This window comes from Coregonus clupeaformis, chromosome 1 (genome assembly GCF_020615455.1).
Source record: "Coregonus clupeaformis isolate EN_2021a chromosome 1, ASM2061545v1, whole genome shotgun sequence".
Lineage (NCBI taxonomy): Eukaryota > Metazoa > Chordata > Actinopteri > Salmoniformes > Salmonidae > Coregonus > Coregonus clupeaformis.
In genome coordinates, this window is record NC_059192.1 from 8,058,080 (window position 1) to 8,202,258 (window position 144,179).

The window sequence follows — 144,179 nt, forward strand, 5'->3', positions numbered from 1 at the left end:
ATAAAGATGAGTTTGGTCCAGTGGGAGTGAGATTTTTTAAGAAAGTGGATCCAGGCCTTTTGGCTGATCCATATGTGGTATCAGGTTGTGTGGAAAAGATGTTGGATGCTGTTGAATCGATGAAGGTAACCCGAAGTGGACTTGTTTGTGTTTCTTCCACCCAGAGGGAGAGGGAGCTCCAAGCGATGCAACTTGGGCCAAGATCTGTGTCTTGCTTTGGTCTGAGGAATAGGGCACCATTGAAGGGAGTGATTTCTGGGGTAGCGTTAAGTGTGGAGATGGAGCAATTAAAGTTGAAGATTCCTGGTGTTTGTGACGCTCCCCGTTTGGTGCGACACAGACCCGGTGGGGAGCGTGGTGAAACAGATGTATCACAGTCTGTTCTTTTGAGTTTTGAATCAGAGTCTTTACCCGACAAAATAATGTTAGGATATACAGTGCCTTTGGAAAGTTTTCAGACTTGACTCGATCCTTGACTTTTTCCACATTTTGTTAGGATACAGCCTTATTCTAAAATTGATGAAATAGTTTTTTTTCATCATCAATCTACACACAATACCCCATAATGACAAAGCGAAAACAGGTTTTTAGACATTTTTGTGAATAAAGAAAAACAAAAACTGAAATATCACATTTACATAATTATTCAGACCATTTACTCAGTACTTTGTTGAAGCACCTTTGGCAGCGATTACAGCCTCAAGTCTTCTTAGGTATGACAGTACAAGCATAGCACACATGTTTTTGGGGAGTTTCTCCCATTCTTCTCTGCAGATCCTCTCAAGCTCTGTCAGGTTAGATGGGGAGCGTTGCTGCACAGCTATTTTCAGGTCTCTCCAGAGATGTTCGATCTGGCTCAAGTCCGGGCTCTGGCTGGGCCACTCAAGGATATTCAGAGACTTGTCCCGAAGCCACTCCTGCATTTTCTTGGCTGTGTGCTTAGGGTCGTTGTCCAGTTGGAAGGTGAACCTTCGCCCCAGTTTGAGGTCCTGAGCGCTCCTGAGCAGGTTTTCATCAATGATCTCTCTGTACTTTGCTCTGTTCACCACAGCATGATGCTGCCACCACCATGCTTCACCGTAGGGATGGTGTCAAGTTTCCTCCAGATGTGACACTTGGCATTCAGGCCAAAGAGTTCAATCTTGGTGTCATCAGAGCAGAGAATCTGGTTTCTCATGGTCTGAGAGTCTTTAGGTGCCTTTTGGCAAACTCCAAGAGGGCTGTCATGTGCCTTTTACAGAGGAGTGGCTTCCGTCTGGCCACTCTACCGTAAAGGCCTGATTGGTGGAGTGCTGCAGAGATGGTTGTCCTTCTGGAAGGTTCTCCCATCTCCACAGAGGAACTCTGGAGCTCAGTCAGAGTGACTATCGGGTTCTTGGTCACCTCCCTGACCAAGGCCCTTCTACCCTGATTGCTCAGTTTGGCAGGGCGGTCAGCTCTAGGAAGAGTCTTGGTGGTTCCAAACTTCTTCCATTTAAGAATGATGGAGGCCACTACGTTCTTGGGGACCTTCAATGCTGCAGATTTATTTTTTTACCCTTCCCCAGATCTATGCCATGACACAATCCTGTCTCGGAGCTCTACGGACAATTCCTTTGACCTCATAGCTTGATTTTTGCTCTGACATGCCCTGTCAACTGTGGGACCTTATATAGACAGGTGTGTGCCTTTCCTAATCATGTCCAATCAATTGAATTTACCACAGGTGGACTCCAATCAAGTTGTAGAAACAGCTCAAGGATGAGCAATGGAAACAGGATGCACCTGAGCTCAATTTCGAGTCTCATAGCAAAGGGTCTGAATACTTATGTAAATAAGGTATTTATGTTTGTTATTTTTAATAAATTTGCAAACTATCTAAAAACCTGTTTTTGCATTGTCATTATTGGGTATTGTGTGTAGATAGAAAAAAAAAATCAATTTTAGAATAAGGCTGTAACGTACCAAAATGTGGAAAAAATCAAGGGGTCTGAATACTTTCAGAAGGCACTGTATGAGTTATCCTGTTAGAGCTTTTGTGCCAAACCCACTGCAGTGTTTCAGGTGCCACATTTATGGTCATGTCACAGCAGTGTGTAGGAGGTAAATTCCAAGATGTGGGATGTGTGCAGGAGGGCATGGGACAGAGGGATGTGTTTCTTTGGTTGAAAAAGTTGTGTGTGTCAACTGTAGGGGTGCCCATTTTTCCGTTGCGAAGTAGGCAGGTTGAGGTGGCCAGGGTCAGAGTACTCCAGAAGGTGTTGCATGATGAGGCATTGAAGAAAGTAGAGGAGGATGGTTCAAGGATGAGGGATCCTGAGAGGATCCCAGTGAGTAGTACTGTAGATCTGTGCCAGCACAGAGGGATAGGCCAACAAGTGATATATGCTTCACTAAGGTTCACTTCTTAGCGTTCATAGCAATGGTTATCAACTGTGCCGCAGAGATGGAACGTAAGTCACAGAAAATAGATGTTGTGGTGGCAGCTGCAGAGAAGTACTTGGGTATACGAAATTTGACTTCAGAAGTTACAGGGTGTGTTGAGTGGTGGTGTCCTGTCCTCCCAGGCTGTTGGCATGGTGCAGGAGCAGATAGGGTCAAAGTAGTGGAATGGGGTAGTGTGTTTTAATGAGTGTAGGTGGCAACTGCAGAGAAGTACCTGGGTGTACGAGATTTTACTGCAGAAGATTTAATGGGGTGGTGATTTATATTTTGATTAAATAGTGGTATATATGTGTAGGGTTAGTTGGTGGGTAGGATCAGATAGGGTTGAATAGTGGAATAGGGTCGTGGGTTTTTGAATAAGTGTAGGGTTACAAAGTATAACAGATTTATACTCCAATGTAGTTGGTGGTGGTAACATATATTGGATGCCAACTGCCATTAAACCTCATCGAAGAAGAAGAAGAAGAAGAAGAAGAAGAAGAAGAAGAAGAAGAAGAAGAAGAAGAAGAAGAAGAAGAAGAAGAAGAAGAAGAAGAAGAAGAAGAAGAAGAAGAAGAAGAAGAAGAAGAAGAAGAAGAAGAAGAAGAAGAAGATAGGATGTTGGTGAAAATGCAGTCGGACATGTAACAACTCTGCCGGCGTTTTAGAAACATTGTATCCATATCAGTTGACACTGAAACAATGTACAGTAGGCCTGTCTAGTACAAGAAGAAATCCTGGCAACCTTCACTCTACTCTACACAAGTAGGTAGAATAAGCAAGTGTTCTGGCAGCGGTCTAAAATGTTACAAGGTTAGCTGGCTTTCTCAAGTGGAGTTGTTCAATGGAATCATGAAAACAGGAATGAGGAACTGCGTCCAACCGCTGTTTACATTTGGAATAATCGCTGACATTCAATACGCCGACATAGACGATGGCTTCAATTTCAAACACACAAAGAAACGATACTACAGAAACAGTCTTTGCCTATTGCGCAATGCACAGGAGAGGTGGGACGCAGAAAATGTCCCGCTTCATCCTTCAGTTTGTGGAGATTATCGATGGCTTCAAAAGGAGGCATGATGAGCCTGAGTGGACTCTGGAAACGGTGATGAAAGAGTTTGACTTCTTTCTGGTTGAAGTCCGCTACGTTTGGGGCAACCATGAGTTTTATAACTTAGCAGACACCCTACTGCGGTTGGTTCTCAACAGCACTACCGATTCTGAATCAGCAAGGGGGACGTCCCAGCACCGGTGACATCTATGTATATAATTTCAGTCCATATGTAGATATGGATGCCTGATGAAGACCTAAGGGTCGAAACGTTGTTATAAATAAATATCACCTGGGAGCATGAGCAGTCTCAACGTCAACAGTGAAGAGGCGACTCCGGGATGCTGACCTTCTAGGCAGAGTTGCACAGAAAAAGCCATATCTCAGACTGGCCAATAAAAAGAAAAGATTAAGATGGGCAGTCTGAAATATGGCTTTTTCTTTGCAACTCCGCCTAGAAGGTCAGCATCCCGGAGTCGCCTCTTCACTGTTGACGTTGAGACTGGTGTTTTGCGGGTACTATTTCATGAAGCTGCCAGTTGAGGACCTGTGAGGCGCCTGTTTCTCAAACTAGACACTCTTATGTATTTGTCCTCTTGCTCAGTTGTGCACCGGGGCCTCCCACTCCTCTTTCTATTCTGGTTAGAGCCAGTTTGCACTGTTCTGTGAAGGGAGTAGTACACAGCGTTGTACCAGATCTTCAGTTTCTTGGCAATTTCTTGCATGGAATAGCCTTCATTTCTCAGAACAAGAATAGACTGATGAGTTTCAGAAGAAAGTTATTTGTTTCTGGCCATTTTATCCTGTAATCGAACCCACAATTGCTGATGCTCCAGATACTCAACTAGTCTCAAGCAGGCCAGTTTTATTTCTTCTTTAATCAGCACAACAGTTTTCAGCTGTGCTAACATAATTGCAAAATGGTTTTCTAATGATCAATTAGCCTCTTAAAATGATAAACTTCGATTAGCAAACACAACGTGCCATTGGAACACAGGACTGATGGTTGCTGATAATGGGCCTCTGTACGCCTATGTAGATATTCCATTAAAAATCAGTCATTTCCAGTTACAATAGCCATTTACAACATTAACAATGTCTACACTGTATTTCTGATGAAGTTTATGTTATTTTAATGGACAAAAAAATGTGCTTTTCTTTCAAAAACAAGGAAATGTCTAAGTGATCCCAAACTTTTGAACGGTAGTGATACCTATTACCTCAATTAGATCGACTAACCGGTGCCCTCACACATTGACTCTGTACCGGTACCCCCTGTATATAGCCTCCCTACTGTTATTTTATTTTACTGCTGCTCTTTAATTATTTGCTATTTTTTATTTTTTACCTATCTGTTTTTAACTTAACACTTTTTTTTTATTTTCTTAAAAACTGCATTGTTGGTTAAGGGCTTGTAAGTAAGCATTTCACTGTAATGTCTACACCTGTTGTATTCGGCGCATGTGGCGAATTTGATTTGATTTAATTCGATGTCCAGAATTTGAGCTAGAAAAAAAAAAATTGTCTGACGACCCTAATGCTAACAGCCCTTTAAAAAAAATCTGGTATAGCGGTTCTCGGTAACGGCCGAACAATTATGACGAGAGGCGGGGAGGGTGTTGTGTACCTCCAATCAATTTGATTTGTGAATTTTCATCGACATTGGGTGTCATATTGGCTTAGATATGATGGTAGGGATATTTAAATGTAACATTGAGGTTCAACCAATGCATACCAGCTCGACTATAATATTTTGTTATTTTGGTGATACGCTTATTGATGACTCCCTATGTATGAATAACAGAAATCAGGGATATATTTGCGTGTAACACTGTAGATCTAATGGGTAGGTTATATTCTACCTACAATACATTTAATTGGATTTCTAAATATTGCTGTTAGTCATGACTTTGTAAAGGATGTTTATTGTCATTGCTAAATATATGCCATTTGACGCATTTATCCAAAGCACACGTCTGTCACAGGGCTAAGTGTATATGGCTGTGTTTACACAGGCCGCCCAATTCTGATATTTATTTCACTAATTGGTCTTTTGACCAATCAGATCAGCTCTGAAAATATATTTGATGTGAAAAAATCTGATGTGATTGGTCAAAAGACCAATTAGTGGAAAAAAGATCAGAATTGGGCTGCCTGTGTAAACGCAGCCTAAGAAGCCGCATACACAGTAACTCATTAATTTATTCATGTCAATCTCAGTTAAATCATCACTTTACATATTTGTAATACTGTATGTCTGTGTATTGTTAGTCCCACTAATAATCCAGACATTCATGCACTTAATTCCATGTTCATTTAGGTAACATCTCTTTCATAGTCGGGAAAGACATCGCCCTAGGCCTACATGGCAGCGTTCACACAGGCAGCCCAATTCTGAAGGTTTTTTCCACTAATTGGTCTTTTGACCAATCACATCAGATTTTAAAATATCAGAATTGGGCTGCCTTTGTAAACACAGCCATAAGTGCACCGACTAGACAAAATGTATCCGCTTGAACGCGCCGACTACATTGACATGTCGATCTGAGCCTTGCTGTAGGAAAACCAGACCAGTGTCTGACTTTCGGCTGTCGCAGATTCACCTCCCCGACTTCACTCCTCAACTGTCTTCTACAGTCTATTGCTTTAGCCGTACCACTCAAACGCGCCCAATGGGTGCGTTCGAACAGCAAGGCTAACGCAGCCGACTGTAGATGAAAGTCGACGAGTGAAGATGGGGAGGTGAATCTGCGACAACTGAAAGTAGGACACTGTTTTGGTTTTCCAACAGCAAGGCTCAGATCAACATGGGAGTGTCAACGTAGTTACCAAGTTTTTATTTATAATGTAGAAATAAACATTTTTACATTTTTAGTCATTTTAGCAGACACTCTTATCCAGAGCGACTTACAGTTAGTGAATACATATTTTTTTTATACTGGCCCCCCGTGGGAATCGAACCCACAACCCTGGCGTTGCAAACACCATGCTCTATCAACTGAGCTACATCCCTGCCGGCCATTCCCTCCCCTACCCTGGACGACGCAGGGCCAATTGTGCGCCGCCCATGAGTCTCCCGGTCGCGGCCGGCTGCGACAGAGCCTGGATTCGAACCAGGATCTCTAGTGGCACAGTTAGCACTGCGATGCAGTGCCTTAGACCACTGCGCCACTCAGGAAACATGTTTCTAACCCCTGCATCACATACACATTTTTTTTTTTTAAATCATACATTGTAGGATCAATTGGTGAGAGAGAGGTCTCAAATACCACATTCATTTCTATATATCCACTGTAGCCACTGTATACAGGAATCAAGGTTCCTGTTTCAGTCACATCTTTGGTCACATTTGTGTGGGTCAAACCAAAAACCCCTTAATGATTGGTTGACAAATAGTACTTCCCACTAGTCATGTGATGGCTGCATGGTGCTGTCAGTCAAAGCAACTGCAGCAAGTTGAAGGCGACTTCATCCAAAACTGCATGAACTTTGATCACATGGTTTCAATAAAGTCCATGGAGTCGACATGTAGGAGCAAGTCAGACAATTTTTATCCCCATAATGCAACACAAGGCGGTGACCAACGATTGTTTCAAAATTGAAACTTCAACCGGCCCCAATGGTATCAGGGGGGAAATTATTAACAGTTTGGATTGTATCCTATTTTACTATTTGGTACCCTTAAGTTGAATTATTTTTTTATTACCATTTACTTTGATTAATTTATGGTACCTTTATATTATGTTTTGGAGAATGTTCTTTGTCATTTTATATATTTTGTGGTTTGGATTAATTTGGTTGGTCTCCATAGGAGGAGCTACAGCTAAAGAAAAATGCTGAGGTAGAAGCATGGGCACAAGGCAGACCATGGGAAACTCTTATGCATAGGTGCGGACTGGGATCAGAAATCGGCCCTGGCATTAGTAACATCTCATAAATTCGTAAATATCAGCATAGAGAATAATATCAGCATGGAGAATAAGAGCACTTCCTCCCAGTTGCCCACTGCACTGAGGCTAGGAAACACTATCACCACCGATAAATCTACAATAATCGAGAATTTCAACAAGCATTTTGCTACAGCTGGCCATGCTTTCCATCTGGCTACCACTAACCCGGCCACCAACTCTGCACCCTCTGCTGCAACTTGCCCATGCTCCCCCCGCTTCTCCTTCACACAAATTCAGACAGCTGATGTTTTGAAAGCGCTGCAAAATCTGGACCCTTACAAATCAGCTGGGCTAGACAATCTGGACCCTTTCTTTCTAAAACTAGCCGCCGAAATTGTCGCAACCCCTATTACTAGTCTGTTCAACCTCTCTTTCATAACGCCTGAGATCCCCAGAGATTGAAAGCTGCCGCGGTCATCCCCCCTCTTCAAAGGGGGTGACACTCTAGATCCAAACTGCTACAGACCTATATCCATCCTGCCCTGCCTTTCGAAAGTATTTGAAAGCCAAGTTAACAAACAGATCACCGACCATTTCGAATACCACCGCACCTTCTCCGCTATGCAATCCGGTTTCCGAGCTGGTCATGGGTGCACTTCAGCCACGCTCAAGGTCCTAAACGATATTATAACTGCGATTGATAATAGACAGTACTGTGCAGCCGTCTTCATCGACCTGGCCAAGGCTTTCGACTCTGTCAACCACCGCATTCTTATTGGCAGACTAAATAGCCTTGGTTTCTCAAATGACTGCCTTGCCTGGTTCACCAACTACTTCTCAGATAGAGTTCAGTGTGTCAAATCGGAGGGCCTGTTGTCTGGACCTATGGCAGTCTCTATGGGGGGTGCCACAGGGTTCAATTCTTGGGCCGACACTTTTCTCCGTGTATATCAATGATGTCGCTCTTGCTGCTGGTGACTCTCAGATCCACCTCTACGCAGACGACACCATTTTGTATACATCTGGCCCTTCATTGGACACTGTGTTAACAAACCTCCAAACGAGCTTCAATGCCATACAACAATCCTTCAGTAGCCTCCAACTGCTCTTAAACACTAGTAAAACTAAATGCATGCTTTTTTAATCGAACGCTGCTGGCACCCGCCCACCCGACTAGAATCACCACTCTCGACGGGTCTGACCTAGAGTATGTGGACAACTACAAATACCTAGGTGTCTGGTTAGACTGTAAACTCAACTTCCAGACTCACATAAAGAATCTCCAATCCAAAGTTAAATCTAGAATCGGCTTCCCTATTTCGCAACAAAGCCTCCTTCACTCATGCTGCCAAACATGCCCTCGTAAAACTGACTATCCTACCGATCCTTGACTTCGGCGATGTCATTTACAAAATAGCCTCCAACACTCTACTCAGCAAATTGGATGTAGTCTATCACAGTGCCATCCGTTTTGTCTCCAAAGCCCCATACACTACCCACCACTGTGACCTGTACGCTCTTGTTGGCTGGTCCTCACTACATGTTTGTCGTCAAACCCACTGGCTCCAGGCCATCTATAAATCACTGCTAGGCAAATCCCCGCCTTATCTTAGCTCATTGGTCACCATAGCAGCACCCACCCGTAGTCTGCGCTCCAGCAGGTATATCTCACTGGTCATTCCCAAAGCCAACACCTCCTTTGGCCGCCATTCCTTCCAGTTCTCTGCTGCCAATGACTTGAACGAATTGCAAAAATCTCTGAAGCTGGAGACTCTTATCTCCCTCAATAACTTTAAGCATCAGTTGTCAGAGCACCTTACCGATCACTGCACCTGTACACAGCCCATCTGAAATTAGCCCACCCAACTACCTCATATTGTTATTTATTTTGCTCTTTTGCACCCCAGTATCTCTATTTGCACATAATCTCTTGCACATCTAGCATTCCAGTGTTAATACTATTGTAATTATTCTGCACTATAGCCTATTTATTGCCTTACCTCCATAACTTGCTACATTTGCACACACTGTATATATATTTTCTGTTGTATTTTTGACTTTATGTTTTTTACCCCATATGTAACTCTGTGTTGTTTTTATTGCACTGCTTTGCTTTATCTTGGCCAGGTCGCAGTTGTAAATGAGAACCTGTTCTCAACTGGCTTACCTGGTTAAATAAAGGTGAAATAAAAAAATAAATAAAAAATATGACTGAAAGCAATCCACTTGAACACCCCTCCGACTGGTAATTACTAGAGAGAAACTGGTCTATCGTCTCTGAGCACCGACTTCTCCCACATGCTGAACTCTGATGTCACATTCTAAGGACATTACCTTGGTAACAGCATTTTCAGCATTTAAATGCAGCAACAAAACATTATTCATAAAATACAATCTGTTAATATGGTTTTTACACAATAATTTATTTACGAGCATGATAGCTGGACTTTTAGTTCATGGTTGACGCAGTTGGTTTGCCATTAGCCAATCGTGTTCTCAGCGAGTTCAAAGAACGTGAACGCCACCAACTCGTTGCTCCCAGTTTTAAAAGTCGTATTTTCCAAGTTTCCCACATGTTATGAACGTAGAATAACACACCAGTCCATTATTTACCTTCCATTTTTTTCCTTGAGGCCCCAACACCTGACCATTTTTCTTTCTTGAGGCCCCCATTATTAACTGGATAATGATCATTTTGCACACAAAACAATTAGTTAGACAGGCCCACTGGGCAAAAAATGGGCCAGCCCATCTAAATGCCAGATGGCCAGTCCGCATCCTGCTCACGCATTAGCCTACTTACAATCCCTCTACTGCTGGGTCAACCTTACAATGTCTCCATTACCCCTATTCAATAAAGTATTAATGTACATAGCGTTCCCTCTAGCCACATCAACTAAATTCGTCAACTAAAAAAATGGTGGCTCCAGTAGCCAATACAGTATGTGCAGTACTCAAACATGAAGCTTGGCGTCCCATACCAGCCCAATGGAAACCCCATCCCTTTCTGGCGTAACTTGTTACGCACAGACTTCCGTGACTGGGCCGGGGCGGTCCATAGCCCGTCCATAGCCCATCCATAGACGTGGCCGTCGTATGCTGTGCTGCGTTCGCTGGCGCAGTGTCCGGTGTGGAGAGAGAGAGGGCGAAGTTTGCTGTGCCTGCATTGCAGCCTCAGCGCTGCTGGAATCGAACACAACAATGGCGACTCCCAGTTCCAACAGCAACTCAACAACCTCCAGCGGCAACAGCAACATTGCAGGATCCACCTCGCACCACCATCACCCGCAAACACAACACATGACCACCGTCAGCAGCATGCAAGGTTAGAGCAGATGCCCTAAATGTCGATTTTCTACTTGATCAGAGCTATTTAGCTGTTGGAAAACATGACTTGGCTAGCCTAACTACCATTGCCCCGAGGCTAAGCTACATAGCAGAGATTCAGTGTGGCTAACTATATATCCTGCTAAATGTAGTGCCTCGGCCATTTGTTGCAACATTGTAATTTTCTGCGCGATGTATTGTAACAATGTTACAGTCGCTGATATGTAAACGCGCCATCTGAAAAGTGTTACATAGTAGTTACGGACGTTCCACTGCAATTGAGTTTCCATCAATCGATGTTAGCTGCTGCATGCACCACTAAACCCAAGGCCTAGTACCAGATTGAGAAATTGATGTTTCCCCTTTCACAAAACCTACGTATTTACTACTGTATTGTTAGTACATTAATTATGTAGATAATAACGATTAAATGATTTTGTTTTCTATATATATATATTTTACCTCGGAATCAATGAGGCATAATTGGGCATCGAAATGTTAACTGTCAGTGGTATATTTTGATTGACACCATCGTATTATATGTTGCAATCTGTGATCAGTGTTAGTGCGATCTATCTACTTTGTACTTTGTGTGTATCTGTCTGAAATGTCCAGCTTCAACTCTTTTTATTTAAACGTTTCAGAAACCAACACGTGCTGGAGGTGTCAAAACGAAACAGGTACTATTTAAAAAAATAAAATAAAGGATTTCAGTAGGATATTACTAGGTTGATGTGATATTCTGTTGATCATAGTGGAATATGATTCACCATTGTTTTGCTCCCCATTTCCCTTTTGTGTTTGATTTCCTCATTGGTTTCCTATTCTGTAGTACATTGAGTGTTTCCATTAATTGGTAGAGGTTAGAGATTTCCCCACCATTCCATAGCTACTGAACTAAACATATTATTGTATATGAGGCCCAATATCTTTGACAACTATGTGTAGGGTACCCATAAATACACATAAATAACATAACCCTTGAAAGCTAGGGTTGCACAGTCATAGTACATTGATTACTTCCATCCAGGTTATATAGTGACCACACAACAGGAAGATATCTCTCTCTAAATTTCTCTCTCTCTAAATTTAACTGGCTTAATTCCTAATCACAGGGATAACCAGATTTTCTAAACTATTGGAAAACTCCCAACGTTTTAGAGTAGAAAAGCAAAAAGCCGAAATGTAGTAAAATGTATTTTCTTTACTTTAGGGTTTCAGATAAGCCTGTCTGGAGTGCCCCAAAGTAAGCATTAACGCTCTCGTATCACACCAACCCTTTCTGTCTCTCTGTGGGTGCATCCCAAATAGTCTGAAGTGGCTTCCTCTCCTTGTCTCCTTTCCTCCATCTGCAATGACTGGACAGGTAAAAGCAAATACTTGGTTGGTATTGACCATATCTCTTTTACCTAGTATGTGTTGGCAGAGCCGTGAAGGAGAGGAGACAAGGTAGGTGAGGGAGGAGACGAGGAGTTGAAGCCACTCTAGACTATTGAGATACAGCCTGTGTGATTCTCTGCTAGTGGGGCGGTCTGTCCACTGTTCTCTGTTCTGTGTTGACTAATCTAATCCAAGGTGGAGCGTTAGTTTGGGTTAGGACCCATTTACATCTGGGCATAATGGTTAAAGGGACAATTAGTACTGCACCTCTGATTGAGCTCTGTAGGACACTGTACTGTGGATGTCAAAGAAGACCCCAGGCTCCCATCTCATCCTCAACATTATCATCTAGTGGAATACTTAACAGTTATTCTGTTATATACAGCGCACTTGGAAAGTATTCAGACCCCTTCCCCTTTTTCTACATTTTGTTACGTTACAGCCTTATTCTAAAATGGATACAATTATTTATTTTTCCCCTCATCAATCTACACACAATACCCCATAATGGCAAAGCCAAAACAGATTTTAGAATGTTTTGCAAATGTATAAAAAATAGAAAACAGAAATACCTTATTTACATAAGTATTCAGACCCTTTGCTATGAGACTCGAAATTGAGCTCAGGTGCATCCTGTTTCCATTGATCATCCTTGAGATGTTTCGACAACTTGGAGTCCATCTGTGGTAAATTCAATTGATTGGACATGATTTGGAAAGGCACACACCTGTCTATATAAGGTCCCACAGTTGACAGTGCATGTCAGAGCAAAAACCAACCCATGAGGTCGAAGGAATTGTCCGTAGAGCTCCAAGACAGGATTGTGTTGAGGCACAGATCTGGGGAAGGGTACCAAAACATTTATGCAGAATTGAAGGTCCCCAAGAACACAGTGGCCTCCATCATTCTTAAAAATGGAAGAAGTTTGGAACCACCAAGACTCTTCCTAGAGCTGACCGCCCTGCCAAACTGAGCAATCGGGGTAGAAGGGCCTTGGTCAGGGAGGTGACCAAGAACCCGATGGTCAGACTGACAGAGTTCCAGAGTTCCTCTGCGGAGATGGGAGAACCTTCCAGAAGGACAACCATCTTTACAGCACTCCACCAATCAGGCCTTTATGGTAGAGTGGCCAGACAGAAGCCACTCTTCAGTAAAAGTGACCCAGCCAGAGCACGGACTTGAACCCGATCGAACATCTCTGGAAAGACCTGAAAATAGCTGTGCAGCGACGCTCCCCATCCAACCTGACAGAGCTGGAGAGGATCTGCAGAGAAGAATGGGAGAAACTCCCAAATACAGGTGTGCGAAACTTGTAGCGTCATACCCAAGAAGACTCGAGGCTGTAATTGCTGCCAAAGGTGCTTAAACAAAGTACTGATTAAAGGGTCTGAATACTTTTGTAAATGTGATATTTCAGTTTTTAAAAAATTATACATTTGCACAAAATATGCGTTATTGTGTGTAGATTGATGAGGGGGGAAAAAAAACAATTTAATCCATTTAAGAATAAGGCTGTAACGTAACAAAATGTGGCAAAAGTCAGGGGGTCTGAATAATTTCCGAATGCGCTGTACAGCCTGATAAAAGACCATGATAGAAAAACAGAAACATTAAGCACTTCTTAAAGAGTCAAAAGATATGTGCTATGCTAGTGCAGAATAGTTGATATCTTGCTGTCTCGTTTGGAAGTCGTATAATGTTTGAGGCTGTTGGTAGGTGTCCTCTTTGACAAGTCTAGTACTTCAGCCACTGCACAATGACAACAAACTATGGGAATGTCTTGAAGGGGTTCCCAATGCATGCAGGTGTGCACTGCAATCAAATCATGCTGGGTTAATGTTGTACTTGTAATTCAATGTTGACACAGGCCGTTGTGTCTGCATTTCCATGGCAATTGGGAACCCCTGTGTTTGTGGGCACATTGCTTGTGTTTATATTGCATCATGTTTGTGTTCTGGCAAAATCCAAGCCTGAAAAGTACTGTCTCTCTCTGAGCATGGGGTAATGACACATTGATATAGCTATAATTATTATTTTCCAGTCACTAGTACTTTAATTTACAGAAATTCACACTTCATTTACACTTCATTTACACTGAAACTCAACTTACTCTCAGCGACTTCTCCTGGTTACATGACTTAGTGGGGTTTGTGGCTTACTAGTTTTTATTGAAAGGGTTCTCACTAGCTAGGTTTCCATCCAATTGGTGACAGATTTTCATGTGAATATTCTAAAATCCGCATAAATAAAATATGTGCATTTTCCCCACCAGCGGTGTGTTTCCACCAAATGGATAAATATCAGTGTGTGATGCCGTAGTGCACACAAAATGTACTTTTTGCTTAAGTTTTCATGTACCGAATACAAATCTAAAATTCAATGTGTTTCCATCTCTTTTTCAACTCTACCGATTAGTTTTGTCACAAATAGCAAATGTGTTAAATAGCAAATGAGCCTCCTTTGTTCCTGGCAGCATGTGCGCTCTAGCCAGCAGCTCGCAGATACAGTGCGGTTAGGCTAGTCTACATGATGAGATTATTATGGATAAGACTGTCAAAAGGCAGTCGATAATAATGTCACCAGAATTAGACCCTCGATATTTATTGGAAAGGAGCATCAAGCTCATCACCGTGCACTTTCACCACCCTGTTAAGTTCATCATAACTTATTTCATCTGAAGCCTAATAAACTGCATGGTTTCCCGAGTCGAAGTGGAAGGACCACGCGCCATATCGTCGCGTGATTCCAAGTTTACTTTGATATGATGGTTTTTATATCAATATTTGCACATAAAGGCATTTCCACCGCCATTTCTCGCATAATTAATTTTACTGACACAAAAACATCCCACCATGTCAAACGAACAAATTATCTGTCGGCATTTATAAAATTATACAGAAACTTCCTGTTTCCATCCCATCTCTCGTGATAAAAAAATAAAAATACGGTACAACTTTACTCGCGTGAAAACTGGATGGAAACGTGGTTATTGGGCTCACTTTATGAAACAGTCCATGGGATACTGAAAACGGTTTCCTTATCTGTTCGGTTCCATCCCCATATAATTCTGATTCCATGTCCCATCCACCTGCTCCCTCACCCTAACCAGCATGTGTTGTGTACGAACTGTTTCCTCCTCTCTATCTGCCAGGTAAACGTAAAGCCCTGAAGCTGAACTTCGCCAACCCTCCAGTGAAGCCAGCTACCAGATTGCCCCTCAACCCCTCACCTTCAACCGCCCCCTCCTTCCAGAACCCACATATGTAAGTGCTGTGGAGAGCGGGTCAGAAAATGCCCACTTACCTTAGTGCTAGTCTGATTGTCAGCAAGAGGGCTGTTTTCAAGGGGTTGTCGAGCCCTGATAGTCCTAGTCCAAGCTTCTAACTTATCGTAGTTAGGTTATGTATTTCTGTTGGCTAAGCTTTATTGTTGTAGAGAAAGGTCATCTTCACACAGTCTGTAGGTGCACGCGGTAGGGTACTGTCTGTGTGAAGGAAAGGGTTTTAGACAGCTCTGAGAATACAGTAAAATGGCTGTGCAGGATTGGTCAGCGTCTTCAGTATGGTCTGCTCTGCTATCGAGGAAAAAACCAAGACGTTGAGATTGTAAAGGAGGTGTCCTCTAAATGTCTAAATAAGGGTTAGAAATCACTTCCTCGTGTGTATGATGTGCTCCCCTCTCTGCCCCATACACTCTTCTTCATTCTCTCTCTCCCTCTCCTCTATATCCCTTCCTCCTCCTTCTCTATTCCTCTTTTACGCTTCCTCCTCTCCCTCCCCTTCCTCCTCTCCCTCCCCTTCCTCCTCTCCCTCCCCTTCCTCCTCTACAGAGAGCGCATGAGGACGCACAGTATCGAGTCGTCGGGGAAGCTGAAGATTTCTACGGAGAATGCCTGTGACTTCACGGCCGAGGACCTGAGGGACCTGGGGGAGATCGGGCGAGGGGCCTACGGCTCCGTCAACAAGATGCAGCACAAACCCAGCGGACAGATCATGGCCGTCAAGGTGACCGCACCAGCTGCTCTCATCCTCACCGACTGAGACAGTCCAAGTGGAATACTAACGTTGATATACTGTAGTCTATGCACCTCGTAAATCGGATTGATGTTTATGGGAGACGTGTGACAGTTTGATTAAGAGTGGCACCTCCCAAGTGGCGGTCTAAGGTACTGCATCGCAACGCTTTTGAGGCGTCACTACAGACCCGGGTTCGATCCCGGGCTGTGTCACAACTGGCCGTGACCGGGAGTCCCATAGGGCGGCGCATAATTGGCCCAGCATCGTCCAGGTTAGGGGAGGGTTTGGCCGGGGGCTTTTCTTGGCTCATCGCGCTCTAGTGACTCCTTGTGGCGGGCCGGGCGCCTGCAGGCTGACCTCGGTCGTCAGTTGAACGGTGTTTCCTCCGATACATTGGTGCACCTGGCTTCCGGGTTAAGCGGGCGGGTGTTAAGGAGCGCGGTTTGGCGCGTCATGTTTCGGAGGACGCATGACTCGACCTTCGCCTCTCCCGAGCCCGTTGGGGAGTTGCAGCGATGAGACAAGATCGTAATTGGATCACAATTGGATATCACAAAATTGGGGAGAAAAAGGGGGTAAATACAACAACAAAGTATGAGACCTGGTCAAATATTGTCTTGGTGGATGGTAGACGTCTTCATCAGGTGACGGCTATAAACTGATCTCTAAGCTGTTGATAGTTTCCTCTATTTCTGCTGAACACATGTCGTCCCCCCTCTCAGAGGATCCGCTCCACGGTGGAGGAGAAGGAACAGAAGCAGCTGCTGATGGATCTAGACGTGGTGATGAGGAGTAGCGACTGTCTCTACATCGTCCAGTTCTACGGAGCTCTCTTCAGAGAGGTGACACTGTCAAATCACATTTGGATTTGTCACACGCTTCGTAAACAACAGGTGTAGTCTAACAGTGAAATGCTTACTATTTACGGGCCCTTCCCAACAACGCAGAAAAAATTATAGAAAGATAATAACACGAGGAATAAATCCACAATGAGTAACGATAACTTGGCTATATACAGTACATGGGGTGCCAGTACCGAGTCGATTGAGGTCGCTATGTACATTTGGGTAGGAATAAAGTGACTAGGCAACAGGATAGATAATCAAATCAAATCTTATTTGTCACATACGCCGAATACAACAGGCGACCGGGAGACCCATGGGGCGGCGCACAATTGGCCCAGCGTCGTCCAGGGTAGGGGAGGGAATGGCCGGCAGGGGATGTAGCTCAGTTGGTAGAGCATGGCGTTTGCAACGCCAGGGTTGTGGGTTCGATAAAATAATGTATGTGCTAACTGTAAGTCGCTCTGGATAAGAGCGTCTGCTAAATGACGTAAATGTAATGTAAATGTGTAGACCTTACAGTGAAATGCTTACTGACAAGCCCTTAACCAACAATGCAGTTTGAAGAATAACAAGTGTTATGTAAAAAATAATTAAAAAGCAGCAGTAAAATAACAGTAGGGAGGCTATATACAGGGGGTACCGGTACAGAGTCAATGTGTAATAACAGTAGGGAGGCTATATACAGGGGGTACCGGTACAGAGTCAATGTGTGATAACAGTAGGGAGGCTATATACAGGGGGTACCGGTACAGAGTCAATGTGTAATAACAGTAGGGAGGTTATATACAGGGGGTACCGGTACAGAATCAATGTGTGATAACAGTAGGGAGGCTATATATATACAGGGGGGTACCGGTACAGAGTCAATGTGCGGGGTCACCGGTTAGTCGAGGTAATTGAGGTAATATGTACATGTGGGTAGAGTTAAAGTGACTATGTATAGATAATAAACAGAGTAGCAGCAGCGTAAAAGAGGGGGATGGGGTGGGGGTGGGGGCAGTGCAAATAGTCTGGGTAGCCATGATTATCTGTTCAGGAGTCTTATGGCTTGGGGGTAGAAGCTGTTAAGAAGCCTTTTGGACCTAGATTTGGCACTCCGGTACTGCTTGCTGTGCGGTAGCAGAGAGAACAGTCTATGACTTGGGTGGTCTTTGGCAATTTTTAGGGCCTTCCTCTGACACCGCCTAGTATATACAGTTGAAGTCGGAAGTTTACTTGCACTTAGGTTGGAGTCATTAAAACTCATTGTTTAACCACTCCACAAATTTCTTGTTAACAAACTATACTTTTGGCAAGTCGGTTAGGACATCTACTTTGTGCATGACACAAGTAATTTTTCCAACAATTGTTAACAGACAGATTATTTCACTTATAATTCACTGGATCACAATTCCAGTGGGTCAGAAGTTTACATACACTAAATTGACTGTGCCTTTAAACAGCTTGGAAAATTCCAGAAAATGATGTCATGGCTTTAGAAGCTTCTGATAGGCTAATTGACAGAATTTGAGTCAATTGGAGGTGTACCTGTGGATGTATTTCAAGGCCTACCTTCAAACCCAGTGCCTCTTTGCTTGACATCATGGGAAAATAAAAAGAAATCAGCCAAGACCTCAGAAACAAAATTGTAGACCTCCACAAGTCTGGTTCATCCTTGGGAGCAATTTCCAATTTCCCTTTTGTGGGGAAGAACTCATTCTGACTGGCTGGCTCTGGCTCCACAGTGGGTGCGACCCTGCCCAGTCATGTGAAATCCATAGATTAGGGCCTAATTTATTTATTTCAATTGACTGATTTCCTTATATGAACTGTAACTCAGTAAAATCATTGAAATTGTTGCATGTTGCGTTTATACACTACATGACCAAAAGTATGTGGACACCTGCTCGTCGAACATCTCATTCAAAAATCATGGGCATTAATATGGAGTTGGTCCCCCCTTTGCTGCAATAATAGCCTCCACTCTTCTGGGATGGCTTTCCACTAGATGTTGGAACATTGCTGTGGGGACTTGCTTCCATTCAGCCACAAAAGCATTAGTGAGGTCGGGCACTGATGTTGGGCGATTAGGCCTGGCTCGCAGTTAGCTGTCCAAATCATCCCAAAGGTGTTTGATGGGGTTGAGGTCAGGGCTCTATTTAGGCCAGTCAAGTTCTTCCATACCTATCTCGACAAACCCTTTCTGTATGGACCTCGCTTTGTGCACAGGGGCATTGTCAGGCTGAAACAGGAAAGGGCCTTCCTCAAACTGTTGCCACAAAGTTGAAAGCACAGAATCGTCTAGAAATCATTGTATGCTGTAGCGTTAATATTTCCCTTCACTGGAACTAAGGGGCCTAGCCCGAACCATGAAAAACAGCCACAGACCATTATTCCTCCTCCACCAAACTTTACAGTTGGCACTATGCATTGGGGCAGGTAGCATTCTCCTGGCATCTGCCAAACCCAGATTAGTCCGTCGGACTGCCAGATGGTGAAGCGTGATTCATCACTCCAGAGAACGCGTTTCCACTGCTCCAGAGTCCAATGGCGGCGAGCTTTACACCACTCTAGCCGACGCTTGGCATTGTGCATGGTGATCTTAGGCTTGTGTGTGGCTACTCGGCCATGGAAACCCATTTCATTAACCTCCTGACGAACAGTTCTTGTGCTGACGTTGCTTTCAGAGGCAGTTTGGAACTGTAGTGAGTGTTGCAACCGAGGACAGACGATTTTTACGCGCTTCAGCACTCGGCGGTCCCGTTCTGTGAGCTTGTGTGGCCTACCACTTTGTGGCTGAGCCGTTGTTGCTCCTAGATGTTTCTACTTCACACTAACAGCACTTACAGTTGACCGGGGCAGCTCTAGCAGGGCAGAAATTTGACAAACTGACTTGTTGGAAAGGTGGCATCCTATGACGGTGCCACGTTGAAAGTCACTGAGCTCTTCAGTAAGGCCATTCTACTGCCAATGTTTGTCTATGGAGATTGCATGGCGGTGTGCTCGATTTTATGTACCTGTCAGCAACGGGTGTGGCTGAAGTGGCCGAATCCCCTAATTTGAAGGGGTGTCCACATACTTTTGTATATATTGTGTATGTTAGTTCAGTATATATCGTCCAGTTCTACAGACTGACTGTATATTATGTATTAGGAGTAGTGACTGTCTTTATATAGTCCAGTTCTACAGACTGACTGTATATTATGTATTAGGAGTAGTGACTGTCTTTATATAGTCCAGTTCTACAGACTGACTGTATATTATGTATTAGGAGTAGTGACTGTCTTTATATAGTCCAGTTCTACAGACTGACTGTGTATTAGGAGTAGTGACTGTCTTTATATAGTCCAGTTCTACAGACTGACTGTATATTATGTATTAGGAGTAGTGACTGTCTTTATATAGTCCAGTTCTACAGACTGACTGTATATTATGTATTAGGAGTAGTGACTGTCTTTATATAGTCCAGTTCTACAGACTGACTGTATATTATGTATTAGGAGTAGTGACTGTCTTTATATAGTCCAGTTCTACAGACTGACTGTATATTATGTATTAGGAGTAGTGACTGTCTTTATATAGTCCAGTTCTACTGGGTTGTCTTCAGAGAGGTGAGAATAACTCATTAGAGAGGTTCAGTCCTGGGGCGGTAGTTATTCTCAAATGTTTGTTTGGGTGGTGGCTGGATGTATTGTTTTGTATAATGAATGATAATAAATAAATGATAATCAATAATGAAATCTCTCTCTTTTCAGGGCGACTGTTGGATATGTATGGAACTAATGTCTACCTCATTCGACAAATTCTACAAATATGTATATTGTTCGTTAGATGACGTCATTCCAGAGGAAATATTAGGCAAAATTACATTAGCTGTGAGTGATTATATTATTTTCTGTGAATATAATCTGTTTCTAACATAATGCAGTTGATGGAGGTCACAGATTGTAAGGAAATTGTTTTGTTTGTTTCTTTGTACAGACCGTTAAAGCACTGAACCACTTAAAAGAAAACTTGAAAATAATTCACAGAGGTAAGTCTTAAGTTGTCAGAAAACATATTTTGGAGTTTGGCCATATTTGTAGAAATGATTCTTCCAGCTATGTTTGGTGTATGAACTCTAAAACGGCTGTATGTTTGTGTGCTCGCAGACATCAAACCTTCCAACATTCTCATGGACCGTAACGGCAACATCAAGCTGTGTGACTTTGGCATCAGCGGCCAGCTGGTGGACTCCATAGCCAAGACCAGAGATGCAGGCTGCAGGCCCTACATGGCAGTAAGTCTGTACATTTTTTGTGTGTGAAAATCTCACTAAAATGTGAAGCTAGGATTCGGTTCCTGAATTAACCGGTATATCATATTTAAGTGTGCTGTTGGTTAAGTTGTGTTTCTGTTCTTTTCCTGTGTCCCAGCCAGAGAGGATAGACCCCAGTGCTTCCAGACAAGGCTACGACGTCCGATCTGACGTGTGGAGTTTGGGGATCACCCTGGTTATTATTTAATTCATACGTTGATTTGATGCCCTCCAATGGGACCGGAGAAAAACAGCTGTACTATGTTGCCAAACAAATGTTATAACCTGGCTGCACTGTTATTGAGGATTACTGTTATTGATAACAATATGTACACTAATAAATACATAAATACAATAAATACATAACAATAAATACACACAATTTAACTATTTCTAAACCCTTGTTGTTGGTGGTAGTCAATGAGTAATTGCATTTCTCCTTGTCTAATGGCGGTCTGTGTCTCTGTGTGTCCAGTATGAGTTGGCCACCGGGAGATTCCCGTACCCCAAGTGGAATAGCGTGTTTGACCAGCTAACTCAGGTGGTGAAGGGCGAGCCGCCACAGCTCTGCAACTCTGAGGACAGACAGTTCTCCCCCAAGTTCATCAACTTTGTCAATTTATGGTGAGTATCACCTCTGGTGAAAGCAGACTACCCCTCCCTCCGGTGGATATGCTACTGCACGATGACTCTCACCTAGAGGATTCGGCATTGTTTTTTGCTGCCCCCTCCTGGTAGAGTGGTGAAAAGGCATATTTTCTGTTTCTGTCGTCTTGCTAATTGCTTCTTCTCTTGTTCTACAGCCTCACAAAGGATGAGTCAAAACGGCCCAAGTACAAGGAGCTCCTGGTAAGTTTGTGTGTCTTTCTATGATAGGACTTGGTGTTATGCTTGTGGATTTCACTGTGTATTGACTGCTATGTGGGCAACAGTAAAGCTTGACCTAGTTTCTATGTGACTGAGGTAATGTTTGTGGCCCCCAGAAACACCCGTTCATCCTGATGTACGAGGAGAGGTTTGTGGACGTGGCCAGCTACGTGTGTCGCATCCTGGACCAGATCCCAGCCTCCCCCATCTCCCCCATGTATGTGGACTGACGGGGGACACTTTGCACGGCGACACACGCACCGTTGGGGGAAACAGTACACCGCGACACACGAAGCATGACATCTTAGCCCTCAGATGCAGAGTTACTATAGTAACAAGCTGTTTGTTTCCATGTTCCAAAGAACATGACAATTCCATATTCAAAACCAATCGCCCTGTGCAATACGATAATACACAAATACTTGTCACCACCCTGTTCAATGTCAATAAAAACATCTGCATTTTCCTCCCGTCTTCAGACAGCTAAACTTGAAGACATTCAATTGGCTCAACGTATATACAACGTTCATATTTTTTATGTGCTAGGGAAAAAATCGGTTTAGTGTCCATATACAGTGTATACTTGAAAATCGATGTTACCAAATAAACATATTGGAAAGTGCCGCTCATGACGTTATGAAAAGAGTCATCTATTTGGATTGTGGACTGTATTGTATGCAGGTGTTTGTGTTCTCACCTCTACGTCGTCAGAAAATGTACAGATTTATGGAGACAGACTCGTCTGAGCGAGACACTCATATCTCTCAGTATGCTGTGGGCACCTTAACTCATTGTAAATGAATGGGTCTGATGATGCAAAAGTGTCGTTCCCTGAAACACAGATCGATTGTGTAAACGTGGCTTTATTTTCTTAATATGCAATTTTACAGTATGACTCCAAATGTTCTCTGCTAACTGTACAGTAGGATTATATATTATGTATGCATGTGTACATCTCAAATCAGTCTGCTATTATACACCGGTTCTGTTTTCAGCAGTTAGGACATGTTACCATGGACGCACTCGACAACGTCTCCTCCAGCAGTCAAGAGTAAACAGTTCTTCTCAACCTGCCACACGTTGCAAAGTGGATGAAGTTACGGCCAGTCGGTCAAATCTGCATGGCCACCAGCTATTAAACCTCTCACTTGGCAAGACGTCACAAGTTGAACATGTCAGATATACATTGATTGCTTGACCGTTGCCGGTGCTGCATCTGGCTGTGGGAAAGGAGTGTCTAACCCCCACCTCTGCCTCAACAGTCATGTTACACTATACATACTGTACAGCTCAGCCAAAAACGTAATGTTCTTCAGTGGCACGGGCCGTTCGCCATTGATACGAGGTTCGCTCCGATGGAATGTTCCGTTTCCCTCGCCAACCCTTAGGCATCATGTAAGGCGCTTCTCAATAGTGTACAGTGAAATCCTCTTGTGCGGAAGAGCGCTCTCTTTCTCGCGCAGAAAGCCACTCTGGTCAGGTCACCCACATTCAGTGTATAGTAATGTAGCGAAGCAAAACTAAACCCCGTCGTGGAATTACTTAGCTAGTGAACCAAACCGTTGTGTATTGTGGTGTTGAGGAGGGATGACTGTGGTTAAATGACAACCAACCTGGGTTGTGTTTCCCTAAGCACAGTGAACTCCGATAAACTTTCAGATCTAACTCCCCAGGTTACTATATGTGATATCGTTAAGAACTAGAAAATACAAAATTGTTTTTGAATGTTTAGGAAATGTAGCTGGCTAACTCAGATTGTGCTTCATGAAATGCCCCCTTGGAAATGTCAGGGGTCAGGGACAAGTGTTTAGTACAGATATGCAGCTTATTCAGGAGTGGGAAATTTACAGAACATTTGGATAGAAATGTACTGCATAGACCTGACCTGATTCCCTGTTATGTGGAGTATGGAATCGGGTCATCTCTATTCATTGCATTTCTATCTGCATCGTTCTAAACTTTGCACGCCTCTGAAGAAGCCTATGCTCATATATAAGCTGAGATGTGGAACACATGGTTACATGGTGAATATAATATCTTATGGAGGAGCACATGTTGTATAAATTGCAATTGATTAGAATGTTCATATTAGATAAGATATTAAGGTCAATGAGTATTATATTGTATTTTGATCAAGGGTTAAAAAAACAAATAAAGTTCACATTGAGAAAATGCAAAATGCTGTATTGTGAACCTGGGTCGTTACAAAGGTACAAAACAGAAACAATGATTATTTGTGTTTTAAGTTTATTGCTTTCACTTCTACAGTAATGCAGTGCTGTGGAAACACTGGTTTACATGGTAAAGCAGTTCAGTGGCCAAGCAACAAGGAAGCTTTTTGTCAGATGTGAAATGTTGATGTAAAAAATAAATAGAAAAGAAAATCACCCCTCAACATCAGGTGAAGCGGAGCTAATGTATTGGGGCACATGACCTGCCATGGATGTTGGAAATGCCTAATGCAAAGGTGGCAAACCTCAACTGATCTGGGGTGACGTGCGTGGTTGCAACCACAGAAATCCTATACACAAGGGTGCCACAGCTTAAAACAGCGTTTAAGAGAAAATATCCTACTTTTTTGGCCAAAAAAAATATAAATCAAAAGAATGATACTAGTATCAAATCTGACTGGTAGCTAGTCTAAAACAAAGTTATTGTTTTGAACGTTCTTCTGCATTTCGGTGTCATCACAAAATCTCAGACAATCTCATGGGCATTGTGGTGGTAAAGCCACATTATTAAAATAACGGAGTGGCTTTTCACTGACCTTTTTCTCAGAGCACTAAATGTCCTGAAGCTTCTATTGTTTTATTTTCTACTAGTAGAGAACAGGCTACTCTGGCTAATGGGGCTCGTTTAATAAAGTTATATCAAAGCTGTATCAACGTCTGTAAGATTACATTGATAGTAGTCTACATAACAGAACCGAATATAATTACTGTAAGACAAAAAAAACACCACCTAATGTTTCTCTCGTGTGGCTAAAACTCAACAGTGTGCCAAAATACACAGGTAGGCTCGGATACAGTTTGATAAACACCATCCGCTCTAAAATCCGCTCACTGTACATCATTCAAAACTGTAGGCTACATCGAAAACAACGCTGTCTAACTCAAGAAGATCTAAATGCATATCCCCCCAATGAAACTGACTTGAGGTCAAACGGTTGGTATGCAGATGCTGCATGGACGTTGCACCGGTAAAACTTAAAGGGTTATCGTTCACGATTGACAGTTGAGGAATGTGAAGAGAAGGAGACCACAAAAAGGTGTGTGTAAAGGAGAAGTAAATAAACAGAACGTGATCCGAACATGAGCAGAAGCTTCGGAACCTTTAGTGCTCTGAAAAAAAGGTCAGTGAAAAGTCGGTTTCCGCAACCATGGCCTTAACATTATACCCATAGTTATGTTTACATATTCTAACATCTCATTTTGTATCCTTACAAGAACAGTCCCATTTGTTTAGCTATAGGCCACATCGTACATGTATTGCAGATGGTTAGTTATTTTTGATATATTTACAGTTTTCATGAATACATCTCTGTGTAATGTTTTTCATTCCTGATTCATAATCGTTGTACAGATCCCTACCCCAAACCTCTGCAGCGTAATGGTGGCTTTAGAACCAAGTTTATAAAAAGGTTACGCGTACTTTATGTAACATATTGAACACTGATTATTCTGTGCTAGATTCACAGTATAGTCAAAACTCTGTTTTACATTTTGGTATTCCCAAGTGCTGGTAAGAATGGATATTTACTCTGCATATGCAGTATTTTTATATCACATTGGTCTCCATGGAAAACTGGTAACACTGTTTTTAGAAAATATATTTTGGGAAGAACAGTGCAAGATCAAAATTGTGGCATATGAGTTTTCATGTTAATCAAGAATCTCATTTTATCATAAAGGAATGTCAAATATAAATATACTATATCAATGTATAAATAAAAAAAATGCAAAAAAATAAATAACTAAGAAGTGAGTCTCTCTAAAATATAAATGGGTGAATTTTCCAAAAGGTCAAATACAAAACAATAAATAATGGAGAGAAAAAAAAATATAGAGATGAAATTTAGACAGATTTTCTTGCCATACTTCTGACTATGATGGATCCTTGTGCTAAAAATGTGATATGATTTATCAAAGCTGTGTGATAAAGGTGGTGAACCATGCACTGTGCAGTACCATAGCGTTCCACATTCATTTTGCCTTGAATGATTGTGGATGCTTTGTGTGGCCAGAGTAACGGCTACATTGTTTGGTGTGATGGGATATGGACAGGAAATGCTCCATTTGAAATGCCAAGAGCTTTCCTGTTGTGAAGTGTTTAAGGCACACTGAGTGAAATATTGCTGTCTCTTCCTACAATCCATGCATTTCTGCATCTGAAGACACTTTTATCGAAACTGAGACAAAGGGGTTTTCACGCTGAAGGTACATATTTAGTCTTCATATTATTACAGTGAGTTAAAAAAGTATTTGATCCCCTGCTGATTTTGTACGTTTGCCCACTGACAAATACATAATCAGTCTATAATTTTAATGGTAGGTTTATTTGAACAGTGAGAGACAGAATAACAACAACAAAAATCCAGAAAAGCGCATGTCATAACTGTTATAAATTGATTTGCATTTTAATGAGGGAAATAAGTATTTGACCCCCTGTCAATCAGAAAGATTTCTGGCTCCCAGGTGTCTTTTATACAGGTAACGAGCTGAGACTAGGAGCACACTCTTAAAGGGAGTGCTCCTAATCTCAGTTTGTTACCTGTATAAAAGACACCTGTCCACAGAAGCAATCAATCAATCAGATTCCAAACTCTCCACCATGGCCAAGACCAAAGAGCTCTCCAAGGATGTCAGGGACAAGATTGTAGACCTACACAAGCCTGGAATGGGCTACAAGACCATCGCCAAGCAGCTTGGTGAGAAGGTGACAACATTTGGTGCGATTACTCGCAAATGGAAGAAACACAAAATAACTGTCAATCTCCCTCGGCCTGGGGCTCCATGCAAGATCTCACCTCGTGGAGTTGCAATGATCATGAGAACGGTGAGGAATCAGCCCAGGACTACACAGGAGGATCTTGTCAATGATCTCAAGGCAGCTGCGACCATAGTCACCAAGAAAACAATTGGTAACACACTATGCCGTGAAGGACTGAAATCCTGCAGCGCCCGCAAGGTCCCCCTGCTCAAGAAAGCACATATACAGGCCCGTCTGAAGTTTTCCAAAGAACATCTAATTGTTTCAGAAGAGAACTGGGTGAAAGTGTTGTGGTCAGATGAGTCCAAAATCGAGCTCTTTGCCATCAACTCAACTCACCGTGTTTGGAGGAGGAGGAATGCTGCCTATGACCCCAAGAACACCATCCCCACTGTCAAACATGGAGGTGGAAACATTATGCTTTGGGGGTGTTTTTCTGCTAAGGGGACAGGACAACTTCACCGCATCAAAGGGACGATGGACGGGGCCATGTACCGTCAAATCTTGGGTGAGAACCTCCTTCCCTCAGCCAGGGCATTGAAAATGGGTCGTGGATGGGTATTCCAGCATGACAATGACCCAAAACACATGGCCAAGGCAACAAAGGAGTGGCTCAAGAAGAAGCACATTAAGGTCCTGGAGTGGCCTAGCCAGTCTCCAGACCTTAATCCCATAAAAAATCTGTGGAGGGAGCTGAAGGTTCGTGTTGCCAAACGTCAGCCTCGAAACCTTAATGACTTGGAGAAGATCTGAAAAGAGTGGGACAAAATCCTGTGCAAACCTGGTGGCCAACTACAAGAAACTTCTGACCTCTATGATTGCCAACAAGGGTTTTGCCACCAAGTACTAAGTCATGTTTTGCAGAGGGGTCAAATACTTATTTCCCTTATTAAAATGCAAATCAATTTATAACATTTTTGACATGCATTTTTCTGGATTCTTTTGTTGTTATTCTGTCTCTCACTGTTCAAATAAACCTACCATAAAAATTATAGACTGATCATGTCTTTGTCAGTGGGCAAACTTACAAAATCAGCAGGGGATCAAATACTTTTTTCCCTCACTGTATATTGTGAATAAATACCAGAGGTGTGGACTCGAGTCATGTGACTTGGACTCGAGTCAGACTCGAGTCATGAATTTGATGACTTCAGACTCGACTCGACAAAATGTACAAAGACTTGCAACTCGACTTGGACTTTAACATCAATGACTCGTGACTTGACTTGGACTTGCGCCTTATGACTCGAGAAGACTTGCTACGAGGACTTGTAATGACTTGCAAAGGCTTGCTAAGAGGACTTGAAATGACTCGAAACTAAAATGTAGGACTTTGGACTCGACTTGAGACTTGATGGCTTTGACTTTTGACTCGACTTGGGACTTGCCTCATCTTTGACTCGACTTGACTCGGGACTCGAGGGCAAAGACTTGAGACTTACTTGTGACTTGCATAACAATGACTTTGTCCCACCTCTGATAAATACACTAGTTTAGTGTGAGAAGAAACCTATACCAACACTTGCATGGAATGGCAAACTTTGGCAAATTCTTTCCCTGCAAATACATTCTAGGCTTAAGCAAAGTGTGACAATCTTCTATGCTAGTCAAGGTGCAAAATGTGAGATTTTAAATATTTACATAGAAAATATCAACCGACATACTAAAATGCCACATTTGATTCTGTGGCAGTTTCTAAAGTGTTCTCTCGCACACCACGGACAAATATGCAGCCCTCAACTTGTCTCCGTCACCAACCATATCATATTTACAAATGTGGCATTCGATGTCATCCAAATCAGTTTGTAATCTCCTTTTGGTTTCCAGTAATAAAAATAAAGACTCACTGTTCACAAATAATACATTGATTGTCAAAATATGTATCTTCAAGTCTAGGTGTCATATTACTTGCATATATTCTATAGATTTCTTAAGGCAACGTTGGAATATTTTTTTTGGCCATAGCGTTCATTGAATGAACATTCATTCTTGACAGATCTATCCAGAGTCATACTGCTTTGATAGTTGTGCGCATCATTGTCCAAGAAGACAAAGATCATTTCAAACAGCACCTGGTGACTGGTTATTGTGTATCCCCCCAAAAAGTTTCATTGTTCGTGAACAACAAACTATATGGCCTTTCTGTGTGATTCTGTTGTTGTATAGCCCTTTGCAGGGCTGTGACCCTGCTTGTGGTTCTTTGGTAAGTTCTCTGATAAATTGTTGCACTTAAAATCCCATTGTACCCAGTGCAAATTTGCCGAGATTTATTCAGCTGGTCTTTGGTTGCTGGTCGGTGCTGTCGTTGGTCGGTATCTAGTCTCTAGCTATTTGTTTTGCTAACTGGGTCATAGTTGCTAGCTAGTCTCCTTCTGTGTCTTTTGGGGAGCTAGCTAGACACTATAGTCTCTTGTTGTGTTTTCTAGGTAGCCAGCTAGTAGCTAGACACTACAGTCTCTTGTTGTGTTTTCTAGGTAGCCAGCTAGTAGCTAGACACTATAGTCTCTTGTTGTGTTTTCTAGGTAGCTAGCTCGTAGCTAGACACTACAGTCTCTTGTTGTGTTTTCTAGGTAGCCAGCTAGTAGCTAGATACTACAGTCTCTTGTTGTGTTTTCTAGGTAGCTAGCTAGTAGCCCACCGGTTAAGAGCGCAGGGCCAGTAACCGAAAGGTTGCTGGTTTGAATCCCTGAGCCGACTATGTGAAAAATCTGAGCAAGGCACCTTAACCCTAATTGCTCCTGTAAGTCACTCTGGAAAATAGTGTCTGCTAAATTAATAAAATGTAAAATGTTGTTCTTTTTGTAGGTTGCTAGCCAGATAGTGGCTAGCTGGTCCATAGCTAGTATCTGGTGTTTCACCAGTGCTCTAGATGAAGGTCCATGGCTGTATTCAGGTTGATGTCTGTAACATCCAGGAACTCTGTGTTAAAGATGCTTGACCCAGTGGGCGGGATAGAGCTGAACCCCGTAGCCAAGCTCGGGGGCGTCAGGTCCATCCATTCCATAGTCTCCCACGGTGACTCGCTAAACGTCATGCCGACCGTCCCCTGCACTTCGGCCATAGACGTCACTTTGGCGTTGTTGGAGTGGATGGGAGATAGAGGTGTTGGGGTTTCCATCAGGCCCCTGTTGGAGAGCAGTTTGTCCTGGTGGGGGTGTTGGTTCGGGTGGTGGTGGTTCGGGCTGGGGTAGCTCTCTAGTCCAATATCCCCCTCCTCTGATTCCTCTGCGGCCATCTTAAGAAGGGCGACCTCACCCCCTCGGCCTAGGGGGCTTCCCAGCAGGGTCTCCAGGTGGCTGTCTGCAATGTGATTGGCTGTGTGGTCATAATTGAGCTGGGAGGGGGACAGGTGCTCGTAGTGTCTCTGGTGGAACTTTGGGTCGGCGAGGCCGGTGGTTCCGGGGGACACTGTAATGTGAGGCACAACTTTGGTTACAGAGGACCTCTCCCTCTCTTCTCTGGCGTTAGCTGGCATCTCTTGAAGAGAACAGGAGGGGGGGAGGGGGGGAGTCACAGCACAGAGTGTGATTTAATACCCATGTAAGAGGGAAATCTGGAGTTACTTAACTAAGAGGTGATGGATGGTATGTAGGCAGGCAAACTGAGTAGTACCTTATGAAGGGGGACTAAATTGCTTGCAGCTACTAAGCCATTACTCATTCATAACCATAGCAACAACATGCACTGACAGCTATATTCGCTATCCAATTTCTAAATCTAAACATTGTTTACATCACACATATTGAGACTGATTATGAGTCAGTTGACCCACCTCCACTCTCTATGAGCACATCCAGAAGCTCATCCATCTGCTGACTTCTGGTCAGTTGCTAAAAAAAGGAATACAAATGTTATTAACAGACTTGTTACATTTGTGCTTTATCAATTCTTTATACCCGGTCAAAAGAAACAAAACAAAGAAACTGTCCCTGGTTTCGGGACCATGGTGGGGATTTTCAACACTATCAATGATAAAGTACCACGATTATGATTTGAATATTGATATAATATTGATATTATTGCTGTCTGATAGTATTGTTCTACAAGGCACTTGGGGCAACCACAACTCTAGATAACACAAACACAACTCTAGATAACACAACCACAACTCTAGATAACACAACCACAACTCTAGATAACACAACCACAACTCTAGATAACACAACCACAACTCTAGATAACACAACCACAACTCTAGATAACACAACCACAACTCTACACAACACAACCACAACTCTAGATAACACAACCACAACTCTAGATAACACAACCACAACTCTAGATAACACAACCACAACTCTACACAACACAACCACAACTCTAGATAACACAACCACAACTCTACACAACACAACCACAACTCAACCACAACTCTAGATAACACAACCACAACTCTAGATAACACAACCACAACTCTACACAACACAACCACAACTCAACCACAACTCTACACAACACAACCACAACTCAACCACAACTCTAGATAACACAACCACAACTCTAGATAACACAACCACAACTCTAGATAACACAACCACAACTCTACACAACACAACCACAACTCTAGATAACACAACCACAACTCTACACAACACAACCACAACTCAACCACAACTCTAGATAACACAACCACAACTCTACACAACACAACCACAACTCTAGATAACACAACCACAACTCTAGATAACACAACCACAACTCTAGATAACACAACCACAACTCTAGATAACACAACCACAACTCTACACAACACAACCACAACTCTAGATAACACAACCACAACTCTAGATAACACAACCACAACTCTAGATAACACAACCACAACTCTAGATAACACAACCACAACTCTAGATAACACAACCACAACTCTACACAACCACAACTCTACACAACACAACCACAACTCTACACAACCACAACTCTACACAACACAACCACAACTCTAGATAACACAACCACAACTCTACACAACACAACCACAACTCTACATAACATATGAAAAATGTATACACTCACTAACTGTAAGTCACTCTGGATAAGAGCGTCTGCTAAATGACTAAAATGTAAATAACACAACACAACCACAAAGCAGGCAGCAGTCAAACTTGGTCAAGGGTGCAAAGTGTGCAATGGATGAAGCGATGGTTGGATTAACACACACACAGAGAGAGAGAGAGAGAGAGAGAGAGAGAGAGAGAGAGAGAGAGAGAGAGAGAGAGAGGAGAGAGAGAGAGAGAGAGAGAGAGAGAGAGAGAGAGAGAGAACGCCACAGAGGTTACAACAACGAAACAAAAAGCATTGGCCAGCCATGATCAGGAGCAGAGTTTGGTTTATCATTTAGTTTACCTGCTTGACTGCATCCTCATAGCAAGGGGGCTGTCTAGAGTCAGATGAATCTGAGCTACAGAAGGCGGGGGATGAGACCGTGCACTTTTGGCCAACATGCCGGGGATAGGGCAATATAGGTATCTATATGAAGAAGAAAAAAAGGTCGAATAAAGTTGTATTACTGATTTGAAAATGAATCCTGATAAAAAACAAGATGCTTTAAAAAAGTTGTGGAGTTCCTGAGAAAATTTGATCGCTAGCTCATAGGATAAAATGGGAGAGATCAGCTGGAAACAGCTTCATCTTTCTCAAAAGATGGAGTTGTGAAGAGTATCATGAACCTCATGATGGAAGTTTTAGAGAGAAGCAACACATGAATGGAAGGCAGAAAATGTGTTAAGTGAACGTGACGGGTGATATGTGACACACAACCATGTTAATCCGTCACAGACCAAGACCTTCAAACAGAAGAATAGCTCTCACCTTCTGCTGCATATCTGGGTTCTTGGCTTTAAGGTTGACCCTGTGGTTCAGGCTGTTGTCGGCTGAATTGGGGAGCTGAAGGCTTCTCCGGTCAGACGGATAGGAGCAGTTTACAGCCTGACCTTCTTTCTTCTGCTGAATCTGTTAGGAGAGAATACATGACTGTCATGACCACTAAGAATAGAGTCACAACAGACACAATATAAAGGAAGTTTAGCCATTATGTATCGGAAGGCTCATAACTAACGTTCTGCCTAAGGCCTACCTGCATGTTGCGGGGCCTGGTGCTGGACTGGTTGTGGGGATGGCTACACCCGTCTCTGCCCAGCGGCGGTGACATCAGGTAGGGGTTGTTAGGGGAGGAAGGCTGGGGGCTGCTGGAGGTCTTGGCGATGGGTGAGTCTTCAGGAGAGCACTGGGGGCTGAGGAAGGCACACATGCCTGAGGGACTTCCAGAGGAGGGGGTCTGGTCCAGGCATCGTGGCCCACCAGGGCCTCCCATACTGGGCAGCGAGGCACCACAATGGCCCATCCCCTCCATGCAGCTTCCTGGAGGACTCTTTAGGTGCTTGGGGGAGGAGAAGGGGCAGCTGGAGGAAAGGGACATGGGCTCCTGCTTGACTGTCACCCCAAAGAAGTGCTTCCCCATCAGGGAGGGGGATTGCAGGAGGTGAAGGTGGTGGGGCTGGGACGGAGCCGGGACGCTCTCCTGTGTGGCGCCATGGCAACGCTTCCTCTTGTGCAGCTGCATCTTGAGCTCCTCCACCTGTTGAACAACAGACTGTTAACAGTAGGTCAGCTGTTGAACAACAGACTGTTAACAGTAGGTCAGCTGTTGAACAACATACTGTTAACAGTAGGTCAGCTGTTGAACAACAGACTGTTAACAGTAGGTCAGCTAGCTGTTGAACAACAGACTGTTAACATTAGGTCAGCTAGCTGTTGAACAACAGGCTGTTAACAGTAGGTCAGCTGTTGAACAACAGACTGTTAACAGTAGGTCAGCTGTTGAACAACAGACTGTTAACAGTAGGTCAGCTGTTGAACAACAGACTGTTAACAGTAGGTCAGCTGTTGAACAACAGACTGTTAACAGTAGGTCAGCTGTTGAACAACAGACTGTTAACAGTAGGTCAGCTAGCTGTTGAACAACAGACTGTTAACAGTAGGTCAGCTGTTGAACAACAGACTGTTAACAGTAGGTCAGCTGTTGAACAACAGACTGTTAACAGTAGGTCAGCTGTTGAACAACAGACTGTTAACAGTAGGTCAGCTGTTGAACAACAGACTGTTAACAGTAGGTCAGCTAGCTGTTGAACAACAGACTGTTAACAGTAGGTCAGCTGTTGAACAACAGACTGTTAACAGTAGGTCAGCTTAGCCTTGAATTGCCCTTTAGGGACAACATAGCTATATTGATTTGAACAGTGTGGTTCCCCACCTGTCTCTGTTCCTGGTGCAGCTTCCACGTCAGCTCCTCAATCACTTTCTGTTTTTCCACCAACATCTTATCCTTCTCCCGCTCCATCCCTCCACCCTCCCCTCCCTGCAGTCCTATCCCACTCAGACCCCCTCCCCCCAGGCCTTCCTCAGCGCTGAGCTGGCCCGGGGATGGCTGGACGCAAAACAGTGGAGAGGAGGACATGGGCATGCCGCTGAAGCTGTCTGTGAGCGAGCCGCTGAGGGAGAGGTCTGAGGATGTGGGGGAGATGGGTGGGGTGGAGGAAGTGCTGGGGTAGTGGCAGTACCCGCCCTGGGAGAGGGTGCTGGAGGGGGACTGGTAGGAGGACAGGGACCCCGTGGGGGTGACAGGGAAGGTGGCCGTGGAGATGTCATTGGAGCCTGAATGGGAGGGGCTTGGGGTGGGGTCCTTAAAGGGGCGGAGTCTCTCGATGAGGGCCATCTTGGTGCCTGAGACTGGCATGCCCCGGATACGCAGCTGCTGTCTGAGCTCTGACACCTGTTGGATGGAGGGAGAGAGAGAGAGAGAGAGGGAAAGTGAGAGAGAGAGAGGGAAAGTGAGAGAGAGAGAGAGAGAGAGAGAGAGAGAGAGAGAGAGAGAGAGAGAGAGAGAGAGAGAGAGAGAGAGAAAAAAACTGATGCTTGCATTTTGAAAATCTTATAGTTACAGTATGTGAGTTCTCTTTCCAACTCGTACTAAGGAATATTTCCCTCACTCTACGGAGAGACAGTACCTACCTTCAGGTCATCCAGGTTAGGTGGCAGAGGAGCGGGTTTGACTGGTGAGACGTTGGTTTGACCGGAGTATGTGGTCTTCAATGAAGACAAGGAGCTACCGTTGACCGTGTTAGTAGGAACACTGGAGCTACACACTGTCAGCTGCTCACTGGATTGTCTACAGATAGGGGAACAGGAGATTTCTGGGAGATAAACACCACAAAAGACAACAATATTATGCTATATTTATAGAAATGGTGTAAATTGAAGGCCAGATCTGAGACATGGGGTTCGGGTTAGACCACTCCCTATCCGGGGTACTCACTTCTGGGCTTGGGCCGGCTGGTGCAGAGGCTGGTAGTTGAAGCTATGCTGGCGTTGCTGTGTGTGTTGGGCATGCTGGGAGTGTTTCTGCTGGCTGAGGATCTGCAGCTGCAGGAAGAGCTGTTGTTGCTGCAGGAGCCTGGTATAGGCTGAGTCCATGGGAGGGGGGGACTTCTCAGCCTTCTGGTCCGGAGGGATGTACTGGTGGTATTTCAGCTTCTTCACCTTGGGCTTCACGTCTTTGGGCTTTTTGTGGTGGTTCTTGTCTGGCGTCTTGGACTGTAGAATCAAATGGGAGAAATAGTGAGGACATACTATTAAATACAATACAAGTTGATGTTCTCTCATTGGATGCACCGTCTTGACTATAAAGAGGTCCATGCTATGACAGTGAAGTGTCTGTTCCTACGTTGACTACGGCAGGGACCGGTGGGGTTGCAGACTGCCTATCGTTAGCCACAGACAAGCCATCTCCCTTGCTCTGATCAGACGGGTCTCTGCTCTGACACCTCTGGAACACAAACACAGACAGGGAGTCAGTAGAAAGACGTTAATGTAGAAAATGTCAACTACATTCACTGGGTGGCCAATCTGAAAACAACAAGATGAATTCAAAGAGAACCCCAAATAAATTAATTGATAATTGAAAAAATGAAAACAATAGTTGACATGTTGATATTTAAAAATAGGAACTGGGTACTAAGTCCAAGCTGATTTTCGGTAAACACTTAAAATCAGCAAACGGTTTATGGCAGAAGCTTCTAGTGACTGTTGGGAATGATGTCATCATCTCTGTCTACACAGTGAGAGCGAGGAGAGTGGTGTGGAATGCAGGGAGTCACAGATGATAAACCACAGGAAGCAGTAGCCAGCGCCACACTGTGTCTGTGTGAGACAGACTAACTGGCGTGGAGGAATGTGAAACGTGCCAAAGACCAGTCACACACGTTCCAACGGTCACTAGAGAATCCTGGGTAGGATGCTGTGATTCTCCCAACCACCACAGGAGGGCAGACTTAACCTAGCTCTCGGCTTGAAATGACTCACTACTACACATAACTGACTGGAGTATGCCTATGAAGGCATGGAGGAGAGTGTATCTTTGGTGCACCTATTGTTCATAGTGTGTGTGTACTCATGGAGGATAGTTTATGTTATGATACATTATCAAAGGGAGGAAGAGGAGGAGAGGGGTAGGAAGAAGAGGGAAAAGGAGGAGGAGGAGGAGGAGGAATATTACCTGTCTAGGGCCAGTGAGGGCTGGTGACGAGGAGGAGGACGGGGTGCTGCCCATGGCTTCAGAAAAGGGGCATGCGGACCCCTGGGACTCGTCACTGTGGGGTTGCTCTGGAGACAGACTGTCACTGTGGGGTTGCTCTGGAGACAGACTGTCCCTGCTGCTGTCCTCCTCAAACGCATACGAGTTCTCCTGCTTAGGAAACTTCCCATGATTTACTGGAGAGAGGGAGAGAGGAGAGAGAGACAGAAAGAATGGAGAGAGGGAGAGAGAAGAGAGAGAAGAGAGAGAGAAGGAGGAGAGAGGGAGGTGTTGATGAGAAGAGAGAGAAGAGAGAGAGGGGGGAGAGAGGGAGGGAGGGGGTGATGAAGAGAGAGAATAGAGAGAAGGGGGAGAGGGAGGAGAGAGGGAGGGGTGATGAGAAGAGAGAGAGAGGGGGAAAGAGGGAGGAGAGAGGGAGGGGGTGATGAGAAGTTGATGTGGTTCACTACAGAGATAACCACGCAGGAGGCAGTTTAATCACACAGAGACAGAGGACTGAAACCTGACACACAGTGAGATAACGGCAAGGAGGGCTTAGAATTAAAGGATTTTAAAACATGAACAAGTCTGTTCATACATGTATCTTTAAATATTTCCAGAGGTTAAAACAAAACAAAACCCACATTGTAGGGTGGTATGTTAGTGGAGATATAGCCTTTGTGTGAATGTACAATGTGTTCTAGTCTGTGTACTCCCTACGTGCCACAACACAGTCCCTATCCGCTCTATTGTTTAACGTCAGTATTCACACACTGCTCTTCTTCACTGTCACCTAGTCCAACACTTAGCCCTGAGGTGCTACTCTGCAGTGGCAGAGACTGACATGGCCACGTCACAGTGAACACAGCCCTGATTGGCTGAAGTGATAGTGAACAGAGAGCCTTGATTGGTTTAGCTGAGCGAGACTGTGCTATCTGGAGGAGCAGAGCCGGAGAGGGGAGGAGGGTAGTAATGTGTGTGTGTCGTTTAGTATGAGAACATGTGACCTGCCAAGACTCAACCCTGGTTTCAATCAAACCATCAGCCCTGCTCTGTGTCACCCTCTGGTCCTACACACATGCCCTTGTGCACACACCTTGGTGTCATGTCCTGTTGGCTGGATCTCTCTCTCTCTCTCTCTCTCTCCCTCTCTCTCTCTCTCTCTCTCTCTCTCTCTCTCTCTCTCTCTCTCTCTCTCTCTCTCTCTCTCTCTCTCTCTCTCTCTGCCTCTCTCTCACTCTCTCTGCCTCTCTCTCTCTTCCTCTCTCACTCTCTCTGCCTCTCTCTCTCTCTTCCTGTCTCTCTTTGCCTCTCTCTCTCTCACTAATTTTGTTTATTCTGATTTATTGGATGTTCTGGTCATGAGGCAGTGTGTTAGTAGAACAGGTTTGTGAGCTCAGCCCCAGGATGAGGGGACTATTTTCTTTGCTCAACTCTTGGCATTGCTGGGCTTGGTAATGATATGCGAGGGTGTCACTATATTTGAGATGTTTCCAAAACTGAATTGCTCTTTATTTTGTTTTTATTATTAGTGGATATTTTATTATTAGTGGATCTTTTATTATTAGTGGATATTGGCCTGATTCTGCCTTGCATGCAATCTTACAGAACTCTGCATTCAGGGTTGTAATGGGTGTTTGTCCCATTGGGTGAAATCTTGTTTTGCAAGTGTACCCCACACCTCATTGCCAAGTGCCATCGGTTCAATAACAGATTCAATTAGTCTCAGTTCTCTCTCTTTCTCTGTTCAGGAAGTAGGGTTGTCTACTTTAGTACCAGTCAGGGACAGAACAAGTTACAACTGGGCTATTATCAAATAAAATAACATTTTATTTGTCAGATGCTTGGTGAAGCAATGAAGGCGCTTCCCAATAATGCAGAGAGAAAGAAAATAGAGAAATAATAGAAAAGTAAAATACGTAATAATAAAAGTATGAATAAATACACAATGAGTAACGATAACCGTGAAATGCTTACTTACGAGCCCTTAACCAACAATGCAGAGTTTTTAAAAAGTAAGTATATACAGCAGTAGATGTGCCAGGCCTACCACCGTCGTGTCGTCGGCAAACTTAATGATGGTGTTGGAGTTGTGTTTGGCCACGCAGTCGTGGGTGATCAGGGAGTACAGGAGGGGACTAAGCACGCACCCCTGAGGGGCCCCGTGTTGAGGATCAGCCTGGCAGAGGTGTTGTTGCCTACCCTCACCACCTGGGAAGTCCTGGATCCCGTTGACCTGGGACGTCTTCAGTCCCAGGTTCATTAGCTTAGTGATGAGCTTGGTCACTGTGGGGACGACGTCGTGGATGCCCTTATTAATGAAGCCAGTGACTGATGTGGTAAACTCCTCAATGCCATCGGATGAGTCCCGGAACATATTCCAGTCTGTGCTAGCGAAACAGTCCTGTAGCTTAGCATCCGCTTCATCTGACCACTTCCATATTGAGCGCGTCACTGGTACTTCCTGTTTAAATTCTTTGCTTGTAAGCAGGAATCAGGAGGATAGAGTTATGGTCAGATTTGCCAAATGGAGGGTGAGGGAGAGCTTTGTATGGGTCTCTGTGTTTGGAGTAAAGGTCATCTAGAGTTTTTTCGCCTCTAGTTGCACAGGTGACATGCTGGTAGAAATGAGGTAAAACGGATTTAAATTTTCCTAGTTTTTTCCTGTTTGCTTATGTCCCTATGCAGCTCATTGAGTGTCTTAGTGCATCGGTTTGTGGTAAATACGAAAAATATGGATGAAAACGCTCTTGGTAAATAGTATGGTCTACAGCCTATGAGGTATTCTCACTCAGTAACTATTAGTATTGCTGTGTATGTTCTTGTATTGATGTTAGAATCTCTATCAGCAGACCTCAACTGTTTTGAAGTGTCAGAGATCTAATATTTTCAAAGATGATAAACAAAATGGAAGAGGTCATCGGCACATTACCGGACAGCTGAACAACAGCCTTCTGCAATCAGCTACCTTCGTAGGTGACTCACTGGAGCCATGTAAATCAGACAGAGTCAAAACAGAGACACGGGGGAGGGACACCCACACACACACAGAAAGACAGACAAACACACACATGCCCTTCTCCTCTGGACCCAAATACAGCTGCTGTTTGTCTCTATAAAGCTAGTCCCTGTTCGTAAGGAGGTAGAGTAAACCTTGGCGCTCCAGCCTTGTGTTGACCGCAATATGTTTACTGAAGAGAGAGAGGAGGAGAACATAAAACCAGAGTATACTGAAACCTTGGCTGGACAGATATAGAGAGGAAAAGAAAAGGAAAGGAAAGCCTCTCACTCTAGGAGCTCAGATGCAATAATTTAATATCTTACTAACCACCGTTTCCACAGACAAGCTGTCTTCATCAGGGTATAATGACAAACACTGCGGGTCACTAGTTTATATAATGTCAAAGGACACACGCAGGTGTCTGTAATCATGGCCGGGTGTGGCCTAATAGCATTGGTTAATTCACAGATAAAAACAACATACAAAAAACATGGGTAGCATATGATCATAGATACTTGGCTACATAGGCCCACAAACATTTACAATGAATAGCAAAATCACAAGAATGGCTTCAAATCAAAGTCTAAGTTGAGACCGAAGGGAGCAAGGGTCTTTAAATTAAAGATCCAGGCAGCCTCTTGTTTTAAAAATAAATTGTCGAGGTCACCCCCTCTCCTAGAGAGGGTGACCTGTTCGATGCCGATATAACGTAGGGAAGAAATCGAGTGGTTCGCTTCCAAAAAGTGGGCAGCGACTGGGTATGTCGAGTTTTTGCACCTAATGGTGCTACGATGCTCCGATATTCGTACTTTTAATTTGCGCTTTGTTTTACCCACATCATTTTTACCACAAGGACAAGTTATAAGATAAATAACTGCCTTAGTGGAGCACGTAATAACACCTTTAATTGGGATCGGTTTCCCTGTTTGGGGGTGTTTGAAGGATCTACATTTGTAAGTGCCATTGCATTGAGCGCAGCCATTACACTTTACACAATTTCCATCCGGTAGAGGCGCAAATAGATTTGAAGCCATTCTTGTGATTTTGCTATTCATTGTAAATGTTTGTGGGCCTATGTAGCCAAGTATCTATGATCATATGCTACCCATGTTTTTTGTATGTTGTTTTTATCTGTGAATTAACCAATGCTATTAGGCCACACCCGGCCATGATTACAGACACCTGCGTGTGTCCTTTGACATTTTATAAACTAGTGACCCGCAGTGTTTGTCATTATACCCTGATGAAGACAGCTTGTCTGTGGAAACGTTGGTTATTAGGATATTCAATTATTGCATCTGTGCTCCTAGAGTGTGGGGCTTTCCTTTTCAAGTGTATTACGCCGTCAGCCAGCACCTCGCCTAAACAGGTGTGCGTTTCTTTCACCTTTATATAGAGAGGAGGACTAACATATTAGGATGTAAGAGAAACATTTGAATATGTCCCAATCGCATACTTTGGGTTAAGGGATCCTTCGTTGTTTGCTGAAGGTTTTTTGTCCGGCTAGTATACAAAATAGTATGCTTTAATAGTATTGCTATGGGCGCCACATAACTTCCACTAAAACTGCATTCTATTTAATACATGCTCGTGGTTGTGATTCACACTAAACTTAAAAGGTTGTCTACTTTTACTCAGGGTCCATCGGATAGTATTTCACTGCAGCTGTATAGCCTCATTTCCAGTCCACTGAAAAGTTAAAACACACCATTTTCAAACTCAAAAACAAACTCCAAGCAAAGTCGCATATTTACCTGTGAAAACTCACACACAGGTTCATGCGAGTCACACACGTCAAGATGCAGGCAGATAGGTGTTACTCAGTGATACATGTGATGGCGGCTGCCTGTCTGAAGGCAGCAGTCTAGGGGAATGATATTCTTGTGCACCAGCTCCATGGGGCCAGGTCTCAGGGCCAGTTTGTCATTGAGGTCGTCTGCCAGACAGGCTCTCTTCAGCCTCAGCTGAGCCTCCACGGAAGAAACGTCCCCCGCCCGGTCTACATGTACACAGCAAGCAAAACCAACTTAACTCCCTGGACTATTAGCTCCCTGGACTATTAACTCCCTGGACTATTAGCTCCCTGGACTATTAACTCCCTGGACTATTAACTCCCTGGACTATTAACTCCCTGGACTATTAACTCCCTGGACTATTAACTCCCTGGACTATTAGCTCCCTGGACTATTAACTCCCTGGACTATTAGCTCCCTGGACTATTAACTCCCTGGACTATTAGCTCCCTGGACTATTAGCTCCCTGGACTATTAGCTCCCTGGACTATTAGCTCCCTGGACTATTAACTCCCTGGACTATTAACTCCCTGGACTATTAGCTCCCTGGACTATTAGCTCCCTGGACTATTAGCTCCCTGGACTATTAACTCCCTGGACTATTAACTCCCTGGACTATTAACTCCCTGGACTATTAGCTCACTGGACTATTAGCTCCCTGGACTATTAGCTCCCTGGACTATTAACTCCCTGGACTATTAACTCCCTGGACTATTAGCTCCCTGGACTATTAGCTCCCTGGACTATTAGCTCCCTGGACTATTAACTCCCTGGACTATTAACTCCCTGGACTATTAGCTCCTTGGACTATTAGCTCCCTGGACTATTAGCTCCCTGGACTATTAGCTCCCTGGACTATTAACTCCCTGGACTATTAACTCCCTGGACTATTAACTCCCTGGACTATTAGCTCCCTGGACTATTAACTCCCTGGACTATTAGCTCCCTGGACTATTAGCTCCCTGGACTATTAGCTCCCTGGACTATTAGCTCCCTGGACTATTAACTCCCTGGACTATTAGCTCCCTGGACTATTAGCTCCCTGGACAATTAGCTCCCTGGACTATTAACTATTTTGTATAGGAGTTGATTCAAGCCAGTTGGGCTCGCTCCTCATTTGAATCTCCACTGATGACTTATAAGTAGTGACGTTACGTTTGATACTGGAGCTACGAGGTATGCTAAGCAGCTAACTTCGAAGCAGTGTTCCAATGTGCATATCACTTTATCAAAAGTACGTCATCAATGACGTCCGAAGCTTTGTTTGATCACGTGCTTGTTTCAAAACGCGAGATCCCACTGATTACGCTATGGTTCCAGTGCTTTCTTGGATTCCAAGCTGTTTTCAAACACCAACCTCTACTGGACACCATACTTCCAAATATACACTGAACAAAAATATAAACGCAACATGTAAAGTGTTGGTCCCATGTGCTGAAATAAAAGATCCCAGAAACTTTCAATATGCACAAAAAGCTAATTTCTCTCAAATTTCGTGTACAGATTTCTTTACATCCCTGTTAGTGAGCATTTTTCGTTTGCCAAGATAATCCATCCACCTGACAGGTGTGGCATATCAACAAGCTGATTCAACAGCATGGTCATTACACAGGTTCACCTTAACAATAAAAGGCCACTCTAAAATGTGCACTTTTGTCACAAAACACAATGCCACAGATGTCTCAAGTTTTGAGGGAGCATGTAATTGGCCTGCTGACTGCAGGAATGTCCACCAGAGCTGTTGCCAGAGAATTTAAAGTTAATTTCTCTACCATAAGCCGCCGACAACGTCGTTTTCGAGAATTTGGCAGTACGTCCAACTGGCCTCACAACCGCAGACCACATGCATGGCGTTTTGTGGGCGAGCAGTTTGCTGATGTCAACTTTGTGAACAGAGAGCCCCATGGTGGCGGTGGGGTTATGGTATGGGTAGGCATAAGCTATGGCCAATGAACACAATTGCATTTTATTGATGGCAATTTGAATGTACAGAGATACCATGACGAGATCCTGAGGCCCATTGTCGTGCCATTCATCCACCGCCATCACCTCATGTTTCAGCATGATAATGCACAGCCCCATGTCACAAGGATCTGTACAAAATTCCTGGAAGCTGAAAATGTCCCAGTCCTTTCATGGCCTGCATACTCACCAGACATGTCACCCATTCAGCATGTTTGGAATGCTCTGGATCGACGTGTACGACAGCGTGTTCTATTTCCCGCCAATATCCAGCAACTTCGCACAGCCATTGAAGAGGAGTGGGACAATATTCCTCAGACCACAATCAACAGCCCGATCAACTCTATGCGAAGGAGATGTGTCGCGCTGCATGAGGCAAATGGTGTTTTTTTTCAATCGAATATTTGGGGACGTGGTTTTCTCACAGCTCTTTTTGTGCAACCGTGAGTGAGAGTGTCATTCCAGTTTATCAATGACATATTATAAATAACCATGGGCAGTGACGGTGTATTGTGAAAGTCTCATGTTTGGCCTTGTGTCAATTGTGAACAGTTGACTAAATCAGTCAGTGGTTCTCAATTCTCTCCTCAGGGACCCTCAGCTGTTCCAGAAGTAGCTCACTTGATTCAACTTGTTAATTAACACAATAATAACGCCTATGGAATTTTAACAATATAATATGGCTGACCAGAATAAAAAAAACCTGTATGGTTCTTCAAAAAGATCTACAAAGAACCTTTCAGATTGAGAAAAGTTATTTATGGAGCCATTCTCCATAAAAGTTTTATAAAAAACAAAACATGTTCTATATAGCCCCAAAAAGGGTTGTAACCAAAGCGGAACTCTTTTTGGTGCTATAAATAACTTTTTTTTAATGGTTCTTTATAGAACCTTCAAAAAAGGGTTCCACCCTTATATGGTACTATTTAGAAGCATCATTTTTTTTTATGTGTAGGCAGACAGACTCCCTCCACTGGATACTTTTTTTTTGTTGTTGAGCTAATTAAAAGGGGGTACTGTGACATGGGTAAGACTGCCTTATGCACACACACTATAGAAATACTCCTGGGTTAGGTTGCTTCTCTTAGGATGGGATACCTGCTGATGTGCTGCAGCCTGAGCTAGCTGGATTAATCCACCGAGAGAAATAGTGACAGTACTTATTTGGTCAAACCTTTAACCCTTTACACTCCTACCCGTATACGGGTTAAAAAATGGCAGATTTGGGCACTGATAAACGCCTAAATTGGAACGAAGTGGCTGTACAGTAACATGCTATACCTGACGTCAGAGCTCAGTGGCTGTACAGTAACATGCTATACATGACGTCAGAGCTCAGTGGCTGTACAGTAACATGCTATACATGACGTCAGAGCTCAGTGGCTGTGCAGTAACATGCTATACCATGACGTCAGAGCTCAGTGGCTGTACAGTAACATGCTATTCATGACGTCAGAGCTCTGGCTCTGTGCTTCACAGTGCTGTATGGGTTTTGACTGACAACCATTCTGAAGAAGTTGCCCCCATCCCTCCTGCCAATTGGTCAACTTTTGCAAATGTTTTGTTGTCTGGGTGAGGGTAATGCTGTAAATTAAGAGGACTGTGTATTTTGAAAGATGAGACGTTGTGGATTATAATAAATACCGCTCATAAAAGAAAGCCAAACACCTGTGTGTTCAAATGTGCACTTCACATTTCCATACCATAAAACTCATGTCATATAGTGTCAACATTTATAATCACTATGTTTGATATACAGTTACAAGATGACGTCATACCCTTCGTTGTTCTGAACAGAATGTTTGTCTATTGTGAAGAAAATTTGCACGCACCTGAATGCACTCATGACTTCTTTCTATGTGCAATAATTATGATCGGTTTCCCTGAATTGCATTGTGAAAGCCCAACACTGTAATATCATATTTTATAACTTATCAACTCATGTTGGCAATAGAACAGGCTTTCAAATGATGCCCACCTGACCCAGATTGTGATTGATAATGGACCGTTTTTTGGATTGCATAAACAACAGGAATTGTGTGATGGCTGGGATGCAGGGTTGTGTTCCAATTTAAAAAAAAACTACAAGTGTGCAAAGCTAGGAGAGCTCAAAATAGCGCATTATAGTTGAAGACACTTCTTTTAATCATAAAAGAGGGGTTGGGTTAAATGCAGAAGACAAATTTCAGTTGAATGCATTCAGTTGTGCAACTGATTATCCCCTTTCCCTTAAAAGTGCATTGAAATGACTAAGGAACTGTGCACACTTTGGAGAGGTGTGTGGCCACATGGAGACAGCAGTTAGTCCTCTCACTCAAACCCTTGTAAATGTTTTGTCTTATGTTGCACCTACCCCACATTTTCTAGGAATATTCTTATCATGTTACTGAATGTATCCAGAGTATTCAGATGTTTTTATCAACAAATGCGGCGAAAAGCACAGTAAATGTAAAATTCACATAAAATCAACAGTGAGTGTAATGTTTGGATTCAGTCTTGTGCCAAGTGAACTGTTGTGTCCTCTCCTTTGGTCTAATCATTTCCCCATAATCTTGAATCCCTTTCAATTGCTACCATGGTTATGCATTTCATATTTCTTCTATAAGAAACATTTCAATTTAGCCCTATACATACAGGCCAATTCCCACGAGTTTAACGGGGTAATCGGAGGCTGAAATCTGGACTATGTGACATTGGAAACAATGTCAAATGAATGGAATGATATTAAGAATATTTAATTGGCTCCTTCTAAGAACTTTTGCTGTCTAATTAAGAATTGATGGAACATTGAACAACCACAGTTATACGCTTTCATCTGCCAAAGAACAGTCTTAATTTTGTAGAGACTACAAATTATAGCTACATATACAGACGTCGGATCTTAATTTGACCCCTTTCGTAGCAGGAGGAAAATAATCCTGCAGCAGGAGGATTTGAATATATGAAGACATAGTTCGAATCGCCACCAGGGGACAGCTAGAAGCGGTGTTTGTATACGATACAGTACCGTACCTACATTGTAGCCTACCTTATGTAGTCTACGTGCAGGCTACAGCGCATCTCGTGTGGATACTTACGTGGATTATAATAAATTGCATATTTGTAGGGGGTAGTTATATTTTTTGTTAGGGAAAATCTTTTTTTTTTTAAATCATTTGTTTGATTATGTTGAAGGCAAGCAATATAGGCAGAATACATTATTTTGGTTGCCTCGGTGCGTATGTGGTCTTACGGTTACAGCCACCGACCCCATCACACGTATGCCAGAGTCGACATGGGTTCAAATCCGGCCCTTTGACTCATGGGATGAATGTCTATTTTGTTAATGCCGCATTGTTACAGGGTTAAAAGAGAAACAACTCAAAGGTTAACAGTTTAGGAATGAATTCCGAGTGCTTAAGGTTACGGTTTGGGGAAGACTTCAAACGAAATAATTAAAAACAACGCGCCTATGTATCATCAGTATTCATAGTATTCTTAGTGCTAGAGCGTTGTGAACTTCCGTATTGCAGTGGTCTAAGCAGCATGCTCTGGCTCCGAGACTCATGAGTGCTGTGTGATCTAGCGACCAGCCTGAGCTTACATTAAAGCCCACAAGTCCTTAAGAGTCTATTGACTCGTGCGTCAATCTAAGTAACATAATTAAAAATTATCAAAAATCAAAATCTGTCAGTTTAAACTAGTTATTTTTTTTGCATGGGCTGCGTCTCAATCCACTGCATCCGCCTATGTCATGGCATTTGTGCTTCATTTGAAAAAGTCCTCCCTTGATCGAAGCTGGCTTTCATTACTTCCTCATTATGCTTAGAGGAAGGAAAGCTAATAGATGTCAAAGACGTATTGTCGGTATTACAGATACCCTCCTGATTCTGGAGTGTCAAGTGTCACGGGACTCGTCTGAAGGTAAATGGTACCGGTATAAAAAAAATAAAATAAAAAAAAGAGTTAAATATGTGTCCAAAAAACGTAAATATTTCCTGAGCTTTCTTGTATCTCCTCGACATAGGAAAGATACTTCAAAACCTTATCCCTTATGATTTATTTGTTGACTGTCTGTTTTGCCGTTTATGAATGTGTTATTCAATGCATCTCTATGGGCTTTAGTAGTAAAGGCCAAATTCTATATTTTATCAAATCATTTTTTAAATATATGTTTTGTATACCTACAGGGTTCTAAAGTTCCAAATCAAATAGATAAATGATCCATGGTATGACCATCTTAAAACAATTCCATAGGTCAGCTTAGTAGAAGTAAACTGAATAGATAATTTATACACTAAAGAAAAGTGTCTCAGCTCAACTAAATCGTCTTTGGATAGGCTTATTATGGGTTTTCACACCTTTCTTTATGTGACAATGGATAGACTAACGGGTAGGCTACAGAATGTAATGGCATATAATCAAATAACAAGGGGCCTATTGCAACCATTGATGGCACTAGATTATCGCCAGCTGATGTCTCATCAAACCATTAATATGAACTAAATTCTGATCAGCTGATATCAATTGCAGCTATTATTGGTCACCTCATTACCGCTCCCTAAAAGATGACGTCAGTCCCGCTTGCAACCAAAGTCTTTCAAGATACAGTATGTTCGCCCTCTGGTTGGTATTGTCACAGGAACAATGTAGTCCTTTTTTGAACAAGGGGGCGATTTATCTATTCGACAAGCATTCAGTACAATATAAATAATGTATTTTCCTCGTTTACCACGGCAAATCTATTGTGGTAATTTACCCAACACTTTGTATGAATGGACACTAACGTTGGTGTAGCATACTGACTGTTGTTATTTTATTATTTATGTTATCCAAAAGTGTCTGGTATGGTCACTTCTTAACGAGATCGGGGGTAAAATATCCATAGTTAATAAATTAAGTCAATCGGGGGGATTGAGTTATTTGTGCCAGAAGGGAACCCATGCTGAAAAGGTAGGCCTATATGTGTGTAATGACGCTCCAGGAGAGTGAGGATCCATTTGCAGTTTTATTACAAGCTTGGTCGTACAAACAGGGTCAATCGCCAGCAGACACAACAGTAGGGATAAGGCAACTCGTAATCCAGGTACAGGCATAAGGTCAGTGCAGGCAGCAAGCTACAACAATCAGTCCAGTAAAGAATATAGTCCAAGGCAGACAGCAAACAATCAAGGAGGGAAAAACAGTCCAGAGTAAATCCACGGGTAGACAGACACAGGCGAAAACGCACAGCAATGATCACCAGGGCTAACAAGACTTCGCAAAGAGAGAGAGTTAGAGAGCACCTAAATAGTCTACTGATGGGAGTCAGGTGCAACGGTAATCAGAGCCAGGTATGTGGGAAATGAAGTTCAGGGGTTTAATACTCAGGAGAGGGTTCCCTCTGGTGGTGAGCAGGAGGAACAGCGAGAGCCTCGTTTGTGACAGAGCCCCCCCCCTGCGAGCGGCTCCTGACGCGAAAAGGCGAACGACGCCGGGGTCTTCCTCGAGGTCGGAGGGCCGGTTTCTCCGGGTGCGTCCTATGGAACTCAGTCATGAGTGCGGGGTCGAGTATGTCCTCTGTATTAACCCAGGATCGCTCTTCCGGTCCGTACCCCTCCCAATCCACCAGATATTGGAGGAGCCTGCCCCGGCGTCTGGAATCGAGTAGATCTCGAACCTGATATGCCTCCTCGCCGTCCACCAAGATGGGTGGGGGGCCCTGATCACTGGTCTGCTCCTCCTCCTCCGCTCTCGGACCACCAGCGGGTTTGAGAAGTGATACATGAAAAGTGGGAGAGATACGATAATTAGAGGGTAATGCCAAACGGAAGGAAACTGGTGTAATCTGTTTAACAATTTGGAAGGGACCTACATACCTGGGACTGAGTTTCTTGCAAGGAAGTCTGAGGCGTAGGTCTCGAGTGGATAGCCAGACCCATTGACCTGGAGTATATTCGGGATTGGGGCGACGGTGACAATTGGCCTGCAACTTCTGTCTCCTGACAGCACGTAGCAGGTGGGTGTGAGCCTGACTCCAGATGTCCTCGCTTCTCTGGAGCCAGTCGTTGACAGAGGGTACCTCGGTGGGTTCCCCTGACCATGGAAATAGGGGAGGTTGGAAGCCCATTACACATTGGAATGGAGTTAGACCGGTGGAGGGTTTCTGGAGTGAGTTCTGTGCATACTCCGCCCACATGAGGAATCGACTCCAATCTGCTTGGTTCTGATGACAGTAGGTTCTGAGAAACCGAGTGACTTCCTGATTGAGGCGTTCTGTCTGACCATTAGATTGTGGGTGATATCCTGACGTGAGGCTAATGTTGATGTTGAGTTGTTGGAAGAATGCTGACCATACTCTGGATGTGAATTGGGGCCCCCGATCCGACACGATGTCCTCAGGCAGGCCATAGAAGCGAAACACAAGGTTGCACATGAGTTCGGCTGTTTCCAATGCAGTAGGCAATTTGGGAAGTGGAATCAACCGGCAGGCCTTGGAGAAGCGATCTATGACAGTGAGTATTGTGGTGTTCCCATTGGACTTGGGAAGATCGGTAATAAAGTCTATGGCAAGATGGGACCATGGTCGGTGGGGAACTGGCAGTGGTTGCAGTAGGCCCGATGGTAGTTGTCTGAGATGTTTGCTTGTGTTACAGGTGGTGCATTCGTTAATGAATTTTATTGTGTCTGCCCGCAAGGTTGGCCACCAAAAGCTGTTCTGAAGCAGGTGAACCGTGGCAGCGATTCCAGGATGACCGGAGCTGAGTACGGAGTGAACTTGCTGTAGCACTTTCTGACAGAGATCTTGAGGTACAAAAGTTTTGTTAGGGGGGCATTCGGGAGGAGGGGTCCTTTGTGAATTGGCCTGGGTGAGCTCTGTCATGATGTCCCACTGAATAGGGGCCACGATTAATGACTCAGGAAGCAGGGTTTCCTTGGATTCAGTGGGAACTACACCGTCGTGTTGGCGTGACAATGCGTCTGCTTTGGTGTTCTTTGAACCGGGACGATAGGTAACGGTGAAGTCAAATCGTGTAAAGAAGAGAGCCCACCTCGCTTGTCTGGGATTCAGTCTCTTGGCAGATCGCAAGTATTCCAGATTCTTGTGGTCAGTTAGAATCACAAACGGGTGTTTAGCTCCCTCCAGCCAATGACGCCACTCCTCCATAGCTGCTTTCATGGCCAACAGTTCTCGGTTACCGACGTCGTAGTTCTGTTCGGCTGGACTAAGTTTGCGGGAGTAATAGGCGCACGGATAGAGCTTGAGTGGGGATCCGTGCCGCTGTGAGAGGATGGCTCCAATGCCCGTATTAGAAGCGTCCACCTCAACTGTAAACGGGATTTCAGGATTAGGGTGGTGGAGGATGGGGGCCGATGTGAAACGTGACTTGAGTTCTGCGAAAGCCTCCTGTGCTGTAGTTGACCAGGTGAGGTGTCGTGCATTTCTCTTGGTCATAGAGGTTAAGGGAGAGGCTACCAAGCTGAAATTCCTGATGAAGCGTCGGTAGAAGTTAGCAAATCCCAAGAAGCGTTGTAACTCCTTTAAGGTTACTGGCAGTGGCCAGTCTAGAACGGCCTTGACCTTCTTCTCGTCCATGGCGACTCCTTCCTGGCTGATGATGTAGCCCAAGAAAGACGTGGAAGTCTGGTGAAATTCGCACTTCTCTGCTTTGGCGTATAATTGGTGATCAATGAGTCGTTGTAATACTGTTCTCACGTGTTGCACGTGTTCCTCATAGGTGTTGGAATAGACGAGAATGTCATCGATGTAAACAATTACCCAACGATTAAGCATGTCCCGAAAGACGTCATTGATAAACGACTGAAATACGGACGGACTATTGGACAGCCCGAAAGGCATAACCAAATACTCATAGTGCCCAGTGCTGGTAGAGAAGGCTGTCTTCCATTCATCACCGTCCCGGATGCGAATGAGATTGTAGGCGCTGCGGAGGTCCAGTTTGGAGAAGTACTTGGCTTTGCGGAGTTGTTCTAGGGCAGCTGGTACCAGCGGTAAAGGATATCGAAACTTGACGGTGATGTCGTTGAGACCCCGGTAGTCGATACAAGGCCGTAGGCCACCGTCTTTCTTTTTAACAAAGAAGAAGCCAGAGGCTGCAGGTGATGTCGACGTTCTAATGAACCCCTTCGAAAGTTCCTCCTCGATGTAGTTGTTCATGGCTTCTGATTCGGGTTGTGATAGAGGGAAGATTCGCCCCTTAGGTGGTGTTGTGCCTGGTAATAGTTCGATGGAACAGTCGCTTGATCGGTGGGAAGGGAGTTCCATCGCCTTGGTCTTGCTAAAAGCTTCGATGAGGTCAGAGTATTCAATGGGAAGAGTGGGGAAAAGGACCGGCTCGTCCTTTAGCGTGACGTTCTGAATGGAGAGTGAAGGGCTGCCAGTTAAGCATTTGGAGTGACATGACGGGTCCCATTCGATGATACGACCCTCCCTCCATGAGATGAGGGGATTATGTTGACGTAGCCAGGGGAGTCCAAGAATAACCGGGTTATGAGGTGATGAAATGACGTAGAAACGAATTACCTCAGTGTGAAGGGTACCGGTCTGTAGTTGAAGGTCCACGGTGGTGTGCAGGACCCTCCCATCGCCGAGAGGCCGTCCATCTAGCGCCTCCACTGCCAATTGAGAGTTACAGGAGATTAATGGGAGTTGTTGTTGTTGGGCAAACTCGTGAGACATAAAGTTCCCGGCTGCTCCTGAGTCTAATAGAGCTGATGTGGATATCTGATTGCCCTCTAGAGATAATACTATAGGTACTTTGATGCAGGAACTGGAGTGATGTGCTTGAACACAAGGACTCACCGAAGAGGGATTACGAGGAGGTGGTCTGGTGGGGCAAAACGCCCTCAGATGGCCCGGTTGACCACAATAGAGGCAGAGATGTTGACGTATGCGGCGTTCTCGTTCTTCCGGAGTCAGGTGAGTATATCCGAGCTGCATGGGTTCAGTTTGAGACAGAGTGACCGGGTATTGTGTGCTGGTGGGTACCGTTCTGAGTGGACGACGTGAACGAATCAGATTGTCAATCTGAATGGTTAGTTCGATGAATTGATTCAGCGATCTCCCTTCATCTCGGCAGGCCAGTTCGGATTGCAACTCCAAGCTGAGTCCCTTGCGAAAGAGCAGTTTAAGTGTGCTCTCCACCCAGTCGGTTTGAGCTGCTAGAGTGCGAAATGTCAAAGCATATTCTGCTGCGGTATTCCTGCCCTGGCTCAACGCCAGTAGTCGGTCATCAGCTCTCATACCTCCCTCCGGGTGTTCAAATATTTCCCGGAAGCGTTGAAGAAAGGTACCAAACGATGGGAAAGCAGTGCCATCCTCTCTCCAAACCGCCGTCACCCACTCTAACGCCTTGTCAGTGAGGAGTGAGCATACCAAGGAAATCTTGCTGGCATCGGTGACATACATCGCTGGTTGTTGATCAATGAATAATGAACATTGCAGTAGAAATCCCTTACTTTTAGTTGGGTTGCCGTCGAATTTATCAGGGAGAGCCAGACGTGGGTTAACTGTGAGTGACGGTGGTGGAGAAGCGCCCACACTCGCGTTCGGTTGAGGAGGGGCTGGGTTCGTTAGCGACACCGGCAACCTCTGTAGCGCCCTGACGAGTTCCTCTGTTACTGTAGTTAAATGGGTTAGCTGCTGTTGATGAATGGCGAGTTGGTTAGCTTGAGTGGAGATCTCCGTGGACATCTGAACCAGAGCTGCTGGATCGTGTGTTGGCGAAGTCTTCTGTAATGACGCTCCAGGAGAGTGAGGATCCATTTGCAGTTTTATTACAAGCTTGGTCGTACAAACAGGGTCAATCGCCAGCAGACACAACAGTAGGGATAAGGCAACTCGTAATCCAGGTACAGGCATAAGGTCAGTGCAGGCAGCAAGCTACAACAATCAGTCCAGTAAAGAATATAGTCCAAGGCAGACAGCAAACAATCAAGGAGGGAAAAACAGTCCAGAGTAAATCCACGGGTAGACAGACACAGGCGAAAACGCACAGCAATGATCACCAGGGCTAACAAGACTTCGCAAAGAGAGAGAGTTAGAGAGCACCTAAATAGTCTACTGATGGGAGTCAGGTGCAACGGTAATCAGAGCCAGGTATGTGGGAAATGAAGTTCAGGGGTTTAATACTCAGGAGAGGGTTCCCTCTGGTGGTGAGCAGGAGGAACAGCGAGAGCCTCGTTTGTGACAATGTGCATGCTGAAGGCAGTGGACTCAACCACTAGACCACCACAGGCCACGATTTAACTACATTTTGTGCTTAGGATACACTTATAATATAATAATATAATAAATAATATGACACTTGACACTTGTATGTAGTAGCCTAGCGGAGACCAATATCTACCTTGTGTTATTAAGCGATATATAAAACGACGGTTGTTGATGTGTACGGCCTGTAGCGGTTGAGCGAGCGGGAGAGAGAATATTATTTTAGATAGCAAGCGCTGATCCCAATGACTCGACTTCCTCCGCATGGAGAGAAACAGAACTGCTCATTTTCAGGGACTCATGAGGCTCATGATGCAGCAGGAAAATTCTATGCGACAAAAGAGTAATCAAGTTATGATCCGACATCTGGCTACCATCAAATATAACAACTACTGCACTACTTTAGGAGATAATGACCTTCATGAGTGAATATCCCAATACATTCCTAAAAAGACAAAAAAAGGAAAAAAAGAGAGGATGGGAGTAAGGAAGGAAGTGTGTGTGGCCCCTTCCTCCTCCGCCAACCACACGTCAGAGTTAAGAGGCAGTGTGTGTGTGTGTGTGTGTGTGTGTGTGTGACCAGTGGTAAGAGTGAATGCGTGCGTGGACACTTCCTCAGCCAGTCACACACCAGAGAGCCCTGAGAGGCCGAAGCAGCACCCTGAGTCTAACAAACACCAGATGCTCCTGGGTAATATATATACACACCCCAGGCCATGTCCATTTCACACACACACACACACGCGCACGCACACACGCGCACACACAAGCTCAAGCACACACACTTGTGCACACAATACTGATAATGGTATTCCTTTCAAAATGATTGACTAACAATACTAGTCAAAAGGAGCCATTTTCACTTAATAAAATCGCACAGAATGGCAAATAACATCGCACATTGTCTCTCTGTCACACTGTCAGAGGTTTGTCCCCTGTCCTGTGAAGGATAATACAGTGTGTGTGTGGGTGCGTGCGTGCGTGTGTAACCAGTGGTAAGTGTGCGGAGGAACAGAATCCAGAGGCCCGGCATGGCCTATCAGTTCCTGGGAGTCTGCCGGAGATAAAGCAAGCAGCAAGGGCAAACGTGATTGGTTGACAGGGCAGATACTCTTTTAGAAATGTTTTCCAATTGGACGTTTATCTGGTGATTGTAGGCGAGAGGTCGGCAGTACACATGGAGGGTTTTGGAAGATGTTGTAATCTATTAACACACACACACACACACACACACACACACACACACACACACACACACACACACACACACACACACACACACACACACACACACACACACACACACACACACACACACACACACACACACACACACACACACACACACACACACACACACACACACACACACACACACACACACACACACACACACACACACACACACACACACACACACACACACACACACACACACACACACACACACACACACACTGTGGCAGTGCTAGCCTGCTAGGCCTCTGGATTGCATTCCCCCTGCACACACCATTTTTAAAAAATAAATACCCAGGCAAGTGCACTCACACAGAATTCAACTCTGGCCTCTATAGTGTTCTATCACAGACATTAGCCAGTTTGTAATATACTTTTAGGAGCATTAAATGCAGACGAAATATGTCCATTTCATGACTCCAGTTCATATTATGGGGTTAGAGGTATAGATCATAGATCGGCTGTATCATATTATGGGGTTAGAGGTATAGATCATAGATCAGCTGTATCATATTATGGGGTTAGAGGTATAGATCATAGATCATAGATCAGCTGTATCATATTATGGGGTTAGAGGTATAGATCATAGATCAGCTGTATCATATTATGGGGTTAGAGGTATAGATCATAGATCAGCTGTATCATATTATGGGGTTAGAGGTATAGATCATAGATCAGCTGTATCATATTATGGGGTTAGAGGTATAGATCATAGATCATAGATCAGCTGTATCATATTATGGGGTTAGAGGTATAGATCATAGATCATAGATCAGCTGTATCATATTATGGGGTTAGAGGTATAGATCATAGATCAGCTGTATCATATTATGGGGTTAGAGGTATAGATCATAGATCATAGATCAGCTGTATCATATTATGGGGTTAGAGGTATAGATCATAGATCATAGATCAGCTGTATCATATTATGGGGTTAGAGGTATAGATCATAGATCATAGATCAGCTGTATCATATTATGGGGTTAGAGGTATAGATCATAGATCGGCTGTATCATATTATGGGGTTAGAGGTATAGATCATAGATCATAGATCAGCTGTATCATATTATGGGGTTAGAGGTATAGATCATAGATCAGCTGTATCATATTATGGGGTTAGAGGTATAGATCATAGATCATAGATCAGCTGTATCATATTATGGGGTTAGAGGTATAGATCATAGATCAGCTGTATCATATTATGGGGTTAGAGGTATAGATCATAGATCAGCTGTTTCATATTATGGGGTTAGAGGTATAGATCATAGATCAGCTGTATCATATTATGGGGTTAGAGGTATAGATCATAGATCAGCTGTATCATATTATGGGGTTAGAGGTATAGATCATAGATCAGCTGTATCATATTATGGGGTTAGAGGTATAGATCATAGATCAGCTGTATCATATTATGGGTTTAGAGGTATAGATCATAGATCATAGATCGGCTGTATCATATTATGGGGTTAGAGGTATAGATCATAGATCATAGATCGGCTGTATCATATTATGGGGTTAGAGGTATAGATCATAGATCATAGATCGGCTGTATCATATTATGGGGTTAGAGGTATAGATCATAGATCGTAGATCAGCTGTATCATATTATGGGGTTAGAGGTATAGATCATAGATCATAGATCAGCTGTATAATATTATGGGGTTAGAGGTATAGATCATAGATCATAGATCAGCTGTATAATATTATGGGGTTAGAGGTATAGATCATAGATCATAGATCAGCTGTATCATATTATGGGGTTAGAGGTATAGATCATAGATCATAGATCAGCTGTATCATATTATGGGGTTAGAGGTATAGATCATAGATCATAGATCAGCTGTATCATATTATGGGGTTAGAGGTATAGATCATAGATCAGCTGTATCATATTATGGGGTTAGAGGTATAGATCATAGATCATAGATCGGCTGTATCATATTATGGGGTTAGAGGTATAGATCATAGATCAGCTGTATCATATTATGGGGTTAGAGGTATAGATCATAGATCAGCTGTATCATATTATGGGGTTAGAGGTATAGATCATAGATCGGCTGTATCATATTATGGGGTTAGAGGTATAGATCATAGATCAGCTGTATCATATTATGGGGTTAGAGGTATAGATCATAGATCAGCTGTATCATATTATGGGGTTATAGGTATAGATCATAGATCATAGATCAGCTGTATCATATTATGGGGTTAGAGGTATAGATCATAGATCATAGATCAGCTGTATAATATTATGGGGTTAGAGGTATAGATCATAGATCATAGATCAGCTGTATAATATTATGGGGTTAGAGGTATAGATCATAGATCATAGATCAGCTGTATCATATTATGGGGTTAGAGGTATAGATCATAGATCATAGATCAGCTGTATCATATTATGGGGTTAGAGGTATAGATCATAGATCATAGATCAGCTGTATCATATTATGGGGTTAGAGGTATAGATCATAGATCAGCTGTATCATATTATGGGGTTAGAGGTATAGATCATAGATCATAGATCAGCTGTATAATATTATGGGGTTAGAGGTATAGATCATAGATCATAGATCAGCTGTATCATATTATGGGGTTAGAGGTATAGATCATAGATCATAGATCAGCTGTATCATATTATGGGGTTAGAGGTATAGATCATAGATCATAGATCAGCTGTATCATATTATGGGGTTAGAGGTATAGATCATAGATCAGCTGTATCATATTATGGGGTTAGAGGTATAGATCATAGATCATAGATCGGCTGTATCATATTATGGGGTTAGAGGTATAGATCATAGATCAGCTGTATCATATTATGGGGTTAGAGGTATAGATCATAGATCATAGATCAGCTGTATAATATTATGGGGTTAGAGGTATAGATCATAGATCATAGATCAGCTGTATAATATTATGGGGTTAGAGGTATAGATCATAGATCATAGATCAGCTGTATCATATTATGGGGTTAGAGGTATAGATCATAGATCATAGATCAGCTGTATCATATTATGGGGTTAGAGGTATAGATCATAGATCATAGATCAGCTGTATCATATTATGGGGTTAGAGGTATAGATCATAGATCAGCTGTATCATATTATGGGGTTAGAGGTATAGATCATAGATCATAGATCGGCTGTATCATATTATGGGGTTAGAGGTATAGATCATAGATCAGCTGTATCATATTATGGGGTTAGAGGTATAGATCATAGATCAGCTGTATCATATTATGGGGTTAGAGGTATAGATCATAGATCGGCTGTATCATATTATGGGGTTAGAGGTATAGATCATAGATCAGCTGTTTCATATTATGGGGTTAGAGGTATAGATCATAGATCAGCTGTATCATATTATGGGGTTAGAGGTATAGATCATAGATCAGCTGTATCATATTATGGGGTTAGAGGTATAGATCATAGATCAGCTGTATCATATTATGGGGTTAGAGGTATAGATCATAGATCAGCTGTATCATATTATGGGGTTAGAGGTATAGATCATAGATCATAGATCGGCTGTATCATATTATGGGGTTAGAGGTATAGATCATAGATCATAGATCGGCTGTATCATATTATGGGGTTAGAGGTATAGATCATAGATCATAGATCGGCTGTATCATATTATGGGGTTAGAGGTATAGATCATAGATCATAGATCAGCTGTATCATATTATGGGGTTAGAGGTATAGATCATAGATCATAGATCAGCTGTATAATATTATGGGGTTAGAGGTATAGATCATAGATCATAGATCAGCTGTATAATATTATGGGGTTAGAGGTATAGATCATAGATCATAGATCAGCTGTATCATATTATGGGGTTAGAGGTATAGATCATAGATCATAGATCAGCTGTATCATATTATGGGGTTAGAGGTATAGATCATAGATCATAGATCAGCTGTATCATATTATGGGGTTAGAGGTATAGATCATAGATCAGCTGTATCATATTATGGGGTTAGAGGTATAGATCATAGATCATAGATCGGCTGTATCATATTATGGGGTTAGAGGTATAGATCATAGATCAGCTGTATCATATTATGGGGTTAGAGGTATAGATCATAGATCAGCTGTATCATATTATGGGGTTAGAGGTATAGATCATAGATCGGCTGTATCATATTATGGGGTTAGAGGTATAGATCATAGATCAGCTGTATCATATTATGGGGTTAGAGGTATAGATCATAGATCAGCTGTATCATATTATGGGGTTATAGGTATAGATCATAGATCATAGATCAGCTGTATCATATTATGGGGTTAGAGGTATAGATCATAGATCATAGATCAGCTGTATAATATTATGGGGTTAGAGGTATAGATCATAGATCATAGATCAGCTGTATAATATTATGGGGTTAGAGGTATAGATCATAGATCATAGATCAGCTGTATCATATTATGGGGTTAGAGGTATAGATCATAGATCATAGATCAGCTGTATCATATTATGGGGTTAGAGGTATAGATCATAGATCATAGATCAGCTGTATCATATTATGGGGTTAGAGGTATAGATCATAGATCAGCTGTATCATATTATGGGGTTAGAGGTATAGATCATAGATCATAGATCAGCTGTATAATATTATGGGGTTAGAGGTATAGATCGTAGATCATAGATCAGCTGTATCATATTATGGGGTTAGAGGTATAGATCATAGATCATAGATCAGCTGTATCATATTATGGGGTTAGAGGTATAGATCATAGATCATAGATCAGCTGTATCATATTATGGGGTTAGAGGTATAGATCATAGATCAGCTGTATCATATTATGGGGTTAGAGGTATAGATCATAGATCATAGATCGGCTGTATCATATTATGGGGTTAGAGGTATAGATCGTAGATCATAGATCAGCTGTATCATATTATGGGGTTAGAGGTATAGATCATAGATCATAGATCAGCTGTATAATATTATGGGGTTAGAGGTATAGATCATAGATCATAGATCAGCTGTATAATATTATGGGGTTAGAGGTATAGATCATAGATCATAGATCAGCTGTATCATATTATGGGGTTAGAGGTATAGATCATAGATCATAGATCAGCTGTATCATATTATGGGGTTAGAGGTATAGATCATAGATCATAGATCAGCTGTATCATATTATGGGGTTAGAGGTATAGATCATAGATCAGCTGTATCATATTATGGGGTTAGAGGTATAGATCATAGATCATAGATCGGCTGTATCATATTATGGGGTTAGAGGTATAGATCATAGATCAGCTGTATCATATTATGGGGTTAGAGGTATAGATCATAGATCAGCTGTATCATATTATGGGGTTAGAGGTATAGATCATAGATCGGCTGTATCATATTATGGGGTTAGAGGTATAGATCATAGATCAGCTGTATCATATTATGGGGTTAGAGGTATAGATCATAGATCAGCTGTATCATATTATGGGGTTATAGGTATAGATCATAGATCGGCTGTATCATATTATGGGGTTAGAGGTATAGATCATAGATTATCTTTAACATAGTGTTATGGGGTTGAGGGGTCTCTGGTTACACAGTGTTAAGGACTAGGTTGTGTAATCATGAGGTAAGTGCGTCGGCTCGTAGAAGTGAGGTCATGTAGCGTGTCATGTTTCAGCGCCGTTGTCCGATGTTGCAAGTTCAATCTAGCACTCTCTCTTTCTCTCTCTCTCTAGTAATGCAGTACATGGTGCCCCACATACTTATGAGACACACTTGTCACGTTGGTGGCTGAGAGGTGTGTGTGTGTACGTACACTTGAACATGTCTGTGTGTGTAAAAGAGTGTTACTCACGAGGCATGATACCCTGGTCTGCAAGCTGCTTTCCAGTCCTCCTCTGCTGGAGTCTGAACTGCAGAACTACAGGGAGAGAGATAGAGGAGGGAGGGAGACAGAGAGACGAGGGAGGGAGAGATACAGGAGGTAGGGAGACAGATAGATGAGGGAGGGAGAGATACAGGAGGTAGGGAGACAGATAGATGAGGGAGGGAGACAGATAGATGAGGGAGGGAGACAGATAGATGAGGGAGGGAGAGATACAGGAGGGTGGAGACAGAGAGATGAGGGAGGGAGGGAGAGATACAGGAGGGAGGGAGACAGAGAGATGAGGGAGGGAGACAGAGAGATGAGGGAGGGAGACAGATAGATGAGGGAGGGAGACAGATAGATGAGGGAGGGAGACAGATAGATGAGGGAGGGAGAGATACAGGAGGGTGGAGACAGAGAGATGAGGGAGGGAGGGAGAGATACAGGAGGGAGGGAGACAGAGAGATGAGGGAGGGAGACAGAGAGATGAGGGAGGGAGACAGATAGATGAGGGAGGGAGACAGATAGATGAGGGAGGGAGAGATACAGGAGGGTGGAGACAGAGAGATGAGGGAGGGAGGGAGAGATACAGGAGGGAGGGAGACAGAGAGATGAGGGAGGGAGACAGAGAGATGAGGGAGGGAGACAGATAGATGAGGGAGGGAGACAGATAGATGAGGGAGGGAGACAGATAGATGAGGGAGGGAGAGATACAGGAGGGTGGAGACAGAGAGATGAGGGAGGGAGGGAGAGATACAGGAGGGAGGGAGACAGAGAGATGAGGGAGGGAGACAGAGAGATGAGGGAGGGAGACAGATAGATGAGGGAGGGAGACAGATAGATGAGGGAGGGAGAGATACAGGAGGGAGGGAGACAGAGAGATGAGGGAGGGAGACAGATAGATGAGGGAGGGAGACAGATAGATGAGGGAGGGAGAGATACAGGAGGGTGGAGACAGAGAGATGAGGGAGGGAGGGAGACAGAGAGATGAGGGAGGGAGACAGAGAGATGAGGGAGGGAGGCAGAGAGATGAGGGAGGGCAGGAAAGTGTGAGGGAAGGAGATACAGAGGGGTTGAGAGACTGAGTATTCTGATTTCAGCAGAGAAAGTATTACTATGGTTGTGTGACGGTGAGAGAATGGGGTTTGACAGATCATTAACCAAAATCAATGTTTGAAAGTTCTCAAAGTTCTAATGCTACGGTAACATCCTCAAAACAGCAGCAGCATACCACCCTGCATCCCACTGCTGGCTTGCCTCTGAAGCTAAGCAAGTTTGGTCCTGGTCGGTCCTTGAATGGGAGACCAGATGCTGCTGGAAGTGGTGCTGGAGGGCCTGTAGGAGGCACCCTTTCCGCCTTTCGGATGGGATGTTAAACGGGTGTCTTGACTCTCTGTGGTCACTAAAGATCCCATGGCACTTTTCGTAAGGGTGTTAAACCCGGTGCCCTGGTTAAATTCCCATACCATCATGGCCATCTAATCATCCCCAGCATCCAATTGGCTCATTCATCCCTCTCCCCCTGTAACTATTCCCCAGGTCATTTCTGTAAATGAGAATGCATTCTCAGTCAACATACTCTGTTAAAATCAAAAACAAGCTTCATGCCAATCTCTCTGTGTGCAGAGAAGAGTTGAACAGACACACAGAGTAAAACACGGTGCTGTGGGCTGACAAATCTTTCTGTGAGCAGGATGTAGGGAATGATAAACACAGCTCCTGGCCTTTAAACAGATCTGCTGTGTGGTCTGGGAGGGTGTGTGTCAGTAATCCCCCCTTAACCTCTATCCAAAGCCTCTTGTGTGTGTGTGGGGGGGGGGGGGTCTCTGGCTGATCATCCAGTATTATGATCAGCCAGGTCACCAGTGATTTCAAGTCAGTACTCAACGTCCATCCATGTCGGGGGGACGACGTGGAAACTGGCCACTAGGGGGCAACAGTGAGAGCTGTTACCTTCCAAGTAGGTTTTGCTAGGGCATTGAGGACGGGGGATGGTGGATGGCCGTAAGCATCTGCCGCTGATTCCAAAGTTAGCAAGTTTCGAATCCAGCGATAGAAAGTTGTTTTTGAGATTTTTGTTTTAAGCGTATCCCAAACCTTAACCCTTACCTTAGCCATTCGGAGTTAATGCCTAACCTTAAAATTTCGGAGATAATGCCGAAACTTAACCTTAAACAAATGTGATGTTTGCAACAACTTCGAAATGTGACTTTGGATGAACGCCTAATTCTGACGTGAGACTGTGAGAGCTGGTTGATGTGATGATTGTGTCTGTTTCTCTTTGGCTTTATCACTCTCAGATGCTCTGTGTTTGTAGTGGACCGCTGAATGGACAGAGCTGCTATGTAGTTTCAGGGCTCTGTTTCATCAATACGCCACGGGAGCATGTTTGAATAATAACTGTCAACACTGACACCGAGCGATAATAATAATAATAATAATAATAATATGCCATTTAGCAGACGCTTTTATCCAAAGCGACTTACAGTCATGTGTGCATACATTTTTACGTATGGGTGGTCCCGGGGATCGAACCCACTACCCTGGCGTTACAAGCGCCATGCTCTACCAATTGAGCTACAGAGGACCATCTGTTGGCTTTATCTCCCCCTCCTCTCAGGCCATCTACCACTGTTACATAATTACATAATTCTCTAAACATCTGCTTGAGTTTACAGTTTGGCAGCAGCAAAGCCATTCACTCTGACTGGACACTGGGACTAAACATATCATAGAGCTAACTATTTTTCAGTATAGTAATCCTTCGAATCACTTTGAATCTCTCTGTCCTCTATTCTCCTCTCTGAGAATGGATCAAATACTCACCCCACTGGACCCCAGCCAGGTTTCATTTCTATATTATGAATACCTTATGAATCTATAAATACAGTATCTCATAAATAGCCCGTCCAGTTGTTAGAAAAGCCTGTCAAGAGAGTCTGATCACTGCTCTGGTGATCTCATTTACTGGCTTAGCAATAGACATTTGCTGAACAATAATGTATATCACAGTCTTATCAAATCAAAATATAATCATGTATATCACAATCTAATCAAATCAAAATATAATAATGTCTATCACAGTCTAATCAAATCAAAATGATTCCTGAAGCAAAAAGCCACGGCAACACAGTCATAACGACCTGTTGTCAAAGCAGCTGCCATGCTCCTGTAGAGGTCAAAGGGTTCAGTCTGAGGATTCCTCTAAAGACCAGTTCCTGTGTCCTCCTTTCCCTTTCCCTTTATGAGTATGTGGGAAAGAGGCAATGTAGGTAGTTGAAAGCAAGGGTAGAGGAGAGGAGAGAGGAGAGAGGAGAGAGGAGAGAGGAGAGAGGAGAGGGTGAGGAGAGAGGAGAGGAGAGAGGAGAGGAGAGAGGTGAGGAGAGGAGAGAGGAGTGGAGAGAAGAGAGGGTAGAGGAGAGGGTAGAGGAGAGCAGAGAGGAGAGGAGAGAGGAGAAGGTAGAGGAGAGGAGAGAGGAGAGGACAGAGGAGAGGGTAGAGGAGAGGGTAGAGGAGAGGAGAGAGGAGAGGACAGAGGAGGGTAGAGGAGAGGAGAGGAGAGAGGGTAGAGGAGAGGGTAGAGGAGAGGAGAGAGGAGAGGAGAGAGGAGAGGGTAGAGGAGAGGAGAGAGGAGAGGAGAGAGGAGAGGGTAGAGGAGAGGAGAGAGGAGTGGAGAGAAGAGAGGGTAGAGGAGAGGGTAGAGGAGCGCAGAGAGGAGAGGAGAGAGGAGAGAGGAGAGAATAGAGGAGAGGGTAGAGGAGAGGAGAGAGGAGAGGAGAGAGGAGGGTAGAGGAGAGGAGAGGAGAGAGGGTAGAGGAGAGGGTAGAGGAGAGGGTAGAGGAGAGGAGAGAGGAGAGGGTAGAGGAGAGGAGAGAGGAGAGGAGAGAGGAGAGGGTAGAGGAGAGGAGAGAGGAGAGAGGAGAAGAGAGGAGGGGAGAGGAGAGAGGAGAGGAGAGAGGAGAGGGTAGAGGAGAGGAGAGAGGAGAGGAGAGAGGAGAGGGTAGAGGAGATGAGTGAGGAGAGGAGAGAGGAGAGAGCAGAGGAGAGAGGTGAGGAGAGGAGAAGGTAGAGGAGAGGGTAGAGGAGAGGGTAGAGGAGAGGAGAAAGGAGAGGGTAGCGGAGAGGAGAGGGGAGAGGAGAGAGGAGAGGGTAGAGGAGAGGAGAGAGAAGAGGAGAGAGGAGAGGGTAGAGGAGAGGAGAGAGAAGAGGAGAGAGGAGAGGGTAGAGGAGAGGAGAGGAGGAGAGGAGAGGAGAAGGTAGAGGAGAGGGTAGAGTAGAGGAGAGGAGAGAGGAGAGAGGAGAGGGTAGAGGAGAGTGTAGAGGAGAGGAGAGAGGAGAAGGTAGAAGAGAGGAGAGGGTAGAGGAGAGGGTAGAGGAGAGGAGAGGGTAGAGGAGAGGAGAGGAGAGGAGAGGAGAGGAGAGGAGAGGAGAGGAGAGGGGAGAGGGTAGAGGAGAGGAGAGGAGAGGCGAGGGGAGAGGGTAGAGGAGAGGAGAGGAGAGGGTAGAGTAGAGGAGAGGAGATGGTAGAGGAGAGGGTAGAGGAGAGGAGAGGAGAGGAGAGGAGAGAGGGTAGAGGAGAGGAGAGAGGAGAGGGTAGAGGAGAGAGGAGAGGGTAGTGGAGAGCAGAGAGGTGAGGGTAGAGGAGAGGAGATGAGAGGAGAGAGGGTGAGGAGAGGAGAGAGGAGAGGAGAGGAGAGAGGAGAGGAGAGGGTGAGGAGAGAGGAGAGGAGAGGGTAGAGGAGAGTGTAGAGGAGAGGGTAGAGGAGAGTGTAGAGGAGAGGAGAGGAGAGAGGAGAAGGTAGAGGAGAGGAGAGAGGAGAGGAGTAAGGAGAGAGGAGAAGGTAGAGGAGAGGGTAGAGGAGAGAGGAGAGGAGAGGAGAGAGGAGAGGGTAGAGGAGAGGGTAGAGGAGAGGAGAGAGGAGAAGGTAGAGGAGAGGGTAGAGGAGAGGAGTGAGGAGAGGAGAGAGGAGAGGGTAGAGGAGAGGGTAGAGGAGAGGGTAGAGGAGAGGAGAGGGGAGAGGGTAGAGTAGAGCAGAGGGTAGAGGAGAGGAGAGAGGAGAGGTTAGAGGAGAGGAGAGAGGAGAGGTGAGAGGAGAGGAGAGAGGAGAGGAGAGTGTAGAGGAGAGGAGAGAGCAGAGCAGAGGAGAGAGGTGAGGAGAGGAGAGGAGAAGGTAGAGGTGAGGGTAGAGGAGAGGAGAGGGTAGGAGAGGAGAGAGGAGAGGGTAGAGGAGAGGAGAAAGGAGAGGAGAGAGGAGAGGGTAGAGGAGAAAGGAGAGGAGAGAGGAGAGGGTAGAGGAGAGGAGAAAGGAGAGGAGAGAGGAGAGGGTAGAGGAGAGAGGAGAGGGTAGAGGAGAGGAGAAAGGAGAGGAGAGGGTAGAGGAGAGAGGGTAGAGGAGAGGAGAGAGGAGAGGGTAGAGGAGAGGAGAGGAGAGGAGAGGAGAGGAGAGGAGAGGAGAGGAGAGGAGAGGAGAGGAGAGGAGAGGAGAGGAGAGGAGAGGTAGAGGAGAGGGTAGAGTAGAGGAGAGGAGAGGAGAGTGTAGAGGAGAGGAGAGAGAAGAGGGTAGAGGAGAGGAGAGAGGAGAAGGTAGAGGAGAGGAGAGGAGAGGAGAGGATAGAGGAGAGGAGAGGAGAGGGTAGAGGAGAGGAGAGAGGAGAGGGTAGAGGAGAGGAGAGAGGAGAGGAGAGGAGAGGAGAGGGTAGAGGAGAGGATAGGAGAGGGAAGAGGGTAGAGGAGAGGAGAGGAGAGAGGGTAGAGGAGAGGAGAGGAGAGGAGAGGAGAGGAGAGGAGAAGGTAGAGGAGAGGGTAGAGGAGAGGAGAGGAGAGGAGAGGAGAGGAGAGGAGAGGAGAGGAGAGGGAGAGGAGAGGGTAGAGGAGAGTGTAGAGGAGAGGAGAGGGTAGAGGAGAGGAGAGGGTAGAGCAGAGGAGAGGGTAGAGGAGAGGAGAGAGAGGAGAGGAGAGGAGAGAGGAGAGGGTAGAGGAGAGAGGAGAGGGTAGAGGAGAGTGTAGGGTAGAGTAGAGGAGAGGAGAGGAGAGGAGAGTGTAGAGGAGAGGTGAGGGTAGAGGAGAGGAGAGAGAAGAGGGTAGAGGAGAGGAGAGAGGAGAAGGTAGAGGAGATGAGAGGGTAGAGGAGAGGAGAGAGGAGAGGAGAGGAGAGGGTAGAGGAGAGGAGAGGAGAGGAGAAGGTAGAGGAGAGGGTAGAGGAGAGGAGAGGAGAGGAGAGGGTAGAGGAGAGGAGAGGAGAGGAGAGGAGAGGAGAGGAGAGGAGAGAGGAGAGTGTAGAGGAGAGGAGAGGGTAGAGGAGAGGGTAGAGGAGAGGAGAGAGAAGAGGGTAGAGGAGAGGAGAGAGGAGAAGGTAGAGGAGAGGAGAGGGTAGAGGAGAGGAGAGAGGAGAGGAGAGGAGAGGGGAAGGTAGAGGTGAGGGTAGAGGAGAGGAGAGGGTAGGAGAGGAGAGAAGAGAGGGTAGAGGAGAGGAGAAAGGAGAGGAGAGAGGAGAGGGTAGAGGAGAGGAGAAAGGAGAGGAGAGAGGAGAGGGTAGAGGAGAGGAGAAAGGAGAGGAGAGAGGAGAGGGTAGAGGAGAGAGGAGAGGGTAGAGGAGAGGAGAAAGGAGAGGAGAGGGTAGAGGAGAGAGGAGAGGGTAGAGGAGAGGAGAAAGGAGAGGAGAGGGTAGAGGAGAGAGGGTAGAGGAGAGGAGAGAGGAGAGGGTAGAGGAGAGGAGAGGAGAGGAGAGGTAGAGGAGAGGGTAGAGGAGAGGAGAGGAGAGGAGAGGAGAGTGTAGAGGAGAGGAGAGAGAAGAGGGTAGAGGAGAGGAGAGAGGAGAAGGTAGAGGAGAGGAGAGGAGAGGAGAGGATAGAGGAGAGGAGAGGAGAGAGGAGAGGAGAGGAGAGGAGAGGGTAGAGGAGAGGAGAGGAGAGGGAAGAGGGTAGAGGAGAGGAGAGAGGGTAGAGGAGAGGAGAGGAGAGGAGAGGAGAGGAGAGGAGTAGGTAGAGGAGAGGAGAGGAGAGGAGAGGAGAGGAGAGGGTAGAGGAGAGTGTAGAGGAGAGGAGAGGGTAGAGGAGAGGAGAGGAGAGAGAGGAGAGGGTAGAGGAGAGGAGAGAGAGGAGAGGAGAGGAGAGAGGAGAGGGTAGAGGAGAGAGGAGAGGGTAGAGGAGAGTGTAGGGTAGAGGAGAGGGGAGAGGAGAGAGAAGAGGGTAGAGGAGAGGGTAGAGTAGAGGAGAGGAGAGGAGAGGAGAGGGTAGAGGAGAGTGTAGAGGAGAGGTGAGGGTAGAGGAGAGGAGAGAGAAGAGGGTAGAGGAGAGGAGAGAGGAGAAGGTAGAGGAGAGGAGAGGGTAGAGGAGAGGAGAGAGGAGAGGAGAGGAGAGGGTAGAGGAGAGGAGAGGAGAGGAGAGGAGAAGGTAGAGGAGAGGGTAGAGGAGAGGAGAGGAGAGGAGAGGAGAGGAGAGGAGAGGAGAGGAGAGGAGAGGAGAGAGGAGAGTGTAGAGGAGAGGAGAGGGTAGAGGAGAGGGTAGAGGAGAGGAGAGAGAAGAGGGTAGAGGAGAGGAGAGAGGAGAAGGTAGAGGAGAGGAGAGGGTAGAGGAGAGGAGAGAGGAGAGGAGAGGAGAGGAGAGGAGAGGAGAGGAGAGGGAAGAGGGTAGAGGAGAGGAGAGGAGAGGAGAGGGTAGAGGAGAGTGTAGAGGAGAGGTGAGGGTAGAGGAGAGGAGAGAGAAGAGGGTAGAGGAGAGGAGAGAGGAGAAGGTAGAGGAGAGGAGAGGGTAGAGGAGAGGAGAGGAGAGGAGAGGAGAGGGGAGAGGAGAGGAGAGGAGAGGGAAGAGGGTAGAGGAGAGGAGAGGGTAGAGGAGAGGAGAGAGGAGAGGAGAGGGGAGAGGAGAGGAGAGGGAAGAGGGTAGAGGAGAGGAGGGGAGAGGGGAGAGGGTAGAGTAGAGGAGAGGAGAGGGTAGAGGAGAGGAGAGGAGAGGAGAGGAGAGGAGAGGAGAGGAGAGGAGAGGAGAGGAGAGGAGAGGAGAGGAGAGGAGAGGAGAGGAGAGGAGAGGAGAGGAGAGGAGAGGAGAGAGGGTAGAGGAGAGGAGAGGAGAGGGTAGAGGAGAGGAGAGAGGAGAAGGTAGAGGAGAGGGTAAATGAGAGGGTAGAGGAGAGGGTAGAGGAGAGGAGAGGGGAGAGGAGAGGAGAGGAGAGGAGAGGAGAGGAGAGGAGAGGAGAGGAGAGGAGAGGAGAGGAGAGGAGAGGAGAGGAGAGAGGAGAGTGTAGAGGAGAGGAGAGGGTAGAGGAGAGGGTAGAGGAGAGGAGAGAGAAGAGGGTAGAGGAGAGGAGAGGAGAGGAGAGGAGAGGAGAGGAGAGGAGAGGAGAGGAGAGGAGAGGGAGAGGAGAGGAGAGGAGAGGAGAGGAGAGGAGAGGAGAGGAGAGAGGAGAGTGTAGAGGAGAGGAGAGGGTAGAGGAGAGGGTAGGAGGAGAGGAGAGAGAAGAGGGTAGAGGAGAGGAGAGAGGAGAAGGTAGAGGAGAGGAGAGGGTAGAGGAGAGGAGAGGAGAGGAGAGGAGAGGAGAGGAGAGGAGAGAGGAGAGTGTAGAGGAGAGGAGAGGGTAGAGGAGAGGGTAGAGGAGAGGAGAGAGAAGAGGGTAGAGGAGAGGAGAGAGGAGAAGGTAGAGGAGAGGAGAGGGTAGAGGAGAGGAGAGGAGAGGAGAGGAGAGGGGAGAGGAGAGGAGAGGAGAGGGAAGAGGGTAGAGGAGAGGAGAGGGTAGAGGAGAGGAGAGAGGAGAGGAGAGGGGAGAGGAGAGGAGAGGGAAGAGGGTAGAGGAGAGGAGGGGAGAGGGGAGAGGGTAGAGTAGAGGAGAGGAGAGGGTAGAGTAGAGGAGAGGAGAGGGTAGAGGAGAGGAGAGGAGAGGAGAGGAGAGGAGAGGAGAGGAGAGGAGAGGAGAGAGAGAGGAGAGGAGAGGAGAGGAGAGGAGAGGAGAGGAGAGGAGAGGAGAGAGGGTAGAGGAGAGGAGAGGAGAGGAGAGAGGAGAAGGTAGAGGAGAGGAGAGGGTAGAGGAGAGGAGAGAGGAGAAGGTAGAGGAGAGGGTAAATGAGAGGGTAGAGGAGAGGGTAGAGGAGAGGAGAGAGGAGAGGAGAGAGGAGAAGGTAGAGGAGAGGAGAGAGGAGAGGAGAGAGGAGAGGGTAGAGGAGAGGAGAGAGGAGAGGAGAGAGGAGAGGGTAGAGGAGAGGAGAGGAGAGGAGAGGGTAGAGGAGAGGGTAGAGGAGAGGGTAGAGGAGAGGAGAGAGGAGATGAGAGGGTAGAGGAGAGGAGAGGTTTGCTAGATTTTATGCTCTTACCTTTTGATTCTTGTTTTATCCTTTCAGCTCATATATTTTAACCGTTGGTGTATTTATCTATTTATTCAAATAAATTCAAAATTTTGGAGTAAAACTGTTCCTGACTTCAAGAAACCTTTTCATGTGCACGAGATAATGGCCAACTTTGTCACAGTTCCTAAACAAGATTACCATCTTAGCTGAGAGAGATGTTTCTCTCCCTCTCCATTCTATCTCTCTCAGCGCAAATAAACACACCCGTCCGCCTCATCAGACTGTATAATTTATGGCATTAGGGCAAATCCTTATTAGATCCATCCTCAAGCTGTCCTCGGTGATTCTTGGTGCCAACAGTTGACTCTGAACTGATTTATAGTTACTACCCTGCTTTAATATCACCATCACCTGGTGGCCCTCTGCAATCACACAGAGATATCACAGAAAAACACCAACGCTACTGTTAACACAACTCTATTCATGGAGAGATAAAATACAAAAGTTTGAAAGCTCGGTATTCCATACAACAAAACATGAAAATGCTAGGTGAACCCTACTGGAAGCTTAAATCCTTTATTTATATACCATGAAACTCTCCAGAGGCAGCAGAAATGGACAAATGTAATTTAAAATAACATTGAGCCGAGATCCGTGGAGGCTCCTCAGAGGAGGAAGGGGAGGACCATCCTACTCAGTGAATTTCAGGGAAAAATAAATATTGAAACATTTAAAAAGTTATGCTTCTTAGATAAAACTATACTAAATATATTCACATTACTAAATAACAGATTAAAACGCACTGGTTTGCAATCAAGGTCTACAGTAGCCTCAACAGCACCCTCTAGGGTAATACCATGGTGTAGCCAGAGGACAGCTATTTTCCATCCTCCTCTGGATACATTGACTTCAATACAAAACCTAGGAGGCTCATGGTTCTCACCCCCTTCCATAGACCTATACAGTAATTATGATGACTTCCGGTGGATGTCCTCTAAACTATCAGAGCTCTTACAGTATAAACTGACATGTTGTCCATCCAATCAAAGGATCAGGGAAATAATATAGTACTGAAAGCATAAGCTACAGCTAGCTAGTACTGCAGTGCATAAAATGTGGTGAGTAGTTCACTCAAAGAGAGAGAAAGACAATAGTTGAACAGTTAACACATTTAATGCATTCCAAAATGAAGGAGAAGCAGCAGAGAGAGAGAGAGTGCTAGCTATATTTCATTGTATTTTTTTCTTCTTAGTTTAACTTTCACTTATTTAGCTAATGCAGTTAATTTAGCTCAACAACCTGACTCAAACAGAGAGGAATGCTATTTACAGTGGGGGAAAAAAAGTATTTAGTCAGCCACCAATTGTGCAAGTTCTCCCACTTAAAAAGATGAGAGAAGCCTGTAAATTTCATCATAGGTACATGTCAACTATGACAGACAAATTGAGAAGAAAAAAATCCAGAAAATCACATTGTAGGATTTTTAATGAATTTATTTGCAAATTATGGTGGAAAATAAGTATTTGGTCACCTACAAACAAGCAAGATTTCTGGCTCTCACAGACCTGTAACTTCTTCTTTAAGAGGCTCCTCTGTCCTCCACTCGTTACCTGTATTAATGGCACCTGTTTGAACTTGTTATCAGTATAAAAGACACCTGTCCACAATCTCAAACAGTCACACTCCAAACTCCACTATGGCCAAGACCAAAGAGCTGTCAAAGGACACCAGAAACAAAATTGTAGACCTGCACCAGGCTGGGAAGACTGAATCTGCAATAGGTAAGCAGCTTGGTTTGAAGAAATCAACTGTGGGAGCAATTATTAGGAAATGGAAGACATACAAGACCACTGATAATCTCCCTCGATCTGGGGCTCCACGCAAGATCTCACCCCGTGGGGTCAAAATGATCACAAAAATCCCAGAACCACACGGGGGAACCTAGTGAATGACCTGCAGAGAGCTGGGACCAAAGTAACAAAGCCTACCATCAGTAACACACTACGCCGCCAGGGACTCAAATCCTGCAGTGCGAGACGTGTCCCCCTGCTTAAGCCAGTACATGTCCAGGCCCGTCTGAAGTTTGCTAGAGTGCATTTGGATGATCCAGAAGAGGATTGGGAGAATGTCATATGGTCAGATGAAACCAAAATATAACTTTTTGGTAAAAACTCAACTCGTCGTGTTTGGAGGACAAAGAATGCTGAGTTGCATCCAAAGAACACCATACCTACTGTGAAGCATGGGGGTGGAAACATCATGCTTTGGGGCTGTTTTTCTGCAAAGGGACCAGGACGACTGATCCGTGTAAAGGAAAGAATGAATGGGGCCATGTATCGTGGAGATTTTGAGTGAAAACCTCCTTCCATCAGCAAGGGCATTGAAGATGAAACGTGGCTGGGTCTTTCAGCATGACAATGATCCCAAACACACCGCCCGGCAACGAAGGAGTGGCTTCGTAAGAAGCATTTCAAGGTCCTGGAGTGGCCTAGCCAGTCTCCAGATCTCAACCCCATAGAAAATCTTTGGAGGGAGTTGAAAGTCTGTGTTGCCCAGCGACAGCCCCAAAACATCACTGCTCTAGAGGAGATCTGCATGGAGGAATGGGCCAAAATACCAGCAACATGTGTGTGAAAACCTTGTGAAGACTTACAGAAAACGTTTGACCTGTGTCATTGCCAACAATGGGTATATAACAAAGTATTGAGAAACTTTTGTTATTGACCAAATACTTATTTTCCACCATCATTTGCAAATAAATTCATTAAAAATCCTACAATGTGATTTTCTGGATTTTTTTCCCTCATTTTGTCTGTCATAGTTGACGTGTACCTATGATGAAAATTACAGGCCTATCTCATCTTTTTAAGTGGGAGAACTTGCACAATTGGTGGCTGACTAAATACTTTTCCCCCCCACTGTATGTTAGCTAGCTGAATAAGGCTATCCAACACTGCAACTCTTCCAAGTCGAGGTAAGCTTTCGGTTTAATGAATTTATTGCCACCGGGGCCCGCCGGTTTAACTGCTAAACTGCTTGCTTTACACTGTACTGCATGATTGTACACATGGATTGGATTGTGGGTTTACTAACGCGTTAGTTCTAGTTTGTTGACTATAATGTTACTATGGTGACAACGATGTAGGCTGTGTGTAGCGGTTAGCGGTTATGGTATGAAGGTTTGGCTTGGAGAAGTGTTTGCGCCTGGTCACAGATAGCTGTTGTGTTGTGCACTGAAGTCCACAAGCGAAGGGAAAAGGTGAGAGGAGGGGATGTGTAGATGTGAGAAGGAATTATACAATGAGCAAAGTTATGATACTGTATGTCGCTGATATGAAAGTGAACTGTGTGTGCGGGTGATCAGGGGTGTATTCATTCCACTGGATTCTGTTGCAAAACGTTTCTTACATGGAAGCAAACGGAACTAAACGGGGATGGACCTACCTGAATTTGTCCAATAGAAACTCTTGTTTTAGTTGCAAAACGAAGTTGAAGGTGGCTATGGTAGAGAAATTAACATTACATTCTCGGGCAACAGCTCTGGTGGACATTCCTGCAGTCAGCATGCCAATTGCACACTCCTTCGAAACTTGAGACATCTGTGGCATTGTGTTGTGCGACAAAACTGCACATTTTAGAGTGGCCTTTTATTGTCTCCATCACAAGGTTCACCTGTGTAATGAGGGGTGGAAACATCATTACACAGCAAACAGCAAAAAAATATACATGATCAAATGCAAATCTTAGAATCAACTATTAAAGACTACCAGAACCCACTGGATTCTCCAATTACATTGAATTAACTACAGGACAAAATACAAACCCTCCAACCCAAAAAGGCCTGTGGTGTTGATGGTATCCTCAATGAAATGATAAAATATACAGACCACAAATTTCAATTAGCTATACTTAAACTCTTTAACATCATCCTTAGCTCTGGCATCTTCCCCAATATTTGGAACCAAGGACTGATCACCCCAATCCACAAAAGTGGAGACAAATTTGACCCCAATAACTACCGTGGGATATGCGTCAACAGCAACCATGGGAAAATCCTCTACATTATCATTAACAGCAGACTAGTACATTTCCTCAGTGAAAACAATGTACTGAGCAAATGTCAAATTGGCTTTTTACCAAATTACCGTATGACAGACCACGTATTCACCCTGCACACCCTAATTGACAAACAAACAAACCAAAACAAAGGCAAAGTCTTCTCATGCCTTGTTGATTTCAAAAAAGCTTTTGACTCAATTTGGCATGAGGGTCTGCAATACAAATTGATGGAAAGTGGGGTTGGGGGAAAAACATACGACATCATAAAATCCATGTACACAAACAACAAGTGTGCGGTTAAAATTGGCAAAAAACACACACATTTCTTTCCACAGGGCCATGGGGTGAGACAGGGATGCAGTGTAAGCCCCACCCTCTTCAACATATATATCAACGAATTGGCGAGGGCACTAGAACAGTCTGCAGCACCCGGCCTCACCCTACTAGAATCTGAAGTCAAATGTCTACTGTTTGCTGATGATCTGGTGCTTTTGTCACCAACCAACAGATTCTGTCAGACCTGGGCCCTGACAGTAAATCTCAGTAAGACAAAAATAATGGTGTTCCAAAAAAGGTCCAGTTGCCAGGACCACAAATACAAATTCCATCTAGACACCGTTGCCCTAGAGCACACAAAAAACTATACATACCTCGGCCTAAACATCAGCGCCACAGGTAACTTCCACAAAGCTGAGAACGATCTGAGAGACAAGGCAAGAAGGGCCTTCTATGCCATCAAAAGGAACATACAATTTGACATTCCTGGATCTGGCTAAAAATACTTGAATCAGTTATAGAACCCATTGCCCTTTATGGTTGTGAGGTCTGGGAATTGGTTCAAGAATTCACAAAATGGGACAAACACCAAATTGAGACTGCATGCAGAATTCTGCAAAAACATCCTCCGTGTACAACTTAAAACACCAAATAATGCATGCAGAGCAGAATTAGGCCAATACCCGCTAATTATCAACATCCAGAAAATAGCCGTTAAATTCTATAACCACTTAAAATGAAGCGATTCCCAAACTTTCCATAACAAAGCCATCACCTACAGAGAGATGAGAGAGGCCGCCGTAGGCAGACCTGGCTCTCAAGAGAAGACTGCCCACAAAATGAGGTGGAAACTGAGCTGCACTTCCTAACCTCCTGCCAAATGTATGACCATATTAGAGACACATATTTTCCTCAGATTACAGCGATCCACAAAGAATTCGAAAACAAACCCAATTTCGATAAACTCCCTTATCTACTGGGTGAAAAACATATTTATGCACATATTTACAACACTGTATATATACATAATATGACATTTGAAATGTCTTTGTTCTTTTGGAACTTCTGAGTGTAATGTTTACTGTTAATATGTATTGTTTATTTCACTTACGTTTCCCATGTCAATAAAGCCCTTAAATTGAAATTGAGAGAGAGAGAGAGAGCGAGAGAGAGACTTACATACAAGTCAAGAGAAAGAGAGAGAGAGAGAGAGACAGAGAGAGAGAGACAGAGAGAGAGAGAGAGAGAGAGAGAGAGAGAGAGAGAGAGAGACAGAGACAGAGACAGAGAGAGAGAGAGAGAGAGAGAGAGAGAGAGAGAGAGAGAGAGAGAGAGAGAGACAGAGAGACAGAGAGACAGAGAGAGAGAGAGAGAGAGAGAGAGAGAGAGAGAGAGAGAGAGAGAGAGAGAGAGAGAGAGAGAGAGAGAGAGAGAGAGAGAGAGACAGAGAGAGAGAGAGAGAGAGAGAGAGAGAGAGAGAGAGACAGAGAGACAGAGAGAGAGAGAGAGAGAGAGAGAGAGAGAGAGAGAGAGAGAGAGAGAGAGAGACAGAGAGAGAGAGAGAGAGAGAGAGAGACAGAGAGAGAGAGAGAGAGTCATTTGATAAGTTATGCTGCTGCTCTTGCTTTTCATGAGAGTGGAGCGTGGCGCGTTTACCTTGTTGTTGGCCAATCATGAGTCATCAAAGCGGCAATAGGCTATAGTCATAGAGCCTCTGTGTGTGGCAAAAGCTGGGAGATATCTAATCAATGGAAAATGGAATTAAAATGACGGAATTAAAAGTTCAAGGAGAAGGACAGGCTACAACGACCAAGAGCATTAATATTGTGAATGGAGTTGTTGCTATTTGTTACTGTAGGATGAGAAAACACTGCAGCCTCAATTAGCTTAGCTAGCTAACATTGGTTGGTTGCTGCCTCTCGTCTCTCCCTCCCTCCTCCCTTCATCACTCCCTCACAGTACGGCCCCTCCCCCGCCTGCTAGAGCCGCACCTCTCTCTCCTTCCTCTCACGCTTTATCATCTCCAGTTAATAAACTTTTATGCTGCTTCTCTCACTTGGATCAGACCGGGTCTGGATCCGACCAGGCCTATATGGAACGGGTCTAGTTGTCCTCAGGTCTGTTAGTAACAGGTCTCTATATTTAAAACAATTATTTATGCATATCGGGTTCCGGTGGGAAAGCCCAGGTCCATTTCAGAAGGGGTCCAACTTTCTGGACCCGTGAAGACCTCTAGCCTTGTCACGATCGTAGACGAACGGGACGGACCAAGGCGCAGCGTGATATGCATACATGTTTATTAACGAATAAACACAACGACAAAACAATAAACAAACAATACGTGAAGTCCAAGGCAGCACAACACAACATACCTTTACACGGAACAAGATCCCACAACCCACTACTGCCAATAGGCTCCTTAAGTATTTTTTCCCCAATCAGAGACAACGAGCTACAGCTGCCTCTGATTGGGAACCACCCCGGCCAACATAGATCAACACATACTAGATCTAACATAGAAAATCAACATAGCAAAACACAACACAGAAAATACACACCCTGACTCAACAAATACGAGTCCCTTGAGTCAGGGCGTGACAGTACCCCCCCAAAGGTGCGGACTCCGACCGCACCACATAAACATAACAGGGTAGGGGCCGGGTGGGCATTCCGCCTCGGAGGCGGATCCGGCTCCGGGCGTGACCACCACTTACTCTCCACCTCCCTGTTGCGCCCCTGGTCTGGTCTGGACCTCGGCGCGCTGCTTCCCCTCTCCTTCCTCCCACAACGTACCAAGCCCTGTCTGGACCCTGGTGTGGGAGACCCCGAACCTGGAGAGGGGCTGACGTCTGGGTCTGGACTGGAACCGCTGACTGGAGCTGGTCCCGACGACGGTGGATCGAACTGCTCTGGCTCCAGAGTGGAGCCGCTGACCGGAGCTGGATCAGGCACCGGTGGAGCGGACTGCTCTGGCTCCGGAGTGGAGCTGCTGACCGGAGCTGGACTGGACCCCGGTGGAGCGGATTGCTCTGGCTCCGGAGTGGAGCAGCTGACCGGAGCTGGACCAGGCACCGGTGGAACAGGCACGGGCCGTGCCGGACTGGACACATGCACCACTGGCTTGGTGCGGGGAACAGGAACGGGCCGGACCGGGCTGACGACGCGCACCACTGGCTTGGTGCGAGGGACAGGAACAGGCCGGACCGGGCTGGCGACGCGCACCACTGGCTTGGTGCGAGGGACAGGAACAGGCCGGACCGGGCTGGCGACGTGCACCACTGGTTTGGTGCGAGGGGCAGGAACAGGCCGGGCTGGCGACGCGCACCACTGGCTTGGTGCGAGGGGCAGGAACAGGCCGGACCGGGCTGGCGACGTGCACCACTGGTTTGGTGCGAGGGGCAGGAACAGGCCGGGCTGGCGACGCGCACCACTGGCTTGGTGCGAGGGGCAGGAACAGGCCGGGCTGGCGACGCGCCCCACTGGCTTGGTGCGAGGGGCAGGAACAGGCCGGACCGGGCTGGCGACGTGCACCACTGGTTTGGTGCGAGGGGCAGGAACAGGCCGGGCTGGCGACGCGCACCACTGGCTTGGTGCGAGGGACAGGAACAGGCCGGACCGGGCTGGCGACGTGCACCACTGGTTTGGTGCGAGGGGTAGGAACAGGCCGGGCCGGGCTGGCGACGCGCACCACTGGTTTGGTGCGAGGGGCAGGAACAGGCCGGGCCGGGCTGGCGACGCGCACCACTGGCTTGGTGCGAGAGACAGGAACAGGCCGGACCGGTCTGGCGACGCGCACCACTGGCTTGATGCGAGGAGCAGGAACGGGCCGGACCGTACTGGGAACACACACCACTGGCTTTGTGCGGGGAGCAGGAACGGATCGGGCCGTACTGGGACCACACACCACTGGCCTTGTGCGGGGAGCAGGAATGGGTCGGGCCGTACTGGGAACACGCACCACTGGCTTAGTGCGGGGAGCATGAACGGGTCGGACCGGACTGGCGACACGCACTACTTGCTTGGTGCCTAACCACTACTCCTTCTGCTGCCTAACCAGCTCCTCTCGCCGTGCCTCTACACTCTCCTTCTCCCTTATAGCCTCCTGTAGCGCCTCCCTCTGACCTAATAACTCCTGCTCCCTCTGAACCAATAGCCCCCGTAACCTGGTGGCCTCCTCTCCTAACCTGCAGATCCGCCCTGTCACTGCCTCCTGCTGCCTCGTCGTCCACACCGTGTGCCCCCCCCAAACATTTTCTTGGGGTTGCCTCTCGGGTGTCCGTCGTCGGCACGGTTGGCGCCGTTTCTCCTCTCCTGCCTGGGCATTTACCTTCGCCCATGGCCCTTTCCCCGCGAATATCTCCTCCCATGACCACCATTTGCCCACCTGTGACATCGCTATACGCTCTTCCTGGATACGCTGCTTGGTCCTCGTTTGGTGGGATCTTCTGTCACGATCGTTGACAAACGGGACGGACCAAGGCGCAGCGTGATATGCATACATGTTTATTAACGAATAAACACAACGACAAAACAATAAACAAAAGAAACGTGAAGTCCAAGGCAGCACAACACAACATACCTTTACACGGAACAAGATCCCACAACCCACTACTGCCAATAGGCTGCCTAAGTATGGTCCCCAATCAGAGACAACGAGCTACAGCTGCCTCTGATTGGGAACCACCCCGGCCAACATAGATCAACACATACTAGATCTAACATAGAAATCAACATAGCAAAACACAACACAGAAAATACACACCCTGACTCAACAAATACGAGTCCCTTGAGTCAGGGCGTGACAAGCCTGTACAGAATAAAAATATTCCAAAACATGCATCCTGTTTGCAATAAGGCACTAAAGTAAAACTGCCAAAAATGTGGCAAAGAAATTAACTTTATGTCCTGAATACAAAGTGTTATGTTTGGGGCAAATCCAACACAACACATCACTGAGTACCACTCTTCATATTTTCAAGCATGGTGGTGGGTGCATCATGTTTTGGGTACGCTTGTCATCGGCAAGGACTAGGGAGTTTTTTTTGATAAAAAGAAACGGAATTGAGCAAAGCTCATGCAAAGTCCTAGAGGAAAACCTGATTCAGTCTGCTTTCCAACAGACACTGGGAGACAAATTCACCTTTCAGCAGGACAATAACCTCAAACACAAGGCCAAATATACACTGGAGTTGCTTACCAAGACGACATTGAAATTTCCTGAGTGGCCTAATTACAGTTTTGACCTAAATCGGCTTTAAAATCTAAGGCAAGACTTCAAAATGGCTGTCTAGCAATGATCAACAACCAACTTCATAGAGCTTGAATAATTTTTTTAATAATAATGTGCAAATATTATACAATCCAGTTGTGCAAAGCTCTTAGAGACTTAGCCAGAAAGACTCACATCTGTTTATCACTGCCAAAGGTGATTCTAACATGTATTGACTCAAGGGTGTGAATACTTATGTAAATTTGATATTTCTGTATTTCATTTTGCTAAAATTTCTAAAAACATGTTTTCACTTTGGCATTATGGGGTATTGTGTGTAGATGGGTGTGATTTTTTTTTTTTGTAACACAACAAAATGTGGAATAAGTCAAGGGTCTCTGTGCTCCTCAACAACATTATCAGCTACTAAATTACACACACCTGTCATCTAACCTCTCTCATCCGGCTGGTATGCCTCTGTGATCAGCTGTATGGGAGGCAATACAAATCATACTGTACCACAGATGAAATTACAAATCATACTATACCGCAGATGAAATTACAAATAATACTGTACCACAGATTAATTTACAAATCATAGTGTACCACAGATGAAGAATACAAATATTACTCAACCTCAGGAGGCTGAAGAAATTTGGCTTGGCCCCTAAGTCCCTCACAAACTTTTACAGATGCACCATTGAGAGCATCCTGTCAGGCTGTATCACCGCCTGGTACGGCAACTGCACTGTCCGCAACCGCAGGGCTCTCCATATGGTGGTGCGGTCTGCCCAACGCGTCACCGGGAGACATACTGCCTGCCCTCCAGGACATCTACAGCACCCGTTGTCACAGGAAGGCCAAGAAGATCATCAAGGACCTCAGCCACCCGAGCCAAGGCCTGTTCACCCCGCTACCATCCACAAGGCGAGGTCAGTACAGGTGCATCAAAGCTGGGACTGAGAGAATGAAAAACAGCTTCTATCTCAAGGCCATCAGACTGTTAAATAGTCATCACTAGCTGGCCTCCGACCAGTACCCTGCCCTGACCTTTAGTCACTGTTACTAGCTAGCTACCACCCGGTACTCAACCCTGCACCTTAGAGGCTGCTGCCCAATGTACATAGTCATTGAACACTGGTCACTTTAATAATGTTTACATTTACATTTTAGTCATTTAGCATACATTTTTCATACTGGCCCCCCGTGGGAGTCGAACCCACAACCTAATAATGTTTACATACTCTTTTACCTACTTCATATGTATATCCTGTACACTAGTCAGTAATTTTTTATCATAGGTACACTTCAACTGTGAGAGACGGAATCTAAAACAGAAATCCAGAAAATCACATTGTATGATTTTTAAGTAATTCATTTGCATTTTATTGCATGACATAAGTATTTGATCACCTACCAACCAGTAAGAATTCCGGCTCTCACAGACCTGTTAGTTTTTCTTTAAGAAGCCCTCCTGTTCTCCACTCATTACCTGTATTAACTGCACCTGTTTGAACTCGTTAGCTGTATAAAAGACACCTGTCCACACACTCAATCAAACAGACTCCAACCTCTCCTCAATGGCCATTACCAGAGAGCTGTGTAAGGACATCAGGGATAAAATTGTAGACCTGCACAAGGCTGGGATGGGCTACAGGACAATAGGCAAGCAGCTTGGTGAGAAGGCAACAACTGTTGGCACAATTATTTAAAAATGGAAGAAGTTCAAGATGACGGTCAATCACCCTCGGTCTGGGGCTCCATGCAAGATCTCACCTCGTGGGGCATCAATGATCATTAGGAAGGTGAGGGATCAGCCCAGAACTACACGGCAGGACCTGGTCAATGACCTGAAGAGAGCTGGGACCACAGTCTCAAAGAAAACCATTAGTAACACACTACGCCGTCATGGATTAAAATCCTGCAGTGCACGCAAGGTCCCCCTGCTCAAGCCAGCGCATGTCCAGGCCCGTCTGAAGTTTGCCAATGACCATCTGGATGATCCAGAGGAGGAATGGGAGAAGGTCATGTGGTCTGATGAGACAAAAGAGCTTTTTGGTCTAAACTCCACTCACCGTGTTTGGAGGAAGAAGAACGTTGAGTAAAACCCCAAGAACACCATCCCAACCGTGAAGCATGGAGGTGGAAACATCATTCTTTGGGGATGCTTTTCTGCAAAGGGGACAGGACGACTGCACCGTATTGAGGGGAGGATGGATGGGGCCATGTATCGCGAGATCTTGGCCAACAACCTCCTTCCCTCAGTAAGAGCATTGAAGATGGGTCGTGGCTGGGTCTTCCAGCATGACAACGACCCAAAACACACAGCCAGGGCAACTAAGGAGTGGCTCCGTAAGAAGCATCTCAAGGTCCTGGAGTGGCCTAGCCAGTCTCCACACCTGAACCCAATAGAAAATCTTTGGAGGGAGCAGAAAGTCTGTATTGCCCAGCGACAGCCCCGAAACCTGAAGGATCTGGAGAAGGTCTGTATGGAGGTTTGGGCCAAAATCCCTGCTGCAGTCTGTGCAAACCTGGTCAAGACCTACAGGAAACGTATGATCTCTGTAATTGCAAACAAAGGTTTCTGTACCAAATATTCAGTTCTGCTTTTCTGATGTATCAAATACTTATGTCATGCAATAAAATGCAAATTAATTACTTAAAAATCATACAATGTGATTTTCTGGATTTTTGTTTTAGATTCCGTCTCTCACAGTTGAAGTGTACCTATGATAAAAACTACAGACCTCTACATGCTTTGTAAGTAGGAAAACCTGCAAAATCGGCAGTGTATCAAATACTTGTTCTCCCCACTGTATATATATATATATATATATATATATATATATATATAGTACCAGTCAAAAGTTTGACCTACTCATTTTTCTTTAGTTTTACTATTTTCTACATTGTAGAATAATAATGAAGACATCAAAACTATGAAATAACACATATGGAATTATGTAGTAACCAAAAAAGTGTTAAACAAATCAAATTATATTTTATATTTGAGATTCTTCAAAGTAGCCACCCTTTGCCTTGATGACAGATTTGCAACTCTTGGCATTCTCTCATTATATCATTTTAACCGCACCATATGTATATATACTGTATTCTAGTCAAGGCTCATCCTATATACAGTGGGGAAAAAAAGTATTTAGTCAGCCACCAATTGTGCAAGTTCTCCCACTTAAAAAGATGAGAGAGGCCTGTAATTTTCATCATAGGTACACGTCAACTATGACAGACAAATTAAGAAAAAAAAATCCAGAAAATCACACTGTAGGATTTTTAATGAATTTATTTGCAAATTATGGTGGAAAATAAGTATTTGGTCACCTACAAACAAGCAAGATTTCTGGCTCTCACAGACCTGTAACTTCTTCTTTAAGAGGCTCCTCTGTCCTCCACTCGTTACCTGTATTAATAGCACCTGTTTGAACTTGTTATCAGTATAAAAGACACCTGTCCACAACCTCAAACAGTCACACTCCAAACTCCACTATGGCCAAGACCAAAGAGCTGTCAAAGGACACCAGAAACAAAATTGTAGACCTGCACCAGGCTGGGAAGACTGAATCTGCAATAGGTGAGCAGCTTGGTTTGAAGAAATCAACTGTGGGAGCAATTATTAGGAAATGGAAGACATACAAGTCCACTGATAATCTCCCTCGATCTGGGGCTCCACGCAAGATCTCACCCTGTGGGGTCAAAATTATCACAAGAACGGTGAGCAAAAATCCCAGAACCACACGGGGGGACCTAGTGAATGACCTGCAGAGAGCTGGGACCAAAGTAACAAAGCCTACCATCAGTAACACACTACGCCGCCAGGGACTCAAATCCTGCAGTTCCAGACGTGTCCCCCTGCTTAAGCCAGTACATGTCCAGGCCCGTCTGAAGTTTGCTAGAGTGCATTTGGATGATCCAGAAGAGGATTTGGAGAATGTCATATGGTCAGATGAAACCAAAATAGAACTTTTTGGTAAAAACTCAACTCGTCGTGTTTGGAGGACAAAGAATGCTGAGTTGCATCCAAAGAACACCATACCTACTGTGAAGCATGGGGGTGTAAACATCATGCTTTGGGGCTGTTTTTCTGCAAAGGGACCAGGACGACTGATCCATGTAAAGGAAAGAATGAATGGGGCCATGTATCGTGAGATTTTGAGTGAAAACCTCCTTCCATCAGCAAGGGCATTGAAGATGAAACGTGGCTGGGTCTTTCAGCATGACAATGATCCCAAACACACTGCCCGGGCAACGAAGGAGTGGCTTCGTAAGAAGCATTTCAAGGTCCTGGAGTGGCCTAGCCAGTCTCCAGATCTCAACCCCATAGAAAATCTTTGAGGGAGTTGAAAGTCCGTGTTGCCCAGCGACAGCCCCAAAACATCACTGCTCTAGAGGAGATCTGCATGAAGGAATGGGCCAAAATAGTGTGTGAAAACCTTGTGAAGACTTACAGAAAACGTCTGACCTGTGTCATTGCCAACAAAGGGTATATAACAAAGTATTGAGAAACTTTTGTTATTGACCAAATACTTATTTTCCACCATAATTTGCAAATAAATTCATAAAAAATCCTACAATGTGATTTTCTGGATTTTTTTTTCTTATTTTGTCTGTCATAGTTGACGTGTACCTATGATGAAAATTAAAGGCCTCTCTCATCTTTTTAAGTGGGAGAACTTGCACAATTGGTGGCTGACTAAATACTTTTTTTCCCCACTGTAACTATTGCTGTACATATACTATTCTTCAGATATACTACATATTCTATCCATCTACTGTCCATATTGTCTATACATCCCATCACATATATACACTGAGTATACCAAACATTAGGAACACCTTCCTAATATTGAGTTGCACCCCCTTTTGCCATCAGAACAGCCTCAATTCGTCGGGGCATGGACTCTGTCTACAAGGTGTCGAAAGCGTTCCAAACCGGTGCGCCTGGCAACTACGACCATACCCCGTTCAAGGGCACTTAAATGTTTTGTCTTGCCCATTCACCCTCTGAATGGCACACATACAAAATCCATGTCTCAATTGTCTCAAGGTTTAAAAATCCTTCTTTAACCTGTCTCCTCCCCTTCATCTACACTGATTGATCAACACGGGACCATAGCGTTCACCTGGATTCACCTGGTCAGTCTATGTCATGGAAAGAGCAGGTTTTGTATACTCAGTATATACATGTATACTCCGGACTCCGACATTGCTCTTCCTAAATTGTCTATATTTCTTAATTCCATTATTTTACTTTTTAAATGAGTGTGTATTGTTAGATATTACTGCTCTTTTGGAGCTAGGAACACAAGCATTTCGCTACACCCGCAATAACATCTGCTAAATATAAATATGTGTATGGGACTAATTTGATTTGAGAAGCAATATACAAAAAGCATGTACCTGTACTACTGTACACTATAAATAAAATACAAGTACTGACGGTTGATTGACAAATGGCATTGAAAAAGTAAAACATTTTATCAATGCAAGTGCAAACATTGTATCATAAGGAGAGGATATTTATATAGTGCATATCAACAAAGTGCCAGTCCAAAGGGTTGAATGAACAAATGATTCTGATAGGTGAGTGGACATGAACACGCACACAATAGGATCTTACCTGATCTAAACTTGCTCCGTATCAGTATGGATCGTTCAGAGCCCAGTAAAGTCATGATGCTCACAGTATGGATCCAGTGTTCAGGAGGGAAAAGCAGAATAAACGCGCCCCTTCCTGGGACCGGAGACCGAGACCAGAGCTGTCCAAACGCACGTCATTAATAACACTTAACAGCTACTACAAGAAAATACGAAAAAAAAGTGGCATATCTCTCCTCTCCTCTCCTCTCCTCTCCTCTCCTCTCCTCTCCTCTCCTCTCCTCTCCTCTCCTCTCCTCTCCTCTCCTCTCCTCTCCTCTCCTCTCCTCTCCTCTCCTCTCCTCTCCTCTCCTCTCTCTCTAGGGTAGCTGTGGGAGTCAGACAGTGAGGCAGATAGCCAGGCTTTGATCCCATGTAGCTCTGAGCTCTGAATCTCCACGCCAGAGGGAGTGGAGTGATATACCTCTGCTGGGAGGAGCTAACCACTGAGGGTTCCTATAGCCCCTCCCAAGGTTCCACTAGCCCCTCCTTTAGTGGGTAATTATGCCCTCGGCAGGGAGGTGCTAGGAGCTAAAGGTTCCGGTAGCTCCTCCTCCTAGGGAGAAGTGGGCCGCTGGCTGGATTCTCCCTCTGACATTCTGGATATGTTACTGCTCTGAGTATGGCCATGTCACAATACCCATACTTGCGCCCTAAATAGTAGGCCGTTTGAGTATGCGGAAAAAGAAAATGTAATAGTGAGAGACATTTCGAAAAACAAGTATACTTGAAATGCCCGGATGTCATACTCATTTTGGCTTTCACAACAGCTGATCAATTAGATATGGGGATGTTTCAAAATCAACGAATAGCAGGAAACAACGCAATCACGCATGACACATTCTCAGTATGCCAAAATTATTTTTTTCTTATGGTATGAGAATTTTTGAAAATCGAGTATGGTTTAAATACCAGGATGTTGTACCATAGTGCTACCATAGTGCCCTTCGTTTTGTTACGGGTGACAGTTTTGATACTCATCACTGCATCCTGTATCAAAAGGTTGGCTGGACTTCGCTAAAGATCCGTAGATCTCTACATTACTCCCTTTGTGTTTACAAGGCCCTACTTCATAAACTTCCGTCTTATCTTAACTTTACTGTTGAAGTATAGACAGCTGAGTTGCCTAACCCGTTCACAGGATTGGTTAACTCTTGAGGTTCCTAGGGTCTCCAGCGAGCTAGGTAAATGTGCTTTTAGTTTTATGTTCTGGTGCTATTAGAGCAGTTCAAAGCATTGATTGGGGACTTATTTGTGGAGGAATCTAACTGTTTTTCTGGGTGATTTGTGATGTTTTATTTGTGCTTCCCATGACTGTGTTTTTGTATTTTAATGTGTACAGTATATGTTTGGGTATAATGTGTATATTTATGTTGTATATACAGGGCACATTTGTAAAAGAGACCTAGGTCTCAATATGTTCTCCCTGTTAAAATAAAGGTTAAATAATAATAAAAATAAATAACATACTATTTTCGACTCTTCAGCTAGTAGAATTCGATGCACACTTTCCCACAATGCATTGGAAGAGGTGGGCTGCGAGTGCTAGGCCCTAGTTCTCTTCAAGTAGGCAAACAACAAAACTAGGCTACTTAATTGGGAAGATGCTGAATAGCAAAGCTTCTGCGGTGGTGTTCAAACGTAGGCTAAGTCGTTTTTTTTCTCCTTAAAATGATCACGAGTATTGCATCGTTGGCTACATCTTCGAAAAAATAAGTATTTAAAAAAATGTTTTACCCAAAATGTTTTTCTGTTTTCTCACTGAAAAGTGTTTCTTGTTCTCTTGGCCTTCATCAGAGCTTTTAAATGAAAATATCATTTGATTTCAGAATGTGTCGGCACCGGGGACTCGGGATGCGGCTGCGTTATTGACGTCATGTTAATCAGGCGTTTTGATTTGAACACATGGATTGTTTAAGTTTTGTAGACTAGGCTACCTATTTCATTATTTAATTTATGGATCAAGCCTCAGTAGTCATTCTGATCTCATTCCCAATGAGCTTTAGTTTATTATGTTGCTGTCCACGTTTTTTTTATGCAATAGCCTTTTGATTTGAACATTTGAAACGTTTTAGTGTGTGTACTAGGCTATTTAATGTAATTTATATATGTTACAGCACTTAGGTTTCACTAATAAATATGTTGAAATAGAACCAAATGGTCAGTTTATGTCTTCAGTCCTTTTTAAATAGGATAGATGGGCTATATGGGCTAAGGTTGAACGTGATAGTCTGCCCATAGCGAGCCTGAGTAGGCCTAGAACTCCATTCCTATTCTACTCAGAGTTGAGATAAATCTATTGAATTGGAAGAGCTATTATCAGGCTGGTTAATGCAATGCACGTCTGTTGAATTTGGAAAAATCCAGCCGCACTCGGCCCCGCCCCACCATCTCAGCTACTGTGTTGCAGCTGTGGCATACTGCACACTTTTTACTAAACGTTAGGTGCTAAATAGTATGCAGTTGAAGTGTGTAGTACGCTAGAATTCGGACACAGCCACTGTCATTACACAGAGAGAGAGAGATACAGACATGCTGATATACTGACTGTACACAGACACACAACTCCCACCCCAACACAAACACACACTTATAAAACATACATACACATCACAATTCATTTAGACTATCACATATAGGAGAAAAATAAAGCTAAAAAGCGTTTAAAAAAAAGACACTACCTGTGTCAAAACCTCTTTTAATAAAACGACCTACGTTGATGTGTAAGTAGTAGTATGACTCAGCCAGTGGTGTTATCTTAAGTATGATAGAAGATTCTCCGGCCAGTAATCAACAACAATCTCTCTCTCTCTCTCTCTCTCTCTCTCTCTCTCTCTCTCTGTCTCTCTCTCTCTCTCTCTCTGTCTCTCTCCCTCCCTCCCTCCCTCCCTCCCTCCCTCCCTCCCTCCCTCTCCCTCTCTCGACAACATTGAGCTCCACAACAACTGCTGTACAGTTCATCCAGGGCTAGTCTTACACATCTCTCAACACTCAACCCAATCACATCATCACTCAACTCCCAGCTCCTCAAGGCCTGCTTCAGTTCAGATTAAAGAAACCGACGTTCACTCAACTACACTTCCAGAGGCCTTGCTTCACTCAATTACACTCTGAGGCCTTGCTTCACTCAATTACACTCCCAGAGGCCTTGCTTCACTCAATTACACTCCCAGAGGCCTTGCTTCACTCAATTACACTCCTAGAGGCCTTGCTTCACTAAATTACACTCAGAGGTCTTGCTTCACTCTACTACACTCGCAGAGGCCTTGCTTCACTCAATTACACTCCTAGAGGCCTTGCTTCACTAAATTACACTCAGAGGTCTTGCTTCACTCAATTATTTGTTCATCTGCGTGATTAAGTTCTGTGTTCATACATGTTAGAAATTGAGAGTTCCAGCAAAAACAGGTTAAAAACGTCTCTACCAACGCACTCTGTTACCACAACCGTCCCTGGGTCCTGTTACCACCACCGTCCCTGGGTCCTGTTACCACCAACGTCCCTGGGTCCTGTTACCACCACCGTCCCTGGGTCCTGTTACCACCACCGTCCCTGGGTCCTGTTACCACCAACGTCCCTGGGTCCTGTTACCACCACCGTCCCTGGGTCCTGCTAACACCACCGTCCCTGGGTCCCGTTAACACCACCGTCCCTGGGTCCTGTTACCACCACCGTCCCTGGGTCCTGTTACCTCCACCGTCCCTGGGTCCTGTTACCATCAACGTCCCTGGGTCCTGTTAGCACCACCGTCCCTGGGTCCTGTTACCACCAACGTCCCTGGGTCCTGTTACCACCACCGTCCCTGGGTCCCGTTAACACCACCGTCCCTGGGTCCCGTTAACACCACCGTCCCTGGGTCCCGTTAACACCACCGTCCCTGGGTCCCGCTACCACTAACGTCCCTGGGTCCTGTTACCACCACTGTCCCTGGGTCCCGTTACCACTTACATCCCTGGGTCCTGTTACCACCACCGTCCCTGGGTCCTGTTACCACCACCGTCCCTGGGTCCTGTTACCACCAATATCCCTGGGTCCTGTTACCACCACCGTCCCTGGGTCCTGGTACCACCACCGTCCCTGGGTGCTGTACCACCACGGTCCCTGGGTCCTGTTACCACCACCGTCCCTGGGTCCTGTTACCACCACCGTCCCTGGATCCTGTTACCACCACCGTCCCTGGGTCCTGTTACCACTACCGTCCCTGGGTCCTGTTACCACCACCGTCCCTGGGTCCTGTTACCACCACCGTCCCTGGATCCTGTTACCTCCACCGTCCCTGGGTCCTGTTACCACCACCGTCCCTGGGTCCTGTTACCTCCACCGTCCCTGGGTCCTGTTACCACCACTGTCCCTGGGTCCTGTTACCACCACCGTCCCTGGGTCCTGTTACCTCCACCGTCCCTGGATCCCGTTACCACCACCGTCCCTGGGTCCCGTTACCACCACCGTCCCTGGGTCCTGTTACCTCCACCGTCCCTGGGTCCTGTTACCACCACCGTCCCTGGGTCCTGTTACCACCACCGTCCCTGGGTCCCGTTACCACCACCGTCCCTGGGTCCTGTTACCACCACCGTCCCTGGGTCCTGTTACCACTTACATCCCTGGGTCCAGTTACCACCAACGTCCCTGGGTCCCGTTACCACCACCGTCCCTGGGTCCCGTTACCACCACCGTCCCTGGGTCCTGTTACCACCACCGTCCCTGGGTCCCGTTACCACCACCGACCCTGGGTCATGTTACCACCACCGTCCCTGGGTCTTGTTACCACCACCGTCCCTGGGTCTTGTTACCACCACCGTCCCTGGGTCCTGTTACCTCCACCGTCCCTGGGTCCTGTTACCTCCACCGTCCCTGGGTCCTGCTACCACTAACGTCCCTGGGTCCTGTTAATACCAACGTCCCTGGGTCCTGTTACCACTTACATCCCTGGGTCCTGTTACAACCACCGTCCCTGGGTCCTGTTACCTCCACCATCCCTGGGTCCTGTTACCACCACCGTCCCTGGGTCCTGTTACCACCACCGTCCCTGGGTCCTGTTACCTCCAACGTCCCTGGGTCCTGTTACCACCACCGTCCCTGGGTCCTGTTACCACTAACGTCCCTGGGTCCTGTTACCACCACCGTCCCTGGGTCCCGCTACCACTAACGTCCCTGGGTCCTGTTACCAACACCGTCCCTGGGTCCTGTTACCACCACCGTCCCTGGGTCCTGTTACCACCACCGTCCCTGGGTCCTGTTACCACCACCGTCCCTGGGTCCTGTTACCACCACTAACGTCCCTGGGTCCTGTTATCACCAACGTCCCTGGGTCCTGTTACCACCAACGTCCCTGGGTCCTGTTACCACCAACGTCCCTGGGTCCTGTTACCACCACCGTCCCTGGGTCCTGGTACCACCACCGTCCCTGGGTTCTGTTACCACCAACGTCCCTGGGTCCTGTTACCACCAACGTCCCTGGATCCTGTTACCACCACCGTCCCTGGGTCCTGTTACCACCAACGTCCCTGGGTTCTGTTAACACCACCGTCCCTGGGTTCTGTTAACACCACCTTCCCTGGGTCCTGTTAACACCACCGTCCCTGGGTTCTGTTAACACCACCTTCCCTGGGTCCTGTTAACACCACCGTCCCTGGGTCCTGCTACCACTAACGTCCCTGGGTCCTGTTACCACTAACGTCCCTGGGTCCTGTTACCACCACCGTCCCTGGGTCATGTTACCACCACCGTCCCTGGGTCCTGTTACAACCACCGTCCCTGGGTCTTGTTACCACCACCGTCCCTGGGTCCTGTTACCACCAACGTCCCTGGGTTCTGTTACCACCAACGTCCCTGGGTTCTGTTACCACCACCGTCCCTGGGTCCTGTTACCACCACCGTCCCTGGGTCCTGTTACCACCACCGTCCCTGGGTCCTGTTAACACCACCGTCCCTGGGTCCTGTTAACATCACCGTCCCTGGGTCCTGCTACCACTAACGTCCTTGGGTCCTGTTACCACTAACGTCCCTGGGTCCTGTTACCACCACCGTCCCTGGGTCCTGTTACCACCACCGTCCCTGGGTCCTGTTACCACCACCGTCCCTGGGTCCCGTTACCACCACCGTTCCTGGGTCCCGTTACCACAACCGTCCCTGGGTCTTGTTACCACCACCGTCCCTGGGTCCTGTTACCACCACCGTCCCTGGGTCCTGTTACCACCACCGTCCCTGGGTCCTGTTACCACCACCGTCCCTGGGTCCTGTTACCACCACCGTCCCTGGGTCCTGTTACCACCACCGTCCCTGGGTCTTACAGTGTCACCAAGTAAATAACACACAGTGTTTGTTAGTAGGGCTCCTCATTCCAGGTTGTATCCTAGCTATCCCCACTTCATACACACAGCACTGCTTGGGTTTAATGGCTAAGAATTCATACACACGAGTGAGACACACACACACACACACACACACACATAATAATAATTTGAAACAAGAAATGTGAAATGAAAATCATAGCTGCTGGCCAAGGCTATGGCGTGTGTTGGACTGGACTCCGATAGACTTACAATAGTAAAGTCAAATATTTACGGACACGGACACACACACACACACACACACACACACACCACCCTTTCCCCACCCCCCACGGTGCCTAAATGGAGGGTTGGTGGTTGGGTCTGACAGTGTACAGTTTACACACAGCATGGGAGGGAGATTCCTGTGGAGGTCACCCAGTCCTGGACTCCCCTTTAATTGGGCCCTGTGTCAATGATGTGACTAGTCTCATCTGAACTGTCTGGAGACTGTATACTCTGTGTGTGTGTGTGTGTGTGTGTGTGTGTGTGTGTGTGTGTGTGTGTGTGTGTGTGTGTGTGTGTGTGTGGTGTATGTGGTGTGTGTGGTGTGTGTGTCTCCTCACAAAGAGATGTATTATTGGGTTTAAGATTTATGTTTGTGTTCAGTAGTACAGCATGACCTGGCCACCATATGCTCTGCAGTATAATTAAGCAATAAGGCCAGAGGGGGCGTAGTATATGGCCAATATACCACGGCTAAGGGCTTTTCTTATGTACGACACATCGCAGAGTGCCTGGATACAGCCATTAGCCGTGGTATATTGGCCATATATCACAACCCCCCGAGGTGCCTAATTGCAATTATAAACTGGTTACCAATGTATTTAGATCAGTAAAAATACATGTTTTGTCATACCCGTGGTATACCACGGCTTTCAGCCAATCAGCATTCAGGGATCGAACCACCCAGTTTATAATGGTCATTTTAGACGCGCTAAACTGTCATAATATAAATAATGAAGTACTCAGTGCCAATAACATACAGTATTGTAACTGCAGTTTCGTTAAACCAGGTTGAACTCATCAGCAAGGTTAACAAAGAACTAGACTAGTGTGTATTGGCCAACTACACAGACCGATTGAGCAAAAAAATAATATTGTGAACATTTTATGTACACTTGCTTTTTGTAGTGTTATAGATACAGTGAGGGAAAAAAGTATTTGATCCCCTGCTGATTTTGTACGTTTGCCCACTGACAAAGACATGATCAGTCTATAATTTTAATGGTAGGTTTATTTGAACAGTGAGAGACAGAATAACAACAAAAAAATCCTGAAAAACGCGTGTCAAAAATGTTATAAATTGATTTGCATTTTAATGAGGGAAATAAGTATTTGACCCCTCTGCAAAACATGACTTAGTACTTGGTGGCAAAACCCTTGTTGGCAATCACAGAGGTCAGACGTTTCTTGTAGTTGGCCACCAGGTTTGCACACATCTCAGGAGGGATTTTGTTCCAGATCTTCTCCAAGTCATTAAGGTTTCGAGCCTGACGTTTGGCAACTCGAACCTTCAGCTCCCTCCACAGATTTTCTATGGGATTAAGGTCTGGAGACTGGCTAGGCCACTCAAGGACCTTAATGTGCTTCCTCTTGAGCCACTCCTTTGTTGCCTTGGCCGTGTGTTTTGGGTCATTGTCATGCTGGAATACCCATCCACGACCCATTTTAATGCCCTGGCTGAGGGAAGGAGGTTCTCACCAAAGATTTGACGGTACATGGCGCCGTCCATCGTCCCTTTGATGTGGTGAAGATGTATATGTGCTTTCTTGAGCAGGGGGACCTTGCGGGCGCTGCAGGATTTCAGTCCTTCACGGTGTAGTGTGTTACCAATTGTTTTCTTGGTGACTATGGTCCCAGCTGCCTTGAGATCATTGACAATATCCTCCTGTGTAGTTATGGGCTGATTCCTCACCGTTCTCATGATCATTGCAACTCCACGAAGTGAGATCATGCTTGGAGCTCCAGGCCGAGGGAGATTGACAGTTATTTTGTGTTTCTTCCATTTGCGAATAATCGCACCAACTGTTGTCACCTTCTCACCAAGCTGCTTGGCGATGGTCTTGTAGCCCATTCCAGCCATGTGTAGGTCTACAATCTTGTCCCTGACATCCTTGGAGAGCTCTTTGGTCTTGGCCATGGTGGAGAGTTTGGAATCTGATTGATTGATTGCTTCTGTGGACAGGTGTCTTTTATACAGGTAACAAGCTGAGATTAGGAGCACTCCCTTTAAGAGTGTGCTCCTAATCTCAGCTCGTTACCTGTATAAAAGACACCTGGGAGCCAGAAATCTTTCTGATTGAGAGGGGGTCAAATACTTATTTCCCTCATTAAAATGCAAATTTTTATAACATTTTTGACATGCGTTTTTCTGGATTTTGTTGTTGTTATTCTTTCTCTCACTGTTCAAATAAACCTACCATTAAAATTATAGACTGATCATGTCTTTGTCAGTGGGCAAACATACAAAATCAGCAGGGGATCAAATACTTTTTTCCCCTCACTGTACAAGGGGACATTTATTATTTAAATGTTTTTAAAAAATCTAATCATGTGAAGTGAAAATGATGTATAAATCTAGGATGAACTTTTAAACCTATTGCTTACTCTTTCAACCAATGGCTGGTCAGACAAAATAGCTCACATTTGCATGGATTAACTGTACGGAAATTGTTATTTCATTTCAAAACAATGGCTCTAACCTAGCTTGTGTTCATCGAACTACACTGCACAATGCATTACTGGTTTCCAGCTTTGTTTCCGCAAAATAGCCACTGATAGGAAGTGTTGCATGCTTGGCATGTTTGACATGTCACGGAACATGTGCCATGCATGGAATCCAGGGGTCTGAGGTGTGTGTGTGAGTGTGTGTGTGTGTGTGTGTGTGTGAGTGTGTGTGTGTGTGTGTGTGTGTGTGTGTGTGTGTGTGTGTGTGTGTGTCTGCATGCAGTGGTGGAAAAAGTAGCTAATTTTCATACTTGAGTAAAAGTAAAGATACCTTAATTGAAAATGACTCAAGTAAAAGTCACCCAGCAAAATCCTACTGGAGTAAAAGTCTAAAAGTATTTGGTATTAAATATACTTAAGTATCAAAAGTAAAAGTATAAATCATTTCACATTCTTTATATTAAGCGAACCAGATGTTTTAATTAATTGACGGATAGCCAGCGGCACACTCCAACACTCAGACATAATTTACAAATCAAGCATGTGTGTTTAGTGAGTCCGCCAGATCAGAGACAGTAGGGATGACCAGAGATGTTCTCTTGATAAGTGTGAATTGGACCATTTTCCTGTCCTGCTAAGCATTCAAAAAGTAACAAGTACTTTTGGGTGTCAGGGAAAATGTATGTAGTAAAAAGTACATTATTTTCTTTAGGAATGTAGAGGAGTAAAAGTACAGATACCCCCAAAAACAACTTAAGTACTACTTTAAAGTATTTTTGCTTAAGTACTTTACACCACTATGTGTGCACGTGTGTGTGTGAGCCTGTGTGTGTGTATGTGTGTATGTATGTGTGTGTGTGTGTGTGTGTAGGGGAGGGCAGACATAGCAGCTGTCCCAGCCCTAACAGTGGCAGCTGGGTCGTATCTGTCTGAGAGATGTAGGTCTGGCAGGTTTACCCACACAGGACTACCAGGCTGGTTTACCCACACAGGACTACCAGGCTGGTTTACCCACACCCCACACAGGACTACCAGGCTGGTTTACCCACACAGGACTACCAGGCTGGTTTACCCACACCCCACACAGGACTACCAGGCTGGTTTACCCACACAGGACTACCAGGCTGGTTTACCCACACCCCACACAGGACTACCAGGCTGGTTTACCCACACAGGACTACCAGGCTGGTTTACCCACACCCCACACAGGACTACCAGGCTGGTTTACCCACACAGGACTACCAGGTTGGTTTAAGAAAGAAAGGGGGACAGCATGAGACAGAAAGAGAGAAAGGGGGACAGCATGAGACAGAAAGAGAGAAAGGGGGACAGCATGAGACAGAAAGAGAGAAAGGGGGACAGCATGAGACAGAAAGAGAGAAAGGGGGACAGTATGAGACAGAAAGAGAGAATGTTTGAGACGAGTGTTAAACGCCAATTTGGCACTGTTCTGTGCTGGGTTCTAATTAAGCTTCCAGAGGGGAACACACAAAACCCAAACTAGACGTGACAGACAGGAGGGCTGGGGCCAACAGACACCCAGGACCACTGTAACTTTCTCTCTCTCTCTCTCTCCATCTCTCACTCCCTCTATTGATGTCTGTTCATCCACCTCTCTAACAACATTTCTGATTCACTCCTGCTAAACCTCTCTCTTTCTTTACTCTGTCAACTTTTCAATTTTTCTCCCTCAAACTCACAGACCCTGATCAGAGGGTTGAACGTGTAGCTTTCCCTATTCTCTCTCTCTCTCTCTCTCCCTCCCTCCCTCCCTCCATCCATCCCTCTGTCCCTTGCCTGCAGCCCATCTGAACGGAATCCCAAAACACAACAAGGGATGTGATCGCACCGTCCAGGGCACAGATTGAAGCCGTATCGCGCTGAAGCAAAACAGCAGGGAGTCTTTATGGTTGTTTAGATTTTGGCAATTGACTTTGCCTCCGCTGCAGTCTGGGACGGCTGGCCTGTGGCCACAAGGAGAGGAGGAGGAGAGGACGGCTGGCCTGTGGCCACAAGGAGAGGAGGAGGAGAGGACGGCTGGCCTGTGGCCACAAGGAGAGGAGGAGGAGAGGACGGCTGGCCTGTGGCCACAAGGAGAGGAGGAGGAGAGGACGGCTGGCCTGTGGCCACAAGGAGAGGAGGAGGAGAGGAGGGAGAGCAGGGAGATATGCCTGGAGGCATCCTGCTTCACTACAGCTTAGGCCTAACTCCTGGTTATTATCGCGGGCTACGGACAGGCTTTGCGAGGTATTCTCCAAAACTTCTGTACACTTTAATATCTGAAAATGTAATAACTGATGGTCCACTTTGTTGTTTTTTAATGTGTGTCTATGACTAACAGTTTTGGATAGATGAAAAGCACTTTAAAAATATTGATATTAAAAAGAGACGATCTTTGTTATTCCAAACTGTGATTCCCCAGTGGGTATCAGACAATCATATTTAGAGCTGTTGGATTGTCAAATCAAATAAAATAAAATTTTACGTGTTTAGCAGATTGCGGGTGTAGCGAAATGCTTGTGCTTCTAGCTCTGACAGTGCAGTAATATCTAACAAGTAATATCGAACGATTTCACAACATATACCCAATACACACAAATCTAAGTAAGGAATGGAATAAAACATATATACAGTACCAGTCAAAAGTTTGGACACACCTACTCATTCCAGGGTTTTTCTTTATTTTTACTATTTTCTACATTGTAGAATAATAGTGAAGACATAAAAATTATGAAATAACACATATGGAATTATGTAGTAACCAAAAAAGTGTTAAACAAATCAAAATATATTTTGAGATTTGAGATTCTTCAAATAGCCACCCTTTGCCTTGATGATAGCTTTGCACACTCTTGGCATTCTCTCAACCAGCTTCACCTGGAATGCTTTTCCAACAGTCTTGAAGGAGTTCCCACATATTCTGAGCACTTGTTGGTTGCTTTTCCTTTACTCTGCGGTCCGACTCATCCCAAACCATCTCAATTGGGTTGAGGTCGGGGGATTGTGGAGACCAGGTCATCTGATGCAGCACTCCATCACTCTCCTTCTTGGTAAAATAGCCCTTACACAGCCTGGAGGTGTGTTGGGTCATTGTCCTGTTGAAAAACAAATGATAGTCCCACTAAGCCCAAACCAGATGGGATGGTGTATCGCTGCAGAATGCTGTGGTAGCCATGCTGGTTAAGTGTGCCTTGAATTCTAAATAAATCACATACAGTGTCACCAGGAAAAGCACCCCCACACCATAACACCTCGTTCTTGAAATATTCCGTATTGACTGACCTTCATGTCCTAAAGTAATGATGGACTGTTGTTTCTCTTTGCTTATTTGAGCTGTTCTTGCCATAATATTGACTTGGTCTTTTACCAAATAGGGCTATCTTCTGTATACCAACCCTACCTTGTCACAACACAACTGATTGGCTCAAACACATTGAGAAATTCCACAAATTAATGTTTAAAGAAGGCACACCTGTTAATTGAAATGCATTCCAGGTGACTACCTCATGAAGCTGGTTGAGAGAATGCCCAGAGTGTGCAAACGTGTCAGGGTGGCTATTTGGCTATTTGAATAATCTCAAATCTCAAATATATTTTGATTTGTTTAACCCTTTTTTGGTTACTACACGATTCCATGTTATTTCATAATTTTGATGTCTTCACTATTATTCTACAATATCAAAAATAGTAAAAATTAAGAAAAACCCTTGAATGAGTAGGTGTGTCCAAACTGTTGACTGGTACTGTACATATATGGACCAGCGATGTTAGCAGCATGGAGTAAGATACAGTAGGATATTATAGAATACAGTATATACATATGAGATGAGTAATGCAAGATATGTAAACATTATTAAAGAGGCTAGTGTTCCATTTCTTAAAGTGGCCAATGATTTCTAGTCTATGTCTATAGGCAGCAGCCTCTAATGTGCTAGTGATGGCTATTTAACAGTCTGATGGCCTTGAGATAGAAGCTATTTTTCAGTCTCTCGGTCCCAGCTTTGATGCACCTGTACTGACCTCGCCTTCTGGATGATAGCGGGGTGAACAGGCAGTGGCTCGGGTGGTTGATGTTCTTGATGATCTTTTGGGCCCTCCTGTGACATCGGGTGCTGTAGGTGTCCTGGAGGGCGGGTAGTTTTCCCCCGGTAATGCGTTCGGCAGACCGCACCACCCTCTGGAGAGCCCTGCTGTTGCGGGCGGTGCAGTTGCCGTACCAGTCGGTGATACAGCCCGACAGGATGCTCTCAATTGTGCATCTGTAAAAGTTTGTGAGGGTTTTAGGTGCCAAGCCAAATTTCTTCAGCCTCCTGAGGTTGAAGAGGCTCTGTTGCGCCTTCTTCACCACAGTCTGAGTGGGTGGACCATTTCAGTTTCAGTGATGTGTACCCCAAGATACTTGAAGCTTTCCACCTTCTCCACTGCGGTCCCGTCAATGTGGATAGGGGGGTGCACCCTCTGCTGTTTCCTGAAGTCCACGATCATCTCCTTTGTTTTGTTGACCTTGAGTGAGAGGTTATTTTCCTGGCACCACACTCCCAGAGCCCTCACCTCCTCCCTGTAGGCTGTCTCGTCATTGTTGGTAATCAAGCCTACTACTGTTGTGTCGTCTGCAAACTTGATGATTGAGTTGGAGGCGTGCTTGGCCACACAGTCATGGGTGAACAGGGAGTACAGGAGGGGGCTGAGCACGCACCCTTGTGGTGCCCTAGTGTTGAGGATCAGCGAAGTGGAGGTGTTGTTTCCTACTTTCACCACCTGGGGGCGGCCCGTCAGGAAGTCCAGGACCCAGTTGCACAGGGCGGGGTTCAGACCCAGGGCCTCGAGCTTAATGATGAGCTTGGAGGGTACTATGGTGTTGAATGCTGAGCTATAGTCAATGAACAGCATTCTTACATAGGTATTCCTCTAGTCCAGATGGGAAAGGCCAGTGTGTAGTGTGATGGCGATTGCATCGTCTGTGGATCTATTGGGGCGGTAAGCAAATTGAAGTGGGGTCTAGGGTGACAGGTAAGGCAGAGGTGATATGATCCTTGACTAGTCTCTCAAAGCACTTCATGATGACAGAGATGAGTGCTATGGGGCGATAGTCATTTAGTTCAGTTACCTTTGCTTTCTTGGGTACAGGAACAATGGTGGAGCATCTTGAAGCATGTGGGGACAGCAGACTGGGATAGGGAGAGATTGAATATGTCCGTAAACAAATTAAATGCTTCAAGTCAATGTCAGTCATTGCTACACTCTTAGAAATAAAGGTGCTATCTAGAACCTAAAAGGGTTCTATTTGGCTGTACCCTAAGGAGAACCCTTTGAAGAACCATTTTGGGTTCCATTTAGAACCCTTTCCACAGTTGGTTCTACACATTTTATCTTTCTGTGTCTCCAGAACGAGTCCAACACTTCCAAACGGCTAAAACGAGCTGTCAACCGGCACATTCTCTCAGTCGATGAACAGAGACCAGGGCCATGTTATTTTTGGTATGACCCAAAGCTCCATCAACCCCCCTCCGCCACATCACACATCAGTATAGACAAGGTAGACGTTTCCCCTAACTACAGGCCCAGGTTCATATCTTCACATTCTGCTAATAATTAAGGTTTTGATTGACGGTGATTGGGAAACCTGATCCTAGACCTGTGCCTAAGGTTGCTGATGTTTTTTGGACAGCGCGGACTAGTTAAAAGCTACCCTAAGGCACAGATCTAGGATCAGCTTACCCTCCCCAGAGCCATTAGGCGGATAACAGATCAGCGTCTAGGGGAGAGGTTTATCTGAAGCTGTGTTTTGCCAGAGGCTGAGCAGGCATATGCCAGCCACAGGCCACAGACCGTCTATCACTGTTATCTGTTGGAATGGATTCCACTTGACCCCTCAGGACACACACACACACACACGCTTATTAATAGGCCTTGAAGAGTGTGTGTGTGTGTGTGTTTGTGGTATAGTCGAGAGTGTGTGGGGGTCGTAAACGCCAGTTAGCACGAGGTATGTGTGTGTGTGTGTGTGTGTGTGTCTGTGTGTGTCTGTGTGTGTCTGTGTGTGTGTGTGTGTGTGTGTGTGTGTGTGTGTGTGTCTGTGTGTGTGTGTGTGTGTGTGTCTGTGTGTGTCTGTGTGTGTGTGTGTGTGTGTCTGTGTGTGTGTGTGTGTGTGTGTGTGTGTGTGTGTGTAAGTGTGTGTCTGTGTGTGTGTGTGGCTGTGTGTGTGTGTGTGTGTGTGTCTGTGTGTGTGTGTGTGTGTGTGTGTGTGTGTGTGTGTGTGTGTGTCTGTGTGTGTGTGTATGTCTGTGTCTGTGTGTCTGTGTGTGTGTCTGTGTGTGTGTGTGTGTGTCTGTGTGTGTGTGTGTGTGTGTGTGTGTGTGTGTGTCTTTGTGTGTGTGTATGTCTGTGTCTGTGTGTCTGTGTGTGTGTCTGTGTGTGTGTGTGTGTGTGTGTGTGTGTGTGTGTGTGTGTGTGTGTGTGTGTGTGTGTGTGTGTGTGTGTGTGTGTCTTTGTGTTCTTATCGTCACTCTGAGGCATTCATCAGGAATGGCCATTTTGCGTTCAAACCAAAACACACAGCTACAGTGGGGAAAAAGTATTTAGTCAGCCACCAATTGTGCAGGTTCTCCCACTTAAAAAGATGAGAGAGGCCTGTAGTTTTCATCATAGGTACACGTCAACTATGACAGACAAAATGAGAAGAAAAAAAATCCAGAAAATCACATTGTAGGATTTTTAATGAATTTATTTGCAAATTATGGTGGAAAATAAGTATTTGGTCAATAACAAAAGTTTCTCCATACTTTGTTATATACCCTTTGTTGGCAATGACACAGGTCAAACGTTTTCTGTAAGTCTTCACAAGGTTTTCACACACTGTTGCTGGTATTTTGGCCCATTCCTCCATGCATATCTCCTCTAGAGCAGTGATGTTTTGGGGCTGTCGCTGGGCAACACAGACTTTCAACTCCCTCCAAAGATTTTCTATGGGGTTGAGATCTGGAGACTGGCTAGGCCACTCAAGGACCTGTGCGGTGTGTTTGGGATCATTGTCATGCTGAAAGACCCAGCCACGTTTCATTTTCAATGCCCTTGCTGATGGAAGGAGGTTTTCACTCAAAATCTCACGATACATGGCCCCATTCATTCTTTCCTTTACACGGATCAGTCGTCCTGGTCCCTTTGCAGAAAAACAGCCCCAAAGCATGATGTTTCCACCCCCATGCTTCACAGTAGGTATAGTGTTCTTTGGATGGGGTGAGATCTTGCGTGGAGCCCCAGATCGAGGGAGATTATCAGTGGTCTTGTATGTCTTCCATTTCCTAATAATTGCTCCCACAGTTGATTTCTTCAAACCAAGCTGCTTACCTATTGCAGATTCAGTCTTCCCAGCCTGGTGCAGGTCTACAATTTTGTTTCTGGTGTCCTTTGACAGCTCTTTGGTCTTGGCCATAGTGGAGTTTGGAGTGTGACTGTTTGAGGTTGTGGACAGGTGTCTTTTATACTGATAACAAGTTCAAACAGGTGCCATTAATACAGGTAACGAGTGGAGGACAGAGGAGCCTTTTAAAGAAGAAGTTACAGGTCTGTGAGCGCCAGAAATCTTGCTTGTTTGTAGGTGACCAAATACTTATTTCCACCATAATTTGCAAATAAATTCATTAAAAATCCTACAATGTGATTTTCTGGATTTCTTTTCCTCAATTTGTCTGTCATAGTTGACGTGTACCTATGATGAAAATTACAGGCCTCTCTCATCTTTTTAAGTGGGAGAACTTGCACAATTGGTGGCTGACTAAATACTTTTTTCCCCCACTGTATCTCTGTTCCTCGAGATGTTGAGAGGCTTGACTTATGCACGTTGTCAGTAAAAAATTACACTATCGTCACACTGCCTGATTGATAAGGTTTTTATTACTAGGTAACAAACCTCTCTCTCCTGATTCCAAAACCTGAAACAACAGAGAAAAGGGTCACGGCTGTTTTGAACAGCCAGGGGACCGTCACTGGGTTCTGATCAAATGTTGTTTTAGGATCTGAAAAGAAGAAGCTGTTAACGTCAAACACACACGCGTTGAACGAACGAACGCACGCACGAAAACACATCCACACCCAACTTGCATCACGGTGTTGTTTGAAGGTGATTGGATAAACTGAAGCTGATTCTGTGTACTCGGATAATCAGATTATGAAACACAGCGCAAATGGTGGTTTTAACTCTGTGGCTATGACAGTATCCATGTCCAGGCAGCATTCTGCCTCTGGGACCAGATTTAGGACCAGTTAGAGTTAGTATATAGTTGTTAACATTAAAACGTGTAATTCAAGCATTAATGTAGAATAGAGTATACAGAAACTGCTGAAAAAACAGCTCCTAAGCAGTTAGGTATACATGTAAAGTACTTATGGCTCGATGTCATACAGTAAGCAAAAAGAAGCCCCTTATGGCTCGATGTCATACAGTAAGCCAAAAGAAGCCCCTTATGGCTCGATGTCATACAGTAAGCCAAAAGAAGCCCCTTATGGCTCGATGTCATACAGTAAGCTAAAAGAAGCCCCTTATGGCTCGATGTCATACAGTAAGCCAAAAGAAGCCCCTTATGGCTCGATGTCATACAGTAAGCCAAAAGAAGCCCCACCGCAGAGCCAAGCCTGTAACAGTTTCTCTGAGATGAGACACACACATGCCCTAAGGCCTGCGCTCATCTGATCACACACATATATTCCATTAGCTCAAGGGATCACACACATGCATGCAAGCAGACAACTACATGCTGTGCGGGCACACACAGTCCTGTAGCCGTGCTCAGAGTGACTCACAACACGGGCAGTGCAGGGTGAGATAATGTAGTGTGTCACCCTCTGTATCCCCATCCTCCCACCGCCAGGATGGAGGATGAAGTCACTGGCTGCCTGTCGGCTAGGCAGTAGAACAGTACCATGATCAGAGACCAGAGGACTTACAGACTCCAATCGGGAAGGAGGGAGAAGGAGGAGGGAGGGGGAAGAGCGGAATGAGGAGGAGGAGAAAGGGACGAAAGTTCAGGCTACAGCATAGACAAATGGTGTTCCAGGGACAAGCTTCAATTAACCCACTAGACTGCCTGAATTAACCCACTAGCCTGCCTGAATTAACACACTAGACTGCCTGAATTAACCCACTAGCCTGCCTGAATTAACACACTAGACTGCCTGAATTAACCCACTAGCCTGCCTGAATTAACACACTAGACTGCCTGAATTAACCCACTAGCCTGCCTGAATTAACACACTAGACTGCCTGAATTAACCCACTAGCCTGCCTGAATTAACACACTAGACTGCCTGAATTAACCCACTAGCCTGCCTGAATTAACACACTAGACTGCCTGAATTAACACACTAGACTGCCTGAATTAACACACTAGACTGCCTGAATTAACCCACTAGCCTGCCTGAATTAACACACTAGACTGCCTGAATTAACACACTAGACTGCCTGAATTAACACACTAGACTGCCTGAATTAACCCACTAGCCTGCCTGAATTAACACACTAGACTGCCTGAATTAACACACTAGACTGCCTGAATTAACCCACTAGACTGCCTGAATTAACCCACTAGACTGACGGAATTAACACACTAGACTGCCTTAATTAACTCACTAGACTGCCTGAATTAACTTACTAGACTGCCTGAATTTACCCACTAGACTGCCTGAATTAACACACTAGACTGCCTGAATTAACCCAATAGCTAGACTGATGATAAAAGACTGCCAGAATTTACCCACTATACTAGATAGATGACTAAAGGCCCTATAACCCACTATACTAGATGATTAAAGGCCCTATAACCCACTATACTAGATAGATGATTAAAGGCCCTATAACCCACTATACTAGATAGATGATTAAAGGCCCTATAACCCACTATACTAGATATATGATTAAATGCCCTATAACCCACTATACTAGATGATTAAAGGCCCTATAACCCACTATACTAGATAGATGATTAAAGGCCTCTATCTACATCGCGATGGAAGGATCGTGCTCAGACGAAACAACATACATTTTAAATCTCCTCATACAGTGCCTTGCAAAAGTATTCATCCCCCTTGGCGTTTTTCCTATTTTGTTGCATTACAACCTGTAATTTAAATGGATTTTTATTTGGATTTCATGTAACAGACATACACAAAATAATCCAAATTGGTGAAGTGAAATGAAAAAAATAACTTATTTCAAAAAATTCAAAAAAATTAATAACGGAAAAGTGGTGCGTGCATATGTATTCACCCCCTTTGCAATGAAGCCCCTAAAGAAGATCTGGTGCAACCAATTACCTTCAGAAGTCACATAATTAGTTAAATAAAAGTCTACCTGTGTGCAATCTAAGTGTCACATGATCTGTCACATGTTCTCAGTATATATACACACCTGTTCTGAAAGGCCCCAGAGTCTGCAACACCACTAAGCAAGGGGCACCACCAAGCAAGCGGCACCATGAAGACCAAGGAGTTCTCCAAACAGGTCAGGGACAAAGTTGTGGAGAAGTACAGATCAGGGTTGGGTTATAAAAAAAAATATCAGAAACTTTGAACATCCTACGGAGCATCATTAAATCCATCATTAAAAAAATTGAAAGAATATGGCATCACAACAAACCTGCCAAGAGAGGGCCGCCCACCAAAACTCACGGACCAGGCAAGGAGGGCATTAATCAGAGAGGCAACAAAGAGATCAAAGATAACCCTGAAGGAGCTGCAAAGCCCCACAGCGGAGATTGGAGTATCTGTCCATAGGACCACTTTAAGCCGTACACTCCACAGAGCTGGGCTTTATGGAAGAGTGGCCAGAAAAAAGCCATTGCTTAAAGAATAAAATAAGCAAACACGTTTGGTGTTCGCCAAAAGCCATGTGGGAGACTCCCCAAACATATGGAAGAAGGTACTCTGGTCAGATGAGAGTACAATTGAGCTTTTTGGCCCTCAAGGAACTCAATGTCTGGCGCAAACCCAACACCTCTCATCACCCCGAGAACACCATCGCCACAGTGAAGCATGGTGGTGGCAGCATCATGCTGTGGGGATGTTTTTCATCGGCAAGGACTGGGAAACTGGTCAGAATTGAAGGAATTATGGATGCGCTAAATACAGGAAATTTCTTGAGGGAAACCTGTTTCAGTCTTCCAGAGATTTGAGACTGGGACAGAGGTTCGCCTTCCAGCAGGACAATGACCCTAAGTATACTGCTAAAGCAACACTCAAGTGGTTTAAGTGTAAACATTTAAATGTCTTGGAATGGCCTAGTCAAAGCCCAGACCCACAATCCAATTGAGAATCTGTGGTATGACTTAAAGATTGCTGTAAACCAGCGGAACCCATCCAACTTGAAGGAGCAGGAGCAGTTTTGCCTTGAAGAAAAAATCCCAGTGGCTAGATGTGCCAAGCTTATAGAGACATACCCCAAGATCCTTGCAGCTGTAATTGCTGCAAAAGGTAGCTCTACAAAGTATTGACTTAGGGGGGTGAATAGTTATGCACGCTCAAGTTCTGTTTTTTTGTCTTATTTCTTGTTTGATTCACAAAATAAATTATTTTGCATCTTCAAAGTGGTAGGCATGTTGTGTAAATCAAATGATACAAACCCCCCAAAAATCCATTTTAATTCCAGGTTGTAAGGCAACAAAATGGGAAAAATGCCAAGGGGGGTGAATACTTTCGCAAGCCACTGTATACTGTCAACTTACACAACATGTACATTGGTCTCATTCTCATTGGTCAAGTACAGAAACACCTATTATCATTGGTCAAGTACAGAAACACCTATACGTTCTCATTTTATTTATTTATTTTACCTTTATTTAACTAGGCAAGTCAGTTAAGAACAAATTCTTATTTACAATGACGGCCTACACCGGCCAAACCCGGACGACGCTGGGCCAATTGCGCGCCGCCCCTATGGGACTCCCAATCACGTCCGGTTGTGATACAGCCTGTAATCGTACCAGGGGGTATGTAGTGACGCCCAAAGCACTGAGATGCGGTGCCTGAGACCACTGTGCCACTCGGGAGCTCATTGGTCAATATGGCAACATATAGCTTCTAGATAATACTGAAGGTTTTGTATGCATTGGTACATCTTATCTTCTGATTTTTCCACGAGATTTACAAAGAGGCCCATACCTTCCCGAGAAGGGTCAACTAGCACACAATGAACATACTACTCTTTGACGTGTCCAGACAGATATTAGAGGGAGAAGCATGTTTTAGACACATACAGTAAACATACAGTAAAACATAGTCAGTCCCCATCATCATCATGGCCCAATCTTACCAGTACGCCAAAACAAACCTCATTTATTCTTATTACAAATACCGACGCCAGTCTGCCATATTCCTAGTAAATATTGAGTTGTTTCCAGCACAGCGATGCATCTAATCAGGACCTGTCACATTTATGAAATCTCATAAAAAACCATGGGTCGTTTTTCAGAGATGTTGTAGTATACACCGAGACAGACTAGTGAGTGAGGTGGTGTGTTTGTGTGCGTGTCGTCTGTGTGTGCGCGTGTGTGTCGTCTCTGTGTGTGTGTGTATGTGACCTTGTGTTGTAGGGCTTGGCTCTGTATTTAGGTGGAACATGAAGCAGCGTGGAGGTTCTTATCTCCCCTGTCTGTTTTGGAGTGGAACACACATCGCCTGCCTGGAGGGATCGCTGCCTGGCCTGGAATGTCCTGCTGGAAATGACTGTAATTGGCTGAACACGACAAATCAGAGGTCACCTGTCAGGATGCTGGTCAAACTCCACGCAGACAGGAGATGTCGCGTTCAATACAACTTGGAACTCTGAAAAAAACTAGCTCCGACAGGGCAAAATCGTTTTGAACGTTCATCTAACTCGGAATTCCAAGTCGGGAACTCTGGCCTCTTTCTAGAGCTCCAACTTTCCGACTTGAAGATCACTTACAGTGCATTCGGAAAGTTTTCAGACCCCTTGACCTTTTCCACATTTTGTTACGTTACAGCCTAACTTTTCTTTTTATTGGCCAGTCTGAGATATACATTTTTCTTTGCAACTCTGCCTAGAAGGTCAGCATCCCGGAGTCAACTCTTCACTGTTGACGTTGAGACTGGTGTTTTGTGAGTACTATTTAATGAAGCTGCCAGTTGAGGACCTGTGAGGCGTCTGTTTCTCAAACTAGACACTAATTTATTTGTCCTCTTGCTCAGTTGTGCACCGGGGCCTCCCACTCCTCTTTCTATTCTGGTTAGAGCCAGTTTGCACTGTTCTGTGAAGGGAGTAGTACACAGCGTTGTACGAGATCTTCAGTTTCTTGGCAATTTCTCGCATGGAATAGCCTTCATTTCTCAGAACAAGAATAAACTGACGAGTTTCAGAAGAAAGTTATTTGTTTCTGGCCATTTTGAGCCTGTAATCGAACCCACAATTGCTGATGCTCCAGATACTCAACCAGTCTCAAGAAGGCCAGTTTTATTGCTTCTTTAATCAGCACAACAGTTTTCAGCTGTGCTAACATAATTGCAAAAGGGTTTTCTAATGATCAATTAGCCTTTTAAAATGATAAACTTGGATTAGCAAACACAACGTGCCATTGGAACACAGGACTGATGGTTGCTGATAATGGGCCTCTGTACGCCTATGTAGATATTCCATTAAAAATCAGCCATTTCCAGCTACAATAGCCATTTACAACATTAACAATGTCTATGCTGTATTTCTGATCAATTTGATATTATTTTAATGGACAGAAAAATGGCTTTTCTTTCGAAAACAAGGACATTTCTAAGTGACCCCAAACTTTTGAATGGTAGTGTACATAGACAAGCAATGACAGAGCGGCATGGACTAAGATACATTAGAATATTATTGAATACAATATGTAAACATTATTAAAGTGACTAGTTTTCCATTTCTTAAAGTGGCCAGTGATTTCAATAGGCAGCAGCAGCCTCTAATGTGCTAGTGATGGCTATTTAACAGTCTGATGGCCTTGAGATAGACGCTGTTTTTCATTCTCTCTGTCCCAGCATTGATGCACTTGTACTGACCTCACCTTCTGGATGATAGCGGGGTGAACAGGCAGTGGCTCAGGTGGTTGATGTCCTTGATTATCTTTTTGGCCTTCCTGTGACATCGGGTGCTGTAGGTGTCATGGAGGGTGGGTAGTTTGCCACCGGTAATGCATTCGGCAGGCAGCACCACCCTCAGGAGAGCCCTGCAGTTGCGGGCGGTGCAGTTGCCGTACCAGGCGGTGATACAGCCCGCAGGATGCTCTCAATTGTGCATCTATAAAAGGTTGTGAGGGTTTTAGGTGGCAAGCCAGATTTCTTCAGCCTCCTGAGGTTGAAGAGGCTCTGTTGCGCCTTCTTCACCACACTGTCTGTTTGGGTGGACCATTTCAGTTAGTCAGTGATGTGTACGCCAAGGAACTTGAAGCTTTCCATCTTCTCTGCTGCGGTCCCGTCGATGTGGATAGGGGGGTGCACCCTCTAATGTTTCCTGAGTCCACAATCATCTCCTTTGTTTTGTTGACATTGAGTGAGAGGTTATTTTCCTGGCACCACACTCCCAGAGCCCTCACCTCCTCCCTGTAGGCTGTCTCATCATTGTTGGTAATCAAGCCTACTACTGTTGTGTCGTCAGCAAACTTGATGATTGAGTTGGAGGCGTGCTTGGCCACGCAGTCATGGGTGAACAGGGAGTACAGGAGGGGGCTGAGCACGCACCCTTGTGGGGCCCCAGTGTTGAGGATCAGCGAAGTGGAGTTGTTGTTTCCTACCTTCACCACCTGGGGGCGGCCCGTCAGGAAGTCCAGGACCCAGTTGCACAGGGCGGGGTTCAGACCCAGGGCCTCAAGCTTAATGATGAGCTTGGAGGCTACTATGGTATTGAATGCTGAGCTATAGCCAATGAACAGCATTCTTACATAGGTATTCCTCTTGTCCAGATGGGATAGGGCAGTGTGCAGTGTGATGGCGATTGCATCGTCTGTGGATCTATTGGGGCGGTAAGCAAATTGAAATGGGTCTAGGGTGACAGGTAAGGCAGAGGTGATATTATCCTTGACTAGTCTCTCAAAGCACTTCATGATGACAGAGGTGAGTGCTATGGGACGATAGTCATTTAGTTCAGTTACCTTTGCTTTCTTGGGTATAGGAACAATGGTGGCCATCTTGAAGCATGTGGGGACAGCAGACCGGGATAGGGAGAGATTGAATATGTCCATAAACACACCAGCCAGCTGGTCTGTGCATGCTCTGAGGACGCGGCTAGGGATGCAGTCTGGGCCGGCAGCCTTCCGTAGATTTCTGAGACAGGATTGTGTCGAGGCACAGATCTGGGGAAGGGTACCAAAACAATTCTGCATTGAAGGTCCCCAAGAACACAGTGGCCTCCTACATTCTTAAATGGAAGAAGTTTGGAACCACCAAGACCCTTCCTAGAGCTGGCCGTCCGGCCAAATTGAGCAATCGGGGGAGAAGGGCCTTGGTCAGGGAGGTGACCAAGAACCCAATGGTCACTCTGACAGAGCTCCAGAGTTCCTCTGTGGAGATGGGAGAACCTTCCAGAAGGAAAACCATCTCTGCAGCACTCCACCAGTCATGCCTTTATACAGTGGCCAGACAGAAGCCACTCCTCAGTAAAAGGCACATGACAGCCCACTTGAAGTTTGCCAAAAGGCACCTAAAGCACTCTCAGACCATGAGAAACAAGATTCTCTGGTCTGATGAAACCAAGAATGAACTCTTTGGCCTGTATGTCAAGCGTCACGTCTGGAGGAAACCTGGCACCACCCCTACGGTGAAGCATGTTGGTGGCAGCATCATGCTGTGGGGATGTTTTTCAGCGGCAGGGACTGGGAGACTAGTCAGGATGAAGGGAAAGATGAACGGCGCAAAGTACAGAGAGATCCTTGAGGAAAACCTGCTCCAGACTGGGGTGAAGGTTCACCTTCCAACAGGACAACGACCCTAAGCACACAGCCAAGACAACGCAGGAGTGGCTTCGGGACAAGTCTCTGAATGTCCTTGAGTGGCCCAGCCAGAGCCTGGACTTGACTCCGATCAAACATCTCTGGAGAGACCTGAACATACAGTGGGGAAAAAAAGTATTTAGTCAGCCACCAATTGTGCAAGTTCTCCCACTTAAAAAGATGAGAGAGGCCTGTAATTTTCATCATAGGTACACGTCAACTATGACAGTCAAAATGAGAAAAAAAAATCCAGAAAATCACATTGTAGGATTTTTAATGAATTTATTTGCAAATGATGGTGGAAAATACGTTTTTGGTCAATAACAAAAGTTTCTCAATACTTTATTATATACCCTTTGTTGGCAATGACACAGGTCAAACGTTTTCTGTAAGTCTTCACAAGGTTTTCACACACTGTTGCTGGTATTTTGGCCCATTCCTCCATGCAGATCTCCTCTAGAGCAGTGATGTTTTGGGGCTGTCGCTGGGCAACACGGACTTTCAACTCCCTCCAAAGATTTTCTATGGGGTTGAGATCTGGAGACTGGCTAGGCCACTCCAGGACCTTGAAATGCTTCTTACGAAGCCACTCCTTCGTTGCCCGGGCGGTGTGTCAAAATCTCACGATACATGGCCCCATTCATTCTTTCCTTTACACGGATCAGTCGTCCTGGTCCCTTTGCAGAAAAACAGCCCCAAAGCATGATGTTTCCACCCCCATGCTTCACAGTAGGTATGGTGTTCTTTGGATGCAACTCAGCATTCTTTGTCCTCCAAACATGACGAGTTGAGTTTTTACCAAAAAGTTATATTTTGGTTTCATCTGACCATATGACATTCTCCCAATCCTCTTCTGGATCATCCAAATGCACTCTAGCAAACTTCAGACGGGCCTGGACATGTACTGGCTTAAGCAGGGGGACACGTCTGGCACTGCAGGATTTGAGTCCCTGGCGGCGTAGTGTGTTACTGATGGTAGGCTTTGTTACTGTGGTCCCAGCTCTCTGCAGGTCATTCACCAGGTCCCCCCGTGTGGTTCTGGGATTTTTGCTCACCGTTCTTGTGATCATTTTGACCCCACGGGGTGAGATCTTGCGTGGAGCCCCAGATCGAGGGAGATTATCAGTGGTCTTGTATGTCTTCCATTTCCTAATAATTGCTCCCACAGTTGATTTCTTCAAACCAAGCTGCTTACCAATTGCAGGTCTTCCCAGCCTGGTGCAGGTCTACAATTTTGTTTCTGGTGTCCTTTGACAGCTCTTTGGTCTTGGCCATAGTGGAGTTTGGAGTGTGACTGTTTGAGGTTGTGGACAGGTGTCTTTTATACTGATAACAAGTTCAAACAGGTGTCATTAATACAGGTAACGAGTGGAGGACAGAGGAGCCTCTTAAAGAAGAAGTTACAGGTCTTTGAGAGCCAGAAATCTTGCTTGTTTGTAGGTGACCAAATACTTATTTTCCACCATCATTTGCAAATACATTCATTAAAAATCCTACAATGTGATTTTCTGGATTTCTTTTTCTAAATTTGTCTGTCATAGTTGACGTGTACCTATGATGAAAATTACAGGCCTCTCTCATCTTTTTAAGTGGGAGAACTTGCACAATTGGTGGCTGACTAAATACTTTTTTTCCCCACTGTAGTTGTGCAGCGACGCTCCCCATCCAACCTGACAGAGCTTGAGATGATCTGCAGAGAAAAATGGGAGAAACCCCCCAAGTACAGGTATGCCAAGCTTGTAGCATCATACCCAAGAAGACTCAAGGCTGTAATCGCTGCCAAAGGTGGTTCAACAAAGTACTGAGTAAAGGGTCTGAATACTTATGTAAATGTGATATTTTTTATTCATAAATTTGCAAACAAAACCTGTTTTTGCTTTGTCATTATGGGGTATTGTGTGTAGTTTGATGAGGGAAAAAAACAATTTAATCCATTCTAGAATAAGGCTGTAATGTAACAAAAATGTGGAAAAAGTCAAGGGGTCTGAATACTTTCTGAATGCACTGTATGTCATGATTTGACCTCATTTTCTGAGTTCACAGCTGTCTTGAACGCACCATTCTGAATTCCCAGCTGTCTTGAACGCACCATTCTGAGTTCCCAGCTGTCTTGAACGCACCATTCTGAATTCCCAGCTGTCTTGAACGCACCATTCTGAGTTCCCAGCTGTCTTGAATGCACCATTCTGAATTCCCAGCTGTCTTGAACGCACCATTCTGAGTTCCCAGCTGTCTTGAACGCACCATTCTGAATTCCCAGCTGTCTTGAACGCACCATTCTGAGTTCCCAGCTGTCTTGAATGCACCATTCTGAATTCCCAGCTGTCTTGAACGCACCATTCTGAGTTCCCAGCTGTCTTGAACGCACCACAAGTGGAGAGGAGATGGATAATAAGATGTTCAGTAGGTTTCTGGGAGACCGGAGATATGAATAGGAAGGAAGATAAGAGAAAAATGGAAGAATATGAGATGTTCAATTCCTGTGTGACCAACTGGGTTTCAAACCCAGGTTTTCCATGCAACTCAAGACTGTGCATTAGCTCTGGCAGAGAACACAAGTCCTCAGGTTTCAGCCAAGCGTGGTTCATTGAAATGCATTCACTGCAGTGGGTCTAACATAGTGTCCACGTCTGACAAATATTGTTGTTTTGATGTACTGTATTGTATGCAGCTGAAAAGTAAATCCATAATCAGTGTCTTCCTCTTTCGAACATCCCTCTTCCTCAGGATTTCATTGGAGTTTCCACTTGCAATATCACAGTGGGTCCATATAAAACAAAAGCAAACCTTCGACCCAAAACCCAAATAATTCTTCAATTTGAATGAAAGGTGTGTTGGACATGATGTACAACGTAAATAAACAAAGACATATTATCAAACTATCATGCTCTTACCAAATACTTAATTACAGAACAGCCAATCTGACCTGTTATGAACAGTCAGCTGCATGCTTCACTGATAGGATTTCCAAAGTTTTGGCTCAGGCTGACCAAAATCTCAATATATGAGTTTGGTATTCTGTTGTTTTTGCTTTAGCTGATTCCCATAGCCAAGCGGCTGGTATGTCAGCTGAAACCTTAAAAAATACGAGCCTCGCAGCCTCTCTGCCGTGTTTTGTTTGGCCCTATGGGATAGGCAGCTTTCAGGAGGAGACATCTGAGTCGGCATGCGATAGATTCTCTGCCCTCCACTAATGATCCCACGTCCATAATCAGACAAGGAGGAGGCTGGGTGTATTGGGATGACTGGGTGCGAAGGCCTAGCAACCACTGTCCCTGGTTCATTCTGCTGCACCTGCAGGTGAACCACACATTGGCTCTATTGTGGGAGGTAATAGATGGCTTCCACATTTCACTCCATCGTCTCCCAAAGCACTTTGTATTGTGTTAGTGTTTTTACAAGTCAAGCACTACATCATGGTCTCTCCCGAGTCTGCAACTACATGGAGAATAGAGGGGAGGAAGGAAACTGGGAAATATTCCTATTAAACACCATGACTCTTTTACAACTTCACTTTGGGGAAAACAATTTCCAGAGTTATCTAACCGCAGTAAGCCTTATTCCGAACACCTGTTGAGGTTTGGTTGCCTTAAAATCAAATGGAAACCTTGTTGCACGTTCCGTCTGCCTCACAGACTATGTTAGGTCCCCAGGACAGGTGAGACAGCTCTGAGCATCCACGCCTTAGCTGGGAGAAAAATAATAAAACAGATTATATATATATATTTTTTTATAGAATAATAAAAGTGCCTTGATGTTGAGAGTGTGTTGATGTCTACCACACAAATCACATTGTTTCAAAAGGAGGCATGCGGGACCTGCCGACGCCACTTTGTGTTTGTGGGCCTGCTTGTTGACATCAGTTCTTTATATCCTGTTTTGATTTGTTTTGATTGACTCATCATTGTCCGGGATACGGGACTGTCTTGAGCCAGGGCTCTGTTTGCACCCCTATCATCCACAGCATGTCTTTAATCACAACCATGTGTTTTCCCATTCAAATCAACATATGGTTCTAACTTTCCCCCTTATTTTTGACTAATACATATCTGAGTTTCTGACTAGTAATACCCTAAAATGAATTCTTCTTCTTTTATTTGCAACACATGAGGATGGTTTGGGAGTGGGGAGCGGAGAGGGTGGAATGTTTACTGAGAATGATTTCGCCTGGCATGCAACCCAGCTCCATGTCTCTTTACCCTTTATTAATAGTCTGTTACATAGCTGGTATGTACCATACGTGTACATCATCATCATCATGTACCATTATGTCTATATTCTCCTGTTGTTCTGTATGTAGCTTTTTGTTTTAGCTGGTTTCACCTTTCTTTCATTACAACATCTTTATCAGGAAAACAGTGAAGAACGGATGATCTAGAACATCAGATAAAACAGATAAAACGATTTAATCAACTTCCTCATACAGCCTTTAAATGCCACACATATTATCAATAACTGAGAATACAGAATGCTGTCTATATCTTTCTCTCTTATCAATAACTGAGAATACAGAATGTTGTCTATATCTTTCTCTCTTATCAATAACTGAGAATACAGAATGCTGTCTATATCTTTCTCTCTTATCAATAACTGAGAATACAGAATGCTGTCTATATCTTTCTCTCTTATCAATAACTGAGAATACAGAATGCTGTCTATATCTTTCTCTCTTATCAATAACTGAGAATACAGAATGCTGTCTATAATTTTTCTCTCTTATCAATAACTGAGAATACAGAATGCTGTCTATAATTTTTCTCATCAATAACTGAGAATACAGAATGCTGTCTATATCTTTCTCTCTTATCAATAACTGAGAATACAGAATGCTGTCACGAACTCTGATGCGGATGTGGTGCGAATCAATAGCAGGACACAGGAGCTAAGTCAATCCAGACTTTACTAGTAATTCCAAAAATAACAACACGGGTCAAACAACCCGGAGGCGAAACATACGCCACAGTGCGTAAAACACTCCCAAACCGAACTGTGCACGAACAATAGTGTGACGGTATACAAAGAGCGACTGGCAAACAGCACTGCACCAAACGACAGGAAAACAATTACACACAACACATGACAAACAAATGGAACAATATATAGGGTACATAATCACACTAACAGGGAACAGGTGCACAACAACTAGACAAAACCAAACGAACATCGAAAACATACAACGGTGGCAGCTAGTACTCCGGGGACGACGACCGCCGAAGCCTGCCCGAGCAAGGAGGAGGAGCAGCCTCGGCCGAAACCGTGACAGTACCCCCCCCCTTGACGCGCGGCTCCAGCCGTGCGCCGACCCCGGCCTCGGGGACGACCAGGAGGACGCGGAGCAGGGCGCGCGGGGTGCCCCCGGTGGAACTCCGACAGGAGAGACGGGTCTAGGATGTCCCTTCGCGGCACCCAGCACCGTTCCTCCGGGCCGTACCCCTCCCACTCCACTAGATATTGGAGACCCCCCATCCGACGTCTCGAGTCCAAGATGGACCGAACGGTGTACGCCGGAGCCCCCTCGATGTCCAGTGGGGGCGGAGGAGTCTCTCCTATCTCACCTTCCTGGAGTGGACCAGCTACCATCGGCCTGAGAAGAGACACATGGAACGAGGGGTTAATATTCTTATAATCAACAGGCAGTTGTAACCTATAACACACCTCGTTCAATCTTCTCAGGACTTTAAAAGGCCCCACAAACCGCCGACCCAGCTTCCGGCAGGGCAGGCGGAGGGGCAGGTTTCTGGTCGAGAGCCAGACTCGATCTCCAGGTGCGTACACCGGCCCCTCACTGCGGTGGAGATCGGCGCTCGCCTTGTGTCGATGGATGGCCCGCTGCAGATGGACGTGTGCAGCGTTCCACGTCTCCTCCGAGCGCCTCACCCACTCATCCACCGCAGGGGCCTCGATCTGGCTCTGCTGCCATGGTGCCAGAACCGGCTGGTACCCTAATACACATTGGAAGGGGGTTAGGTTGGTGGAGGGATGGCGGAGAGAGTTTTGGGCCATCTCCGCCCAGGGAATATACCTAGCCCACTCCTCCGGCCGGTCCTGGCAATACGACCTCAGAAACCTACCCACATCCTGGTTCACTTGTTCTACCTGCCCATTGCTCTCCGGGTGGTACCCCGAGGTAAGGCTCACCGAGACCCCCAAACGCTCCATGAACGCTCTCCAGACTCGGGAGGTAAACTGGGGGCCTCGATCAGACACTATATCCTCGGGTACCCCGTAATGCCGGAAGACGTGGGTAAATAGTGCCTCAGTGGTCTGTAGGGCAGTAGGAAGACCCGACATAGGGAGGAGGCGACAGGCCTTAGAGAACCGGTCCACAACAACCAGGATGGTGGTATTCCCCTGCGAAGGGGGAAGGTCTGTCACAAAATCCACCGAGAGGTGGGACCAGGGTCGTTGTGGAACGGGCAGGGGTTGTAACTTACCCCTGGGCAAATGTCTGGGCGCCTTACACTGGGTGCACACCGAGCAGGAGGAGACATAAACCCTCACATCCCTGGCTAACGTTGGCCACCAGTACTTAGTACTAAGACAATGCACTGTCCGGCCAATACCTGGATGTCCAGAGGAGGGTGACGTGTGAGCCCAGTAAATGAGTCGATCCCGAACCTCGAGCGGAACGTACGTCCGACCCACAGGACACTGTGGAGGGCTAGGGTCGGCACGCAACGCCCGCTCGATTTCAGCATCGACCTCCCACACAACCGGTGCCACTAGACAAGACGCCGGTAGTATGGGGGTAGGCTCAACGGACCTCTCCTCTGTGTCGTACCGCCGGGACAGAGCGTCTGCCTTCCTGTTCTGGGACCCAGGGATGTACGTGATTTTAAATACGAACCTGGCTAGAAACATGTTCCAACGAGCCTGGCGAGGGTTCAGTCTCCTAGCTGCCCGGATGTACTCCAGGTTCCGATGGTCAGTCAAAATGAGGAAAGGGTGTTGAGCCCCCTCAAGCCAATGCCTCCACACCTTAAGGGCCTGTACCACAGCTAACAGCTCTCTGTCCCCCACGTCATAATTTCGCTCCGCCGGGCTGAGCTTCTTAAAGTAAAAAGCACAGGGGCGGAGTTTAGGTGGCGTGCCGGACCGTTGAGAGAGAACGGCCCCTATACCGGCCTCAGACGCGTCCACCTCAACCTGAAAGGGTAAGGCGGGATCCGGATGCGCCAGCACCGGAGCCGAAGTAAACAGGTCCTTCAGTCTCCCAAAAGCCCTGTCCGCCTCAGCCGACCACTGCAGGCGCACCGGACCCCCTTTCAGCAGAGACGTTATGGGAGCTGCCACCTGTCCAAAACCCCGGATAAACCTCCGGTAGTAATTCGCAAAGCCCAAGAACTGCTGCACCTCTTTAACAGTGGTTGGGGTTTGCCAATTACGCACGGCTGACACACGGTCCACCTCCATCTTCACCCCTGACGCGGACAACCGATAACCCAAAAAGGAGACCGACTCCTGGAAAAACAGACATTTCTCTGCCTTGACATACAGGTCATGCTCCAACAGCCTCCTCAATACACGACGCACCAGGGCTACATGCTCGGCTCGGGTAGATGAGTACACTAGAATGTCATCAATGTACACGACCACCCCCTTGCCCCTGCATATCTCGGAAGATCTCATCCACGAAGGATTGGAAGACTGACGGAGCATTCATCAACCCGTATGGCATGACGAGATATTCGTAATGACCCGAAGTGTTACTAAATGCTGTTTTCCATTCGTCGCCCTCCCTAATGCGAACCAAATTATACGCGCTCCTGAGATCCAGTTTTGTGAAAAACCGCGCTCCGTGCAATGACTCCGTCATGGTCGCAATCAGAGGGAGTGGATAACTGTATTTCACAGTAATCTGATTGATACCACGGTAATCAATGCACGGGCGCAACCCTCCATCTTTTTTCTTCACAAAAAAGAAGCTCGAGGACGCAGGGGAAGTGGAGGGCCGTATGTATCCCTGTCTCAAAGATTCGGCTATGTAAGTCTCCATAGCCTTTCTCTCCTCTTGAGACAAAGGATACACGTGGCTCCGTGGGAGCGCTGCTCCTGCCCGGATGTCTATCGCACAATCCCCCTGTCTATGAGGAGGCAACCGCGTCGCCCTCGCCTTACTGAACACAAGTGCCAAATCCCCATATTCAGGTGGAATGTGCAATGCGGGCACTTGGTTTGGACTTTCCACCGAGGTCGCCCCCACGGAAACACCCAGACATCGCCACTCACACTGAGCAGACCACTCCTTAAGAGCTCTCTGTTGCCACGAAATGGCAGGGTTATGGGTACTTAACCAGGGAATTCCCAGCACCACCGGGTACGCAGGGGAGTCGATCAGATATAGCTGAATAGTCTCCTCATGACCCCCCTGCGCACACATCCTAAGTGGCGCTGTGACTTCCCTAATCAACCCCGACCCCAACGGGCGGCTATCTAACGCATGAACGGGAAAAGGATCGTCGACAGGCAGGAGGGGAATCCCTAACTCTAAACAAAACTTCTGGTCAACAAAATTCCCAGCTGCGCCTGAATCTACTAGCGCCTTATGCTGGGAATGAGGTGCAACCTGTGGAAAACTAACAGGTATACAAAAGTGCACAACAGAGAGCTCTGGGTAAGTGGGGCGTCTACTCACCTGGGAAGGCTCCCCAGTGCGTGGCCTGTCGTCCCCTCCCCCTGGAGACCCTCCCCAGCACCTGGCCGCAGTGTGCCCTCTACGGCCGCAGTTGGTGCAGGGGACAGCCCCCTCGGGCTCCTTCTCCTCCTTTCTCTAGCGCCAGCACCCCGAGCTCCATGGGACTCGGCTCGGAGGTGCTGGAGGATGGAATGGACGGACCCCACTCGAACGTCCACGGGTGGCCAGCAGGGTGTCCAGACGGATGGACATGTCGACCAACTGGTCGAAGGTGAAATTGGTGTCCCTGCAGGCCAACTCACGTTGAACGTCCTCCCGTAGGCTACATCGAAAATGATCGATGAGGCCCGTTCATTCCACCCCTGCATCTGCCGCTAGAGTCCGGAACTCCAGTGCGAACGCCTGTGCGCTCCTCTTCCCCTGTCGGAGGTAGAATAGACGCTCCCCCGCCGCTTTGCCCTCTGGTGGATGGTCGAACACGGCCTTGAAGCGACGGGAGAACTCCGCGTAGGAGATGGTGGTGGCGTCTATCCTCCTCCACTCGGCGTTGGCCCATTCCAGAGATGAGGGCGGAAACGCTCTCGTGTCCCGAGGGCACCGGGTGTACAGTGGCCAGGTAGAGCTCCAGCTGCAGGAGGAACCCCTGACACCCGGCAGCTGTACCGTCATACGCCCTCGGGAGTGAGAGCCGAATCCCACTGGGTTCCGGGTCTGGGACGGGCGGACCGACCAGTGGTGGTGGTAAGGTAGGTGGAGGTGTGGGTACCCCTCTGGACTCCAAACGGTGCAGGGTGTTGATGACGTCCTGCAGAGCAGTCCCCAGTTGTCAGATCTGGTCATCCTGGCCGCGGATATGCTCCTCAAGCGACCCAGGTGCTGCTGCTCCTGCTGATTCCATCTTGTGGTGTGTAATTCTGTCACGAACTCTGATGCGGATGTGGTGCGAATCAATAGCAGGACACAGGAGCTAAGTCAATCCAGACTTTACTAGTAATTCCAAAAATAACAACACGGGTCAAACAACCCGGAGGCGAAACATACGCCACAGTGCGTAAAACACTCCCAAACCGAACTGCGCACGAACAATAGTGCGACGGTATACAAAGAGCGACTGGCAAACAGCACTGCACCAAACGACAGGAAAACAATTACACACAACACATGACAAACAAATGGAACAATATATAGGGTACATAATCACACTAACAGGGAACAGGTGCACAACAACTAGACAAAACCAAACGAACATCGAAAACATACAACGGTGGCAGCTAGTACTCCGGGGACGACGACCGCCGAAGCCTGCCCGAGCAAGGAGGAGGAGCAGCCTCGGCCGAAACCGTGACAAATGCTGTCTCTAATTTTTCTCTCTTATCAATAACTGAGAATACAGAATGCTGTCTATAATTTTTCTCTCTTATCAATAACTGAGAATACAGAATGTGGTCTATAATTTTTCTCTCTTATCAATAACTGAGAATACAGAATGCTCTCTATATCTTTCTCTCTTATCAATAACTGAGAATACAGAATGCTGTCTATAATTTTTCTCTCTTATCAATAACTGAGAATACAGAATGCTGTCTATAATCTTTCTCTCTTATCAATAACTGAGAATACAGAATGCTGTCTATATCTTTCTGTCTCTATCTCTCCTTCATTCCTCCTCTCCTGTGAGCTGAATCAAAGCTGTATATTGTATACAGCTGCATACTGTTTTCCTTTCCACCGAGAGGATTTCTGTCCTTGATAAAAATTCACCATCCAAAGCTCTTGTATCCACAATGCAACACCTGGAAAAAGAAGCTCTCCATTAATCTCTGCTGCCCTCGGTTTTAAAGCGCTAGCAGCTTAGCGCGCCGCGGCGGCAGGCTAGCTCTTTGTTTTAGAAATACTCTGTGGGTTAGTTTCAGGTCATTCTTGACTGACTTTGAGCATTTTGTTTAATATCTAATAATATAATACACTGGAAGTGATGACCTCGTGTTTTCCGGCAGAGCCCAAGGCGAGGGTTTGGGAGAAAGATTTACATTTCAGACATGTTTTTATCTTTCTGGCGAACAGCTGATGAATGAATAATTGTGTCGTGCTTAGATTAGATCTATGTCAATGTTATTATTAACATAATTTAATCATATCGTATCTTACTGGTATGTAGGGGACTATACTAGGTCTACGTACTTAGACAACTTGAATCTTTACCCACTGTGTGTGTGTGTGTGTGTGTGTGTCACAGAACAAAGTGAACATTCATTCCAGGCAACCTTGAAGCTTCTTTAATGAAGTTAATAGATCCGTCTGTAGTGACTGATGTTTTGGTAGGCAACAATTCCTCTTCTAATTCACTCACATTAATCCATGCTTTCCTACTTTATCAAAACACTAAGATCAAACCACAGTACTCCCATCTTCGAAGAGTAATAGCATTCAATTACGTCTTAATTTCCTCTGAATTTAGATTCTACATCAGGCCAGAGAGAGAATCCTTAGTATAGACATTCAATATATCGGCTTTGCTAAATTAGAGCATGTGGTATGACACAATACTGCTAATCGTTTGTACTGGATTGATGACTCAAAATATGACAACTCATCACGGTTTCAGTCCAGCCAAGAGATCATGTTTCAGTAGTACAATATAGTCGGCCCATCTCTCAGAACAAGGCATCATGGTACAATGGAATGGACCATCCTACGGTCATGGAAAGACTCTCTCCACGAGAGTAGCCGGTCCATCACAGCGACTCATGTTAGGGATGAGATCTATGCCATCATCTCATGTTGTTAATAAGCGGTTGGAGACTAAGGGCAGAAGCAGCACTTTACCAGTGCCACCTCATCCACTTAAGAGTACATTCAGAGTGAACCACAGTACGTGTCCTAATTCTCTCTCTCTCTCTCTCTCTCTCTCTCTCTCTCTCTCTCTCTCTCTCTCTCTCTCTCTCTCTCTCTCTCTCTCTCTCTCTCTCTCTCTCTCTCTCTCTCTCTCTCTCTCTCTCTCTCTCTCTCTCTCTCTCTCTCTCTCTCTCTCTCTCTCTCTCTCTCTCTCTCTCTCTCTCTCTCTCTCTCTCTCTCTCTCTCTCTCTCTCTCTCTCTCTCTCTCTCTCTCTCTCTCTCTCTCTCTCTCTCTCTCTCTCTCTCTCTCTCTCTCTCTCTCTCTCTCTCTCTCTCTCTCTCTCTCTCTCTCTCTCTCCAATTTCAACTGTACATTCCAGCTAGGTGAGCATAGTCTTGGCGAAGGGGGAAGCCTTATATTTCCAAGCTTACTGCAAAAGGTCAACTATCGATGTCCAGTCAACATGCAGACCTCTTGGCATAGTACAGATTTTTTTTCTCCAACAAAGGTAATGATACTGTATTTATGTGGCTGAGCTTAGAGGTCCCTGCCAGTATACAGTATAGTATACATTTCAATAAGGTTTACATGTAATACAAGCCCAATGTGATACCAATTACCAACAACCCCAAGGTCGGTCGGCATTAAACACAGCTTCCTCTCAGGTTTTATATACTATGTCTCTCAGATACAACTATTTATTTCTCTATTCTGGGGAGGGTTTCATCAGGTTTGATAAATAATACATGTGTTCACAGCTGCTCGTGCGAACCGAGGTAATATTTGCCCTGAGAAATGCTAGATCCATCAACTAATCCTCTGTCCTCTTCAAGCCTTTCTCCGTTCGGAGCTGAGCGGCGGTTTGATGATGAATGAAATTACACGGTTGAATTAGGAGCTTAAAACAACTGCAGAGGAAACACATTCCACCTGCTGCCTATAGAGAAAACGCTGGGCCGTAGCTGTTACTGTCTTTTCATTTTCTCCTTGCTCTCATAGTCCCGATCATATCTGAGATATCGCTTTTGGCAATTGTGTAGAAAGTGCTTTTGTAAGATGAGAGCGCTTGCCAAGAAGTAAACAAATGCTTAGAACAGAACATTACTATCACCACTGAAGTATTACCCCTGTAACCATGTCTTCTGATCTCTGGTGTGCACACTATCCTATAGTAGTTATAGTTACAATTAGTTTAGACATACATTTGTTTGGCAACATAGCCATTCACCTATAGGAGGGTTCTTCAATTCCGGTCCTGGAGGGTCCGAAACACCTCTGTTTTTCATCCTCTCCTTCTAATCAGGGGCTAATTCAGACCTGGGACACCAGGTGAGTGCAATTAACTACCAGGTAGAAATAAAAAACAGAAGTGTTTCGGCCCTCCAGGACCGGAATTGAAGAACCCTGGTCTATAGGATGACATCAAGGGGACATCAATGTACATACTCATAAGGACATTTCATTAAATCAGTCCTCTTATCGAATACTAGGGGATGTGCATCTTTCCTTTTCAAGACGTCTCGATACGTACGTAGATACATGGGGCTCCGATACGATACAGGAACGATACGTTTTAGTTTGAAATGATTCAGGACGATTCGGTTTTTGATTAGAGAACGAATTGGTGCGATTCGGTTTGATGCGATGCACTAACATTTGTTGCAATAAAACACATTCATTTTCCATTCTAAATTAAAACCTGGTGCTGATGGAGCTCCTGAGCTGGGCCTTTCTGTGCTGGACCTGTCGGAGCTGACTCCTGTGTGTGGGTTTGTGGGTAAATGATGTACGTCTATAGTGTATGTACCATGTAGATATGTCTGATCTGAGCCATAAGGAAGGCTTCACTGCGAGACTAGGCGCCTACCACCCCACTACCACCAACAGATTAGGGGGTCAATGTAAGCCTGTTTTCTTACCCAGTAACCTAGCAAATTACATAGGTTGTCAGTCAACTAATAAATACTAATATGAGGCAAGCCATTTTAGCATTTGAATGCTATCTCGCGTTAGTCAGGGCGCGAAGTCAGGCACAGGCTAGGCTACTGATATTACCTGGGGTTGTTCGGCCTGCAAAACGACTTGTAGATCGATGACTGTCAACACAGTGACATGCAGTTCTACACTGAAGGAGTGGACACATCCGTTGTCACAGAAGATGGGAGGTAGCCTATTTTCAGAATGTAGAAAGAATGTAACATGAGCCACACAAAAAAATTGTGAACCGCAATTCATAAGGTTTGAATCGATTGTCTGACCGATGCATGCTACATTTGGATCCGTTTGGGGTCCGCAGACCGATGCGTATCGGAGACTCTTTACAGCCCCATCTACTACCATTGACATTTTATTCATCAGTCCTCTTCTCTATAACCATTGACATTTAATTCATCAGTCCTCTTCTCTATAACCATTGACATTTAATTCATCAGTCCTATTCTCTATAACATTGACATTTAATTCATCAGTCCTCTTCTCTATAACCATTGACATTTAATTCATCAGTCCTCTTCTCTATAACCATTGACATTTAATTCATCAGTCCTCTTCTCTATAACCATTGACATTTAATTCATCAGTCCTATTCTCTATAACATTGACATTTAATTCATCAGTCCTCTTCTCTATAACCATTGACATTTAATTCATCAGTCCTCTTATCTATAACCATTGACATTTAATTAATCAGTCCTCTTCTCTATAACCATTGACATTTAATTCATCAGTCCTCTTCTCTATAACCATTGACATTTAATTCATCAGTCCTCTTCTCTATAACCATTGACATTTAATTCATCAGTCCTCTTCTCTATAACATTGACATTTAATTCATCGGTCCTCTTCTCTATAACCATTGACATTTAATTCATCAGTCCTCTTCTCTATAACTATTGACATTTCATTCATCAGTCCTCTTCTCTATAACCATTGACATTTCATTAATCAGTTATCTTATCTATAACCATTAGTATGATAACAGTGGGTGGGTGCACTTAAATTGACCCCGACCCGAGATCCCAATTACCCCAGTGATCAAGTGATCGTCTCCTCTCGCTTTATTGGCCAATCTGCTCCAGATGGGTGTAATGTTCAGTCCGTGGACCAATCATCCTCTGCCAAATCACCATGGAATCCACATGAAAGCAAGGCATGCAGGGAGGAGAATGTGCGGCACGCCAAGGAACAGATTGGAACAATACGGTTCTCCACTGCAAGTGTCGGAGAACCCAGCCGTGCCAAACAACCTTTTCCCTCCTCATCCCGTCTGTCTCCTCCTCCCTCGTTTTGCCAAATTAAAGTAGTATTTCTCAGATTTCTATCAGGTAAAGCTGCATGTCTGTTTTCACATGAAAACCCTGTGAAGAATTACTTACACTCGCACTGAACCACCTTACAAAATCGGTAATCGTAACGCTACCCAATCAAGATCTTTGATGTGGGGCCAGTGAGATTTGTGTGCAAGGGTATGAGGCTTGTGGTCTGTAAATACCTCTCCTTCATATAAAAGGATATCACTGCTGGACTGTTCAATCTGAATTTCAGGAAGTCAGTTCTTGGTTGAAGTGTTTCAAGTCTCACGTGATGGGAGTAATCGATCATTTGAATCAACCTGCTCTTGTAAAGTTCACCTGATGCTATTCAAACAACAACAAAGCAGTCACCTCACCACTGTTTTTTGGTAAACAGCTGAGGAATGGGGCTGGAGAAATGGCACCTCTCTCAACTTCATAGATGGAGCTATGAATGGAAAGGACTGGCTAGCCATGGGTTGAGGCTACACAGCGTTTGTTTAAACTAACATTATTTACAAACGATGGAGTAAAAAAAGCTATATTTTGGGGTTCTGATGGGGGACGACAGTTGAACTAAGACCACGATGCATTTATAAGTTATACTCTTTAAGAATCAATGGGTGAACCCATACATTCCTCCGACTGAGTCAGGTCATCCCCATACTAACTAGTGGAGGAGGCAGATTGCTGTATTCTGTCATTGCAGTGAAAGTTGCCCCTAATGAGCTACAATGGGAGGGTATAGGCATCTGTTGGCAAACTTGTGTAAACGATGCCATCCTGTTGACTCTCTCAACACCTTGACAGACTGGACATGAAGAAGGGATCCAGGGCATCTTTTTGTGTCTAACTCACCATCTAAACAAGATTCGATACAAATTAAAGTATTTTTAAGTATAAATGTTCTCAGTTTCTTTGAAAATATGAATTTTGCATTTTGAACATCTATAACTTTGTTATAGAGGTCTTTTAACAATACAACAGTCGAGATTAAAAGTCCCCCCCTTCACAAGAATTTTACTGATTAAAACAAGTTTTAGCAGGTTATGCTTTTCCACTTTTCTGCTTTTGGGTGGTCATATGTGATGTGCATGTAGGAGTTACACGGTTAATAAAACGACTAGAATCACATGTGAGGAGCATTCATTCACTCCACCACCCCGAGAGAGAACGGCGTAGTTCTCATGACAAGATGCCAACTACGAACATGACTCTCTGGCTAGAGGCCAAGTCTGAGACACTGCTGGGTTCATGTTAACACAAAGACACACACGTACACACACACACACACACACACACAGCAGAGTGTGAAGGCGGTGTGTGTCCCAGTGGTGCTTGCTGAGGGAGGTGTGTATTGTGTGTTTCCATGGCTTGTTGCTTATAAAGAGGTGTGAGGGCAGCTACAGACTACAATAAAATGTTGGACGGTCACTGTAACCGACTTCATGTTGGGATCTAACTCCTGTAAAACTGGACTCACATTTCAGCTCTTAAGTGGTTTTTGGCCTGCAGACGTTTACAAAAATGTTTATTTACAACTTACTTTAGAAAGCAGATACGGGGATTCTCGTATCACCATTATATACTTGTAAATGAAAAAGGTAGCTATGACCGAATCAGACTTTTCTTTCCTTTATACTTTACTTTTAGATTCTGTCATCAAGTCTTTGGCAAGAGAACCAGGAGACATGGACAAGATCCTGTGGCATTTTACTGTTTTATTTCATTCTCTCCCTCTCGTTCCTTCTCTGATTTGGAAGAAGAAGAAGAAGAAGAAGAAGAAGAAGAAGAAGAAGAAGAAGAAGAAGAAGAAGAAGAAGAAGAAGAAGAAGAAGAAGAAGAAGAAGAAGAAGAAGAAGAAGAAGAAGAAGAAGAAGAAGAAGAAGAAGAAGAAGAAGAAGAAGAAGAAGAAGAAGAAGAAGAAGAAGAAGAAGAATTTAAAAGATGAATGGCTAAAAGTTGAGGAGATTACAGTTTGTTGGTCCGCCGCTTCCATTAATCTCAGACTACTGCCACACATGACATAATGGAAAAGAAGTGAGGAGAGGAGGAGAAGAGTTAACTGGGAAAAGGTTGTATATCTCTCAGTGTCCCGTTTCTTCGTTTCGCAGGGAGTCCAGGGGGATACATCATTCTAAAAATACACGTTTCTATCACTGTATTTCATATTCAGATCCTTGTGATGCCAGTGGCATTTAAACTGGTTTGATTAGGGCTCTAAAGTCGAAAGGCAGAGAGTACAGATATTTCAATGCAGATTAATCATCAGGTGGCTTTAATAAAATGTTCAAACCATCTTGTTTTATCCGGCGCAGAGAGGAACTTGGCCGTACATACTTACCCGTTTACCTGGTACAGTGCCTTCATACCCCCTTGACTTATTCCTCATTTTGTTGTGTTTACAGCCTGAATTCAAAAGTGATTAAATATATGAAAACATGATTTAAGAAATTGTTGCAAATGTATTGAAAATAAAATGCAGAAATATCTAATTTACATAAGTATTCACACCCCTGAGTAAACGCGTTAGAATCACCGTTGGCAGCGATTACAACTGTGAGTCTTTCTGGGTAAATATCTAAGAGTTTTCCACACCTGGATTGTCCAATATTTGCACATTATTATTTATACAATTCTTCAAGCTCTGTCAAGTTGGTTGTTGATCATTGCTAGACAGCTATTTTCAAGTCTTGCCATAGATTTCAAGCCAATTTAAGTCAAAAACTAACTATGCCACTCAGGAACATTCAAATCTCATCTTGGTAAGCAACTCTCCCGTGTATATTTGGCCTTGTGTTTTACAGTAGGTTATTGTCTTACGGAAAGGTGAATTTGTCTCCCGGTGTCTGTTGGAAAGCAGACTGAACCAGGTTTTCCTGTAGGATTTTGCCTGTGCTTACTGTAGATCTATTCATTTTATATATATTTTTTAACTCTCTAGTCCTTGCCGATGACAAGCATACCCATAACATGATGCAGCCACCACTGTGCTTGAAAATATGGAGAGTGGTACTCATTTACTCAGTGATGTGTTGTGTTGGATTTGCCCCGAACATAACACTTTGTATTCAAAAATCATGTTAAACACTATTATTGCACACAGAGTGAGTTCATGCAACTTATTATGTGACTTGTTAAGCACATTTCTACGTTACAGCCATATTCTAAAATGCATTAAATTGCATTTTCCCCCTCATCAATCTACACACAATACCCCATAATGACAAAGCAAAAACAGGTTTTCAGAAAATGTTGCAAATGTATAAAAAATACAATATTGAAATATTACATTTACATAAGTATTCAGACCCTTGTCGAAGCATCTTTGGCAGCAATTAAAGCCTTGAGTCTTCGTGGGTATGAAGCTACAAGCTTGGCACACCGGTATTTGGGGAGTTTCTCCCATTCTTCTCTGAAGATCCTATCAAGCTCTGTCAGGTTGGATGGGGAGCGTCACTGCACAGCTATTTTCAGGTCTCTCCAGAGATGTTTGATCGGGTTCAAGTCTGGGCCACTCAAGGACATTCAGAGACTTGTCCCGAAGCCAGTCCTGCATTGTCTTGGCTGTGTGCTTAGGGTCATTGTCCTGTTGGAAGGTGAGCCTTTGAAGGTGAACCCCAGTGTGAGGTCCTGAGCGCTCTGGAGCAGGTTCTCATCAAGGATCTCGCTGTACTTTGCTCCATTAATCTTTCCCTCGATCCTGACTAGTCTCCCAGTCCCTGCCACTGAAAAACATCCCCACAGCATGATGCTGCCACCACCATGCTTCCCCGTAGTGATGGTGCCTGGTTTCTTCCAGACGTGACTCTTGGCATTCAGGCCAAAGAGTTCAATCTTGGTTCTCATGGTCTGAGAGTCTTTAGGTGCCTTTTGGCAAGCTCCAAGTGGGCTGTCGTGTGCCTTTTACTGAGGAGTGGCTTCCGTCTGGCCATTCTACCATAAAGGCCTGATTGGTGGAGTGCTGCAGAGATTGTTGTCCTTCTGGAAGTTTCTCCCATCTCCACAGAGGAACTCTGGAGCTCTGTCAGAGTGACCATTGGGTTCTTGGTCACCTCCCTGACCAAGGCCCTTCTCCCCCGATTGCTCAATTTGGCCGGGCGGCCAGCTCTAGGAAGAGTGTTGGTGGTTCCAAACATTTTCCATTTAAGAATGAAGGAGGCCACTGTGTTCTTGGGGACCTTCAATGCTGCAGAAATTGGATTTTGCTCTGACATGTATTGTCAACTGTGGGATAGGTGTAGACAGGTGTGTGCCTTTCCAAATCATGTCCAATCAATTGAATTTACCACAGGTGGACTCCAATCAATTTTGAGTCTCAAAGCAAAGGGTCTGAATACTTATGTAAATAAGGTATTTCAGTTTTTTTTTTTTTATAAATTTGCTAAAATTTCTAAAAACCTGTTTTCACTTTGTCATTATTGGGAATTGTGTGTAGATTGATGAGGACATTTTTGAATTTAATCCATTTTAGAATAAGGCTGTAACGTAACAACGTGGAAAAAGACAAGGGGTCTGAATACTTTCCGAATGCACTGTATGTTGGCAGAAAATAAAAGTAATTTTCTTTAAAAAGGCCTGTAAGGAATTTTGAAGTTGCGAAAGAAAATAAGATATTATATTATATTATTTTTGTTCTTGGATTGACGGGAATCTTCATATGATTTGTTATCATGTGTGATTGATTCAGCCAATCACATCAATCTGCTGATTACTATCATTAGTATCATTGACATTGTCAACATCTAAGGTGAATTGGTCTATAGCCAGCTAAACCTGTAAAATTAAGGTAATACCTGAGATCAGGATTCAAATCAGCGACCTTGTAGTATGGCAAGCTTTTTACATAATACTTACAAATGTTATTCCTGTTTACGTTTTCATTTAATTTCAATTATGACTAATATTATTGAAACTCACCATTCTTGCTCACATTGGTTGAGGGCTGCTTCCTGGTTGTGTGGTTGCTGGGGTCCTTCCTGTCTTGGGGGTGCTCATCGTCCTCTTTAGTCTTTAGGTGTCCAGGACTTTGCCTGTTCTCCTTACTGTGGACAGACGGCTCAGTAGTTTTCACTGCATTCATGTTGCGCTCTGCAATGCTGTGTTTCTCTCTGGATGACTACTTTACATTACATCCTGTCAGAGAGGGAGAGGACACATCCTGTAAGAGAGGGAGAGAGGACACATCCTTTCAGAGAGAGAGAGAGGACACATCCTTTCAGAGAGAGAGAGAGGACACATCCTGTCAGACAGAGAGAGAGGACACATCCTGTCAGAGAGGGAGAGAGGACACATCCTTTCAGAGAGAGAGAGAGAGAGGACACATCCTGTCAGACAGAGAGAGAGGACACATCCTGTCAGAGACGGAGAGGACACATCCTGTCAGAGAGGGAGAGAGGACACATCCTGTCAGAGAGGGAGAGAGGACACATCCTGTCAGAGAGGAAGAGGACACATCCTGTCAGAGGGAGAGAGGACACATCCTGTCAGAGAGGGAGAGAGGACACATCCTGTCAGAGAGGGAGAGGACACATCCTTTCAGAGAGAGAGGACACATCCTGTCATAGAGAGAGGACACATCCTGCCAGAGAGAGAGGACACATCCTGTCAGAGAGAGAGGACACAGAGAGAGAGAGAGAGAGAGAGAGAGAGAGAGAGACCAAACACCACTGTAAATACAACCCATATTTATTTATTTTCCCTTCTGTACTTTAACTATTTGCACATCGTTACAACACTGTATATAGACATAATATGACATTTGAAATGTCTTTACTCATCTGGAACTTGTGTGAGTGTAATATTTACAGTTCACTTTTTATTGTTTATTTCACTTTAGTTTATCCATTTCACTTGCTTTGGCAATGTAAACATATGTTTCCCATGCCAATAAAGCCCCTTGAATTGAGAGAGAGAGAGAGAGAGAGAGAGAGAGAGAGAGAGAGAGAGAGAGAGAGAGAGAGAGAGAGAGAGAGAGAGAGAGAGAGAGAGAGAGTACCCATCCTTTCATGACTCCATAGGCTGATGTCCTAATATCACAGAGGCCACCATGCAGGATATTGTTACTGCCTCAGCATCTGTCCACTCCAGGTTAAAAACAGCAACTGGTCAATTCAAATCCAACTGACATCACAAAACAAGAAATACACACCACAGACACACAACGAGAAATCTACGCCTTCACATTTTGAATGACGATGTGGTTCTAAACCCTACACAGCGCTACAGTGTTTTGTATTGTCTTTGGTTCAGAATCCATCTGAGCCTGGAGACAGCACAGCGACCAGCATGCTGCATGCGTCCGTTTGTTTACAGAGCTTAAGCCCACGGACACGTCCTGCTTCTCTCGCCATCCACCCTCCACAGCAGCCAACTTCTTAATTTACAGAATTTACAAAGAGCAGACCTTCTTCCCCCTCTGTGCAAATAATAAACACTCCATGCTCAGCAGATACAGTAGCATTGAGAGCAACATGTCGAGGTGAAAAACGAGGCCTCTCACTCTCGTCCATAGACAAGCCAAGTCTTCTGTTCTGCTCGGGGCCCCGTACATCATCGTCCACTGAGGGGCCTCACAGGGCACCGCAAACATGCATCAGTGTTTTCTTTAATAAGTTCTGTTTGGAGAACCACTTTGACGCTTAGAGGACAACCATTCCCTCATATGTCACACCTCCTAAAATCAGCTGAGGTATCAGAAAGCTAGGCTACGTTGGCCAGTCTGCCTGGTTACAGGATGTTGGATATGTAAAGGTCAGAGGGTAAAAACGGACAGAATCTGAATAATGAAATGATCGGTTCAAAAGAAAACAATGGTGTGTAGATTTATACTGAAAACGTATTAGAAAGGAATGACAAGTGTAATGTTCTGCTTCTCTGACAATAACACTTTAGATGTTCAACTAATACTCCAAACTAAATCCTTTCCACACCTGTTAACAATACTGCATTATGATTCAAATAAACTTTTACAACCTATTTTCACATCTTTAACTATTTATAGTTAGTTATATTCATAATCTTTCACATTTTCTTGACACATATCTGACCACTTTCATTACAAGTCAAAGTTAGCTGCCTTATAAAATGACGCCACAGCCCTTCGCCAAGACTTGACCAAACAACCCTGTGAGGGAGAGGAGAGCCCATCGGAAATGTACTTATCTGTGTGGTAAGACAGATACAGTATCTGGTCCCACAGATATGTGTAGCGTACGTTGAGCAGACACAAAAGGGGGCTTGTAAACACGAGCTGGGGGGGAAACAATAACAAAGCCAAGCATTTACCTCAGAAACAAGACAACACTTGCAGTAAATTACCCTCCAGAAAACAGCAGAACAGAAAACATGCCTCTATGCACTCCTCCTTTAATGAGGTCTTAACTGATGGGCCGGAGGTTGAAAGCCCAACGACCGAGGGAGCCCAAACTGGCCATGTTATATCACCGTGACAGCCTAACCAAGGCCAGGGCGGGACAGGACAGAGATGGCTGGGATAGTGTGTGGCCTACATGGCTTGGTTAGACAAATCCCCTCAGTCCATAGATTGTAGGTGGTCCAGTCATTGGAAAAAGCTCAGAAGTGGTTCTAGAACTAGAATGATTTCTAATGCTATGTTCAGAGCTCCGCTCTAGATATGTGCCCAGCCCATGTCCAGGGTAAGGTGAGAGAGAGAGAGAGAGAGAGAGAGAGAGAGAGAGAGAGAGAGAGAGAGAGAGAGAGAGAGAGAGAGAGCGAGAGAGAGAGAGAGAGGGAGAGAGAGAGAGAGTAGGAGAGAGAGAGAGCGAGAGAGAGAGCGAGAGAGAGCGAGAGAGAGAGAGAGAGAGAGGAGAGAAGTGCACAATATGTGGTTAAGTGACCCAACTCCGAAGCTGTAAAAAAAAACAAGCTGCATCTTCAAAATACTTTTATGTTATTGGCTGATGGTATCTGGATGTTTAGAGTGGGGTAAGACATTTGGTTGCCATTTAAAATGAAATGTAGTTTTCTATAAAGACGTAGAGAGGACTTCTCCCTATTGATATGGATGAAGACCCGTCCCACTGGGCACACACTGGTTGAATCAACGTTGTTTCCACATTATTTCAATGAAATGACGTTGAACCAACGTGGAAGAGACGTTGAATGAACGTCTGTGCCCAGGGGGATGTGTTATCTCCTCCTCTAACAACAGATAGAACAGTGGAGAGTAAGTCAATGTCATTGGACATGTGACAATTACATTTTCTCCTGACCTTATCAATTCCCTCAGTTTGGGGAAAGAACCCTGGTTAACCATTGGTTATTGAAGGAATCTATTATGCTGTAAAGCGACACTTTGTGTGGCCAAAGTCAACGTTTTTTATCATTAGGTATCTGTGTATATCTGAGCCACGTTTCACTTTCCCATTGTCGGTGCCCGCATTGGTTTTAGTGGTGATACATGAAGTCTTAAAAGCATAGTGTAAGAGTGTTTGTTTGTGTGGTCAAAGTCAATGTTTCGCTTCGTGGACGTCCAAATACACATATATAGGCCTATATGCTATGTATGACACACATTCATCTTATTTAGTCAATGTTTTCATTGTGTGGGCTATCCCATAATGGTCTTCAGGGGAAAAACAGTTAAATGCAGGCTCCGGTATAAGCTTACAGAGAGGGTTCACACATCAGAGATATCTTCCACATCCTTTCTATCAGTCTCCGGCTCCTCTCACTGACAAATTATTATTTTATTTTGTCCCTTTTTTTCCTATTCTTCCCCCCTGTTGGACCACCAGCTGAGCTGAGGGCTGGCTGGCCAGACTTACAGCTGCATGCTTTTATGACCAGTCTTGTTTATGTCGGGGTTAAGCCAGCACTTCCCATCACTGGGAATTTACTGAGGAATTAATACAGGGATTCTCTATTGAAGCTAATTAGGATATTCTAGTCGCTTATCATATTATATTATGGTCCTGCGATAATTGCTGGCACACAAACTGTAGTCATATTTTTTTAACGGTGTTATTTGGATGCACCTATTGTAAGGTGCTCTGGATAATATTATCTTGTAAATGTGGCAGTTATACAGTATCTTATCCTGAGCTAATTATTTAACTGCCTCGATTTTTACCACGATTTACTTCGAACACAGAGTCTGAAAAAAAATACATTATTCTGGTCCATGTTTGTGGTTTTTCTCTCGGATAAAACAGGCCCCCCAGTGGATTCGTAGAGTAAGAAGCAGAGTATTGCCCTCTCTAACTAACATGGTGTCTATTCTCCAAGTATTTCCCTGCGGTCTCAAAATGTCTAACATGCTTCCTGCTGGGCATTCCATGGTGCTAATGAAGTTGGAGAGGATGGAGGAGCCTGAATCCAGCAGCATGATGTGTAATATGAGCCTGTATCAATGAGTGGTGACACACTGTTCTAAACCTAGAAATAGAAATAGAACATTCCTATTCTATTTCACTCTATTCATTCTATGTTATGACTCATGTCATTATTTGGGTTTTTAACTTCACAAAAGGACCCTGGCAAGCCAAAGGCATCTTTTAATCCCAAACTTTGATCCCAAACTGTAGAATCCATGTCATAGCCTGTGTAATAGACAACTACGAGCTGAGCCCTTCCACGCGCTGGAGAGAGAGAGAGAGAGAGAGAGAGAGAGAGAGAGAGAGAGAGAGAGAGAGAGAGAGAGAAAGAGAGAGAGAGAGTATGTAAAAAAATAATAATGGTGTTTCAGGATTTGTTTTAAAGTAAATAGACTTTGGACTAATGAAAAAGTGCTGGTTTTATGTATGCCACGTTTTGCTGCTCTGACAAGTTGTTATTCAATAATTTTTTAACAGAGGATTTGGCAAGATTTAGAACTTTTGCCATTCTATAATAAACAATGGCATGGGCCATATTGAAAATATTTACTTAATTCTCCAAAGTGACTTATGGCAACGCTGGCCACTAAACAGAGTCGGAAGTGTTATGGCGTCAGGTGCCACAGACTGTATAAATACTGCCTGTACACTTGTTTATAGGAAAAGCCCATCTGGCTTTGGCTAAGACAGGCAGCCTGCTCTGGTGACCCCTCGGCTTGTTCGAATGGAAAATATAAAAGTGTTTGCTAAGTGGGGATTGCAGCTACAGCAGTCAACTTTCAAGTGACAGACAAGACAATGTTGTAAAAGACTGCAGACTCCAGATCTGAAAACCCAGCCCCTCTCCCAACCAGTAAACACACCGTCTTGAGGCTTTTGAAGAACTATCCAGGGGAGAAAAAAAACGTTGTATTATTTTATTTTTTATTACTCCCATCTTGGGGGGGGTTAAAAATGACGACAGAGTAGCAGAAGCTAAAATGTTCAAGTAGGTGATGACTGGACCAAATATATTCTTCTTGCCTGTTGCTTTGATATCCAGATACGCTGGGAGAGATCAGACAGATTTTAGGATGTTGAGAAAAAACACTTTACTGCAGATCTCTATTCTAAATTCCACCCATCAACAGTATTGGAAAGGTGACAGTTGGTTGTGATGATTGTATAATGGTAAATCAAAGACAATATTTTCTGAAATAAATGTGGGGTTTTCTATCCAAGCAAATTTGATTCAGTTCATCATTCAGATCTTTGCGCGGTGACAAGCCGACAGAAACACAATAAAACTGTCTCCATTCTCGTCATAAGTTCTCAGTGATATGCTGTATGCAAATAAAACTGTATAAACAATCGCTGCGTTCAAGCCACAACAGCCAACCTTCCATCTCCTCCTTCTTCTCATAAATATCAGACTTATTCGAGGTCATTCAACAAAGGATGATTAAGCTTATTCATTTGGAAAGATATTAAACAAACCAAGCTTTTTTGTTAACTTTGACCTTTTTTATGACCAATGGTAGTTTAGTCTGGTGGGCTCCCAGAAGGCGGTGTATGAAAGCGTATACATACACACCCCTGCTGTAACTTATAGCAGATTACACACTGCTGGGGAGAGTTCACAGGTCAGATCACAAGCATCATGCCCATAGGGGGCACAGGGGCACAGGGGCACAGGGGCACAGGGGCACAGGGGCACAGGGGCACAAAATATGTATTTATTTATTTTCATTGCATTTCTTTTTTCTTCTTCTCTGTAATATGACTAGCCACCTAGCAATTTTATGAAGTTGGCTTTAGCCAGCCCAGATACAGTGGGGAAAAAAAGTATTTAGTCAGCCACCAATTGTGCAAGTTATCCCACTTAAAAAGATGAGAGAGGCCTGTAATTTTCATCATAGGTACACGTCAACTATGACAGACAAAATGAGGAAAAAAAATCCGGAAAATCACCTTTTAGGATTTTTAATGAATTTATTTGCAAATTATGGTGGAAAATAAGTATTTGGTCAATAACAAAAGTTTCTCAATACTTTGTTATATACCCTTTGTTGGCAATGACACAGGTCAAACATTTTCTGTAAGTCTTCACAAGGTTTTCACACACTGTTGCTGGTATTTTGGCCCATTCCTCCATGCAGATCTCCTCTAGAGCAGTGATGTTTTGGGGCTGTTGCTGGGCAACACGGACTTTCAACTCCCTCCAAAGATTTTCTATGGGGTTGAGATCTGGAGACTGGCTAGGCCACTCCAGGACCTTGAAATGCTTCTTACGAAGCCACTCCTTCGTTGCCCGGGCGGTGTGTTTGGGATCATTGTCATGCTGAAAGACCCAGCCACGTTTCATCTTCAATGCCCTTGCTGATGGAAGGAGGTTTTCACTCAAAATCTCATGATACATGGCCCCATTCATTCTTTCCTTTACACGGATCAGTCGTCCTGGTCCCTTTGCAGAAAAAACAGCCCCAAAGCATGATGTTTCCACCCCCCATGCTTCACAGTAGGTATGGTGTTCTTTGGATGCAACTCAGCATTCTTTGTCCTCCAAACAAGACGAGTTGAGTTTTTACCAAAAAGTTATATTTTGGTTTCATCTGACCATATGACATTCTCCCAATCCTCTTCTGGATCATCCAAATGCACTCTAGCAAACTTCAGACGGCCCTGGACATGTACTGGCTTAAGCAGGGGGACACGTCTGGCACTGCAGGATTTGAGTCCCTGGCGGCGTAGTGTGTTACTAATGGTAGGCTTTGTTAATTTGGTCCCAGCTCTCTGCAGGTCATTCACTAGGTCCCCCCGTGTGGTTCTGGGATTTTTGCTCACCGTTCTTGTGATCATTTTGACCCCACGGGGTGAGATCTTGCGTGGAGCCCCAGATCGAGGGAGATTATCAGTGGTCTTGTATGTCTTCCATTTCCTAATAATTGCTCCCACAGTTGATTTCTTCATACCAGGCTGCTTACCTATTGCAGATTCAGTCTTCCCAGCCTGGTGCAGGTCTACAATTTTGTTTCTGGTGTCCTTTGACAGCTCTTTGGTCTTGGCCATAGTGGAGTTTGGAGTGTGACTGTTTGAGGTTGTGGACAGGTGTCTTTTATACTGATAACAAGTTCAAACAGGTGCCATTAATACAGGTAACGAGTGGAGGACAGAGGAGCCTCTTAAAGAAGAAGTTACAGGTCTGTGAGAGCCAGAAATCTTGCTTGTTTGTAGGTGACCAAATACTTATCTTCCACCATAATTTGCAAATAAATTCATAAAAAATCCTACAATGTGATTTTCTGGATTTTTTTCTCTCAATTTGTCTGTCATAGTTGACGTGTACCTATGATGAAAATTACAGGCCTCTCATCTTTTTAAGTGGGAGAACTTGCACAATTGGTGGCTGACTAAATACTTTTTTTCCCCACTGTAGGTTCCCAATCTCCCAACCGCATAACTATCTAGCAAGAAGCCATTTGTGACTTGTTTCTGTAAACTAGGCATATGTCGCGGGTCACTACTTCACAGGAGAGCCATTTGAACATAAGAACATGCTTTTTTTTTATCAAAAACTAGTTTTTTGGCAGAAATGCCTTCTAGAACATGTGAACTTTCATGTGCCTTAATAACAAACTTGTATGCCATCTGTAAATACGAATAACATTGTTAAATTACGAGCCCAGTTGGTTAAGCCACAGAAAAAGACAGCAACTAAAAAAAGTGTTAAGTAAAAAATAGATGAGTAAAAAATAAAAATAGCAAATAATTAAAGAGCAGCAGTAAAATAAAATAACAGTAGGGAGGCAAATAGTCCGGGTAGCCATGATTAGCTAAATCAGGAATCTTATGTTTTGGGGGAAGAAGCTGTTAAGAAGCCTTTTGGACCTAGACTTGGCGCTCCGGTACCGCTTGCTGTGCGGTAGCAGAGAGAACAGTCTATGACTAGGGTGGCTGGAGTCTTTGACAATTTTTAGGGCCTTCCTCTGACACCGCCTGGTATAGAGGTCCTGGATGGCAGGAAGCTTAGCCCCAGTGATGTACTGGGCCGTACGCACTACCCTCTGTAGTGCCTTGTGGTCGGAGGCCGAGCAGTTGCCATACCAGGCAGTGATGCAACCAGTCAGGATGCTCTCGATGGTGCAGCTGTAAAACTTTTTGAGGATCTGAGCACCCATGCCAAATCTTTTCAGTCTCCTGAGGGGGAATAGGCTTTGTCGTGCCCTCTTCACGACTGTCTTGGTGTGCTTGGACCATGATAGTTTGTTGGTGATATGGACACCAAGGAACTTGAAGCTCTCAACCTGTTCTACTACAGCCACGTCGATGAGAATGGGGGCGTGCTCGGTCCTTATTTTCCTGTAGTCCACAATCATCTCCTTTGTCTTGATCACGTTGAGGGAGAGGTTGTTATCCTGGCACCAAACGGCCAGGTCTCTGACCTCCTCCCTATAGGCTGTCTCATCGTTGTCGGTGATCAGTCCTACCACTGTTGTGTCATCGGCAAACTTAATGATGGTGTTGGAGTCGTGCCTGGCCATGCAGTCATGAGTGAACAGGGAGTACAGGACGGGACTGAGCACGCACCCCTGAGGGACCCCCGTGTTGAGGATCAGCGTAGCAGATGTGCTGTTACCTACCCTTACCACCTGGGGGCAGCCTGTCAGGAAGTCCTGGATCCAGTTGCAGAGGGAGGTGTTTAGTCCCGGGTCCTTAGCTTAGTGATGAGCTATGCTGTTGAACGCTGAGCTGTAGTCAATGAATAGCATTCTCACGTAGGTGTTCCTCTTGTCCAGGTGGGAAAGGGCAGTGTGGAGTGCAATAGAGATTGCATCATCTGTGGATCTGTTGGGGCGGTATGCAAATTGGAGTGGGTCTAGGGTTTCTGGGATAATGGTGTTGATGTGAGCCATGACCAGCCTTTCAAAGCACTTCATGGCTACATACGTGAGTGCTACGGGTCGGTAGTCATTTAGGCAGGTTATCTTTGTGTTCTTGGGCACAGGGACTATGGTGGTCTGCTTGAAACATGTTGGTATTACAGACTCAGTCAGGGACATGTTGAAAATGTCAGTGAAGACACTTGCAAGTTGGTCAGCGCATGCTCGGAGTACATGTCCTGGTAATCCGTCTGGCCCTGCGGCCTTGTGAATGTTGACCTGCTTAAAAGTCTTACTCATATCGGCTACGGAGAGCGTGATCACAAATTAAAGTGTACTGTTAGCTAGCTAGCTAACGTTAGCTGGCTGGCTCGCTAGCTAACGTTACGTGTATGATGTTATTATTCGTATCTCAGAGCCGTTTGCTTGGCTAGTTAGAGCCTAATGTTAGCTAGCTAACATTGAACCTGGTTGGTTAGCTACCAGTAGATTCATGCAGGGTAGTAACGTCATGAGTTGGCACTATGGTTCATTGTTTAACTAGCTAACGTTAGCTGGCTGGCTCGCTAGCTAATGTTACATGTATGATCTTACACGTTGTTTACCTAGCTAGGTTCATTGTTTACCTAGCTAGCTAGCTACATGTCTTAACAAAAGACTCCACTATGCAAGTAACGATTTCGGATGCGTTCGTAGATTTAGTCCGAGTATGCCAGAGCGCAGAATAACTGATGATTTTACGAACGCACAACAACCGTTGAATATGGCCGGTGTCAGTAAACGTCGGCAAAAAAACATAATTAAGTTGTTGCCAGCAGAGCTGGTTAGGCTGTTTTCATGTTATCCAGAGGTAAACAATGAACCATAATCCCAATTTTGTGTCTGAAAGTAAAATAGCAAGCTAGCCAATGTTAGCCAGTTAACTTGGGTGCTTGGCTGCCATTAAGAGGTCAGAACGCTCGGATCAACCCTACTCATCGGCCAGAGCGTCAAGTGTGCGCTCTGAACACTCCGAGAGCGAAACGAGATGTGTTGGGCTAAAGCTTAAGAGGGTGTGAACGATGTTGAATGGGTGTAGACAAAGAAGAGCTCTTCGCTAGTCAAGGCGGTCGGTCACATTTCAGGCTATCGAGTTAGAGTTGCTAGATTAACTATTTTAGCTGGCAAGCTTGGTACACTTTAGAAAAGCAAGCAATTACTAAATGTACTGAATAAGACTCACTTTTTTTTTACCCAGATTTTAGCAGAGATGCAGAGAAGCATATTTATTTTCTTTAATCAAATAAACATCAGTCAGGAGGATACAGACAGCTCAAGAGGTATGCTTAGATATGCTGAAAAACAGACATATTTTTTTGAAATAGAATTAAGGATAATGATTACGGCTCTAGATTGCAGGAAAAAGCTGTTTCAGGTTCTCCAACTCCCAGCCATCCTCACTTACTTTGTGCCAGCTCAGATTTTTGGAGTGCACAATGACCCTGGGTCAGATATGTTAAATTAACAGGCACGGGGTGGAAAAAATAACTATTTGGGTGTATATCAGTAGAGAGGATGTCTTCGTCACTACCTAGACCCTTGCTTCCGGATAAGCTAAACACCTTCTTCGCCCGCTTCGAGGACAACAACATTGAGGCGTCGACGCGGGCCCCCTCCACTCACAAGGACTGTCTGCTCTCGTTTTCTGTGGCTGACGCGAGTAAGTCATTTAAGCGTGTTAACCCTCGCAAGGCTGCCGGACCAGAAGGCATCACAAGCCGAGTCCTCAGAGCATGTGCACACCAGCTGACCAGCTGGCTGGAGTGTTTACGGACATATTCAATCTCTCCCTATCCCAGTCTGAAGTCCCCACTTGCTTCAAGATGTCCACCATTGTTCCTGTAACCAAGAAAGCGAAGATAACTGAACTAAATGACTATCGCCCCATAGCACTCACTTCTGTCATCATGAAGTGCTTTGAGAGGCTAGTTAAGGACCATATCACCTCTACCTTACCTGACACCCTAGACCCACCTCAATTTACATACTGCCCCAACAGATCCACAGATGACGCAATCGCCATTGCACTGCACACTGCCCTATCCCAAGAGGAATCACAATGTAAGAATGCTGTTCAACGACTACAGCTCAGCCTTCAAAACCATAGTGCCCTCCAAGCTCATCTCTAAGCTAAGGACCCTGGGTCTGAACCCCGCACTGTGCAACTGGGTCCTGGACTTCCTGACGGGCCGACCCCAGGTGATGAAGTTAGGAAACAACACCTCCGCTATGCTGTTTCTCAACACGGGGGCCCCACAGGGGTGCACCGTCCACAAATGCAGGGCTCTCCAGAGGGTGGTGAGGTCAGGACATCTACACCATCCGGTGCCAAGAAGATCATCAAGGATCTCAGCCACACGAGCCACGGCCTGATCACTCCGCTACCATCTAGAAGGAGGAGACAGTACAGGTGCATCAAAGCTGGGACCGAGAGACTGAAAAAACTGCTTTTATTTCCAAGCCATCAGACTGTTAACAAGTCACCACTAGCTGGCCTCCGCCCAGTACCCTGCCCTGAACTTTAGTCACCGTTACTAGCCGGCTACCACCCGGTACTCAACCCTTCACCTTAGAGACTGCTGCCCAATGTACATAGTAATTGAACACTGGTCACTTTAATAATGTTATTGTTTACATACAATTTTACCCACTTCATATGTATATACTGTATTGTAGTCATGGCTCATCCTATATAACTACTGCTGAACACACCTTTTCTATTCCTATACTGTCCCAGCTGTCTACACACACCATTATATACTGAGTGTACAAAGCATTAGGACATAGACTGACAAAGTGAATCCAGGTGAAAGCTATGATCCCTTATTGATGTCACTTGTTAAATCCATTTCAAATCAGTGTAGATGAACGGGAGGAGACAGGTTAAATAAGGATTTATAAGCCTTGAGACAATTGAGACATGTATTGTGTACGTGTGCCATTCAGAGGGTGAACGGGCAAGATAAAATATTTATGTGCCTTTGAACAGGGTATGGTAGTAGGTGCCAGGTGCACCGGTTTGTGTGAAGAACTACAACAGTGCTGGGTTTTTCACGCTCAACAGTTTCCCGTGTGTATCAAGAATGGTCCACCACCCAAAGGATATCCAGCCAACTTGACACAATTGTGGGAAGCATTGGAGTCAACATGGGCCGGCATCGCTGCTTTCGACACCTTGTAGAGTCCATGGCCCAACGAATTGAGGCTGTTCTGAGGTCAAAAGGGGGTGCAACACAATATAAGAAAGGTGTTCTTAATGTTTTGTACACTCAGTGTATATTTATATTCTGGACGCTGATATTGCTCATTCTGATAGTTCTTAATTTTTTCTTTTTACTTTTTGGATTATGTGCGTATTGTTTTGTATTGCTAGGGTATTATTACTGCACTGTTGGAGCTAGAAACACAAGCATTTCACTGCACCTGCAAATAACATCTGCAAATCTGTGTACGCGACCAATAAACTTTAATTTGGGTAGACGTAGCAATAGTAAACGTACATTTTACTACGTTAAGTCTTTGAGGCCAGGCTGTTTTGTCACTACCTACACTCACTCAAAAACAGCGTGGAAAGTGAGGCTATGTTATGATGGGAGGGGAAATTGAGGCAAAGCATAGAACATCGTGCATACTATTTCAGAACCCGATAATACAACATAACCAATCAACTTTCAAACGTCTTTCGAACCCACCTGTTTGTAAAGTGGTCGAGGATGTATCTGTGATGAATATGTCTGTGATCTACAGCTGCAGCTTCTGGTATTCTCGTCCTTCAACACTATTTAGCTCTATGGGCTTCATAGGCATCAATCACCAGAGGAATTGGGCCCCGGGGTATTTCATCAACGCTCTACACAAGATGTCCCAGGCCAGGACCCCTTAAGCGTAAGTTCAACAGAAAATAACTGGAATACCCCGCGCTAAGAGCTTGCGTCTCTGTCTGGCAACAAACGCCAAGAAAGATTAAAGATATGGGAGAAAAGAGGATTCGCTGATACTTTACAGTTCACCCGATGTAGCCCGGGTGTTATGACAAATATCCTAGCCGTGAATCCATCAACTCCTCCCTTCCAAAATATATCTAATTTAGACACGTGATATTTAGTAATGAGGGGACGTTACAAAAAACTGATACACCTCAACATTCCGAAATCTACTTCTAAGAATTGCGAATTCTACTTCTATGGATTCTACACAGTGTGGATTACATGTTCTATATTATGTAATTCTGTGGGATTAGGCCTAAATATTGTGGATTCCACGTCACGTGCCTCCCGACACAATAGAAGCAGCAGACATTACAGAGCTCAAGGAGCGGGCGACTCAGGGAGTTCAGAATGCTGGAGCTGCTCTCTTAAATTCCCTGATAGACTAGACCCAGCCAGGTAGAGCAGTGGCTGACACACCCGGGCGAAACAAAGGCGCCCCGTGTTAAAAAATACTATGTGTTTTCCTATATTATTTTATTAGTTTTCCCACAGTTTTCACATGTTTTTGATAGAAAAACTACAAAATGTTTACATTATAAGTCCACAACAATGCTTGAACCACACCAGGAGAAAATTGTTGCGGTCTTCAGGAGGGTGTAGTTGCCTTTTAATTCAATTGTTCAGCTAGCAAGATGATGTTTGGTTAGCTGTGTTTCTGTACTGTGCAATAGGCCTACATGCGAAACAAATGCCTTCCCGATTGACACAAACCATCACGATATCATTCTGCCAGGTAGGCCTACTTTGCAGTCAACATTTAATTGGGAAGGATTTTTGGGAAAGCCTTTAGAAATGTTCATTCAAACAATGCATGATGACTGGATTGCGCTCAGTTGGTAGAGCATGGCGTTTGCAACGCCAGGGTTGTGGGTTCGATTCCCACGCGGGGCCAGTATGAAAATGTATGCACTCACTAACTGTAAGTCGCTCTGGATAAGAGCATCTGCTAAATGACAAAAAATGTAAAATGTAAATTCAACCAAGACTTCGGACCAAACCTTTTCAATACCTGGTTTACCCATTGTTTTGTTAGTTAGTATTTACTGGTAGATATCATAAGTTGAAAAGTCTTTCCTACATACATCTGCTACCGATGTCGTTCTTCTGTGAGCTGCACCATGCGA

The 144,179-nt window shown here is 45.0% G+C and overlaps 2 protein-coding genes across 6 annotated transcripts; one reads left to right on the top strand and one right to left on the bottom strand.

Moving 5' to 3' along the window:
* The first annotated feature begins 10,365 nt into the window (after positions 1–10,365).
* On the top strand, positions 10,366–22,687 carry LOC121582237 (dual specificity mitogen-activated protein kinase kinase 4-like). 2 transcript variants are annotated; one of them, XM_041897948.2, is made up of 13 exons: positions 10,366–10,672; positions 11,319–11,354; positions 11,888–11,920; positions 15,206–15,317; positions 15,884–16,058; positions 16,793–16,912; positions 20,650–20,769; positions 20,876–20,927; positions 21,046–21,173; positions 21,310–21,387; positions 21,667–21,815; positions 21,995–22,040; positions 22,175–22,687. In XM_041897948.2, the coding sequence occupies exons 1-13, from the start codon at positions 10,444–10,446 to the stop codon at positions 22,286–22,288; spliced, it is 1,392 nt and encodes a 463-aa protein (XP_041753882.1). In that variant the 5' UTR covers positions 10,366–10,443; the 3' UTR covers positions 22,289–22,687. The 2 variants fall into 2 exon arrangements, with proteins under 2 accessions (XP_041753882.1, XP_041753961.1); XM_041898027.2 differs by lacking the exon at positions 11,888–11,920.
* A 7,087-nt stretch (positions 22,688–29,774) lies between these two features.
* Positions 29,775–85,330, bottom strand: LOC121582035 (myocardin). 4 transcript variants are annotated; one of them, XM_041897666.2, is made up of 12 exons: positions 85,092–85,330; positions 60,626–60,691; positions 36,601–36,815; positions 35,770–35,871; positions 35,362–35,639; positions 35,058–35,214; positions 34,300–34,818; positions 33,124–33,624; positions 32,859–32,999; positions 32,394–32,516; positions 30,820–30,877; positions 29,775–30,455 (listed from the first exon to the last, which is right to left on the bottom strand). In XM_041897666.2, the coding sequence occupies exons 1-12, from the start codon at positions 85,144–85,146 to the stop codon at positions 29,902–29,904; spliced, it is 2,769 nt and encodes a 922-aa protein (XP_041753600.1). In that variant the 5' UTR covers positions 85,147–85,330; the 3' UTR covers positions 29,775–29,901. The 4 variants fall into 4 exon arrangements, with proteins under 4 accessions (XP_041753600.1, XP_041753515.1, XP_041753763.1 ...); XM_041897581.2 differs by having other exon boundaries at positions 29,775–30,524; XM_041897829.2 differs by lacking the exon at positions 32,394–32,516.
* Between the last annotated feature and the right edge of the window lie 58,849 nt (positions 85,331–144,179).

Excerpts from the sequence above, each read along its gene's own strand:
- LOC121582035 (XM_041897581.2), bottom strand. The coding sequence starts at position 85,146 with ATGACTTTACTGGGCTCTGAACGATCCATACTGATACGGAGCAAGTTT. Across the intron at positions 36,816-60,625 it reads AGACCAGGGTATCATGCCTC|TAAATCATGGGAAGTTTCCT; the intron begins GTGAGTAACACT and ends CCCTCTCTCCAG. Across the intron at positions 33,625-34,299 it reads TGCACCAGGAACAGAGACAG|GTGGAGGAGCTCAAGATGCA; the intron begins GTGGGGAACCAC and ends GTTGTTCAACAG.
- LOC121582237 (XM_041897948.2), top strand. The coding sequence starts at position 10,444 with ATGCTGTGCTGCGTTCGCTGGCGCAGTGTCCGGTGTGGAGAGAGAGAG. Across the intron at positions 15,318-15,883 it reads TCCTTCCAGAACCCACATAT|AGAGCGCATGAGGACGCACA; the intron begins GTAAGTGCTGTG and ends CCTCCTCTACAG. Across the intron at positions 16,913-20,649 it reads ACGGAGCTCTCTTCAGAGAG|GGCGACTGTTGGATATGTAT; the intron begins GTGACACTGTCA and ends CTCTCTTTTCAG.